The sequence below is a fragment of the Lagenorhynchus albirostris genome, chromosome 16 (assembly GCF_949774975.1).
Source record: "Lagenorhynchus albirostris chromosome 16, mLagAlb1.1, whole genome shotgun sequence".
In the NCBI taxonomy this organism is placed as follows: Eukaryota; Metazoa; Chordata; class Mammalia; order Artiodactyla; family Delphinidae; genus Lagenorhynchus; species Lagenorhynchus albirostris.
In genome coordinates, this window is record NC_083110.1 from 14560072 (window position 1) to 14704250 (window position 144179).

At 38.2% G+C, this 144179-nt stretch overlaps 1 protein-coding gene and 1 long non-coding RNA gene across 2 annotated transcripts; both read right to left on the minus strand.

Moving 5' to 3' along the window:
* Nucleotides 1-28931: 28931 nt before the first annotated feature.
* TMEM26 (transmembrane protein 26) lies at nucleotides 28932-75629 on the minus strand. The gene is made up of 6 exons (XM_060127182.1): nucleotides 75348-75629; nucleotides 56898-56976; nucleotides 52700-52813; nucleotides 50484-50704; nucleotides 35692-35768; nucleotides 28932-32673 (listed from the first exon to the last, which is right to left on the minus strand). The coding sequence occupies exons 1-6, from the start codon at nucleotides 75536-75538 to the stop codon at nucleotides 32249-32251; spliced, it is 1107 nt and encodes a 368-aa protein (XP_059983165.1). The 5' UTR covers nucleotides 75539-75629; the 3' UTR covers nucleotides 28932-32248.
* Nucleotides 75630-77730: 2101 nt separating this feature from the next.
* On the minus strand, nucleotides 77731-89720 carry LOC132507411 (uncharacterized). Its single transcript, XR_009536175.1, has 3 exons — nucleotides 89635-89720; nucleotides 87852-87971; nucleotides 77731-78283 (listed from the first exon to the last, which is right to left on the minus strand). It is a non-coding gene; the product is annotated as an uncharacterized LOC132507411 (long non-coding RNA).
* Nucleotides 89721-144179: the final 54459 nt, after the last annotated feature.

Consider the following 144179-nt stretch of genomic DNA (forward strand, 5'->3'; position numbering starts at 1 on the left):
TTCTTCTGTCCTGCAAATCTCTTCATGGATACAAACACAGAAGATACATGACGAAAAGGACATTTAAAAAATCATTGGGTCAAATTCAACCCTGTGTTTAATAATATTTAACTTGTCAAATTCCAGGAGGGCCTTAACAAATGATTCAAGATTAAATTTAAAAGTAGATAGGGGCAAACAATAATTAATGTTAAAATATGTAAAATTAGTCTAAGATTTAGATTAATACTAAAAACGCATTCCGTAAGGAACGGACCCCAAACTTGGCTCTGAGGTTTCTAATTAATAATACAAAAGTTAAAATAAACCAATTATATGATAATTCCAAATGTCTGTTATTTCCCTCAAGGGAAGGAAAACCTTAACATTCCCAGCACTCATGCCAGGGAGGTTTCTGCCAAGGCTTAATAAAGAGCATTGTGAAATGTAATGAGCACAGTCTTCAACCACATCTTCACTTGCTACACTTTCGGTCTCTGAGAGCAATTTGGAGATCATAATGGCATGATCCTGGAAGTGTCTCTTGCCTTGACCAACATACTACTTAGGATAACCTCACTGATTGGTTTTTGTTGGTGTGGGAAGGATTTTGAATTTACAGAAATATATACACATTAATGGTAGTATAACAAACAGCTATGTAACAAACCCTCAGCTTAATTACATCTTAATTCTTTGCTAAATATTTACATTATATATATATATTCTTTTAAAATGAAATAAAACATAGAGTTGAACTCTTCCCAGCCCCACCATCAACCCCTCCCAAGTCTTAATTTCCACCCTCTTTCTCCAGAAGTAACCACTGTTATGATTTTGCTATTTGTTATTCCCATGCATTAAAACAATGTTTACTCGTTAGTTGAATTTTAAATACATGTTAAAGAAGAAGTATATAAATGTTAAGTGTACAGCTCAATTAATTTTCATAAAGTAAAAAGGCTCATGCAAACACTAGTTTAGAAAATAGAACATTTTCAAGCCCCTCCCCACCCAAACTTTTACCTCCTATAACCACTATCCCCCTACCCTTCTCAAAAAGTAACCAGTATTCTTTCTTCTATAACCATAGATCAGTTTTACCTGTTTTTGGACTTGATATATTAGGAGTCAACATGTATATCTCCTTCAACTTGGTTTCTTTTGCTCAAAGTGGTGTTTGTGAGATTCATCTTGTTGTTGCATGTGGCTTTAATTGTTCATTTTCATTGCTGTATAGTATTCAGTTGTATTAGTATACCAGAATTGATTTAATCACTCTATTGCTAATGCCATTTGAATTGTGCCTAGTTTCCAAATATTAATAAATATTGCCATGGGCGTTCATCTCCATAGATTTTTATTGGCCATAATCAAAGAAGGAAATTGTAGAATTAATGAATGATACCAAATAGTTTCCAAAGTGATTCTAACGATCACACTCCCACCAGCAAGGTTTGAGAGTTGCCATCGCTCTGCATCCTTGCAAAGCTTGGCATTATCAGCCTTTTAACTTTTAGCCATTTTGATAAATATAAAGTGTTACCATGATTTTTATTTGCATTTCCCTGGTGATGAATGAGATTAAGCATTTTTCTTCTATGTTTATTGGCTCATTTGGGTGAAGTGCCTATTCAAGCATCTTGCCCAGTATTCAGTTGAGTTGTCTGTTTTTTTCTCTTATTGGTTTGTAGGAACTCTCTATTATGTGCGTGAGCTGTTTGTCAATTTATGTATGTTAGAAATATATTCCCAACTTGCCTTTTCATTCATATAATTTTTTATTTGATAAATAGAAGTACATAATTTTAATGTGTATATATTATAGTATTTTCCCTTATGGATAAGCCTTTTAAAAATCTTATTTAAGAAATATTTCCCCAACCCATAGTCATAAAGATATTCCCCCATGTTTTCTTCTAGAACCTTTATTGCTTTTCCTTTCACATTAAGTTCTTCAAACTACTTAGAATTGATTTTTGTATACAGGGTGTGGTAGGGGTATAGTTTCATTTTTTTCCCCCATATGGATTTCCAGTTGATTCAGCAACATTTAATTAAAAGGCCATTATTTACCCAGTGCTATTCAGTGTGTGTTTAACATAAATCATAGGCAAGAGGATTTGCTTTCTTTATTATGAACCATTTGTCCACTTTGTATTAATACCAGACTGTTTAGTTAGCTACTGTAGCTTTATACCTTGTAATCTTGTAGCCTTGATACCTGATGTAGAAGTTTCCCTCACATTTATTGCCTCTTGTAGAAGAGAAAAGGATGAGAGAACTCACTCTTCATGAGTGTTTTGGCTATTCTCAGCACTTGTATTTTTCCCTATTAATTTACACAGAAAAAATCTGCTAGAATTTTGTTTGGAAATGTATGGAACAAATTGGTATACTTGAAGATAATTTAAAATTTTACAGTATTGAGTATTCTAATTGATGAATATGATATACTTCTTCATTTATTTAGGTCTTTAATTTTTCTAAATGTTTCCAAATTTTCCGTGTACAAATATTTCACATATTTCATTAGATTAGTGCAAATAATTCCCATTTACTCTTCACCCAGATTTACCAGTTTTTAGTATTTCCCAGACACACAGACATAAGTATTTATGTATTATCTATCTATCTATCTAATCTCTCCTTCCCAGTGCATTACATCAGAAGGCACATATTGTAAGTTTTTTCCATTTTAGTGATGTTACCTCTGATCAAGATGGTGTCCACCAGCTGTGGTCCACTTACGCTTACCATTTATTTCTCTTTACCATTTATTTCTATTTTTAATTAAGTTAACTAAGGAGAGATACTTTGAGATTAAGTAAATATTCTGTTTCTTTCCAAATATTTACCCAATAATTTAAACATTCATTTATGAGTCTTGCCTGAATTAATTATATAATCATTGTACTGTTAAAAAAAACTTTCAGTTCTCCTTTATATATTTGTTTATTTCCTTTCAGCACGGAGTCAAGGATTATTATTTTATTCAATGGTAATGACTGTCATTATTCATTTTGAGGGTAAATTTGCCCCTAGTATGGCCAGTGGGGAGCGTCTTCAAGTTGGTTCTGTATAATTTTGACATGTCTTCTTCATTTTGGGAGTACTTTTCTCTTTTCAACATAATAAAATGTTCCAGACTCATCTGTTACTTTTACTGTAATGATTTGGGGATTAGCAAGATCTTCAAGGAGACTTGTTTCCTCAGTTTGCTAAGTTAAATTAACTTTTTTATTCTAAAATTTATTATAGATTCTTTTGGATCTTAAAATATATAATCATGAGATGTGCAAATGATGGTGGTTTTCTTTCTTTCTTCACAATCATTTTTATCATTTATTTTTCTTGCCTTATGGCATTGGGTAGGACCTCCAGTACAGTGTTTAATAGAAAAAGTCATATTGGGCATCCTTGTCTCATTTCTGATTTCAGAGAGAAATCTTCCAACATTCCACATTTAAGGACGATGTTCACACTGTATTTTTTGTAGTTTCCCTTTTAAGATGGAAAAAATTCTCTGCTTTTCCTGATTGCTAAGATTTCTTAACCAGAAATGATAATATATTAGTTTCCTATTGCTGTTGTAACAAATTGCCATAAACTTAGTGGCTTAAAACAGTACAGATGTATTGTCATACAGTCCTGGAGGTCAGAAGCCCAAAAATGAGTCAGCAGGGGTGCATTGCTTTTCAAGGCTCTATGAGGGAATATGTTTCCTCGCCTTTTTCAGGATCTAGAGGTTGTCTACACTCCTTTGTTCATTGCCTTGCATCTTGCCAACTTCTGTTTTTGTTGTCACATTTTTTCTCTGACACTGACCTTCCTGCCCCCCTTTTGTAAGGATTCTTGTGATTAGATTGGTCCAATCATGATAATCCAGGATAATATGCCCATATTAAGATCCTTAAACTAATTACATCTACAAGGTCCCTTTTACAATTTAAGGCATTGTATTCATAGGTTCTGGGGATTAAGATATGTACATTCAGCCTACCACAAATAATAAAGGTTATTAAATAAATGTTCTGCATCAGTTGAAATGATCATACTATCTTCTCTTTTAGGCTGTACATGTGGTGACTTCACTTCTGATGTTCTCATGTTAAACGACCTTCATTCCTAGAATAACTCAGTTTCTTTGTGTTGTGCTACTCCATTTATAAATGGCTAGGTTCTATTTGCTGATGTTTTACTCAGTATTTTTGCATCTATCTTCTTAAGTAAAATTGGCCTGTAATTTTTCTCTTTTGATGTCTGAGTTTTTTTTTTTTTCCAAAAATCACAGTTTTCTTGGCTTCAAATAATGATCTGAAGAGTGTTTTCCTTTTTTCTAGTTTCATTAAAGTTTCTGCTTTTATTGTTTCCTTTCCTGTGCTTTCTATGAATTTAATTTACTTTCCTAAATTCTTCAGATGAGTGCTTAGCTCGTGGTTGTTTAGTTTTTCTTCTTTTCTGATAAACATATTTAATGCTAAAAATGTCCCTCTGACATGACTTTAGGTGCAGCAAACAAGCTTTGATATGTGGTCTTTTCACTATCATCAATTCAAAATACATTAAAAATTCTACTTTTCCTTTTGATTTTTTTTCTTTCACCCACAGCTTCTCAACTGCCTCTTCCAGAATACATGCAACCATGCATACAGATTTTCCTTATGGGTGTATTTATCTAAATTGCTTGTCTGCTATTATCAGCAACAGCATTCTCTCTGACTGTTTTGACTATTTCTGTATATGTGTGGATCCATAAACAATATATGATGTTTTTCTGTGCGCTTTCAAATTTATATTTGTGTATATAAGTTTATATAAGATGTCAAATAAACATTAATCAGAAGTCAAGAGGCAGGGAATTATTAGTATCAGATTAGACAGGACTTAAGGCAAGAAGGACTTAGTAAGAACAAAAAGTAATAAAAAAAAGAATAATTCATAAGGAATACATAGGAATCATGAGTTTGTGTGCAACTAAAAATGTCATCTTGTATAAAGCAAAAAATGACAGATTGTTCACAGTCACGATGAGATATTTCAACTCAAGCTTGTAAGAAACTCCATAGGTCAAACAGCCAAAAGTAAAGTAGTTAAGATAGATATAGATGTTTTGAATGAGACATTTACAAATAGCAGGGCAGGGGTTGGGTGGGGAAGACAGAGAGAGAGAGAAAGAACTTTACATCAAAGAAATAGCAAGTATACTTTCATTCAGGTACACAGTAAACATTTATTAAAATTGAGTTCATACATTCCACACTCTCTAAGATAAAATTGAATTAATAATTCAACAACAAATTGATAATTAATATTAGAAAATTTAGAAATTTAAGATGGTTCTTCTAAATTTCTAATAGAAATTTTAAAATATTTTGAGTTGAAAAATAAAAGTATTAATAAAATTTATAGTATCTAAGATTATAATTTGAATAAATTCATAGGCTTAAATGCCTTTAGTTAAAAAAACAAGAATATTTGAAAATAACTGAGTTTCGCTTTCAACGCAAGAAGCTAGAAAAGTAACAAAAAACAAACTCTTAATTAGGGAGAAGAACATTTCAAAAGTAAGATAAGAAATTACTGTAAAATGAGTCAAAGAAACAAAAGAAAAGATCACAAAGCTAAATATGTTCATTTAGTGAACTAGTAAAATAGTGACACTTCCAGGTGATCAAGAAAGACAAAAGCATTTTTAAATATCATGAACTAAGGAAACACAACCACAGATATATCAATTTTTAAAATTGTAAGAGAACACTATAAAGTTTTAAAAATTTGAAAACTTTGATTAAGTATACAACTTTCTAGAAAAATGAACTAGAGCTACACATACCAAGATTAATAAATGCCAAAAACATAAGGTTAAGTTAAAAAAGAAGGTAGGATGACACAGTATGATTTAAAATTTATGAGATACCCATATTCATATTTTAAATTTCTCAGGGTAGTTTTGTCTTAGATGGATTTTGTTTTCTAAACCTTATTAATAAATCACAGTCTTTTGTTCATTGTTAGCTTTGTTAAATCTATTACATTTATTATATTTATTCATCTGTTTAGTCTTATTCTTATCATCTCATTATGTATTTTCTGTTCACGTTCTTTTCCTTTGTTCCTTTTTTCTCCTATTTTCTTTATTTAGGCTGTGCCGTGTCTTAGTTATGGCACACAGGATCTTCATTGAGGCATGCGGGATCTTTAGTTGCAGCATGCGGATTCTTAGTTGTGGCATGTAGGCTTCTTAGTTGCAGCATATGGACTTCTTAGTTGTGGCATGTGGACTCTCAGTTGTGGCATGCGGGGTCTAGTTCCCCGACCAGGGATCGAACCCAGGCCCCTGCATTGGGAGTGTGGAGTCTTACCCACTGGACCACCAGGGAAGTCCCTCTACTATTTTCTTTTGAATTAATAAAAACTTTAATCTACTTTACCTTCTTCTAGAGGCCTAGAAGCTCAATTATATTATTATTTCACCAGGTATTCTGGAATTTTTAAAAACATATAAGGTTAATTTTATTTTCTAGCAAATTCTACAGCTGCGCAACATTTTTTCCCTTCTCTCATACCTAACACAGAACCTATCATACTACAGCTATGAACTAATCATTTTAGTCTATCTAATTATTTTCAGTTATATTTCACATTTCTAAAAACATATAAAACAGTAAATTGTTTTTGCAGTCAATAAATAATTAAATTTAGTGACATATTTTATCAGTTTCTGAGTTCACTTCTCTGCTTGATGACAATCTAATTTTTTTAAGCTGAGTATCTGTGGTAGTTAACAATCTTAGTATTTGTATATTTGAAAATGTCTTCGTTTTGCTTTCACTGTTTTAGTTTAACTGGGTATAAAATTCTAGGTCACAGGTATTGGCCTCAGCACCTTCAATAAATCCATTGTCTTTTGGGGTTTCTTATTGCTGAAGAGAAATCTCCTGACGAGTTAAGTGCCATTTTTCTTCAGATAAGGTTTCGATTCCAGCTTTTAGGATTTTTTTTTTTTTTTTTTTTTTTTTTTTTTTTGCGGTACATGGGCCTCTCACTGTTGTGGCCTCTCCCGTTGCGGAGCACAGGCTCCGGACGCGCAGGCTCAGCGGCCATGGCTCACGGGCCCAGCCGCTCCGCGGCATGTGGGATCCTCCCGGACCGGGGCACGAACCCGTGTCCGCTGCATCGGCAGGCGGACTCTCAACCACTGCGCCACCAGGGACACCCTAGGATTATTTTTAATGTCTTCAGTGTTTCAGTTCTAGCTTTATGGTTTACCTTGCACACTCCTCAGAATTCAGTAGTTTGTTGTGAACATTTTTGTCTTTCTTCACTTTGGGGGGATTGCCAGTTACACCTGTTCAGATATTGTTCGTTCACCCTTTCTTCTGTTCTCTGATTCTGGAGCCTCTCAAATCACTCATCCATATTTCTTTGGTGCTTTTCCTTATCCCTTAGAAATTTATTTTGCTCTTTGTGATGAATTCTTTGGTAATTCTTCAGTATAATCATATAATTCATTAATTCTCTCTTTTCTACCACATTGCTTCATCTTTAGAATTGTTTCACCTAATGAGTATTGCGTTTTTTTCTTTAATTTCAGTGACTATATTTTTCACTTCCAGAGTCTGTGATTCAGTCTGTTTCATCTTCCCCAGGCTTGTTTTATTTATGAATGTATTAATGTACATATGTTTTATTTATATATATACTTATTTTATGTTTTATAGATTCTTGCTCTTGGTAAATAGGAATTATTAATTATTCTTTCATTTGAGCCTGTGTCATTGCCTTCCCTCATCCCTACAATGCCCTAGTTCCAGGTAGCAAGTCAGCAGTAGTTGGGTTTGTTTTTTTCCTCCCAGCTTTATTTTTTCATGAGCAGGAGAACACCCTGGCCCCTATTTTCAGGTAGTGTTTCTAGCTTTGGTCCTAATATCATCTAGAACTCTTAATTTCCCACAGTAGCTGCTACAACCTGAATGTGGACTCATGGATTCAGTCTTGTTTACCATCTTCCTTTTCTTCTATTTCTCATCTCTTTAAGAGTTTATCTTGGGGAGCCTTATTAGGACCGTTGTAATGCCTAGTATTATATTTTACTTCTTATTGCTGTGGTTTTGGAACTGTACATGTGGTAAAAATGTAGACTCTGCTCCATTTTGCACATGTTTGGAAATTTGTTATTAGATTGAAAATTATAAATATGCTCCTACGCCAAGTCTGGTAGGATGTGTGTTATGCCTCCAGAAAAATTAGTGGAGAATATCTTCAGGCAAGTAACCAAGAATGAGATGATTTGGAATGGAAATAAGGAAACCGTATTGCCACTTAACAGTTCTGCAACAGGAGCCAGGCAACCTTGGAATGATATCTATGACCCTCAAATTATCTGCCAAATGGGATTTGTTGTAGATGTAGAAAATGAATAAATTTTGGACACTGCGGACTCCAAAATTCTGATTTAATATCTCTCATTTCCGACATTGTGGAATTTCATGGAATATTTAACATATTTTTTCAAGAAAAACAAACCTTCCTCGATCAGATAGGCTTGATAATTCTGTTTAAATGAAGGGAAACAGGTTTCTTCACTGCTAAAAGTCTCAGGACTTTTAATGTGCTCATAGTTGGGAGTCTTCCTGAACGAGCCATCCATGCAACACTTCAAGTGTTGACCTTGAAACGCATCGTCAACACGAAACATGTAGGGGTTAGCCTTGGAACCTCCCTTCCTTTGCTTTTTAAGTAATACTTTCTTTTTTTTGAGAATTAGTGTTCTATGAAACAAATGTTTAAAATTCAGTGTTTGATTTTTTTTTAAGTTAGAGTGTGCTTTCTAGAAAAGAACATATTGATATAAACACAACTGACTGTCTGTCACCTTAATTTTGGTGGAACTGACTGGGTCAAGGTATGAACTCAAAGAACAATAATAACAAAAAACTCTGCCTAGGACTTCAGCCCATTATTTAACCTCATTAGCATCCTACTCTAATCACTTACAGAATTAAAGGTAAGAGGAAACTTGAATGGGACCTACCACAAATTCAGGGTCAGGATCCTTAGGCTTGGAAAGAGAGAAGTCAGCCAGCTAAGGAGAACAGCTTCATAGGGTGATGCTAATGGGCCCTGAAGTGCTAGCTTCTGTTTTTATGGATGGCTACTCTAACCAGTTAATTAGGTTAGATGAAGCCAGGACCTCTATTTCTTAAAAGGGAGCAGATGTCATTTGCCTATTTTTATCCAACATGATGATAAGTAACCTGGATTACAAATAATTTTCAAATAGCACTGGTCAGCGACCTCAGTAATTATAGGATTTGGGGAATGATCTTTAAAATGAAAGTGTACTGGATCAAAAATATGTGTATTAGTGGATAATATTTTTAGTCGTAGAGTCAGACACATGTCATAAAAAGCACTAATGAGGTATAGTTTGTATATTTACATCTATATCCTTATATAAGGATAGTAAGCTTACTATAAGCTTATAAACTAAGCTTATAGTAAGCTTAGTTTGCTATATTACTTAAATTAATATTTTTATATCATTTGTATCTTTCTTATAATCTTCTATCTGGCTAATCTCTTGAGTTCCTATAATGCACTTTCTTGAAATTTGAAATCATTTCTGAGAAACCCTTGGTAAATATCCTCATTGTTTGCTATGAAGTGAGCTCTGAGAACAGAGATATTGCACCACAAGCTGAGACTGAGTTTTTAATTCCTTCTTTAGAGATACTTCCCCTCTGGCAATTCTGCAGACACAAGCTAAAAAACAAGGTCATAATTTTGGAATCTTACAACTGTTATAAGGGACCCCAGAGGTCATTGACTTAATATTTATGCTTTCTGATTGTAATCGGTAATAATCATTTAAAAGATGCTTGTAGCCTGTATCATTATTTCTGACGAATTTTAAATATAGCAAGCAATATTCTAATTAATTAATCTCCATAATATTTATTTTCCTGCCTTTTGCATCATTTCTCCCCAGGCATCAGAAAAACATAAAAGAAGAGACGTCTACAGTTTATTTCATTCTCAGTTGTTTAACATGCTCGGCCCACCTACACCTCCCCCATCTCCAAAAAAAAGAGAGAAGGATTTGAGCTAGCTTAGGGAAGAATGGCCCCCTAGCAAAAGCAGAATTAAGTTTGGCCATCAGACGCCCCCATGATCTGACCCTAACTTTGACCTCCAGTTGCAGCTCTCATGACTGTCTTGAAGTTTATATTCCAACAGCACTTAATCTCATGCAACTGACTCATTGTTGGGTCTTATTTCTCCCCCTGCAGGAATGGTCTCTCTTCCTACCCACGGCCTGCTTGTCCCTTGGCCTGGTGAACTCCCACTTGTCCTCTAAATCTCCCTAAGCAAGGTTAGGGACTTCCCTGGAGGTCCGGTGGTTAAGCTTCCTCACGTCCACTGCAGGGAGCGCGGGTTCAATCCCTGGTCGGGGAACTAACATCCCGCATCCCACATGCCGTGTGGCGGTGCCAAAAAATAAAAATAAAATAAAAAAACTCCCCGAGCAAGAATTTGCTGACCTTCTTGGGTTGATAAGTGCCTTTTTCTGGGCTCTCATAATATCTCATGCAAAGATCCACCTTTGCAGTTTCTGTAATGCATTATGTTTATGTGGTTTTCTCCTCTCTGCTTGAAAAGGTGTGCATCTCATTCTTCGTGTCACCAGTTTGTAACACAGTAGGTGCCCAATTAACGTTTACTGGGCTCATGAGTGCCATGTGTGATAATTACACAATAAAATATTTTGGAGTTGGGCAGGTAAACCCCACTAAAATGAGGATTAAAAAACAAAGCTATGTAACACAATGAAGAAGGTTTGAAGGACTGGAGATAGAAATCCTGAAGGCTTTAGTGGAGGATAATTGCTCTCTCACATCAGTGAGGCATTGAAGTGTTCCATATCAATGAGTTTATCGTATATGCCCCAGTTGGTAAGTGACATGCTGAGTAGGATTAAGAAGTTGGCTCTATCTTTGCTCTCTTTACACCAAATTGTGTTGCCTTTGTGGTTCTCAGCTTTATTTCACATCTCAAATATAGGTTCTTTTTATTTGCATGTATTTCCAGGATATACGGTGGGATACAATTTCTCTGGTTTACAGATTGGTTTGGAAAGTGGATGTGCTATAGGATAAATTAAATTCTGAATATGGTGGTAGAAAAGGACCAAAGACAGATTTTGCAAATTTACAGGTTGCTGTGAGTTGACCTTGGGATTATGCCAGATTTCTGCTCTAAGCCCCTTAAGGCAGGGACTGAGTTTTATTAGTGTTACACTCTTAGGCTGTTCTCAGCAGCACAAAGTCAGTGCTTGATAAATGTTCAATGACTGACATGCTCATCCAACAACTCACACATCAAAGAATAATTTGTTAATTATTATTCTCGTGATGTCTATATTTGTTTTCTGACTCAGAATCCCCAGTGTTTCCAATAAATATATTTATAGATATAAGATGTTTTGCTGCTGATAGTATTTTATTCAAAGATAAAAGATATGTTGACCCAAATTAATTACAGAAAGCCAAGAAAGTCAATTGGGGCTTTAAAAAATTCTCTTGCTTCCCTTACAAACACTTTGATCTTAAAGTATCATGCTGTCTGTAATCGCCTTACTTCTTAATCCCACTGACTGAAAATATCAATCTTCTAGCAGGTCCAAGTGGGATGTTTCTATGGAGGGGAAAGGGCAATAGAAAGGCAGGAACATAAACCAGATCTCTAGTCTTGAGCTCTCTCCTGACCTCCAAACTTGCATATACAAATTCTTACTTGATTTTTCTACTTGGATGTCTAATAGTCGTTTGAAATTCCCCATTTCCAAAAATGAAACTTTTCATTTTCCCTCCTTCAGTAACTCAGGATCCTGCAGTCATCTGCCATCTCATCAACAGCTTCATCTTTCTCTCTGACCCCAAATCTTTACTCTTCCTCTACTCTTGTCTTCTCTCAAAACCATCTCTAAACCATCGGCAGCCCTGATAGCTTCTACCTTCAAATTAAATGAGAATCCGGCACTTCCTTGTCCCTCTGCAGCCACCATTCTTACCCAAGCCACCAACATCTCTCACCTGGACCACGCATTGGCTGCCCAACAAGTTTCCTGGCTTTACCTTTCCCCTCTGTTGTCTATTCTTAACGCGACATCTCAATAATCCTTTTCCAGTGGAAGTCAAATCACATCTTATCTCTGCTCAAAAGCTTCCAGTAGCTTCCCATCTCATCCAGAGTAAAATTCAAAGTCGTTACCGTAGGATATCAGCCCCTGGAGGATCTCCTTTTCTGTGGTGTCACTCCTGTCTTCTTCCTGTTCCTCAAACACAACATGCCCACTCCTGCCTCAGAGCTTTTGCACTGACCTTCCCTCTGTTAGAATGCTGTTCTTCAGATGGCCCCGTAGCTCACTCCCTAATTTGCATCATGTCTCAGGTGTTATTGCATTATTGAGGCTTTCTTTAAGCAATCCACCTAAAATAGCAACTCCTTCACCTCCATCACTCCCTGCCACCTTTACACTACATTTTTACTTCCTTTTATTATCTGTCATACAATATATTTACTAGCTTCTAAAAAACAGTTATTGTCTATTTCCCTCCCTTAGAACATAAATTCTATTTGGTAATAATTTCTTTTTCTCTGTGCTTTATACTCACATCCAGAGCATTGGACATAGCGGATGCCAGGTAAACATTCGCTGAGAAAATGAATGAGCTTGAAAATGATTAACAAAGAACGTCCTGGTCCATCAACTCACTTGCCCCTCCCTTTGAGCCCATGATAATAGTGGGTCAGGAATTCTTATTTCTGTGGTAGAAAAAGGAGAACCAAGAGTTCAAGAGTGTCTTTAGAATTCTTGCAGTTGCAGGGAACAAAGACCCACAAAATCTAGAAAAACAATAGAAAGCACCCCAAGTGTCATGACTTAGGGGGTCTCACAGAACCAGAGTGTAGGGGTGCAGACAGATGTCAAGTAGGGTCTCAGTGGAGGTGATGGGATGGGAACACTGCCAAGGTGACTCTGGCTTCTTTCCTAGGATGGCTTAAGAATACACAAGACTCAGTCTCCCTTTCCTGTATTGCCTCTTCTCTTCCTTTCGATCACATTATTTGCTACCTGCAGATCAACTTTTTCTGCTCTTTTGTCCACATGACAGAATGAAGCTTTCCATAGCTTACTTTTCGTCAACCCTGTTGGGGGAGAAAATCTGATGGGTAAGGTCTAGTTCGTGGTGGGTGAGGAGTGTGCAGACAGGATGGACATAGTTTCCCAGAGAAGTGGCGATCATTTTGAGCTGGTCATAGACCCTTAAAAATATCTGTTAAGAAGTGGGAAAGGCATTTTCCCAAAGTAACACATCAAAGGAAAGTAGAGGCTGGACTTGAAGTGGACCGGACTTCTCTTCCAAATCTTGTGCTTCTCAGACTTCTCCGCACATACTCTTTAGCGAGTTACCCAAGGAGCTACTATATCCCTTTGATGATCATAAGCAAGAGTAGTTAGGCTTAAAAAAGAAAGACAAAATAGGGCCTTCCCTGGTGGTCCGGTGGGTAAGACTCCGCGCTCCCAATGCAGGGGCCCCGGCTTCGATCCCTGGTCGGGGAACTGGATCCCGTGTGCGTGCTGCAAATAAGAGTCCGCATGCCACAACTGTGACCTGGCACAGCCTAAATAAATATATTTTTTTAAAAGACAAAATAAAATAAAAGGGCTTGGGAGAGAAAAAAATAGCATATAGGGATGGGAACTTTGGTATTCCGAGAGCCCAGCGCCAACTACCGTGCTGCTGGAAAGATGGCTGCAACACCAGGCAGCTGCTCAGGCTGCTGTTGGTATCCATGGTGCTGGAGAGTGTAGGGGTAGAGAAGTACGTGCTTCTTTTGTGTTGCCAGGGAGTGTGCCCAGTGGAGCATCAAGGGCACTGGTCTGGCATAATTCTACCACTGGTGAACGTAAACCTGCCCTGTAAAATATTTATTTTTTAATTTTTATTTATTTATTTATTTATTTATGCGGTACGCGGGCCTCTCACCGTTGCGGCCTCTCCCGTTGCGGAGCACAGGCTCCCGATGCGCAGGCTCAGCGGCCATGGCTCACGGGCCCAGCCGCTCCGCGGCATGTGGGATCTTCCCGGACCGGGGCACAAACCCGTGTCCCCCGCATCGGCAGGTGGACTCTCAACCACTGCGCCACCAGGGAAGCCCTTATTTTATCAAATTTATTTCAACTTCATTCCCTTCCAGAAAAAGAATGAAGGCGGCTCATGTACCCCTATTGGTTTATAAAAAATGTAATTTACTTTACTTTCTGCCCCCAGTTAATTTGGCCCCATTGTGTCCTTGCCCCAAGTGCATGGAAATGTGACTTCACTATGGAAGAATCCATGTAAAAGGTTGTACACTATACTTTAATGTCAGAAAGGTGGATGAGTTGACATCGTATAATGGAGAGCGTATCACCCCTTTTACTAAGAGATGTAATAGCAGAAACAGTCTTGACTGTGGAAACTTCCATAATAACTGCTATGCTCATTTTTTATTGATGATGGATAAAAATTCTCATAATACTGACGCACAGTTATTTGCTGGAATATAGCTTCAGGCTGCCCCTAGGGCGGACTTTATTTATGCATTCCTACTTTCACTATTTGTAATGATAATGATGATAATAATATTATTAATAATAATAATAAATCAGTACTTTCTGAATTACAATAGGAAGTAGAAGTTTCAGCTATTTTCACCTCGACCTACTCTGCTGAATCTTCTTTTAAAGATGTAATGCAAGAAAAACCATTATAATCCTCACCATTGTTCTGGTTGCTAATAGACCTGTGCAAATATTATTGTAGGCTTTTTAAAAATTATTAATTTATAAAGTGCCCTGAGCCTTACAGAATATAAGCAACTGAGCAGGCTGGGGCAATAAAGTTACATAAATCACTGTTAAGTTAATAGCATAAACCACAGTGACCCTACAGTGGCTCAGTACAGTAGTTTTGGAGAACAGGCACAATCAGGAATTTTTGAAAATCTAAAAAAGAAAGTATATTTTAAAATATGTAAATATGTCTGTTGATTTATAAAGGCAGTGTCAAATGGAGATTAATGGAGAGCCCAAAGAATCAGCAAAAACCAATAAGATCAGAATGATGTTTAAAATTCTTGTATAGTTTGATGATATTTTGATGACTTCAGAAATGTTCGTCAGAGAATCAAATTGCAGTCAGGATAAAAAGGACAACTCACAAGTGATAATCACGCTTTCCCTGAACTGGGCTTGCAGCCCACCCAGACTTATGAAAATCCTCACTGCATTTATTGTTTGCATGCTGTAGAGGATGCTGTTCTGAACACTGTGTACAGTGTAACTTTGTCAGGTGCAATGGGAGAAATTCCTGTCTGATCTTAGTACCAACCACTGTGGTACTTCTGAGTAATGGGTTTGTTTTTTATTTAGTGGACCCTGGGAACTATGTGACTGACCACATTTCCCTTTTAATAATGGCAGTGAGAGAGCAGAATTCTCATTTATAGCCTTCCCATAGCAGTGCATATGTCCATATAGGAAGTGTTTTCTCATTATTTCTGAATCCACTTTATGTTACTATAACACGTTTTATTATGTTTAGTTAGCGTTATACATCTGGTTAGCTGCCTTACCTAAATCCTTACTGAAAAGAATGTGGGGCTTAGGGAGGAAGAGAAACAGGGAGAAAGTTGAAAATTTTAAACTTAGACATAAATATAATTTTCTATTACAAATTATAAAATCTAATTTTTCTGTATTTACAAAAGAGGTAATTAAATTCATCTTAAGGGATTCATACCTCTAATGCTGAATAATAAATAACTTTGATAGTAAATATCAATTTTCATTTATACCACATTCATGGGTATAACCACATTAATCCACACTGAATATCACCTCAGAGTTTAATACTGTGGGATAGTTGCTTAATAGGTTTGTTCATCTCTGTTTCAATTTATTCATCTGCAAAATGGCAGTAATAGTGTGTAGGCTTGTTGAAGGCTACACATAAGCTTGAAGGCTTGTTGTGAGAATTAAAAAGAATCTCTGTGAAGAACAAGTCTTAACCTTCTTGTACCTCAGTGTTTTCATCTGTGAAAGGGGTATAAAATAGTACCTGTATCACAGCTAGGTTGTGAGGATTAAACAAGCAGGCATAGTAACATGTTTAGGAAAATTCCTAATACCGTATAAATGCTATTATTATTGTTGTTATTATTTCTTATATTTTTATTTTATTTTACTAATACCGTATAAATGCTATTATTATTGTTGTTATTATTTCTTATATTTTTATAAGGTATTTTCTTTTACTATTTATTTTATTTACTATTTATTTTATTTTACTATTTTATTTTACTATTATATTTACTATTTATTTTACTATTTATTTTATTTTACTAATACCGTATAAATGCTATTATTATTGTTGTTATTATTTCTTATATTTTTATTTTATTTTACAAAGGTTTTATAAATATCCAAAATTAATTTCCCCAACTTAAGGGTTGGAAATATTGCTTTACTGAAACTGAATCCATAGTAGGCTTCTTAAATGGGCTTAAAATGGCCATTTTTAAAAAATCACATGGTCTGCCAGTGCCTCCTTGGGATTCTCTGTTTGTATTGGTCCTAAATACCATAAGATTAGCAACTGTAGAGCAGTGGTTCTCAACTGGGTGATTTTGATCCCCCCACTGCCTAATGCTAAATAACTTTGATAGTAAATATCAGTGTTAATTTGTATCATGTTCAGGGTGCATTCAGCAGTGTCTGGAGTCATTTTGGTTGTTGCAACTGGAGGGGCTGTGCTCATGGCATCTAGTGAGTAGAGGCCAGAGAGGCTGCTAACCATCCCAGAATACACAGGACAGGTCCCACAACCAAAAGTGACCTAGCCCTGAATGTCCATAGTACTGTGGTTGGAAACTCCTGGTATAGAGTTTCATGGCCAAAAATGGAATAACAGAAGGAATGGTTAGAGAACTGGTGGAAATCAAAATCTTTCTTACTTAGTTGCTGCTGTTTCTGCATTTCCCACCCCCAGATTTTAGCTTTCAATTTAGTTTTGTCAGAAGCCTAACAAATATGGTAAGAAAATTAGGGAATGTGACATGGTATAGTTTAAAGAGTCCTGGAGACTGCCATTGCCCACTTGCCTCTAAATGTACAAGTAGTTCTATTTTCAAAAAGTAACTTGGACCCAAATTAAGAATCTCAGGAAGATCTGTCAGAGTCCACATCTAGCACGCATCCTAGAGGAACTCTTGTGTGTGTGAGCCTGCGGGGCTGTGCAGAACAATATTTTGGTAATGGTGAAAAGTTAGAGACAATCTACAGGGCCATCAAAAAGAAATGGATAGAGGAAATAAATTTAAAAGTAAGTGAACTAGATATGTATCAGAGTGGATAGAGGTCAAACATAATTTGAGTAAAAAAAGCAAGTTGTAAAACAGCTCGTTGGGATACCACCATTTTAAAAACCTTAAAAACAATATATCAACAGTTAGGATTGTGTTTGGTCACATTCGAAGAAATTTAATGACAGTGGCTTAACCAAAAAGAGGTTTATAATTTTGTCCTGTAAGAGTTCAGCTGAAGGTGATCCAGATGAAGGTGGCTCTAAGAAGCCATCAGTCAGGTCCCACAAAGCGAGGGATGGGCCACTTGTACAATTAACCAGGTCTGGTGGTCCAGAAAGGGGATAGGGTATATAACATGTAAATATGTTTAATTAGTCCATCTCTGGTGGAGAGCTTGAAAATTGTTTTTAGGGGTCCTCAAACCTGCAACCAGGGTTCCTTCCCCAGAGCTCATTCTATCTTTCACTCTTTCATCCTCAAGATGACAAGATGAGAGCTTCCACACCACACAGTTCATCCATGTGTCAGGTCCATAGAGAGAAAGGGTAGAAGATGAATCTGAACCTAGTCTGAATATACCCCCTCTTACCAAGAAAATGATGGTTTTTACAGAAGCCTCATCTTCTGAACTTCTGCTTCTACCTCCTTGGTCAAATCGAGGTCACGTCGTTCCCTACCCGCCCCTCCACTCTTTAGCTGCACCAGAGCCTGGGAGGGGTGAATGAATAGACTTCTTGATCTCTGCTTCCTGAACAAGAGCAGTGTCCTGACAGAAGGGAAGAGGGGAATGACAATGAGTAGGTGGGCAAACAGAATCGTCTGCCTCAAATAGTATAAAATGTTTAAAGATGGGTAGTAAAGATGTAAAAACATGGTCTGGGAGAATATATCCCAAATTGATGAGAGTGTGTGCCTCTAGGGAGGGAGAAAGAATACCACTGAGTAGACGTACAAAGCACATTTTTCCTTAATTCCTATTTTATTTATGTATTCAATATAAAAAATTTCTGAAGCAAATTTAATATTAAATTTTAAAAATCTGGGTCTTCGATGTATGAATCTTTTACTCTGTTCTTCTATGTAATTGTTCTAAGTTAAGGAAAAATCTCATAACTTTTGCCAACCTACAAAATACTCGGGCTAGTGGTATGTATTCTTTTGTCTCAAGAGAAAGAGAGATATGAATGTATCTGCCCAAATAATGAGACAAGAGGGGACTGAGATGAAAATTCCAGGGAGCAGCATTCCCACCGGCCACAGAGCTGGACAGTTCTTGGAAGCTCTAACTCCCAAACCCATATTGCATATGGCTTCCCCCAGGTGCATACTCTGAAACAGTTAAACTAGGATTTAAGCAGGACCATGGGGAAATAATTTTAAGTATTCATGATTCATCTTGTTCTCAGTGAAAGTCAGCATAAAAGCTTGCATGTACAATGTTTCCAAATAGCTGACTGTCCTAACATTTTCTTTCATAAGAGATAGGTCACACAGGATACTCATACAAGAGGTACTTTTATGAAAGGCACTTTTATCCACCCCACCACCAAAAAAAAAAAAAAAAAAAAAGAAGTGTAATGAATTATTTTCCAAAGCTGATGGTTTCGGAGCATTCATTTTCATGAAAGTCAAAGTCACCGCCACTCAGTAATGAATTCCTTTTGGATGCAATTCAGACTTTCCAAGGTTACCAATTCAGGTTTTACAGAAAAAAATTATACTGGTCTGACAAGAGATATGCCTGGCAAGTTGAGGAACAAAAAGTTAAGGAAGCAGAAGACCCAGGATGAGGTGACTGGGCACCTCATGAGCACTTGAAGAACTTATTTTTGTGCCAAAGCAAAGAAGCCAGTTTAGAATAGGTTTCAATTTATGCAGATGAAGAAATCAGAGAAAGAAGAAAAAGGAAAACTTAGTGTTTTCATTTCACGTTTACTTGCTGCAGACTCCTGACCCCCATGACTTAAAGTGCTTCTATGAAAGAGGAGGAGCTTGGAGGGGAAGGGAAGGGAAGAAGTCTGTGTCAGGGAAACTCAGAAGGTCTTCTGTAGAAGAATCCCACATCTTCCCTGTAACAGTGTCTTTTATTAATTTGCCTAAGAAAATATTGTAGGGGTTTCAGCGTGGGAAGGAAGAAAAATGAGTTTTATTTTTCCTAGCTCCATTAAATATAGAAAAGGAGACAATAAACGAAAACAGTCTGGCATAATTAATCCCAGTACCACAGAGACAATGGCAAGAGTTTTCTTTGAACCAATCTGCACAATATAAATCTCTCTTTGGGAAGAAGCCGTCAAATTACTTTAATATTCCTGAGGATTGAAGCTGTTGGGAACAAACCAGTTTAGGGCCCAAAGAAATCGAGTGGTAATTAAATCCCATTCTGATCATTCTGACAGATATTGTTTTCACCTTCTGGAAGTGTCTGTGGACCCACTTCTGGGTACGGCAGGACAATTTTGCTGGTCAAAGCTAAGTTTGGAAAATTACAGACCAATGGGAAAAGGCAAATCTATTTAGATGTTTTAAGTTGCTGCTCGCTGATGGGTAGAATCATTTCATCATGCATTCCTGCCTGGGGATCTGAACCTTTGGGCTTGAGCCCCTGTTCAGACCCAAAGACATGATCTTTGCCAGTCTTCTGGGCACCCTGAATGCTCATTTCCTCATTTGTTTAAGAAAAAAAAACTTGCATCTAGAGTGGTTGTGAGGATTGAAACAATTTATGTGAAAGCATTGCATAAACTCTAAAATGTTGAGCAAGGAAGATTATCCTAAGGGTATTACAGATACTATGTTATTGGCAGAAGACTTGAATTTTTAATTTAAAATGTTTAATTTTTGTCCTGTTGTATGTATTTTGCTTTTGTGCACAGGTCATTTTGGTCTTGATTGTGCCATTCGCTAGAGTAAAACTAGGACGCCCCTTCTCTTCTTCCACCTTTCATCTCTTCGCCTTCAAAGAGGTAAGGAGATCTAACATTCCTTCAAGCTCAAAGGCTCCAAAGGTATGTGACTCAAAGTACAAATAAAGAGCAGAATCTGTCCTGAGTAAAATCCTTGTGTAGGCAAATCTGAAAGGAGATCAACAGCGTGACACTAAGTGAAAGAGCATTTCTGAGGCACTTGAAACTGAAAAATAGAAATTATAGTAGTTGATGTTTGCTTTGGCTTCTCCAGGAAGTTGGAGAAATGAGGTCTGTATTCTTTGGAAGATTCTGATGGAAAAGAGGATTTGTATTAAGTTTTAGAAAAGCCATAAGGCAAGGATGAATTCTCTACTAGCTGCTCACACAGTTCCTGCACATTATCCCTTTCGAGGGACTGGAGCTTTGATGAATGTGGCTGTCACCCCCAGAGGTGTCATGCACCACATAACATGCACCCCGGATCCACACCGCGGTGTTTAGTCTTCTGTGGAAGAGCACAGAACACACAGATTCGAGGGGAAGCTGATTCTGCTTGGTGCTGATTTTACATCTGGGCAGGTAGGTGTTCAGTTTTAAAACACAAATTATCAGGATGCTATAGATCACCGGCACTCAGGCTGTGAAGGGGCGCATGTGTGCAGCAGAGCCAGAGGTGTCCGTGAGCTCAGTCAGGTCCGACTCCACAGTCTCGAAAGTAAAAGAAACAGCAGATCCAGAAAGACCAGCCATTGCCACTCATGCTTCTGACTCTCAAGGCAAAATAAACCGGGCTGAATGAACTTTTTTGTCACATCTGATTCAGCAGCATACAGCTTAATGGGCTGCTTCCCCAGAGAGAAATAGTGGATATCTGCTCTTAAATATGACTGACGTTTTCAACTACCTTTTTCTCTAATGCTTTTTTTTTTGTGGTACGCGGGCCTCTCACTGTTGTGGCCTCTCCCATTGCGGGGCACAGGCTCTGGACGCGCAGGCTCAGCAGCCATGGCTCACGGGCCCAGCCGCTCCGCGGCATGTGGGATCTTCCCGGACCAGGGGCACGAACCCATGTCCCCTGCATCGGCAGGCGGACTCTCAATCACTGCATCACCAGGGAAGCCCTCTCTAATGCTTTTATGCCATATATCGCTGAAGTATAATCTTAAATTTTTTGAAAAGTACTTGCAAAGAGTTAATGAAAGAGGTTGTAATCTTCAAGTAGAGATCAAGTATGTCTTCCTTCTAAGATTGTTTTTGCTGTGATGGAAATTGCTAGAATGTGATGGGCCCACGTAGTCTTCTTTTCAGCCCAGTGAATCTGTAAAAATAAATTTCACTGCTCCCTCACCTGTGACAAATGAGCATCTTCTGTCCTGGACATGTACTGGGAACACACTTTAGATTATTCTGTAGGTCCATATAGTGCTTTCAAGTCTTCCATGGTGCTTTCACATGAGCAGTGGCCCACTACTTTGAGCCTAGAAATATGCCTGAGTTCAGACAGAAGCCTCTTCAGAATAGCTGCATCCTTTGAAAAGAAGACAGCAGATTATAGCTAGAATGATTACAGGTCCAGGATGAGATCTTTCAATGTTTGAGGGATCCTACAGTGGCCGTCCCGCAGTGATCAAGAGCCATCACCTACAAAACGTGTTTTCAAAAAATAAACAACTTTCATTTCTTTTAAATCGGCCCTCTCAGATCTCCGTTTTTTTGTTTTTTTTTTTTTTTTTGCATCCCCTCTTATGTGTCAACGTGTATGTTGGGAACAAGGCTGGAAACTTCAGGTCCTACACAAAACCCAGAGAGAACCAAAATGAGCTCTTCACGGGCTTGAAGACAGGTGGTAGGAAGCGAAGTTTATGGAGTTTATAAACATTTTTAAAAAAAAACCATAGATATAAATTTCCTCAAAAGCAAGGGCAATGTCTTATTCATTTGTGTATCTCTCACATAGCTAGCAGTGGCTTGTATGTGGTAGGTATTAAAAGACATTTGTCGAGGCCATTGATCATTCATAGAGCAAAATATTATTCTACATAGACCATGAGAGTCTCCATGGAGCATAGAAAGATGAATAAAACAAGGTCCCAACTCCAGAATTTCCGCAGGGGCACCATTTGGTCCAGGCTTCAAATTCACAAAAACCCTAAAACAGACACTCTTCATTTCTCCACATGAGGTTATATATGCCTTCATAAAGATAATACTGACAAGATTGAGAGCTGACATTATTCATCATACAAATTTAAATTAACCCACAGTTTTTGCAACTCTTTTGATGTTTGTTTACCTTTAAAGGTTTAATTAATATATTATCCTATTTCTGTAAACTCATCTATCTACCTAGCTAGCTAGCTAGCTAGCTGTCATCTGTCTGTCTATCATTTTTCTATCTGAAGTAAAAGATTCATGAAAGAATGATTATTATTAATGATGAACATTACAGTAAGGTAGGATCCCACGTGATTTTTACCCTCTTTTCTATATGTTTGAAATCATTGCATTGAACACATATGACTTGCGTAATCAGAGAAAAGCAACAAAGTTATATTCAGTATGCAAAAAAAAAATGAAGTAAGATTCAGCAAACGTGTGAACGAGTAGAGTCAGTCAAAAATGACACCTTAGCTTAAGCCAAAATGACTGGAAGGATGGTGGTTTTGTAGGCATTGAGCATTCAAGAAAAGGAGCTGATTTGGGAGAGGACACTTTTTTTTTTTTGCGTTGCGCGGGCCTCTCACTGCTGTGGCCTCTCCCGTTGCGGAGCACAGGCACCGGATGCGCAGGCTCAGCGGCCATGGCTCACGGGCCCAGCCGCTCCGCGGCATGTGGGATCCTCCCGGACCGGGGCACGAACCCGTGTCCCCTGCATCGACAGGCGGACTCTCAACCACTGCGCCACCAGGGAAGCCCGAGATCTTTTTTTTTAATTAATTTTATTGGAGTATAGTTGGTTTACAATGCTATGTTAGTTTCTCCTGTACAGCAAAGTGAATCAGTTATACATATACATATATCCACTCTTTCAGATTCTGTTCCCATATAGTTCATTACAGAGTACTGAGTAGAGTTCTCTGTGAAAAAGACAATGATACCACTTTTATGTGGAATCTAAAAAAATGGTGTTTAGAACTTTTTCTACATTCACACAAAAGAGTAGCTGGGCATTATATTCTCAAAGAATAATTAACATTAGGAAAAGCTCAAGAAATGATAATAAATGAACAAAGCAGAATATACATGTAAATATGTAGTTTGATTTTAGTTTTATAAAAAATTATAGGTATAAATAAGCACAGAAAAATAATGTACCCAACAGTAGTTTTTGAGCAGCTACTATGTGCTACCCACTTGGGACACAGAGATGAACAAGATAGGTACCCTTGACCTTTACATTTCCATTATAGGTAGGATAGACAGCAAACAAATAGACATATAAAGTAGAGATAATTTCCACTAATGATAAATGCTAGGAATAAAGTAAAGATAGTTGTGATGGAAATTATTGGCAAAGGGAAAAAGTGACGGCCTCTCTGGGGACCTTGCACTTAAGCTGGAATCCAAATGAAAAGGAGCCAGCTCTGGGAAAACGGAAGGTGGAAGTAGGAGTTGTCCCAGGAAAAAGCACCAGCGGGAACGAAGTCCCCAAGACAGAAAGAAGCTTGGTGAGTTCTGGGGACAGACAAACTTTCAGTGTGTCTGGATCTGCTTGGTTATTATGGTAGAGTCTAAGACATGGCCAATGCCCTCGGACAGCTCATAGACACAGAAACGAATCGTTGCATGTATTATTGTAACCGCTGGGACAGAGGCAAGTACAAAGTGCTGTAAATACACAGTAAAGGAGGAGAGTCACTCAATCTGGGAAACAGGCAAATGTGATCTTTGAGCTAAGCCTTCTGAAGCTTTTGTGGGTTTCTGCCATGGTTGGCGATCGCTAGGTGAGGAGTACTGCTAGAAGGGAGACTCTTCATAAGGAGCAGGGGAAGACATCACGGAGGCAATATAAATAGAAGCTGCTAGATTAGTAAATACAGGAGCAACTGACTAGTTCAGCCAGATCTGAGAAGAAGAGGGGAAAACTTCTGGGGACCACTGACCCATCGTTTCTCCTGTAGATTCTTCTTCGCGATCATGATAAGTGACAAATCCCATAGCTCTGTGTCCATGTTGTCTTACCTGGTGTCCTCATCAGCTCTGCTGCTTCAGAGGAAACTCCAGAAATCAGTGACCCAGGACTGGAGGATGTCTCTGCTCCCGGAGGAGGTCTGTGCTTACTTTCCTGGGTGCTCTTAGGGTGCAGAATAATCTTGGCTGTTGGGATTGTTCTTCCTCCCCTAACCATTAACTTGGGATGGGGAAATGGGCTACCCATGAGAAGGAAGGAGTGAGTAGACCAAGGTATCGATAATGGAGCGCTGGCAATGGAGAGCATCTGAAGAAAAGAAATAGCGTGGTGCACAAATACATAGCAATGTAAAGGATAATGACAAGTTTAGGGGGGCATGGGTAGTATGTTATGGTGGCAGGTGTGTGTGTATGTGTGTGTGTGTGTGTGTGTGTGTGTGTGTATGAGTGCAGTGATTGATGGTAAAAAAAGACAGAAAAGTCAGGTTAGGGCCAGCTTGTGAAAGGTCTTAAATGACTTCCTTGGGACTTTATGCTTGATTTAGTTGAAAGAAAGGCATCACCAAAGTGTTAAATAGAAGAGACATATGATAAACTGTGCATTTTAGAACAGCTCTGAATTCAGTTTGGAATATTATTATGGGGGATTAAACCAGGAGGTTGAATGACCAGTTGGGAAATGACTGCAGTCAGTGAGGCAAGAAATGATGAGACACTAAATTAGGATGGTAGCAGTTGAAATAGAGAGGGCAGGTTAAAAATGGAAAGGAATTATAAGCTACATAACTGAAAGAATTTGGAGATCACTTAGGTAGAAAGGATAAGCAAGAAGAACCAAGGGTCAAGGAGATCTCTGGGTTTTTTTTTTTTTTTTTTTTTTTTTGCAGTACATGGGCCTCTCACCGTTGTGGCCTCTCCCGTTGCAGAGCACAGGCTCCGGATGCGCAGGCCCAGCGGCCATGGCTCACGGGCCCAGCCGCTCTGCGGCACGTGGGATCTTCCCGGACTGGGGCACGAACCCGTGTCCCCTGGATCGGCAGGTGGACTCTCAACCATTGCGCCACCGGGGGAGCCCTCTGGTTTTAACATGGGTGCCTGAGAGGCTAGTGGTGCTACTAGCCATTATATGGAACACAGGGAGAGGGGCATATTACATGTTAAGTGTGGTACAACTTGTACTCCATGTATACTGAGTGCATATGCTTGCAGAGTATCCGGGGGCGGGGGGAGATGCACATCCAGGCACGGAGTCCAGGAAAGAGGCCAATAACTAGGTATTGGTAGGAGTTAGTTGAAACCAAGAGAGCTGATGAAATAATTATAGCTTTGACCCAGCTGTTAGCTGTCACTCAGGTCATATGGGAGCCCTTGAATACTAGGGAAGAATACTTGTTGCCAGAAGGTAGAAACAACCCCCAAGATCCCAGAACCACAACCATCTGAACTCTCCAGCTACGCACTTGGTAGAAACTGAACAACACCTTCCACAGAGAAAACATATTTTGTCTTGCAGATCCAATTTCCCTTGCCCGAAATTCTTAGTTTAGATACAAAGACTATATGATATCTGACATATAGTTGGGTTAGGAATTTTTGTTTTCCTCACTAATTTGATCAGATTTGCATATGATCCATTTGATCACTTATCACAATCAATTATAAATTTAGTAAATATTTGGCAAAAATCTAAAAAGTTTACATAAACAAGTTAGATGGGCTGTAAATATGGACTGGGAAACAGATGCCCAGATTTTTTCTGAAGTTTTGTCTTTCAGGGTTCCTTTAGTTCTCTCTCTGTCCTGGGGAAATCAGCTTGACTCTGTAATTCAATGTGAAATTCCGCTATGGTTTGTCTTCCTCTATGGTTTTCACACTCTATGGAGTGTGAAAGTGTCAGACTGGCTCTTGTAAAGTGGTCTCCATGGTGTTCATCAAGACCCAGTGAATCATTTTGGTCAGTTTGATTTTTCCAGGTTCTTTTAGATCTATTCATTATTTCATTTCCTAAGGTTTAACACTTCGTAAGGCAAGCAGAATTTGATACGGTTTAAACCTTTGAGTTATCTAAAGCATCCTTAGTTATAATGGCAAAGTCTTTTATCTTCTTGGGTGAAAAAGAATGGTGTGCTTTTCCTTTATTTGCAAAACGATATTAGAGTATCTGTACATAGCAGCAGGCTCTATAAGTCAGTGAGATTTCTTTTTGTTAATAATTGTCTTTAAAATTACAAAAGTAATGCATACTTAAAACTTTCAAATTATAGACAGCATTAAGGTAAAAAAAATGGGGGGCTGTCCATGATCACTGGAAATTTGAGCATCATTTCCTCTATTTCTAGCCACTGGACAAGGCATGGATAACATTTATAAAAAGAGTGACATGCTCACCTCATGGTTTTCTCCCTTACTTTGATGTAATAAAATAGCTAAGTGATTGTTCCTTATCAGCATTTATGGACCTACTCCAGTTTCTTTAAAAGCTACATAGTATTATGGAGTCTAGATGTTCCGTAATTTAATAATGACCCTATTGATGGAGACTATGCTGCTATTGTAGCAACTACTGAGAAAATACTGCTCTGAACAGGCTTGTATACATATTTTTGCACACATGTATCTGCAGGCTACATTCTTAGAAGTTGATGGGTCAAATGATAAATGTACCTTTAATTCTGACTGATATTGCCAAACTGTCTTCCAAAGGATTGTTCCAATTTACATCCTCACCACCAATGAATAAGTATGCCCACTTCCCTTGATCCCCTCTAATACAGCATTCTAAAAGTTTTTTGAATCTTTGCCAACCTGCTAATTGAAAAATGCTATCTTATGGTTTAGTCTGGATTTGAAAAATGGTATTTCATTGTGGTCTGATTTCCATTTTCTTAACTATATCTTTTGCAGTAAATCATATATGTAACCTCTTTGGCTCCTTTTTCCAGTGGGTATTTTTTTTCTTCTTATTTGTAAGTACTGTTTGCTCTGAAAACTAATGCTTTGTTACATTTGTTGCAAAAATATTTACCGTGTTTGTTGTTCAACTTTTGAATTGACCTATAGTATTTTTAAGATGTAAAATTTTTAGTTTTACAAGTTGAAATATATGAATCATCTGCGGTTACTAGTTTTATATCTTGCTTTGAAAACATTCTCACCATTGCAATTGTAAAAGCAAAGTTCTCTGTGTTTTTTATTTTTAGTGTTTAATTCTTTGATCCATCTGGAAATGTTTTGGATATGAGGATTGAAGTAGGGATCCAGTTTGATATTTTTCAGACCTGAAACCACTTATAATAGTCTATCAACCCCAGCCCCATGATTTACCATGTATCAAAATCCTTATGTATTTCAATTTATTTCTTGACCTTATTCTGTTCCATTTTTCTTCTTGACAGAATCAGATTCTCTTGCTTATTGTAGCTCTTTAATGTGTTTAAATATGCTGAAATCACCCTCTCCAACTTTTTTCTTCCTTTTAGTATTTTCTGGCTATTCTTTCATGCTTAATTAATCATAATATCTTTAGAATCAGCTTGTGTAGTCATTAAAAATTAAAATCTTATTGATTCATTATGGAGGTGGTATTAAATTTATAGATCAGTTTAGGAGAAATTGATTTTTAAATTGACTTTTTAAAATATCAAGGCTTCTTACCACTTCCCAATAGAATATGTCTTTCTATTTGTTAAATTATTCGTTGATGGTCCTCAAAGTCATTTTAAAGTTTTCTTCACACGAATCTTGCACATTTCTTATTCAACTTATTCCTATGTAGTTTATGATGCTAGTTCGTATTATAATGGAAATCTCTTATTCAGATATATATTCTATGTGATGTTGATTTGTGTATAGAAAAGCTATTGATTATTGTGTGATTTCAGATTATTTGTAACAGTTTCTTAGGTTTTCCTATGCTTTTCCTGCATATTCAAGACTCAGTCTTCTAGAAGTAAGCGATAAATTTCGCTCCTCCCTCCTAATTTCTTTACCTCTCATTTCTCTTGTCTGAGCGCACTGACACCTTTCTCCAAAAAGTAGATAATAGTGATGTATTCCTGATACCTTTTGCCATTTAGAAATTTTAAATCTTTACATAAGAAAATCTGTTATTCTTTTCTTTCATAGCTTCTGGGGTTTATATCTTGCTTTGGAAGATATTTCCCACTCCCCAGATGCTAATGAGACATTCCATATTTTCTTCTAATATTTTATAGTTTTCACTTTTACACTTAGATCTTTGATCCATCTGGAATTTATCTCTATGTATTGCATGAGATAAAAATCTAACTTCATTTTTTCCAGATGGTTCGCCAAATATCCCAACATCATTTATAAAATTGGTCAGTCTTTCCACACTAGTTTGAAATGCCACTTTAGTCATATTCTAAGTAGATCAGTTTTCTTTTTAAACCAGAGCTTAAAAAATAAATAAACTGAATTACAGTAGAGAACAAAGACAGGAAATGCAGGCAAAAAACAGACATTAAGATAAAGTTGTACACAAACTATTTAATGTATATAATATAATACAAATGTCATTCATACCAAAATAGTATAAATATAAATAATTCACAGAAAATTTTCTTATAAAATACTTCTGTAAGAAAGATTCAGAGGATGGACACCCATGAAATATAAGACTGTAGGAGCTGATTATTCAAACGTTGTTTAGAGTTACTCCCATCATATAGAAAGTTATTTAAGCCTCAAAGCCATAAACGTCGTCCAGCTGCCTAGTTTAACCCCAAATCAGATGTTTCTGAGAGTGGATCAGAATGTCCATTAAGTAAAAAGCGAAGTCTGAAATTAGGGGGAAAAAAGTAACAGTCTCTTCTGTTCTTATAATTCTAGACGGTTTGACGTTTCATTTACATCTCTGAGGCTCTAGATGTATGTCAGCATGTATGTCACATTCCTTACACTGGAGTAGAGTGAAGGTGGACAGTGGCCCTATGCAATCCTTTCTCTTTTAACAGGAGAGGTGATTGAGTCATTGAGATCAAATGCCAGAGATAATAAGAGTCAGTGTGGATCTCTGAAACCTGTATGGAAATCCTAAAACGTGCACTGAAATGCATGCCTTCCCAGGGCTTTGAAAAGTCTGTGAAATAACAAGTTAACAATTAATATTATGATAGTGAATGCTGATATAGTTAACTGGCCACATCTTTTTGGTCTTAAAAGGCCTGAAGTGCTACTACATGTTAGTGGAACTACAACAGAGCCAACTGATGAATTTGTGTAACAATCTTCATTTTAGAAGATTAGAAAGAATGTTATTGGCCAATAAAAATTTCCATTTTCTTATGTTATCTGTTCCAGTTTAAATAAAAATTAACAGAATAGTCAAAGAGAAAGACAGATCACTAATCTTGCAGTGTCAAGTCATGTCCTCGGAGACTCCTCTAGTAAGTGAAGAAAGCCCACAAGATGGTTATGAGGTGTGTTTCTACACAGCATCGCTAAAACATGCGCACTGTGTTTTCTCACAAATGGAATGATAGGTTTTTAGGAAGCGCATTTGATTGAGCTTTAATCAAGCAATTAAATAACAACAGTAACAATAATAATAACAATAGCACCAGCAACCACAAATAAGCCACTTTCTTCAGTGGTTGGGGATATGCGTGTTCTGTGTCTGTGGAGGCTGGAAGAGAGGTATGGCCTGCATCGCATTATATAGATGATCTAAGTCCGTTATGTTATTACAGGTACAACAGAAGCCAGCCCCAGAATGTCAGCCTCTGGGAAGTAACTGCTGTCCAGGGCGCTTTATAATTACAAAATGCTTAAATACTAGAAACTCATTCACAGAGCCAAGCCCAGTCTCGGATTTGAAAGCACTTAAAAAATATCCTTGTAACAGCCATACTGCTTTATACTTTATCTATTTTTAGAGGCCCAATATTTGTTTGGCTGGAAGAAAAAAATTGGAACGTGAAAAGTATGCCCAGGAGCAAATCTGCAATAATAAGCAGCACATACATGTTGTGGAGGAAAACATTCAACATAAGACAGTCAACATAAAAACAGATTCTGCTGAGGCGTCCTTATAAATAGCAGTTATTATTTTGCTTTCAATTGCTAAGCGTTCTAAATTGCATGCCCTTAAAAGTCGTCAAGTTCTTTATATGAATATAATTTCCTGATCTTAACTTTCATAAAGTTATTATGAAAAATTATAAATGTATTCCATTAGCTTCATGTGTAAGTTTACAATCATCATATTGTTAAAATTAGAAACACAAGGAAGGAAAAGAAAGAAATAGAAACATCAGGCACTGGAGAAACTATTAATTGGAAAGTATTTATTTTTCTGTATAAGAACAGAGTTTGCCTATGCAACTCTTTATTAAATGGTTTGAACAGATATCCTCTCCCATAGATTTATAGTTGAAATTGTCCCAATTGGTTGTCGGTAGGTCACACCCAATTTAAGGTCACACCCTGCCTTATCTTTAATGTCCCTTTCAATTCCTGAGCATAATAACAAGGAGGAGTTATGCTTTGAACCCTAAAGGAACAGTTTTGGGGCTGTTTGCTTTACATAATTACTGCTATAAAGTAATTATACTTTATAGCAGGTAGATTTTCACACTGTATCTTTAAAAGCAAAAAATCATTTTAAAAGGTTCTGAATCGCCTCCATCTGGAAAGTACAGAGGCATATAAAGGGAACGTATGGCTATTTCAGTACTGGGGAAATGCGGTCGTAATGCAGGGAAGAAAAGCGCATTTCCTGATTTCCACGATGCTGGGGCATTTTCTGATCCCCTTCGCTAATCCAGGGCCGTTGGCCGTGAGTAGGGCTAATGCAAGTCTCCATCACCAGCATCTTCCCTGAGACCAAAGGCCGGCTCCAGATGTGGCAGTGCAGAGGAGCTACCTTGACAGCCGGCAGACACCAGCGACTATGGTAACACTTAAAGGGCCTGAAACACCTTTAGTCACTGCTGCAGTGCGTTCTTGCATCAACCCACGCAATTCGACTTGGCAATATAGAAAATGGTAAAGTGGAGTTAAGGGAAATGCTAACGAATACTGCAAATCATGTTTAGAATGGAAATTGTGACTTTGCTAGCATTACAAGTATTTCCTGCCTCCCAACCAATAGATCCGTAACCAGGATGGCTTGCTGTGAGTTTTGCGGCACCCAAGCCAAAGCAGTAACATTTCCGTAAGAGCATATGCGCCATGACAGAAGACTACAGCAGCCCAGAAAAATGATTTTTCCTGGGAAGGTCTGTGCAGCGATGAATAGGGCTCCTGATGCTATGGCAGCTGGGCAGAGATTTTCACTGCTTCCAGCCCACAGTGAGGTAATTTTAAAGGCACTTTTCCCTTCATTTATTCTGCATTCACTGAATGTACATTTTTTGATGTCAGGGGGACATTGCAGGAAAGATCAGATGAGATAGGCTGACAATAGAGCCAAAGTTCAAAGCTTCTCTATTCTCAGGTAACAGCCAGGACAGTTTGTCTGCATTAAATGTCTTGAGGGCATGTGTCACTGTAACCCTGTCCACAGCTTTTCAAACAGTTCAAGACAAACAAATCACTTAGCGGTTGAACAACTGTAGCATCTGATGCCATCACACAGACGTGGTAGCGACAGCCACTAATCAAAGTTCTTTTCATTCCGTTGAAAAAGAAGTTCCTCGGCTTTGGTTTAAGATCACGTTTTATGTTGTTCTTTTGAAAATTATTATATGCCAAGGTTAAAAAAAAAAGAGAAAGAGAGAGAGAGAAGATTCTGTCTATAGGAACCGGAAAGTCAAGCCTTCTGGCGGCATGCTGCTCTCGGTGACTAACTATGGGGTCAGGGGAGAGTCGTCAGAGGTGACCGGCAAGGCCTGTAAAGGAATAGCCAAGCCCTCCTTCGAACCACCTGCCCAGGCCCCAGGTGAGACCCCACTCTCAGCTGGTACACCTGGGCGTCTGTGCTCTCCTTTCAGGCGTTCTTGCTGACTCCGCGAGGAAGCATGGACAACCAAGGCCAACACCACCAGGCGGTAGAGCTGTAACACCACCACCAGGAAATTCTTGGCAGCAAAGAACACCAGCATCTGGTTGATCACTTTGAAATAGGTCATCAGGATGAGTCGCACAACAAGGAAGGGACCGTCTTGTATGAAGACGCTGATTCCAATGTTCCACAGGTCGGCACTGTATTGGCAAAAGAACCGGCTGGGGAACCCCCTTGTTGCCATAGACACAGGGCACACAACATGCTGTACTGAAAACGCAAGAGAGACCAGTTACCGTAGCTCTCTGACATGCAGAAAAGTAAGGCAGAGTGAAGTGGGGACAAGTCATCAGCCATGGGGGTTACGCTCATTCACAATGGGGAGTGATTCTGTAATTTCATTCTGGAGGGAAACAAGTGTAACCACCCTGCCATTTTACATCCTTGGGCATTTTATATTCAAAATGGATCATCTGTTATAAGTCCAATGACACACATGAAAAAAAGCCAGCCTCTGCTTTCTATCCACGTAAAAAAAAAATCAGCTCGTCTTCAAGTCCTCACTCACACTGGGGAAAGCACAATTAACTAGGCTAGAAAGGATAAAGAGCAGAAGAAGCCGCCCTGTCTGTCTTTGAAGTCTGCAGAGTAGGAAGGCAGCACGGCAGGGTGCTCTCAGCCTCAAGTCAGGGAGCCTGGCTTCCTCTCCTGGTTTCCTCATTTTCTAACAGCAAGATGCACGCCAAGTTACTTAGGCTGCCTGGACCTCAGTTTCCTCCTTTGAAAACTGGAGAACAATGACAGCTTTGAGGAGAGGGGCCCCTATTCCCTGACTGTTTTTGGTTCCATTAGACTAACACCCCTGGCACCTCTCCTTTCTCACCGTCTTTCCCTGAGGATAATTCATGACTTACCTGGCTGCTAAATTTGGGAGATGAAACAGAGTGTCGGTGGCCCAGAGCTGTCTGCATCCCCTCTCTGGTACCTGCCTATTTACTGGTTGACTCACTTGGCCCTCTATGTAAATTGTGTTGTGAAAATTCAAGCACTTATCTTCAAATTCAAACTGAAGTCACGTTAAACATATCTCTCTAACAGGGGTGGGGAAAAAAAGCCCAAATAAATGCCATGGTTATTTTATTTTGTCTAATTCCTTATGGTTTTGTTGCACAGTTTACAAGAAAGACTGGATATAATTACTGATTTTCCAGTCGAACAAAAGGAGGTCCAATCAACAAATGAACCTTTTTTGTTTTAATTTCTAAAATGTAAATTTAATTCAGGGTCAAGGGCAGAAAATAATCCTTTTATAATAATGAAGACTTCCATTTGGAGTTTTCAAACAAAGAATGCCTTCGTCTACTGGAGCCTGCAAATATTATGAAGCTGCTTTGATATGGGTGCACATAACGTACCGTTTGTTGGAAATACAATAGTGATTTAGTCAGAAGTAACATTTGGTCTTTGTTTTTCAAACAGCTGCATAACATTATCACCCCTGAAAGTTTACAGAATTTCTTTCTTAAATAAAAATTTTCTAAGCAAGGCGGTAAACCACAAGATATGGGAGGGTGAGGCCCAGCAGAGGGAATGACAAAAGAAAAACCAACGTGAGATCAATAGTCACCGTTCCTAAGAAGTTAGGGTCGGGAAATGGCTCCCAGAGGACCTCCTAAAAGTATTATTCGACATCTAAACTGAAGGTGCCTAATATTCTCGCAGAGGACACCAGCTGATTAATGGTATAGAGTACCTTCTGGGGCACATTACAACAAAATCTGTGCGTGTGTGTGTGTGTGTGTGTGTGTGTGTGTGTGTGTGTGTGTGTGTGTTACTGGCATACATTTGTTTGCAGTTATTAACTAGTAATTAGGTTTGGGGCATTTCCAAAAAGCCACAGCCACTCTTTCCTTCTGTTGGCAATTTTGTTTTGCAAAGTGGATGCTAAGGTCTAAAATGGCCTCTAAAACCTCTGTGCCGATCAAAGTGGACCAAAAAAAGATGCAGAAAAAAATTAAATATCTCTGTACAAAGATTAATTCTAACCCTGAGGCCATCAGGTAGGGTACCGTAAGAAAGGAGTCAGACTTCAGGAAAACGTTAACTATTCAATCCTAGAATTTCTTCAGAGTAAAGTGGCATCCAGGAGAATTTCCAAATCAAAATTCCAGGGTGGGCTTCCCTGGTGGCGCAGTGGTTGAGAGTCTGCCTGCCGATGCAGGGTATGCGGGTTCGTGCCCCGGTCCGGGAAGATCCCACATGCCGCGGAGCGGCTGGGCCCGTGAGCCATGGCCGCTGGGCCTGCGCGTCCGGAGCCTGTGCTCCGCAACGGGAGAGGCCACAACAGTGAGATGCCCGCGTACCGCAAAAAAAAAAAAAAATTTCAGGGCTCCTAGAAGTTATGGGATAACAGGTCAATGCATTCCAATAGAACCATCTGTGTTAGGAAACACGTTCTATATCTGTGCTGTCTGACATCATAGCCATATGCAGCCACGGAGCAGGCTAGTGTGACTGAGGAACTGAACTTTAAATTTTATTTAATTTTAATTAATGTTAATCTAAACAGCCACATGTGGCTAGTGGGTACTGTACTGGATAATGCAGCTCTAGATCATCAGTATGAAATGGCCAGAAAACCGTTTACTTCTTGCAAAGTCTTGGGGGTTTATGTCTTTATTAAAATAAGCCCAATGGGAGTCTAAGAGCCAATACTGAGGAAAAATCTAATTTCCCATGTGGCCCTGAACCTGCTCTTATTCCCTTTGAAGTTCTAATACAAGGGTCTGACAAAGGAATGAAAATGGCCCCTTAAAAAATCAGGAGATAAAAAAAAAAAAAAATCAGGAGATAACATTTATATGCCAGTAAGTGTGCTGAAGCACAGTCGCTACAAACTATGTCTTATTTTTGTCATCACAAGGACCCTCAATCCTCACTGCAATAATTATCATCCCCATTGCATGGATGAAAAACTGAGGCGCTGATGTGTTAACTAATTTGCAGAAGCTTTTACACATTGCAAGTGATGGAACTACTGTGTGAAATGAACATAAAGCTGTGCTCTTATCGACTTAATTGTGTCAGGCTCACCATGTACCAGAGTGGATCATGGCTTTCCTAAGTTTCAACCTAGTTGTCTTCTAAACCGAACTGGAACTAACACTGAGATATCGAAGTGATAAAAAAAAAAAAAGATAATCCTCTCAAATGCTTCCTTAGCTTCACTGCAGTTCATAATCAAGAGCTGTACTTTTCTGTTTCTTTGAGCAAACATCGGACACTTACCTGCCAGGTCAAGTGGGAACTGCAGCATACTCCAGGTCCATATAACAAGGATGGCATAGACCAGAGCAGGGCTATTCCTAGAATGCAGACAAAATTTTAAATTAGTGATGAAAAATACGAACACATGCAGAAAAATCTTGTCTCTTTTTGTTCTCATATTTGACTATATCCTAATAAACCTCTTGAGAGTTGTCAGAATATCTTGGTGATATAAGATATCCATGAAAAATTCATGCATGATTAAAATGGAATAATGAAAAAGAAGTTTAAAAAAATCTGGGACTTAAAACCCAAATTCCACATGTGCCAACATCTGTGTGAATTATGACAGAGCCTCTTGGTCCTATATTGCTGTATTTAGTTTTACAGAGTCATGGACACATTATGGGAGGGAAATGCTAGGACAAAAATTAGACATTAACCTGGAAATTCAGAGGACTGATTTCAAGAAATTTCAAGGAGGGAAATTGAAAATTGTTCCAAGATTCCCAAGACTCTAGCTTAAAAGTACATCTCAAAAGGCCTAGATGAGGTTCAACAATTAAGAGCTTAGCATGTAAAAGAAAGTTATCCTCAGTTGAAAAAAAAGTAGGGAGATAAATCCAATCATCAAAGATATACATTGGACACTAGGATGTAAATTAGAGGATGTGATTGTTTCATTCACCATTGGATTTCCCCAGTGCCTATAACAGTACATGGCAAATAACAGTCACTCAGCAAATATTTGTGGAAGGAATTGCTGAACGAATAATCAAAGGATCTGTACTTGGAAGAAATACAAATGTCATAGACCTAGGAAAATGGTCTTGAAGACTAAAGTCAGAAAGAAGAGAGGTTACAAAAACGCAAAGGATCCGAAAGAAGTCTCAAAGTCACGTTTTTACAGCAAAATCCCAAAGGAAATTATCAATTTGAGGTTAGTGGTGTAATAACAGATTTTGTTGCCAACTTCTCTGTCAAGAGGGATTTCCAGAATGGAGAGGGATAGAAAAACATCAGGGAACAGTAATTGAAACCAAACTCAATGAGGTGATTGTAAGGGATATCTTTAAATGCTTCGAGTATTGAGGCCCTGAAAAATTAGATCTTAAAACTCTGAGAGAATCTGTAAATGAGATTTCTAAGCCATCATTATCTGTCCTGGCAGTTAACGGTGAAGACAAGGTTGGTGACAAAAAAATGAAGTCTTAACTTTCAAATTGAAGCAGAAGTATATTTTCAACTATAAAGGCACATTTACTGTTAATCCCTAATTAGATTATATAACTGATTATTTGAAAGATTTCTGAGAGCCCTTATTGAAGAAGACAGTGTTACCTGAGAATCAGCACAGGTTACCTGAGAACAACGGCACTCAGCTAAGATTATTTTCTCTCTCCCCCCCTCCTTGTTTTTAAAATAGAGTTAGGATTACTAAGCAGATAATGATACATACAAAATAATAGACACTGGATGTAAACAAGGCTCATGAAAAAAGCCTCCCATAGTGTTCTTATTAGCAAGATTAAGAAATGTTCTGAGTGTGAGTACAGTTGGGTGGATTCCTAACTGTGTAAATGACTCAGGGATCTGTAAAGGGAGCTCTCCAAGGGTCGCTGCAGGCTCTGCCTTTGACTCTGTTCTACTTCACATTTCATCACTGAGTTGGTTGCCGACATTGATGGAAGGCTTCTCATATGCACATATGACATTGGGGGCAGGATGAGAAACCAATACCCCAGAAGACATAATCAGGATCCCCGAAGATCTTGACAGGATATAACTGGATGACCTAGAATAGGATGGAAGAGGTAGCACTTCACAGCAGCAGCCATTAAAAAGGCTCAAGGATTTTCCCTTCCTGTTATCTAATTATGAGTCCGCAGTGTGACATGATTTATGATTTTCCAAAATCAGATGCAATCATAGGTCTCTTCCCGAGAAGTTTAAAGTCTAGAATTTTAAGTGAAAATGCCTAGGGAATGCAGTCTATAACTTTTCCCTCTTTGCAAAGTCAATGTCTCTATATAGTAGACCTTCAGTAAGCGCCTGAATTTTTAAATAATCTTGCCTGCCGTTTCTGAGCTCATACTATGTGCCAGGCAGTTTTCTAAGCGTTTAGCTCTGCGATCACACTTAATCCTCATACCAGCTCGACAAAGTACAAACACTTATTATCTCTCTTTGGCCAGTGATTGCAGCATCCACCTTCTCACCTGTCCATGCTAGTATTTCCATGAAGGAAATGGACAGTTTTAGCCCTGCTCTGTTCTACAATATTCAGGGTGTATCTGACATATTATGTGTTGTCCTTCATGTTTTAGGAGGAACACTGAAAACATTTTTGGTCCAAAAAAGAGAGACTAGGGTGGTGAGAGGACTCAGAGCCATGTTAGACATGGCATAGTTCAAGGAACTAAAAACTAGAGAAGACTGCTTTAAAACTTGATTTCATACATTTAAAGGGTTATCATTGTGGAGAAGGAATTAAACTTATTTCTTACGACTTCAGAGGGCCAATTCAGGTTCAGAGGATTTGAGTTGCACCTGTAAGAATCCAAATTTCATCCCAGTAGAGGAAAGTACTTTCTAATAATACTAATTCAAAATAGAACACGTTGCCCCTGGGGTTAGTATATTCTCTATTAGTGAAAGTTTTCAAAGAAAGTCTGGACAAAAACTTGAGAAAATTTTGGAGAGGATTTTGTAACAGATGTAAAATAGGTTTCTCAATAGATGGTCACTTTTGAAGTTTCTTCTCATCTCAGACTTCAGTAATTCTACGAAAAAACCCATGTGCAATTTGTCTGCAAGGCAGCAGAAAGAAGTGGTAAAGCATGAGCTCTGGTGCTAGGTTGCCAGGGTTCAAATACCAGCTCTAACCCTCACCAGAGAGACAGGATGTGGGCTTCCAGTCCCAGACTAATCATCTACCAGCTACACGAATATGAACAAGTAATTTAATACCTATGTGCTCTAGTTTACCCACCTTCAGTGTGAGGATGACAGTAATAATAGCTATTGGATTTTATATGATCATTTTTATTAAATATATTGTTTAAAGATATTAAACATATAAAGCTCTTAGAACAGCACTGGATACAGACTAAGCATGGTATTCTACCACAAGTTAAGTATTATTATTTTTTACCACGTAACCTTGAGACTCTTGCAACTTCTCTTGCCTGCCATTCTTCAGCTTATAGTATCGTGGTAATGACAGTATCTACCTCATGGTGGTGTTGTAAAGACTAAGTAACTCATCACAACTAAAACCCTTAGAACAGTGCTTGGAACACAGCAAGAGATAAATCAATATTATCCGCTACTACTGTTAGTAGTAGTAATAGTATTTTTATTTTTATTATGTGAACATATTTCTTAAAGTCTTTGTGTTTTAATTTTATTATTATACAAAACAGGGATAAATAATAAACTGACCTTAGCCCTAAGTAAGTCAAACTCTAACCCTCTAATACCAAATACATGTCTTTTGCATTCACAAGTATTATTATCTGAACACACACAATATGGGAGAATGTGGGTGTTGAGAAACCTATTACTAAAGTTATCAAAAATAACTTTGGAAAAGATGGCCGGAAAATCTTTGGAGCAGACAAATTTGTATTATTAATTCAGACAGTAAAATTTACCCAGGAAGGTTAAACGCTGGAATATAAATACATCACTGAGCTTAAATGGCAAACACTCCAAATTTGTGGAGGAATTTTGGAGTCAATTTCTCCAGCATTGTCTCTGTTGTGTAATTGTCCCCCCAATTTGTCTTGCCCCATTTTCTCACGTGTAATCTGTCTTCATAAGCGTCAACTGAGCAGCACGTAAGCAGACAATGGGCTCTATTCATACAGAGACAAAAGATCATTTGAAGTATAATTATAGATGTATCACTTCTCTGCTTGGAAAACTAGGAGGATAAAAGACTAGCATTTGGTAAATCAGTGCACCACAACTATTGGGTGAAAAGTAAAAGTAAAGTCATAAATTGCTAATTTTTTTATTAAAGTATAGTTGATTTAAAATGTGTTAATTTCTGCTGTAGAGCAAAATAACTCAGTTATACATAAATATATATTCTTTTTTATATTCTTTTCCATTACAGTTTATCCCAGGACATTGAATATAGTTCCCTGTGCTATACAGTAGAACCTGTTGTTCATCTATTCTGTATATAATAGTTTGCATCTACTAATCCCAAATGTGAGGATGACAGTAATAATAGCTATTGGATTTTATATTATAATTTTAATTAAATATATTGTTTAAATATGTTAAACATATAAAGCTCCTAGAACAGCTAAGAGCTGTTCCCACCCCGCCCCCCAACCTTGGCAACCGGAAGTCTGTTCTCTATGTCTGTGAGTCTGTTTCTACTTCATAGATAGGTTCATTTGTGTCATACTTTAGATTCCACATATAAGTGATATCATATGGTATTTGTTTCTCTTTCTGACTTACTTCATTTAGTATGATAATCTCTAGTTGCATCCATGTCGCTGCAAATGGCATGATTTTGTTCTTTTTTATGGCTGAGTAGTATTCCAGTGTACATTTGTACCACATCTTCTTTATCCATTCATCTGTCTCTGGATATTCAGGTTGTTTCCATGTCTCGGCTATTGTGAATAGTGCTGATATGAACATAGGGGCGCATGTATCTTTTTGATTATAGTTTTGTCCAGATACATGCCCAGGAGAGGGATTGCTGGATCATATGGTAATTCTGTTTTCAGTTTTCTGAGGAACCTCCAGACTGTTTTCCACAGTGGCTACACCACCTTACATTCTCACCAATAGTGTAGGAGGGTTCCCTTTTCTCCACACCCTCTCCAGAATTTGTTACTTGTAGACTTTTTAATGATGGCCATTCTGACCAGTGTGAGGTGGTACGACATTGTAGTTTAGATTTGCATTTCTCTAATAATTAGCCATGTTGAGCATCTTTTCATGTGCATATTGGCCATCTGTATGTCTTCTTTGGGGAAATGTTTACTTAGATCTTCTGCCCACTTTTTGATTGGGTTGTTTTGTTGTTGTTGAGTTGTATCGGCTATTTGTATATTTTGGAAATTAAGCCCTTGTCAGTCACATCGTTTGCAAATATTTTCTCCCATTCCATAGGTTGTCTTTTCGTTTTGTTTATGGTTTCCTTTGCTGTGAAAAAGCTTGTAAGTTTGATTGGGTCCCATTTGTTTATTTTTGTTTTTATTTCTATTGCCTTGGAAGACTGACCTAAGAAAACATTGATATGATTTATGTTTTGTCTATGTTCTCTAGGAGTTTTATGGTGTCTTGTCTTATATTTAAGTTTTTAAGCCAGTCTGAGTTTATTTTGGTGCGTGGTTTGAGGGTGTATTCTCACGCATTGCTAATTTGCTTAACTGTTTCTTTTTGAAAGTGTAAATACTCCTATCGATAAGAGATAATCAGTGGATAGAATTGTTCTAGCTTTTTAAAAAGCATCCCACAAACCTCTTCAGAGGAGCAAAAAAATTAAGGAGAGAGAGAGAAAAGGAAAGCAAGCAAGCAAATGAGCTGTTAAGCTAACCTGGAAGAAATGCTTCATCAAGCAAAAAGAGCTAAACTAAAAGAACACATAGCGTAAACATAGAAAAACTCTCCTTTGTTTGGTCGGATATTCACAGTGAAGTAGCAGTAATGCTACGGGAACCTTTTACCAAGTGTGTTTTTTCTTTTCAGTAAATGATCTGTGTTCAAAAAAAGACTGCAGAGAGTGATCTCCAAAGGTGTAAATAACTACTTAACTCTTCCTGGCAATTATGCTGAAATTCAGACTTGTTAAAATGTTGGAGGGTGGCTGTAGCAGAATGAAATGGTCAGCACATCCTCTCCGCAGCAAACACACATAACACTGGACAAATTGTCAAAAACAACCACTTCAGATCTCTGGAAATAAACCAAAGGCAAATAACAAATCGAGTAACATTTATTCATGAAAACCTGGTAGAACTTCAGTTAAGAACAGTGAGCGTCTAAGGCATTCTTGCCCATGGGATGTTCCCTTAAACCTCCAGCTTTGCTATGTGAAGGAAAAATGGCACCAGACAGTTAAATAGGCAATGAAGACTTTATTGAAGTCTGCAGTAAGGGAGAGAGACTGAATTCACCCCCACTGACACAAAATCAGAAGAGTTTTTAAACACTGGGGTGAGCTAGTGGAACAGTACTAGAGGTTGTTAGAGAGGGAAGTTGGTCAATGTGATTAGGCCATCTATGTTTGCTAATTGGCACTGATATAAGTTAGGTTCCTGTCATCCCAGAGAGACTAGGAGATGGGGGTGTTATCTTTCCTGATGATCACATTTCAAAGGGATGGCTCTCACATCCTCGAGAAAGATATTCCTACTCTGTAAAGCTGGAAAGAGTCTAAGAGAAGACTTGCATCTCAAAGGGACGTAGAAAGAAATTACAGTTGCAAGTTTTCTAAAATCAGTGCTCTGAGGAAAGGGGGAGCAGAGGCTTATATTCAGGAATAAACTTTTTTAAAGTTTAATCATCAAGCTGAGGGGAATGTTAAGGCTGCCTCGGTCAGTCGGAGTGGTGGTTTTACCAGGGAGAGCTTAGCAATGAAAACCAGAGGCCCCTTGTGACCAGGGTATGCTGACTTGATTTGGAGTGGAGTGTGAAATCCATGATTAAAGGTGTGGTCAGTAAAAGTAACACATTTAGTTGGAAATGAATGGGGAAGCCCATGGCTTTCCTACTTAGAGGTTGCAGCCCCAGCTGGGGTGAGGGGCAGACTAACTTAACATTTCATGGAGAGATTCCAAAAATAAGAGAGCCACAGAAAGGCTATATAATGTCTCCAAGTTGGCCAGACATGTGCAGGGACGATCCAAGAAGGCCCAGTAGAAATTTAAAACTGGTTATATATGAAAACTTTCTGAACTTGAATGTGCGATCCGGCTCATACACAGATCCATCAGCAGAGGGTGGAACTCAATAGGGCTCAGAGTGTTTGATCACAAACCCTGCTCAAATCATTGGCTGACCATAGGTGTGACCCTAATAGCCATGCTAAAGACAAAAATAAGAATTAAAAAAACAAACAAAAAACAAGTCCGAGCAGAAACATCAGTGACTGCAATCCACGGGGAGATAGAGTCCTCAGATGAAGTTCAGGCAATTTATTGAGACAACAAAGATGACAAGAAGACTCCTGAGGCATGTGGGGAAGCCTGAGGATAACATATTGCTACAAAACGTAATACAAAATGTTCAGTTTTCAGCAAAACAGTATGAGACATACAAAGAAACAGGAATGCATGACCCATGCTCAGGAGAAAACAACAACCATCAATTAATCAATAGAAACTGACTCTAATGGGGTCCAGATATTGGGTTTAGCAGATAAAGACATCAAAGCAACTATCTTAAATATTTTCAAAGAATGAAAGAAAACTATGTTCCATAAACTAAAGAAAAATATGATGACAGGGGCTCAACAAATAAATAACTGAAATAAGAAATATAAACTAAAAAGAGAATTAAATAGAAATTCTAGATTTGGAAATATGGTAACAGAAATGAAAAATTCACTAGGTGAACTCTACAGTTTGACTCTACATATGGATTTGAGATAGTGGAAGAATCAGTGACCTGGAAAATAAATCAGTGAAAACTCTCCAGTCCGAAGACTAGTAGGTAAAACAGATAGGAGAAAAATGAACAGAGTCTCAGAGACCTATGGAACACAACTAAGCATTTCTATTTGTAATAGCAGTCCCAGAAGGAAGAAAAGACAATGGGTCAGAAAAAGTGAAGAAATGATGGCTGAAAATTCCTCAATTTGAGGAAAAACATTAATTTACAGATCCTAGATCAACAAAGTTGTAGTAAGGTTAAGACAAAGAGGCCCACACCTAGACACATCACAGACTCCTGAAAGCCAAAGAGAAAGAGAAAATCTTGAAAACAGCAAAAGAAAAACGACTCATCTGTACAGGGTAATGACAAAACAATGGCTAACGTCTCATCAGAAATAATGAAGGCCAGAAGAAAGAGGCATGATACGTATAAAATGCTGAAGTAAAAACTATGGAGCAAGAATTCTTCATACAACAAAACTATTTTTCCAAACATGAAGGAAAAATACACACATTTCTCCACAAAGATTAGGAGAATTTGTTGCTAGCACATTTGCCTTAGATGAAACAATAAAGGAAGTCTTTCAGGCTGAAAGAAAATGACACCAGAAAGTAACTCAAATCCACAAGAAGGAATAAAGAGCATCTTCAAATATGTAAGTAAATATGAGAACATACAGTCATATCTTTTCTTCTCTTAATTTCTTTAAAAAAACACAAGTCTATAAAACAATAATTATAAAACTGTACTGTCTGGCTTATAACATATAAAGATGTAATGTATATGACAATAATTGCAAAAAAGAGGGGGGAGGGAATTGAGCTATTAACTTGTAATAGAGTGTGAAGATCTAAAATCATATTGTATTCCCTACAGTAACCACTGTAATAAAACAATACACAAATCAATAGAGGAATTAAAATTGTTCATTAAAAATATTTTTAAAGCAGTAAATAATTAACACAAGAGCAAAAAGGAAATGAGACATTGAGAAAAACAAATAGCAAAATGGCAGATATAAATTCAACTAAATCAGGACTTCCCTGGTGGCGCAGTGGTTAAGAATCTGCCTGCCAATGCAGGGGACATGGGTTCAAGCCCTGGTCCGGGAAGATCCCACATGCCGTGGAGCAACTAAGCCTGTGCACCACAACTACTGAGCCTGTGCTCTAGAGCCCACAAGCCACAACCACTGAGCCCGCATGACACAACTACTGAAGCACGTGCACCTAGAGCCCATGCTCCACAACAAGAGAAGCCACTGCAATGAGAAGCCTGTGCACCGCACAAAGAGTAGCCCCCGCTCTCCGCAAGTAGAGAAAGCCTGCACACAGCAACAAAGACCCAGTGCAGCCATAAATAAATAAATAGATAGATAGATAGATAGATAAATAAAAAAAAATTCAACCAAATCAATAATTACGTTAAATATTAATGGATTAAACACATTGCAAAAGCTTGGAAATTGTTCCCCCAAATTCATGTCTGCGTAGACTTCAGAATGTGATCTTATTTGGAAGTAGGGTCTTTGCAGAAGTAGTCAAGGTAAGAGAAGGTCATAATAGATTAACCTGTGTCCTAATCCAGTGAGTGGTGTCCCTATAAGAAGGAGAAAAATTGGAGACACTGACAGACACACTGGGGAGAATGCCATGTGAAGACAGAGGCAGAGATTGGAGTGATGTGTCTATAAGCTGAGGGACACCAGAACTGCCAGCAACCACCAGAAGCCACAAGAGAGCCACAAGAGGGAACAGATTCTCCCTCAGAGCCTCTAACAGAAACCAACCCTGCTGGCACATTGATTTGGACTTTCAGCCTTGAGGACTAAGAGAGTATAAATTTCTGTTGTATTGAGCCACTCAGTTTGTGGTAGTTTGTTATGGCAGCCCTGGGAAATTAATATACACTCCAATTAAAAGACAAAGATTGTCTAACTGAGAGGAAAATGCAAGATCCAACTATATGTGGTATATAAGGAATACAGTTTAGATGTAAAGATACAGAGTTTGAAAAAGATATCCCATGTCAATAGTCATCATAAAATAGAGTGCCTGGATTCATATGAGACAAAATAGACTTTCAGACAAGAAATATTACTAGAGAAAAAGTAACATTTCATGATGAAAAACAGTTACCACATGAGGAAGAAGTTTAAAAAATTAATGTGTGCACATCTAAAAAGAGAGCCTCAAAATACATGAAGCAAAAACTGACAATACTGAAAAAAGAAATAGACAATTCAACAATCAGAGTTGAAGATTTCAATGCCTCACTCTCAATAATTGATAGAACAACTAGACAGAAAATCAGTAAGGATATAGAAGACTTGAACAACCCTATCAGCCAACTTGACATAACTTACATTTACAGAACACTCAACCAGACAACACATTCTTTTCAAGCCCACATGGAACATTCTCCAGGATAGGCCATTTGCTAGGCCATAAGTCTCAGTATTATAAAAGGGTTAAAATAATTTTGTATATTCTCAGACTACAACAGAATTAAAATAGAACACAACAGGGAGAAATTTGGGCAATCCCCACATGGAAATTAAACAGCTTACTTCTAAACAAGTCATAGGTCAAAGGAGAACTCATAGGAGAAACTGGAAAATAATTTGAACTGTATTAAACAAAAAGATAACATATCAAAGCTTATGAGATGCAGATAAAGCAGTGCTTAGAAGGAAACATAACTTTGAATACCATATTAGAAAAGAAGAAAGGTTTCAAATCAATAGCTTCCATCTTAGGAAACTAGAAAAAAGAAGTGCAAATTAAATCCAAAGCAAGCAGAAGGAAGGAAAAATTAAACATCAGGACACAAACCAATGAAATATAAAACAGAATAATAGAGAAAATCAATGAAACCGAAAATTAGTTATTTTAAAAGACTGACTAAATTGAGAAGTCTAAGAAAAAATAGAGGAGACACAAATGACCAAACTCAGAATGAAAAGTTGGGGAGGGGCATAATAAGTGACCCTATAGAAATTGACACAAGTATAAAGGAATAATATTATGGACAACTTTATATAAAAAATAAAATTAGATAAAATGTAAGAATTCCTAGGAAGAAAAATACAATCAAAACTGACCCAAGAGGAAATAGAATAACTGAATAGACTTATGAGAAATAATATTGAATTAGTAATAAAATATCTTCCCATAAAAAAAACCTAGGCTTAGATAGCTTCCTAAGTGGATTCTATAAAATATTTAAAGATATTTAAATATAACATCAGTCTTATACAAAGTCTTTCAGAAAATAAAGAAGGAATGCTTCCTGAGGTATTCATTGAAGGATATTACCCTGATACCAAAGCCAGGAAAAATATCATTTGAAAATATTACTAAAAATCAGTACGCTCTATGAGTATAGATGTAAAAATTATTAACAAAACGTTAGCAAACCAAATTCAGCAACATATAGAAAGGATTATACACCATAATCAAGTGATATTTATCCCAGGAAGTCAAGGTTGATTTAACATCTGAAAATTAGTTAATGTAATACACCATATTAATAGAATAAAAGATAGCCACCACACAATGATCATAAGAAAAACAGAAAAACATTTAACAACATTCAGTGTCCATAGAAAAAGAGAGAGAGAGAAAAGAAAGAACTCTCAGTAACCTAGATGGGGATTTCCTCCAACTGATCAAGGGCATCTATTAAAAATATCTGTGCAAAACCTATAGCTAACATCATCCTTAATAGTGAAAAACAGAATGCTTATCCTTTGAGATTGAAAGGTCCACTCTTATACTTCTGTTGAACATTGTACAAGAAATTCTAGCTGGTGCAATAAGACAAGAAAAAGAAATAAAAGGCGTACAGATTAGAAAGAATCAAAAATATCTTTGCTTTCATATGACATTATCCCATATGTAGAAATCCCTAAGGAGTCTACAAAACTAGTAAGCAAGTTTAGCATGGTTTCTGGGTACAAGATTGTCACACAGAAGTCAATTGTATTTCTACATAGTGGCAATAAAAAACATGAAAATGATACTAAGAAATTAAGAAAATGATTCTATCAAAAAGAAAAATATTTAGGAATAAATTTAGGAAAAGTGGTGCAAGACCTATACATTGAAAATTACAAAACTTTGCTGAGAGAAATTAAGGAACATCTGAATAAAAGATGAGATAGTTTATGTTCATGAATTGAAAGACTTACTATTATTAAGATGCCACTTCTTCACAAATTGATGCTTAGATTTAATACAATCCTTATCAAAACTCCAGCAGGATTTTTTTTGTAGAATTTGACAAGCTAATTATAAAACTTACATGGAAATGCAAAGGAGCTAGAAAAATCAGAACAATTTTTGAAAAAAGAATAATGTTAGAGGGCTTACAGTATCCAGTTTCAAAACTTACCATAAAATTCCAGTAATCTCAATAACGTAGTACTGGCATAAGATAGACACACAGAGCAATGAAACACAATAGAAAGTCCAGAAAACCTCCTTACATATGTGGTCAATTGATTTTTGACAAAGATACCAAGGCAATTTAATAGGGAAAGGATAGTCTTTTCAACAAATGGTGCTGAGACAGTTGGTCCTAGCTGTGCAAAAAATACTGCTGGGATAATGCCAAAACACAAAATGAAACAAGACAAAACATGAACCTTAGACCCTTACCTCATGATACACAAAAATTAAGTGAAAACATTACACAGGGAAATATTTCTAATTTTTGATGGGGAGAATATTTCTTAGAATCTATTATTCCCAAAGCACTACAGAGAAGAAAAAATGATACATGGGATTTTATCAAAATTCAAAAAAATTGTTATTCAAATGACAACATTAAAAAATGATATACTGGGAGAAAATATTTACATTATGTATCTAATACCAGACTTGTATCCAGAATATGTAAAGAACTCTTACAACCAATAAAAATTAATCCAATGAAAAATGGGCAAAAATTTGAACAGATACTTCACCAAGGAAGATATATGAATAGCTAATCAGCACATGGAAAGATGCTACACGTCGTTATTAAATTTATGCTTCATGATTGTCTTTTTGAGGCCAAAGAGGAAAGCTACACTACAGTGAGAAGGATTTAATATTTCCTTTGAAGAGATGGAAATTTGCAGTGTTAATTCTTGCAGTATAGATGGGGCCTGAGATGAAATCAGAACTTGGGAGGTGGGCCTTAGGAGGGAATTTAAAACTCTCAGTTCTCTCTGGGCCTTGATTTTGGAGTCTTTGGGTCATGATGGAGACATGCATGAGTCTAGTGGAGACCACAGAAGGTCACTGACACAATGCAGTTATATTAAAAATAAAATGATTTCATCTGAGATCATGAAACCTGAAAAGAAACTTAAAAACAATAACCTGGGCAGAGTTTATTCAGTTCTATTCTCAGGACATGGTATAAGTTTAAAATGAGAAGAAACTATTTATAAAACACTCAGATTAATGTATTGGTGGGTGAAGAAATTGCTGAACTGAAATTACCTGGGTTGGGATAGGATTGTGTGTCCTTTATTTCATCAGTTGCTCACCATTTGCTCCCCAGTCTCCACTAGCACTAGCACACTACCTGGCCCACACTAGACGATCAGTCAAGAGTTGGTGCATGAATGATCCCTCGTAATTTTCAAGGTATTTCCCCCCCAGGTGATTGACATTTTAATCATTAACTTATTTAATATTCAACATCTGTTGGGAAACACTGACCTATAAAATGCCTCTTGGTGTCACTTGTGGATGGGCCTCATAAACAGGCCATTAAGGTAGCTGAGGTTGGCGTTTCTCACATTTTTATAACCAGCCCCTCAAAACATATTCCTCCTGAACCCCCTCTCCTACCCTATTTCCCATGCATCTCACTAGATATTTGGCATTTATATGTCTACTTCTATTTAGGTAGAATTAATCATCCTTATATTGTCATGTCCATATCACTGTGCCTGTAGTTATTTATTGTTTTTATGTGCTCGGTCATGATTTCTTCATGATTTTCTTGTAACCTCATTGTACTGTAAGTATTCTAATGTATCTGAAAATGTGTTATACAATGTGAAGCACTGACCAAATATTTGGTGTTAAAGCTACAAAGCTAAAGTCAACATTCTGAGGACAATGGGTCAACTTAGATTGGATTCTTTTTAAAATTCGACGTCTACTTATGGTATAAGAAAACTTAGTAGAAATGGAACAGGAAATGATCATGTGAAGGTAAGCTATGATTACAGATACACTTTGTACTACAACTGGGGTATTAAGTTTACTCAGTAAGTTAGTGTATTTTGCTCGGCTTTATGTTTCGTTGTTTGAGAAACACAGCATAAAATGTAGAATTAAAAGCCAGCCTCACTGCAAGTTATTTTTATAGCATAGTGCAAAACAACCAAAGCTGAAAGTACATTTAGGCACTGAGACTTAAATCCCTAAAGGTAAGAAAGTAGTTCCATAAGCAGCTGTGATCAGGGATTCTGAGTTTATTTGCTCGTGGCAAAAATAAAAGTACCAACTCAATAAGTTTTAATTTATAGGCATCTACACCAGATAGCCTTTGGGCACTTCGAACAAAGCTGACTAAAAATAAAATTTAGTAAAATAAAACCTAATCTGCCCCATTCTGCATTCACGTCAGGGAGTATGTATAAATTCCCCAACTGGCTGGAGGAGTGATTTCTCCATGTCACCTCTAGGTTCTTCCCTGGAATGGTAGCTTTGCTCTGCTCTAGAAGAGACCCTTATGATTGGCTACATTCCTGGACACTTGAGCATGTGAAAGGGAAGCTAGGGATGGTCATTCCACCCTCAGAAGGTTTTCGGATAACCACGGCTTCACCTAATCTGTGGTCATGCAAACAGTCAGAGCTTCTCTGTTCTTACCCATGGGTAATATTATTTGCCCCTTTTCTCTAGCAGCAACATCCTTGACATATTCATATATAAAGTTTTTATATATATATGGTAATACATATGTATGTATATACATACATATGTATATATGTGTGTGTGTGTTAGGGGGCTGGTACCTAACATGTACCCGAACAGCAACAAATTCTATGATTCTAGCACTGGATATATGATCTCCTGAAAATCCTTATTCATGCAGAATATAAACAGTAGAACAAAAAGACAGGTGTGTGGGCCTGACCTTGAAAAGAAGGTCTTTTCATTGCAGGGCCTTCTTACCTCACATTTTCTTCTTCCAGGGTCTCACTTGTGAATTCCAGTATGTCAGCAGCTGTCCCCACAAACATAAGGAGAAGTTGAGAGAGTTGATCCCGAGTAATCCCGCCTCCAATGGGTAGAAGCCATCTTCCAATTATTAGCATTAGCAGGAATGTCTGATGGAGTCCCAAAGTCCAAACTTTCTCGCATACTGTAGATAAGTTATTTACAAAAACTTTGGCCTGTTTAAGAGAAATGTCATACAGACAGAATGATTATGAGCTATCACCTTAGAGAGAGAGGCCTTCTTCACCATGGCTGTCAGTCAATAGTTAGCTTTTGTGGAAGGTCATTTTCAGAAAATGATTCTTCACTTAATAAAGAAAGTAAAACTCTTTTCAACTGAACACGCTTAAAAAAAAAAAAAAGCTAATGTGGTCCTTACAATGGGGTAGCCTTATAACTGAAAGTAATTTAAACCTTTCACTTACTAGGGGCATTGTACTATATGATATTTTAAAAACCAATTTTGCAATGTTTTATAGATAATTTCTCATTTATCATTTCATCAGTCTCTGTAACCAGTATAACACATAGCAACATTTTAAAAATTCCATATTAAAATTTAAAAATTCCTGTATTTTTCTTTTATAGATTTCAAATCGGAATTTACTAATCTGGTAATATTTTTAGCATGGTACAAATCTTTCTTTTGATTTTTATTGCTATAAAACACTATATCAGGGCTTCCCTGGTGGTCCAGTGGTTGAGAATCTGCCTGCTAATGCAGGGGACACGGGTTCGAGCCCTGGTCTGGGAGGATCCCACATGCCGCGGAGCAACTAGGCCCGTGAGCCACAACTACTGAGCCTGCGCGTCTGGAGCCTGTGCTCCGCAACGAGAGGCCATGACAGTGAGAGGCCCACGCACTGCGATGAAGAGTGGCCCCCGCTTGCCACAACTAGAGAAAGCCCTCGCACAGAAACGAAGACCCAACACAGCAAAAATAAATAAAATAAATTAATAAACTCCTACCCCCAACGTCTTCTTAAAAAACAATAACAAAAACACCCCCACTATATCAAAGGAGAAAATATATAATAGTGTTTATTCATTACCTAAAAGTAAAGAAAGAGAATAACTATAAGGTTATTTTTACTCTGAACATTTAACATATTATTCAAAAATTCATAAGCTAGCAAATTTTATTCTGCCCCTATTCTTGGACTCTGAGAAAAATTTACAACCCATTCATGTATTCTGGATGCCATCTCTTGCCCACTTAACTTCCAAATAACTGTTAAAGTATATTATTGGCCCTATCAGTTATGATCTCTAAAGACTACAAGGGTGTAGATCTTAAGTGGATTGGATAGTGATTCCAACTGATGTATACAAGTGACTTAACTATATCTGTGCAAACTTTATTTACCCCTCTTGATCACGTGCTGATGTCAAGTGTAAAGGTTAAGGGAGGATAAAAGACAAGGCAGGATGCTAACCTGATTGAAGCCGTGAGGGAAGATCAGTAATCTTTCATTTGCACACTTCTTTGAGACTTCTCATACATTTTATTTAATTCTTGGAGGAAGCATACTAGCAGTGTTAATATTTTCAATTGTCAGATGATAAACTGAGAGACAGTGAGATTGATTTGTTCAAAGTGATCTGGGTAAGCTGTGATTGAAGCTTGAAGTAGCTCTGTTAAACCTCACAGAATCTGTAGCCTGTCTTATTGTTGAAAACATGGTTCAGTGGTAGGGGCCTTGGCCTTGAGTCTCTCCAGTATATCATTTTCTAATAGGTCATGGTTAGTTTGCCAAATATCAAGCATGAGAAGAACAAACAAGCGATTCTATTTTGGCTGGAAACCTTCCCTGACTTATTAACATAAACACCTAAAAAATATATAGGGCAGATCCCAGTCTTTCCATTATATCATTCCTTCACAAATGTATGTATCTCTCTTTGTACATAGACTGTCTGATCTAAGTGTTAAAGGTTCCTTAATACTGCAGGTTAAATATATTTATTAATGTATATAAGATATATATGCCCGTTATGCAAGTTAAATATGTTTAATAATATTTTTAAACAATTATCTTGTGAATTCCTGAGCCAAACAATTGGCAGATTTCCCTAGGGAAGAATGAGCTGAAAGGTATAGAGCATGTTATCCTCACCAAGTGAAAAGGTGATCTGCTAGATCCTTTAATATACAGTGAGAAAGCTCTCACCGTCTCAATGAGATCATCCGCTCTGTTGGTTTGTTCAGTTGACAACAGAGTTTGATTGAAGTCTTCTTTGGTGCTGGTGTTCTTTGACATTCCTTCAGATTGGCTACTGCAATACTAAGAAGTGTTTTAAAAAGCAGTATGTCAAAAAATATCACAGTAGGTAGAGTTTAAGATGGCTTCAATGTGTCTAAGAGGTTATGAGCAAATATGTGACGTTTCACGGTATGCATAAACATTTCTGAAAATCAGAATATAGGCTTGAGATAGAAAACCACTTTTCAGCTAATATGAGAAAAGAGTCAACTATACATGTCTTATTTTTCCACAAGTCTATGAGGATGTAGATGCTCTGAGTTCATTGTGGAGAGCTGTAGAATTTATGGATCGATCACTGTGTTCCCTTCCTTGAACCCTGGATCAATTATAAAACAAACCAACAACCAATGATAGCATGTATGATCCTGGTCAAAGCATTCATTCTAAGATTTTTGTTTCTTGTCCAGAGGCCTCTTTATCTAAAATACCACTTTGCTAATATAGATAATTCAGTTACTTTCAATCATGCCTGTTAAGCACTGTAGCAACCCCCCCCCAAAATAATAATAAATTAACATATTCACCCACCAACATATACATCTTGTGTCACTTTAGAAGTCAGTTTAGGTTTATAAAAAATTTAGCAATAGACCTAAAATAAATGGCACTTTTCCCCCTTCTTGTTCTTTCATTTTGCATGCAAATTTCTACAAGTGAACTGTGGATGATTTTTATCCAGCCAGATGCTGGGAATCTGAGGTACAGAAAGAGAAGAAAAAAGTACATAAGAGAGGAAAGGGGTGGCACTTGAAAATGTAACTGTAGCCAATGATTATTTCACAAATGGGTAAAAAAAAAAATATATATATATATATATATATATGGTTGTTTTTTTTAAAAACATCTGCAGAGCAAACGTACTTTTGAAACACATACACATGCACAAACACACACACATGATCACACATTTGGATTTAGAGAGAAATTATTATTTTTTAAATGCTAACATTGTGAGAAGTGTATTTTTCTTAATTATTCTGGGTACTTCATCGATCATTCTATGAGCTACTTGGAAAAGTAGAAAAGAAAGTCTGTCAAGAAGCTATTTTTTTCCTCCCTTCCATCAAAACAACTAGTGTTACGACAAGAATAATTAAGAAAAATGGCCATGTGCTGTAACTCTAAGAGCAAAAATGCAGTTGTTTGTACCCTTTTTTTTTGTACAGCTAAGGCTCCGAGAAAAGATAATAAAGATAACAAATTAAATCTTTGAGCAACAAATCCTCATTGCAGAGGAGTTTGGTGACTCTATCTAAGAACCTCATGTTCAATAGGAAACAAATTTGACCACTTCTCTTACAGGCATGAAAAGCAGATTGTATATTTAAAACGGTGACCCTGATATGTTTTTTTACATTCTTATCACTGAAAATCCATAGACATCTTGTTATTTTTAAAACATCGTCATCTATACTGCAGCATAAGATAACTTGATAGCAAATAGTTTTGTAGTTCGTGTTATGGTATAAAGACCTGAGTCCCTCTTTATTCTTAGAACTCTATTTGTTATAAATTGATACGACTTTCCTTTAAGTGGCAGCTGCCTTAGGACTGCAAAGAACAGTGGGTTTGACTCCTAAGACCTAACCTGACTTATATGGTTTTTATGGTAATATTGTTTACATTCAGCATTGTGTAAGTGAGTGATGTGCACGATCTGGGTGCCAACAAGTCACTTTTTCGTGGGCTCTGTCTTAAAACTTTTAATAGCTTCAAAAGTACTCCGTTGGGTCAACCAGACTGTGACACCATCAAGACCAGAAAATTTCCATTGCTTGAATTGTGCCACTTCATAAATAGACTTGACTAAGAGTTAAGGTCATAACTGTTGTCGTAAGCATTTTGTTTCCATTCAGGTAGACCCAGCCAGATTCAGAAATGAAGGTACAGAATTGATCATCGAGGAGAAATGTTTTCAGGAAATAGGTCAGCATGTTTTTCAAATGCCAAGTCATAGGTTAGAGCATTTAGGGTATAGAGTAAAGGGAAAATGTGAAAGGAAATTAAATTATCCTTTCCCATCATGAAAAATCCAGATGATTTTGATGCAAATTCCTGTAACACACAGAACACATGATAGAGAAAGGCAGTGTGGTTTAATGCACTAGGGCTCAAGACTCAGGTTCTAAGCCCCAGAACTGTGGTTGATTAGCTGTGTGGCCTTGGGAAAATTACTTAACCCTTCTTAGTCTCAGGGTCCTCTTCTATAAAATAGAAATCCATATACCATGTCTAACTTAAGAAGTTGCTGGGTGTATACATGAGAAAATGTATCTGAAAATACTTCGAAATGAAGGGACTATATGAAAAAAGTGATTATTATCATAACCAAAATTTCCTACATGAATGGACTAAGAATTTCTCTACCTCCCTTTATTCTGCCATTTCTTATTTCTTTAAACGCAATGCCAATACTTTTTTGTCTCTCTCTCACTTTTTTCTACTTCTGTCTCTGCCCAGCCTGCCCAATTCAATCACTGGGCATTCGTTTTAATTCTCAGTGTCAAAATGAGTCAAATCCATTACTGCTAAAGGTCCAATTTCTTTTGTAGTATGAAAATTAAAGAGGTACTGCCCAGGGCTCAAAAATCTTTTTTTTCTTAAAAAGAGAGCTTTTGGTTGCATGCTATTTGTTGTAATAGGATTGGACCTGTATATCAATTAACTGTGCAACGCATTTATATTATAAAAGCATTTGGGGAAATGAATTGTTATTGTGGATGATAGCCACGTCATAGAATTAGATGTGAAGGAAAAAAATGATTCAAATCACCAGAGCTTATTTTTATATATCCTTGAAAGCAGTAAGTAGTAAGGAAATTGAAACAGTCCCCTAATCCTTATGGTACAGTTTTTAAAAGCTATAATAACTTGAACCAACCAATCTACTGTGACAAAAATACTTTTGCTACAAACATATAGAGAGTCTTTGACTTCAGTGTTTTTTAAACAGGAGATTTAGGCAGACAAATGTTTTCTTCATGCCTACATCATTGGTACATGCTTGTGGAATTCAGAAATAGTCTACAGAACTAAATTCCCATCTGTGTGCCTAAAATTTGGAGCAAGCATTTTCCAGATAAGGTTTGAATATCTGAAACATATATAAGAGGCTTAACTTTGCTATAAAATGGCCAACTGTAGCAAAGAAATCTGTGAAACAGTCTCACAGATTTTACCAGTAAATGTCCTAAAATAATATTATAACTACTGTAAAACATATGAACCTGTAACCTGCACCCTGAAGATGTGATGTCCAGGCTGCAGTCTGATGGACTTCACCAACTGGCACCCCCACTGTTGTACAGGAGCATTTACAACAATCAATGACCGAATCCAGCCTAGAGCCTGCTACCTAGGGTTGCCCAGGCAAGAAGCAGCTCACTTAAAAATCAGTACCTCCCTCTGTATCTCCCTAATATAGATTAGGGACTCTTATTGGAACCCACTGTTTGTTTTCTGGGTCAGTGTGGTCTTAAAACAGAGAGCCCACCCTTCCTGATGGTAGGTCCCCTGGCTCCTCTCCTTTACCCTTATTTCGGGTCCCTAGGGTGAAATTCCTATTTTACTGAGACAGTTCATAGGACCCTCAAAAGTGAATCTCCTGTAACCTGCAAAGCCTGTATTTTAAGACAGACTACTACAAATAGCCCCTCCAAGTTTGATTGTATTTGTATAGCTGAGTACAGATGATGGGGTTTCTTTTTTGTTTCTGTTGTCCCTAAAAATGTCATTTTATAGGATGCTAGATGACTGAGCCCTGCCCGTTCTTAGCACAATAACTCGTTGAAGCGGCAAGGGTTAAAACCAGAATTGTATATCCCCATGTAAACTGTAGCATATTGGAGGGGAAGTCTTAAGAACAAGATCTCTAACCCAAATTGTTAATGAATGATGTAGTCTTAAATCTTACATGAATGCAACATTTTCATGGGGTTTTACAGATCATGGATTCACTTCCTTTTCGCTGAGGCCTCTTACTTATTCAAATCTTGATAACTCCAGTTCCTTAGAAAAGTGCATTTCTGACAGAAATTGGATTATAATATGAATGTAGTTTATTGCTGAGTATTCCACTTCCCTACTTTCCAAAAGGACATACCTGGGTCTCATGGTGCATTTCAAGAAGCCATAATGATGGAACAATGCTAATGAGATATAAAAATATGGCTGGTGAAAACCTGTGAAAGAGGAAAAAAAAGATAGCTCAGCTTTTACAAAATTTTTTAAAAAGAAAACAAGTGCACATACCCTGACCACACTGAGTCAGATCATTTTATCTCAAGTGTTTATTTCTAAGGGGGAAAAAGCATTATGTGATTCCTGCCATATGGATTATAGAGAAACAAAGTAACTGTAAAAGGCACTAGCAGCTGTCATTCTCACTGAATTTCTAATCCAATTAATAGATGTTAATTTTAATATAGTTTAATGGGGTACTGCCAATTAGTTTCAGGCACAAAACTGTATATTTTGTATTTAATACATTTTACAAAAAGCAAATACAGAAATAGTAAATCTTGGATTTTTGAACATTGTACTTTCAGAAAGATTGGCTACATTTTTCAACATTAACCTGAAATTCTGAGAGCTCAAATAGTAACGTACAAAAAGACAAAAATCAGATGATATGTACTGAAGGAAATCAACTGGCTTTGTGTGTTTCTGCTAAACGTGGTACAAATAAAAATACAGGCACGTCTCATTTTATTACGCTTTGCTTTATTGCACTTCACAGATATTGTATTTTTTACAAAGTGAAGGTTGCTGGCTACTCTGCGTGAAGGAAGTCTGTCTATCAGCGCAATTTCTCCAACAGTATTTGCTCATTTTGTGTCTCTGTGTCACATATTTCAAACTTTTTCATTATTATTATATTTGTTACGCTGATGTGTGATCAGTGATCATTGATGTTACTTCCAAGACTCACTGAAGGCTCAGATGATAGTTCGCATTTTTTAACAATGGAGCATTTTTAAATTAAGGGTATGTGCATTGATTTTTAAAACAATGCACACTTAAAAGACTACAGTATAGTGTAAACATAACTTTTAAATGCACCGGGAAACCAAAAAAATTCATGTGACCTGCTTTATTGCAGTGGTCTGGAACTGAACCTGCCGTATCTCCAAGGTATGCCTATACCAACAAACAACAGATGAAGGCTTTGGTATTTTTCTAAAGAGCTATCTATATTAATTATTTTCAGACTCAAAATTCAGAGGGCAATTCAAAGAGAGTGCTTTTGTTTGTAGTCAGACACATCAGGTTCAAATGTTAGTGTTGCCACTGACCTCTGTTTGCTTCCTAATCCACAGAATGGGAACAGTCATATACTAGCTTAGGCTGCCATAACAAAATACCACAGACTGCATGCCTTCAACAACAGAAATTTATTTTCTCACAGTTCTGGAGATCAGAAGTTCAAGATCCTCACATGTCCTTTCCTAAGTGCATACACATCACAAGGACAGAAAGAGATTTCTCTCTTTTTTTTTTTTTTTGCGTCACGCGGGCCTCTCACTGCTGTGGCCTCTCCTGTTGCGGAGCACAGGCTCCGGATGCGCAGGCTCAGCGGCCATGGCTCACGGGCCCAGCCACTCCGCGGCATGTGGGATCTTCCCGGACCAGGGCACGAACCCGTGTCCCCTGCATTGGCAGGCGGACTCCCAACCACTGCGCCACCAGGGAAGCCCCTTTTTTTTTTTTTTAATTTATCTTTTGGCTGCATTGGGTCTTCGTTGCTGCATGCAGGCTTTCTCTAGTTGCTATGAGCGGGGGCCACTCTTCATTTCGGTGTGCAGGCTTCTCATGGCCGTGGCTTCTCTTGTTGCAGAGCATGGGCTATAGGAGTGTGGGCTTCAGTAGTTGTGGCATGTGGGCTCAGTAGTTGTGGCTCGTGGGCTCTAGAGCCCAGGCTCAGTAGTTGTGGTGCACCAACTTAGTTCCTCCGTGGCATGTAGGATCTTCCCGGACCAGGGCTCGAACCCGTGTCCCCTGTATTGTGGCATGTGGGATCTTCCCGGACCAGGGCTCGAACCTGTGTCCCCTGTATTGGCAGGTGGATCCTTAATCACTGCGCCACCAGGGAAGGCCCTCTCTTCTCTTCTTTTGAGGCCACTAATCTTATTATTTTAGAACCCTACCGTTATGAACCTCATTTAACCTTACTGACTTCCTAAAAGCTCTGTCTCTAAATACAGTTACATTGGGGGTTAGGGCTTCAACATATGAATTTGGGGAGAACACAGTTCAGTCCGTAGCTGTCACATTTATCTCACAGGAATTTTTATTATACAGTTGACCCTTAAACAATGTGGAGGTTAGGATCACTGACCTTCTACATAGTTGAAAATCCACATATAACTCTGTAGTCGGTCCTCTGTATCCACAGTTCCACATCCACAGATTCAAACAACATGGGACATGTAGTACTATAGTATGTATTTCTTGAAAATAATAGGTATATAAGTGGACTTGCACAGTTCCAACCCATACTGTTCAGGGGTCAACTGTACTTTCTATAAAGCAGTGCCTGGCAGAGTTGGGCATTCAATAACAAGTAGCTACTACTAATATAATTATGGGACATTGTGCAATGAAAACATGTCCTTAAAAATTTGAAAGAAGATGAAAATTACATACTTTCCAAATTTATTTCTTCCAATTTCATTTAATTTAGATTGGAATCTTGCTTTATGAATCATCTTAAAGTCAAAATTGTAAGTCAATATAATTCTATTAAAATACTTTTAGTACACATATGTGATGGTTTAAAGTGACCTGAAAAATAGAAATGTTAATTGCTCAAAAATAGAATTGTTTGAGATGAAATGCTACTAAATTCATACTGTTATAATCCAGTGGGGGAAGAAGTGAGCAAACCTAAATGCAGGAAAATTTTTAGAATGGACTTTTTAAAGGCTGTTAACCCTTTCATTAATATCTCCTTTCAACTTCTGAGGAGAAGAAGGGAGAAAGGGTAAAAGAAAGAGAGTCTTTTAAAAAAATCAGTATTTAATATGTATAGCTGATTTACTTTTGTTATAAAGCAGAAACTAACACACCATTGTAAAGCAATTATACTCCAATAAAGATGTTAAAAAAAATCAGTATTTAAATGGACACTACCCTACCTTTGAATTCCTGCAAAAAATAATTTTGAAACAAAGGGGTATGGGTCATGATATTATTAAAATCTGGTTTAGACGATGGCTGGGCTGCAGCAAGATATCAAAAGCCCCCATGTTGAACATGCTTTCAAAAAGAAAAGGAACACTTAATTCTTTGACCTTCCATATCAAGGGAGACATCAGGAGAGAATATTTCCTTTGTGAAATTGGGAAAGGAAATGAATTCTGGTTGGAGGGACAGTCAGAGGGAATATGTAAATGTCTGTTTGGATACATCAAATGTTGGCTGGACTGCAGTTTTGTTGACTCTCTTGGAATTAATTTTGGAATTAACTCCCCTAACAATACTGAAGACTCTAGACTGAACATAACATAGCTCTTGAAAGAGGTTAAGAATAAAAAAGAACAATAACCCTTAACATCTTCTATGCATAAGATTTATTTCTATAACTGGAAAAAAATACTATCCTGGTTCAACATATTTCCTCTAATTAGGAATCTAGTTATATTAGAAAACAAAAAACTTCCAAATCCAGGATTTTCTGTGCTGCTTACTACAGAAAATCTAAATTCTCTCTCTGATATTCAAAGCGTCCATTATCTAGTCTTATCTCCCCTTCCCCTTCCTCTTCCTTTACCACATTCTATCAAGCTGAGCAACTCAGTAGTTTCAACCCGCTGTGTATTTAAAAGGAAACAAAACAAAATGTTTTAGAAAGTTTCCCTCACTTCAGCCCCTCTTCATCAGACCTATTTGATGTAAGTGAAAAGGGGCTGGGAAGAGGGAATCACATTTAACCCCCCGAGAATTAATCATATTCAGCTCAAGAGTGTATGAGTCCATAGTCTTTCTCCCCCTATTTCCCACCCTCTTAACCCTACACCTAAGAGGATTTGCTGGAATTTCCAAAGGCTTCCAGGTAGAATTACCAACGAAATGCCTAGTCTGCGAAGTGGTCAATAGCAAATGAGAATCAGGAGCTTCCTTCCCTACTTTCTCCCCCCTCCCCCCTCCCCTCCCCTCCCCCCCTCCCCTCCCCCCTCCCCTCCCCTCCCCTCCCCCCTCCCCTCCCCCCTCCCCTCCCCCTCCCCCTCCCCTCCCCTCCCCCCCTCCAGTAGCAGGCTATGGTAGTTGTACAACTGAAATTTCTTTTTTTTTTTAATTATGGAGAAAATAAGTCTCTATAATCTAGAGAAGTATTAAAACATGTATGATAGGTTTTATTTGGGACATGAAGAAGACATTTCAACCATATGTCACATATGTTTTATTGGACCATGGGTCCCTGTTAAGAGCAAAGGGCTCTATTGCCCCTTCGGCTTGGTCCATCTGAGAAGAGAGGCTCTGACATAGTTTTTGGAGCAAACGTCCCTTCAAATTATGACTGCCTGTTTTGGAAAGCCCTCCTCTTACATCTCTACCCATCGACGTCCTTCCTGTATTTTGCAATATAGGAATTAATGGCAGCAGTTAATCTTAACTTGTATTTTTCTTGTGACCCAACACATTCTCCCCTGTTTTCTTGTTATGTGTATATATGACTTCGCTCTCCTAAGTTCCTTGAAGACAGATCCTGAGTCATATATATCTTTATGTCCCTTCCCTCTTCCCTCTCCTTCATTTTTTCCCCTCCTCAGTGGTCTCAGGTGTCTTTTTAAGTCTTTAATTAATGTTTATTAAGCAAATACTTAAATGCTTGAATGCCTGAATTTATAAATAAAGGGAGGATTGAGCAAATGAAGTGAATGGAGGCTGCTGGCATCTACGAGGACATTTTCTTCCCATTTCAGCGGGTCTGGTAACAAGTATGCTCCTCTTGTTGTGTCCCTTGAGGAACTGTGACACTGTGGTAGCATTTTCATGAACTTGAGAGACCCAAACTTGAATCTTGCCTCTTCTATTCATTCATCTTTAGAAAGTCGCTACCTTTCCTGAGACTCAATGTCCTTGTCTATGGAAATGGGTATAATAATATCCACCTCATAGGGTGGTTGTGAGGATTAAATAAGACAGTGTTATGAGCTTGATACTGTATATGCTCAATACATGTGAGTTGCTGCCTTACCCAGGCTCAGCTCTGCAGATACACTCATGGCCACATATTCAGCAGACCCACAGAATACCTGGTTAGAAGATTGTTTCTTCAAATAACTTAAAATCAATCCCATTTTTAAACTATGGTTCTCAAAACCAAACCTATTTGAGACTCCCTGAATCAAGGGAAGTTGTTTGCAGTGCTGTGGACATCATTATGTCTAACTTCACGTTCACGGTTAAGGCAGTTACTGTCACACAGTCATGGTTGGCGTGGGCTTTTTGCTCATCATGACTTATAAAATGCTGTACCATCAGCACCCTGCCTACCTCTTGGTCTCTGTTGCTTGCATTCTTCCTCACTGTGCTCCTATAATGGTGTCTTCTTTCAGTTCTGGAAAAAAGCTGAGTGAGTTCCTAACTCAGACCTTCACACATGTATTTCTCCCCCTTGAAATACCTCTCTCCCTCACTTTTCACCTGATTATCTCCTTCTCAAAATTCATGTCAGCTCTATAGGACTCCACAGAAAAGCTTTCCTTGTCCTTCCAGCCTAAATTAGATCTCCTTGTTACACTTGTTCTATATATAACACTCTTCACTTTCACCCCATACAGTTTCAAATTTTATAACTATATATATGTGTATGTGTACCTGTGGTCACTAATTGTCTCCCAGCAATTCTGAGTAATATTGGAGTGGCCAAAAAGTTCGTTCGGTTTTAAGTAAAGATAAAGGAAGCTTTTCATTTTCATGAAGACCTTTATTGAACAACGTATTCACTAAATGAACGAACTTTTTGGCCAACCCAATACAAGCACAGAATTGTGTCTTGTCTGCTCAACATTATGCCCTCAGCTCCTTCCACAGTGTTTGGCACATGATGGGCTCCCCCAGATAGTCAGTGATTTCATAAGGTCCTAGTTGATTTATAATTCCAACTTTCTTGACACTCTGTTGCTGGTTTGACTAGAAATCTCTTTTTGAAATATCATCATAAATTGATTCTTATCAGAAGTTTTTCTGAAGGAAACTAATTATTCTGTTCTTGTATAAATTTGGTATTTTTTTGCCACTACGAAGGATTTTAATATTTCAAGATGACATTTAGCTGTTACTTATTATTTTGAAGGTTTGTCATATTCTTGATAGTTCATTGTCAGTGATTCATTTTTGGAACCAAGGAGAATGTGAATTCTAAAAATTAAAAACTAAGCCTGATCCCACCTTTTTCTGGGTAATTAACCAAATTGCATGCCCTTTCTTAGGGGCTACAAATCATTTTACTCCAGTTTTCATGTCTTAATTGTATCAAAAGTAAGTAGATACCAACCACAAGCACTAATACCAAAGAGGGGTCTAGCCATCTCAGAAATAAATCAGGTTTCTGGTTGCTTGTTTATAAAATTATGTTACACTATTGAGAGACTGACAAAAACTGATAAATATATGATTAAATGAATAAGACATGTCCAGGTGGGATATTTTTACAAAATTGATAATACCTGATTACTGATGAGCTACCTATCCTTGGAAACTCAGACTTATTACAGTTCCAACTATCACTACCCTATCACAATATAGAAGATGCCCAGCATTAATACTTTAATGCCAAGTTGCTTTCCCTTTGCTCAGCTAGTTTTTCTAAATTCCAGCCTTCCTGAAGATAATGTTTCTCCACAGAAATTTTTTTTTATTTGTTTGTTTGTTTTTTATTTCACAGCCCTTAGCCAACACACCAATTCTCTCTAAATACACAGCAGGAGCACCTTACATTAAAGGATGTTTTTCTCTATTTGGTTACGTACTTATTTGTTCACTACTATGTTTGTAGGTCTTCCTACATGCTAGACACTGCTCTGAGCTCTTAAAGAGCTATACTCATTGCTTTATTTTCAGTTCAGTTCATCCAAATATAAAGTATCATTTGTCATACAAAGTTGTCATTTCAACATGACAGTGTTTTTCACAAAATGATTATGTCATGACATTTAGCAATTTAGCCCTGCAATGGATATCTACTTCAACTCACCATTAGCCTAGAATTAGGACTCCATTTTCCTCTTCCCCAAAATGATATTTATTATTGTTTTCTTATTGAAAAAGTAACATTTATTCACTTTAGAAACATACAACAATGGAAGTAGGCAAATAGAAGAAAAATTAACCATAATATCAGCCACTACCCTGTGCAGCTTTTCTCTCTGCAAACAGTGAGGATTCTAATCTTGTAATTATATGCATAAATCTGAAGATAGATAATATTTAAATGGAGCAAAAATAATGTTCCAAAATTACTTTGATGCGAACTGCGATTTTATTTATATTTCACTGCTCAGTATTTCCTACTCTACAAAGGCAGCGTGGAGTTGTCAGGATATACTAGACCCAGGTTTCAAAATCTCGTGTTAAACAGCCTCGAGGGTCTTCAAGATTTCTGGAGCACTTTATATTAATAGGCTTCTTTTCATGGAAATCAAGAAACTAGGTCAAGATATCCTTTCATGAGCCCCTAAACGGTGTCTAACAACTTAAGGACTGTCTGGCCTCCTTACTTGTAGACTGGTTTCTTGAGGTGGGCCTTAACAGCCACGGTTTCCATCTGGGCTGCTCAGGAGGGCTTTCTGTTAGCACAGGGGGTAAGGGTGTCCAATACGACAGCCTCCAGATAGCACCTACCTCTCTGCCACCCCTCAAAATGCACCCTGTGCTCCTCTAGAACACACGACCCCCAAATGCCTGGGAAATCACTAATCTGTCATCACCTCCCTCCTAGAGCCCTTTGCTGGTGCCCGCCCATAAGGGAGGAGCAGGGGGAGGGGAGGCCACAACCAAATGGCCGTAGGCTGGTGAGAACTCCCCACCAATGGAAAATTGAATATGGAGTGTGTATGTTTCAATAGGTACCAAGATCAGATGATGGGTTTGTTTTGTCCAGGATCTTATGGGGGAGCAGACTAATAACGAGAATAGAAGAGACAGGGAGGAACTTCAGATGGGTTAGGAATGCCTATTACAGTGGAATCGTTCTTTAGATTTCCAAAGCCCTTGAAGAATGCCCACATCTAGGTTTTGTAAAAAGGAGAATACTTCTGAAGCTGAACACTAGGCCTTTAATTATAACTTTCTTTGTTCATTGTCACTGATTGTTTTTTTCAATAAGGTAACATTCTCAAAGTATATTATCAACCACTAGCAAAATTAGTATTACATACTTCACTTAAGAATTTCCAAGATGATATCTAAAGCAAGAACAGACTCCATTAAAATTGAAGTTGCTCACGTTCAAACCTCAACAACATGATTCAGGATGACTAAACGAGCTCTAGGGACAAAATATGCATCGATTTTTAGGATCTACATTACTGGTTTTCTCATAGAATTTCTGAGGCAAAGGAAATCGTGACATCTTCGTAAATGAACTGGTTCCAGCTGAAACCCTGTGTATTACCATCATGATATTCCCTCAACCTGAAAAGCCCTTCTCTCTTCTCTCCACTCTTGTAAAACCACCAGCCACTTCAAAGGCTAGGACATAAAGCACATACCTGAGAAATTTTCCACGTCCAGCAAGTCTACCATACAGACCGTATCTTTATTCTGAAGCCTTTCTGCACTCTTGGACTTAATTTGTGGAAAATTATCTGGTTCTCAGAGTATTGTTTTGTCTTGTCCTCATATAACTGCGCATGTTTCATATTCCTTCAAGAACACCATCATAGCACCTACTATAATAAATGATTGTTTAATGAACAAGCGAACTTAAGCACTAATGACTACAGGAATTTTAATGGTCTCTCAGAGGATTAAATGCATTATGGATGTTATTTATATAACACTTCAATTTATTTCACTCTATAAAAGACAATGGTATTTATTTCTGTTCTGTGGAAGAGATTGGTTCTTCACTTCAGGACCAAAAATGAAGACGCTCTAGAATTTTTCCCCTCTTCTGTCTTCTTTTGCATCTGCTTTGATTTTACAGGGATGTCTGCTTGTGCAAGTGTCTCTGAGTCGTGGCCATGTGGAGTCTGAAATTTTGTACATTCTAAGCAAAACCATCCTAGTACTCATTAGCAAGTCACCTGAGATTTACCTACCCAATTTTGAAACAGAGTAAATACTTTGACCCTTTCTCTACTGTAGGGAATCCTTGACCCCCAAAATATATGTAGTTGTACTGTCCACAGGCAAAACCCAGTTTGGTTACCAAATGCAGAGCGCAACAAACAGGCTGATGGAGTTTAATCCGAGCGTGGGAATACTACTCTGAGTTTGGCTTCCTCATTTGCAAGTAGGAGCTAGAATAGTAGCACGAGGGCTATTGTGAGGAGTGAAGGAGGTAATCCATTCAGTGCAAAAGCCTGGCTCAATAAAAGTGAGGGCTCACCATATGCTAGGCATTGTTTTTGTGATGTATTATTACTAGTCGTGACCTTAGATAAGTGACCTAGCCTTGCTATGCGGCAGCGTCCTCATCATAAAATAGTAATAAAGATGAAAACGAATTCATTGGGTGGTCGTGAGGATCACGTGAGATAATGGATGTAAAGCAGGCTAGAAGCATCGTCAGTACTCAATAAGCAATAACTGTTACCACCTGCATCATCACCATCACTTTCATCCTCCTCCTCATCTCCATTATTAACAGACTGTCAGAAAATGGCACAGCCAATATATTAAGAGGCTATTCCTATTAATAAAATAGGTGTGTGGGGCTCAATCAGGGAAATAAGAAAGCAAAGGACTCTTGCAGGACCCAACCGAGGCTGTCAGAGGCATCCGTCATAGAGAGGACTTCTTTTTTTTTCTAAGAATTACTAATTTTTATTCTAATAAGCATACAACATTAAGTCAGTCATACACCAGCTACTTCTTGGAGGTCAGACAACCCAAAGATAAAATATAACCCCTCTCCCTGAACAACTATGGGTGGTAAGTTTATATTCAGAAAAAATAAACAAAATCAGCCCCACCTTGGCATTTTATATTAAAATTGTGGACTGTTAACAATCCTTAACGTGACTTTCAAAGAAAGTTCATTTTTTCATACCTGCATATTAAAAAATACTCTTTTATTTTTTAAAAACCACGGGTTTTCTTTAACACAATGATTTATGCAGTCCAGGTCTAACACGCCTGATATTGGTACTTTAGAGGAACTTCCGGAGTAGGGAGGGAAATGCACATGGGGAAAATAAACCTCCATGTAAAGGTGAATTTTCCATTGTTGTAAAAGTGAAGCTATTCAGATTCGTCCTGATGCTGTATGCATAATAATGTCACTGCTATGAGAAGGAGAAATGCTTGAAATTTAGAAGTAGGGATATACACATATACACTGACTCATGGGAGCTGCCCACACTAATTTGTACTTTGTTTTTCTCCCAGTCAAGTACACGAAGTTACAAAATATTATAGCCTTAATTTTCAGTTTTAAATGTCTCACTTGAACATACTGGTGGAGAAAAACACGGGCATCATTCAGTGGTTCAATTTGCTGGGGGTCCCATTCTAAATGCAGCCATAATTATTGATTTGATCCCAAGTTCATTGTGAAATAAAGGAAGAAAATATGAGTTCTTCTTAGGAGCAAAGCATAGTACTAACTCAAGATAGGTTAAGACTCTTCCTCCTAAACCATGACTCAGATCACTAAAAACAAAGTCATTTGCTGGTAATATTCAGGGTATGCCTACAAAAAGGATGCAAATATAAGTCACCCTTTTGCCTTGAGCTCAAGGTTCAGGATAGAAGACGCATACACACGAACACATGTGAAGATAATGAATATTATAAAGCTCTGGATGTACACTGCAGGCAGTGCTGATAAGTCCAATGCACAGTGGAAAGTATTATTGGAATAACTAAAAAGTTAAGGAGAGATATCAGGAAATCTGGACAGCAAATGTGAACAAGAAGAGAAACAGTTTATCTCCTGGGAGAATTTCCGGTGCCCACCCTGGCCATATGGAAATCATAGGGTCTCCTAAATGCCTTCATTTCGTCCTCTCTGATACCCAACAAGATCAGGAGAAGAGTGCTTTTATTTCCCAACGTCCTCTGTGGCGTTTTTGTAAGCAGTTTTGGTAGAGGAAGATACATATTATCAAGTACTACAGCATTATAATCCTACAGAGCTCTTCTACACTGCTCCAAACTTGTTCAGGATCAGACCTCATAGGATACCTGTCAAGTCTAGGTTTTTCATTTCCGCTGCTGAACCGTCTAAATACAATTGATTAATCAAATCAGATTTCACTGAGTTTTTTACACAATTGGTTTGAATTTGCAATCAATTTAGGATGGAATCTCTTTTGATGTTTAATTTATCTTTCCTGTTTTTAGTTGGGGGCCAGCCAGACATTTTCAAACACATGATGTTTCAAATGAGATATGGTAACAGATACACACTACTGTGTATAAAATAGATAAACAACAAGGACCTACTGTATAGCACAGGGAACTCTATTCAGTATCTTGTAATAACCTATAATGGAAAAGAATCTGAAGAAGACTATATATATACACATATATGTGTGTGTATGTATGTATGTGTATATAACTGGATCACTTTGCTGTATGCCTAAAACACTATAAATCAACTATACTTCAATTTTTTAAAATGAGATATGATCAAATATAAAATTTAGAAGGAATTTCTCACTTGGAGGCAGGGGACATGGGGAGAAGAGACAATGAAGACTAGAAGAGAAAGTCAGTATTTCTCTGCCTTCTGGGAGGATGTCGGAAGTGTCCCAAGGCACGCATAGCTCTTCTTCCTCTCACTTCTTTCATCGTCTCCCTGGCTCTTCCCTTGCCTGGCTCCTTTCTCTCTCTAATGGACTCAGCTCACACGTCGCCTCCCCAGCTAGACATCTCTCTTTCCACCCAGTGGAACCTTCCCCCGGGCCTCCATCCCTCTATAACCCATCCCACTTAGGCCTTCATAGTTCTGATCCCTCATTTGTTTACCTGCTTATTGTTACTTATCAGCACACCTGGTTTTTTTCTTCCAGTTTCACTGAGGCGCAATTGACATACAGCACTGTGTGAGTTTCAGGTTGTACAGCATTAATGATTTGACTTACGTACATCATGAAATGATCGTCACAGTACGTTTAGTGAACATCTATCTCATACGGATACAAATAAAAGAAATGGGAAGAAATACTTTTTCCTTGTGATGAGAAGTCTTAGGATTTACTCTCAGTAACGTCCATATGTAACATACGGCAGTGTTAATTATATTAATCATGTTGTACATTACATCCCTCGTACTCGTTTATCTTATAACTGGAAGTTTGTACTTTTTGACTGCCTTTATCCAGTTCCCCGTCAGCACATTTGTTTATTATTTATTTTATTTTCTGAGTCCCTTGACTAAGATACAAGTTCTTTCAGGGCAGGATTTATTCACCTCCGTATTCTTGGCACTAAAAAAAAAACATCTAACACACTTGAGATGTTCCAGGTATTTTTGCTGAATGAAGAATGATAAGGCTCTGTGTTTCCTCCAGAGAAATCTGTTATCGTTTCCCCACGCTCACCTCCCTCAGGATGTCCTTTACTTACCCAGCCTTGGCACTCTTCTCTCTCATATCTGCTTTTCCTGCTGCGGCTCAAATGCTGTAAAGCCCCCTCTCCCTCCCTACTCACCATCCCCTGGCCACGTCCCCACCCTGCCCCATCACTCCTCCCCACATCCTTTTCTCCTCTAAATTGTTAGAGTCTTAACATCCCTGCTTTCCCCATCACCAGCTCAATGATCTTTAAATGGTTTAACAACTCTGTGCCTCAGCTTCCTCACCTAAAAATGGGAGAAAACAGAAACAAAATAACTACAGATGCTGTCAGGATCAAGTGGGAAGTTCTGTAAAACACTTGAAAGAGCCCGAACATCACAAAATGCTAACTATTCACGATTATTCTTATTCCCACACATGTGAACACTTCATTGAAATGCTACATTTTATTTTAAAATCTCAAATATGTCTGTTTTCTGTTTCTTCACAGTGTCTAGCATGTGTCATGTTTACTTAGTAGGCAGGTCAACAAGTAGTTGTCTGATTCAACCTAATAAAAGAGAAGGGAGGGGACTTTCCTGGTGGCGAAGTGGTTAAGAATCCGCCTGCCAATGCAGGGGACACAGGTTCAAGCCCTGTTCTGGGAAGATCCCACATGCCGCGGAGCAACTAAGCCCGCGAGCCACAACTACCGAAGCCTGCGCGCCTAGAGCCCGTATGCTCTGCAAGGGAAGCCACCGCAATGAGAAGCCCGCACACCGCAACAAAGAGTAGCCCCCGCTCGCCGCAACTAGAGAAAGCCTGCGGGTAGCAACACAGCCAAAAATAAATAAATAAATTTATTAAAAAAAAAAAGAGAGAAGGGAAAGAGACAATGCAGAAAGGTGACCATATAAGTGAGCTGTTTTATTAACTCAATGATATTTACCTTGTATTCTTGAAATTTTGATGAAGAAAGCTCAGTACTTACAATTCTACAGTTTTATCAATAAATTCAACTTAGATTTCTACTTATTCTCAGATACCACCTGCTTTTAAGTGAACAGGCTTCAAATTTGTCACAATCTTGATCGTTTTTCTATTTCCTGAGGAATATTTTATCAGTATTAGGTAGAAAGCAACTGGAAATCTTATCTTCTGTTTGACTGTACCTAAATGGTAATTCACAGACCCTTTGGATTGTTGCCCAGACAACAGAAAACAAAATCAAGAAAAAATAAAGCAGTGATACTAATTTTCATCTTAATGAAAAGTAAGTGAAGAGCAGATGAAATTAATAAATACTAGGGGAAAAGGGCCAAATTCCACCAGCACACATTTGTTGGACTTAACAAGGAACGTGTCGTTGGCTTACCCTCTTTATTCTATAGGATTCCAACAAATTAAGCTCCTCCAACTGGCAAGTTCTTAGTGTTGATGTAATGTTGCCTGTCCCTGGACAGCTGAGCTCAGCAGCTCTAGTTCCATTTTTCCTATCCAAAGAATAGCTAAAGAAACATTCTTTGGACAAGTGTAATATGTTTGCTGCGTTTCAAGAAATTTTTTTCACATTTTCCTCTCTAGCTCTGTTTATTGTACCATGATTTCTATAGATTTGATTTATTTGGGGCCAGGTGCAAATTTTGATAAAAAGAACAATGTTCAAACTAGCCTAGAGCAGTCTAAAGGAGTTTCATGGATCCGATATTCCAGAAGAGAAATTTTCACTTCATGTGTAAACAGAGTTTAGTCCACCGTTCAGGCCTTGATTGATTGATTGATTGATTGATTGATTTTCAGTGTGAGAGGGTTGTCCCTCTTCCTCCAACTCTTCTTCTTTCTCTTGTCCTCTTTCTTCTTCTTCTCATTCTCTTCTCCTGCCTCCCCACCTCCTCCTCTCCCCCTCCTTCTTCTTCTTGACTAGTAAATAGACAATGTATTCAATTGATACAAAGGGTAGTTCTTTGACAAGTTTGTTTAAAAATTGAGGGCATAATATACATAAGTCTGTAACTTTATTCTTCTGACAACATATCATGGACATCCCTCAAAGTCAACAGATAAAATCTAGCTCATTATTATTATTTTAAAAAATTTTTTTAGCGTTACGTGGGCCTCTCACTGCGGCGGCCTCTCCCGCTGCGGAGCACAGGCCCTGGACGCACAGGCCCAGCAGCCATGGCCCACGGGCCCAGCCGCTCCGCGGCACGTGGGATCCCCCCGGACCGGGGCACGAACCTGCACCCCCCGCATCGGCAAGCGGACTCCCAACCACTGCGCCACCAGGGAAGCCCTAGCTCATTATTTTTAATACCAGCAAAATATTCTATAGCATGGGTATATTACAGTTTTTCAACCAAGCTATTGGTGAATAATCAGGTTGATTTTAGCTTTATTTTCCACTAACAAGATGAAAATTAGTATTTTTGTATGTGTGTCTTTGCATATGGGTACTTTTGGTTCTATAGGGTAGAGTCAAAATGTAAGACCAATGGATCGAAAGATACAGATATAGGGACTTCCTTGGTGGGACAGTGGTTAAGAATCCGCCTGCCAATGCAGGGGACACTGGTTTGATCCCTGGTCCAAGAAGATCCCGCATGCCGTGGAGCAGCTAAACCCGTGTGTCACAACTACTGAGCCTGTGCTCTAGAGCCCATGCTCCACAACTACTGAAGCCCATGCACTCTAGGGCCTGCATGCTGCAACTACTGAGTCCATGTGCTACAACTACTGAAGCCCATGCAAGAGCCCGTGCTCTGCAACAAGAGAAGCCACCGCAATGAGAAAGCCGCGCACCGCAACGAAGGGTAGCCCCCACTCGCCGCAACTAGAGAAAGCCCATGCGCAGCAACGAAGACCCAACTCAGCCAAAAGAAAAAGATACATATGTCTTTATATTATGTAGATCTACATAAAGATCTCTGTAGTAACATTTTCCTACTTAGAGGAACATTTTCCTACTGCCATCATTTTTACTTTATCTTTTTTTTAATTCCATCAGCCTTGATTTTCTAATGGCAACATTTTTTAATGTTCAAAACAACAAAAAATTATGCTTTTCCTTACTCAGAAAACTTCAATCCAGAAATGAAGTATGTCCCAAATCAAACCCTTTTTAAGTGTCACCATGTTATATCTGGGATAATTTTCTATATTTTTTTAGCATTCCACTTTCTGATTTTTTTCTCAAACTTATGAAAGAACAGCATGTGACCTTTGTCCATCACGAAAATGACGATATTTGTAGACTCGGTTTTATTTGGTAACATCAGTAGAACAAAGAATTACTTATCACATTTCTGTTTAGATCATTTTACAAAGACTCGTTTGTTCCTGAAATTTTATAATAGCCAAGTCTATCAAGGATTTTTTATTTTTTTTGCTAACTCTCAAATATAATCTTGATATTGAGCCAGCAAAAATTTTTTTCAGTTAGTGCTATAATATACAATATACATCATGGGCCTGTTCTGAAATAAAGATGAGAATTATTTTCTGCTTTTTGGCTCTGAACCAATGGTTTACTGGCCAGTCTCTCAGGTAAAGTTTTTTGACTTTTACAGACAGAAAATACGTCCACTGGACACAGAATATTTTTTAATAAGAAAAATAAGAAAAACTCTAGGATCTAGAAAAGACCATTTCTTTTGTATTCATTGACCATCAACATATATTATTTCATTTAATTCATAACAACCTATGAGATAAGTATTTATAGATGAGGAAACTGAGACTCAAAAAGGTTAAGTAACTTATTCAGTGCCTCACAGCAAGTAAGTAGGAAAGCCCTGATTTTTACTCCATTATCTGTCTGATTTTGAATCCCTGCTCTATATACAAACATGTCCCCAGTTTCCTGTTTAATTTGCCATATTGACCATCACCAGTTTTTGGCCCATCCTTTTCTCCTTTCTCAGTTTTAAGTTACATGTCAATCTGAGTCAATCGGTGGTCAGTGGTGATACGGACATGAAGGTTCCATTGCCTAGAGGATTTCTACACAACTGGCATGGAATTTTGACTTAATGTGAGCTAAGCCCTCACTCTTGGAGAAGAAGGAGGATATTTCAGGGCCAGTTGAGCTGTTCCTTCTTCTGAGGTTGACATGTCTCCCAGAAGCTCTGATGATGGCTGGTGGCAGGACTACTTTCCATGGAACATATTTAAGCCTCAGATTTCATCCTCACGTTACTGAAGATATTTTTTACCCTAGCGTGTTAAAGCTACTCAGTAAAAGCTAAATCAATCTCATGTGATCCGCTTGCTGGGTGAACACTTTTCTCCCTTTTGTTTCTTTAACCCTAAGGCTTATTTGGGGAACTAATACTATTTTTCTTTGAGATTTCCGAAAGGCATACTGGAAAGTTCCTCAGATCTCTCTTGCTTGATAAGCTGTTAATGGGGGGGGGGGGGGCAGTGACATTCCTCCAATCCTTGTTGTATTAAATTGATTCTACTTGAATAATTCCTTCATTGATAATTCTAGAAATTTTTCGACAGTGGAAAATTGAAGCAAGACTCACATGATTTTAAGAGACAACGCATTCTCTCCCTTGGATTGTAGTGAAATACACAGCCTTTTGTAGTTTAATATGTAAAACTGTCCAGAGGGGTTTTTTCTTTTATTTTTTCTTAATATGCCATCATGTATACAATTCTTGAATTGGCTAACAGTATTTTCCTCTATCTCATGGCAGTTGGTATTCTTCTTAAATATGGCACACATGAAAACACAGACTCATTGTTTTAAAAAATAATACAGAAAGAGGCCTAACTCAGATAAGTTTGGGCTGAACATTTCCTGGGAGTGGAGCCGTAGAGGTAGAGGCGCTTTGTAAATGGCAGGGAATCTTTTTCTCAATTCTTTGATTGCCATCCAAGTCTTTGGGGAGGAAATAAAACATCACTAAAGAGTCTGCAGTCTGGCACTTTGAGGTGAGGGCTGAACCACTGCCTGCTAGTACCTTCACCAGCGTCGTAACCCATCTTTTCTTTTTTTTTTTAACGTTGTAAATGCTATATAAACTTTATATGAGCAAACAAGCTCAGAAATGCCCATTCATCTCAAAAGTACCATCTTAGTACAAGTTAGAGCAAATTAAGATGAATCTAAGCAGGTTAAGTGAAACCAATGCCAAAATCACACATTTATATCTAAGGTAACTTCCTAAGGTGATATAGAACAAATCTAAGGGAAACTAAGCAGACTGTTTGACACAAGCAAGAAATGACACATCTGACAAGATGGGCTGACCATTAACCGAGGCTCTCGGAAGCAACCAAGCCCGGAAGACACCTGAAGCTAGTGCCATGCTGGGGCTGGTTTGCGGCGAAGCGGCTGAAACCACAGACGTGCTGCGAGTGGCTTCTCACCCCGGGAAGTGCTGCCCCCAGCGCTGCCCGATGTGCACAAGCCCTTACACAAGTCGCTGATGCCCGGCGAAGGGCATTCCCATAACTGCATGCACTCAGGCTAAGCCGTGCACAACCACACCCCAAATTCAGAACGCAGAGCACATGACACCCCCGTCGCCCCACTACTCTCCCACTTTGGAGCACTTTCTGCAGAGCATGCAAGCGCTTCCCTTCTTTTTTCCCATCTTTCAAGTTGCTAGACCTGGGTGGGTGGGTGGCGCGTGGCTGCAACTGGAGCCTTCCCCTCTCCCGGGTTGCCCTGGGACCCTGGGGCACTCCGTTGTGTCCAAGTGACGCCCAAGCATCCCGCGCTCCTTCGATGCTCCCAGCGAGGACAAAAGGGGTCCTCCGCATCCCAGTAAAGAATCGTCGGGGAGACGGGCTCTTGGGCCGCCTGAGAGTGCCGCAGGGGACAGCGCTCGGGGACTCGGCGTGCCCTCCCTCACCCAGGGTACGCTCACCACTTGTAGCCTCTGCCGCGCTTGAATTTGAGGGTCAGCGCCGTCTCCAGAAAAAGCAAGAGGTTGAGCAGCGCCAGCAGCCAGTACCACGGCTCCTTCTTCACCTCGGTCACTCGCCAGACTCCAACCAGCGAGTGCAGCACGAAGAGCAGCCGGGTGGCCAGGGCGTTGAGCAGGACCAGTCCCTCCATGCCGCCCGGCGCGCTCTGCCCGCGCCCCGCAGACCCCGCCGCCCGGAGCACCCGAGCCCGCCCGAGGGCGGGACGCGACACAGCTCCGAGACCTGCCGCTGCTGTCGTCCTCCCTCACCCTCCCGCGAACTGGAGCGAGCGGAGCGCCCCTCCCCCAAACTTCCTGAGAACTCTTGAAAGAGAGGCGATTCTGCACCCAGCTTTTCGGGCTTTCCGGGGAGTCTGGGGCTGCGCTGCTCGGGCTCCCAGGCGTTATTCTCCCGCGCTTGCCCATCCCCCTCCCAATCCCGGGGAGTGGGGAGGGCTCTCTCCGTCCCTGCCCTCGACCCCCGCCGCCCGGCCTCCGTGGGGTCCTCGAGAACCTCGCCGCTCCGAGGAATTGGAAAGAGGGAGGCGGACTGAAGGTCGTGGGGCTGCATAGCCAGAAAGGGGGAGGGGGACGTCGGGGGCTGGGGGGTTCCCTTACTTTTCCACTGAAGTACTTTAATTCACTCACACTTCTTGCAGGAACAGGCTCTCACGGTGACTCTGAGATGGGACGCAGGAGAGCCGGAGAATCTGCTGCGCAGGCAGGTTTAGAAATAAGGTTCCAGCCCAGTTTGAAGAATTAAAACTTTCCCGGACCAGAGGAAACGAGGCACCCTGGGCTTTCCCAGAGCTCCCTGCCCCTCCCTTAGCAGACGGGTAGCCCGGGTCACTTCCACTGTTTGGACCAGGTGTTATTAAAGCAAAGAGATAGTCTTTATTATGTCTCGCCCCCCCCACACACTATTTTTTCTGAAAGGAAGTAGGGTGGCAAGACGAGGGCAGAGGGGACAGTGAGGGGGAGACAAGATAAAGCTAGGCTTAGGTCAGACGGAGAAATTCATGGAGTAGGACACTGTACCCTTGACATCAATGACTCATGAAGTAAACTCCGACTTGCCAGCACCCAAGGCAAAGAGGCAACTGAAGTCAGCGTTTCCCAAAGCACCTTCATGATTTTTGTTTCCTTGTTTGGTCTCCTACCACCTGTACCACTATTAACTTAACATTTTTCCTTAAACGCACTCAAATTTTTACTGAAATAATTTTTAAAGAAATCTTTGTATCACTTGTAAATGGAAAATCAGTGTAGTAGGCTATAAATGGAAGGTAATTACCAAAAATCAATAGAATAAAATGAAGCTAAGTTATTGAGATCTTGCTAGATATTAATTATTACCTTCCAAGCCTCTGTGCCTCAACCTCCCTCTTTCTGGGAAAATAAAGAAATGCTAGTCCTGGGACTTTCCTGGTGGTCCAGTGGTTAAGACTCTGGGCTTCCACTGCAGGGGGCTCTGTTCCATCCCTGATGAGGGAACTGAGATCCCCCATGCCTCGTGATGCGGCCAAAAAAAAAAGCTAGTCTTCTTACTACCAAGCAGGAATGCTCTCTTGACCACGTTAGTAAAATTGAAAGTAAAACTCAAAGAGAATTGTCTTTCTTGCTTAGGTTTATTCAGTCTAAAATCATCCCATCCCTGTCTTAAATTAGGTTGAAATCTCTGAATTATACGATTACTGTCTTCATTAGGTGAAAAAAAATCCAGTTACTTAAAAGAAACTCAGTTATTTCTGGTGCTGTGATTAAGGAGATTTCTTTTTTCCTGTGCGTCTGCATTCTTCCACATCTTACAGGAAACCTAGCAGTGATATCCTGGGGCTGTTTATTATAGTGCCCTTCAGTGCAGGCTGATGGCACAGTGACCAGTGACTGTACAGCAGTGATTCTGTACAGCGGGAAGCAGCATGGTGTGGACGTTGGAGCCCCAGCACTGGCTCAACTGGCTGTCCTGGACTCCTGGCTCAGCCACTTAGTTGTGTGTAACCTTTGTACCTCAGTTTCCTCATCTATAAACGGGGTACTAAGCCTCTCAACTCGTAGGGCCATCGTGAGTATAGAAGGAGTTAATTCATATAAAGCTCCTGGCACGTCCTGAGAGCTTGGCAAACCTTGGCAATTACTGCCTGGACCAGGAAACTTAGTCCAGGGGAGCTGCTCTTTGATGATCTGAGACAAGTAATAATAAAAGTGCAGAGAGAAACTTGACATTCCTAAGACCTGTCAAAATCCTCCATCCCGACACCACCAGGAACACATCTATTGCTGAACAAGTTGGTTTTATTACGTTTTTAGGGAGGGAGTACACACTCCATGGAGAACTGTGGGGTGTCTCGCTGAGAAGCTGTCAGAAAGGTTAGAAAAGACTTACTAGAAAGGATTGGGCTTGTGTTAGGTGATTTTAAAGAGGGCTGAAGAAGGTGGGGCTTTACTCTAAATTGGATGCTATCAGCAAGTAGGGTTCATAATTCTACAATTGAGTGTCTTGACGCTAATTTAGATAGGTGGGGAATGTTTGGTCATTTTTGTGGTTTGGACAATGTTCATGTTTTGTCTGTGTTCAGACATGATTGTAGAGTGGTCCTATCTTTTGTCTTGATCCATCATGCTCACAGAGTGGCCTTGCTTGAAGTGGATGTGCTGTGAAATTTTTGTGCTCACCAGGAGGAGACATGCTCACTGTCTGGTACCAGACAGTACCAGACCAGTTGTCTGCTTCAGGGGGTTGCTTTTCTCTTTCTCAGGTCTCTTGAGAAGGGCTCTCCAGGGGGAAAGGTTAACAGAAAAGAAAGGAGGTCAATCTGACATCTTCCCCACATCTTTTTTTTTTTTTCCTCTGTTTTGAAGGTTTAGATTCGGTATAGGTTTTGTTGTCTCTGGATCTGAAAAACAAAACTGTCATTAATGAGCACCTTAAGTTTAGTTCTTTTTAATTTTCTCCTAAACCCGTTTTAGAAAACTGGAAGCTTTGAAAAATATTTTGAAACCTTCAAGCCAAGAGTCCGATAATCATTTAAAAAAGAAAAAAGCACTGAGCAATTAAAAAAATCTCCCACACCTACAGGGCTAGAGATGTCCCCGCCTGATACTATCCGAAGAGTGTGCATGCAATTACGGTCCCACCCATGGCCTCCCAATAGTGATGCAATCCAAAGTCGTGTCTGCATCCAGAGCTACCAAAGTTGCAGGTTGGTCTCAAAAGCCACAACCTCCTAATAATGTTCATTTCTCCCATAGCCCCATTTTGATCCTATTCAGACATCACTCTAACACACACACGCACACACACAGAAGCAGGCAGTGGTGTCAGTGCAAGGAGGGCTCCCATGAGCCTCTGAGAGCTAGTGCTTAGTGCGTCTCACTCAGGCCTTGGTAGAGCTGCCTTGATTTCTCTCCTCTACCCCATCCCCCAGCCCTGGCTGCTGCAAGAGCCACATCCACCCCCAAGAGTGTTCTGATTCTCTTTACACCCTTACTAGGAGTCTCACCTAGCCCACCCCCCTCTTTCTTTCAAGAACACTTCTCAGATTTTAACTCGAGATCATTGAGGGCTCTAGGTAAGGAGTAGCGGTGGTCCCCAATATAGACGGTCTGAATATAGTTATTGAATAAATACCTTGAGCACAGCTGCTCTTCACACTTGCTGGTATGACTTTAGCGTCTTAGGCGCTCTCATGGAAAGAGCTGTGTTCATCTCTGTTCTCTTAGGCTGTTTTCTTCTGCTCTGCTTTCTCCATTGACCCTATCCTATCTGTATTCTAGCTTCCTGAAATTCCTCAAAATGCCTAGTCTGTCCCCCCATGCTTTCAAAGCCCTGTTTTAATTGCATCCTTTCTGGCTTTAAAAATCTTTTCTGTTATTTCAAAGGTGAAGTCTTAGCTGCTAGATCACAAATTTGAACCAGAAAACTCACAGATTTATTTACTGTTCTGAAACATAAGGATTAAATAGGAACTCTAATTGCAACTATTTCACATTATATATAATAGTAGAGGAAAAACAGATCTTTGCTAAGTTACTAATAACTGTAATAATTACTCTCATTTTAGAAAAAGGAAAAGTCAGAGGTAATTATCAACCTTCAGAAACTTTAACAGCTAGCAAGGAAGAGAAATCTGAAGTATAGGCAAAGGGTCTGGAGTGAGGCTGCCCTCAGGTTGCCTTCTTCAAGCCTTGTCACCACCTCTTAAGTGATTGGCAAGTTGCTTAACCTCTTTGAGCCTTGGTTTCTCATCTGTAAGATAAGAATAATGATAATACCTTCATGTATTATGAGGATTAAATTAAATGATATTTCTAAAGTGCTTAGAAAAATGCCCAAATTATAGCAAGCACTCAGTAAATATTTGTTGAATAAATAAATGAAGATACGAGTGAGAGCTGAATAAGCAACACCCCAAAACAGAAATATGTTATTCCCCAGCTGGCATCATAGCTGAGTCCTCTTCTAAGGCCAGCTGCTTGTAAATGATGGGGTAAATAATAAAGCAGTAAATATTATTGGTATGAGCTCAGTGCTTCATTCTGTCACATGGAGGGAGATCACAGATCAGTGGAAACACTGCATGATTGGCTGTGATGATAAGAAAGTCTAAAAATGCTGGTGGTTTTACTCCCCTGAAGTTGTAAGATTCATTTCCCAGGATAGCTAAATAGTTAAGACTTTGGCTTGGGAGTCATGCAGCTTGGGTTTGAGTCACAGTTCCTGTTATGGGCTGAATTATGTTCTCCCAGTATCCATATGTTAAAGTCCCAACCCCTAGTACTGTAACTCAGAATGTAAGTGGATTTCAAGATAAGGTCTTTAAAGAGGTGATTAAATTAAAATGTAGCCATTAAGGTGGGTCCTAATGCAATTTGAATGGTGTCCTTATAAAAAGAGGAAATTTGGGTGCACAGAGATAACAGGAGTGCACATGCACAGAGGACAGGCCATGTGAGGATTCAGCGAGAAGGTGGCCGTCTGCAAGCCAAGGAGAGAGGCCTCAGACAGAAGCAGACTGCTCTCTGTGATCTAGAACTGTGAGAAAGTAAATATCTGTTCTTTTTTTAAAAAATATCTATTTATTTATTTATTTTTAAAATTTATTTGGCTGTGCCAGGTCTTAGTTGGGGCAGGTGAGATCTTCGTTTCCACGTGCGGGATCTTCATTGAGGCATGCGGGATATTTTAGTTGTGGCATGTGGGATCTAGTTCCCTGACCAGGGATTAAACCCGGGCCCCCTGCATTGGGAGCATTGAGCCTTAACCACTGAACCATAAGGGAAGTCCCAAAGGTCTGTTCTTTAAGCCAGTCTGTGGTATTTTATTATGGCAGCCCTAGCAAAGTAAATGCGTCAAGCACTTAACCCGTAGATTTTGATGATGAAATGAGATTATCATTTAGCACAAATTCTGCCTCATAGTAAGAGCTAAATATGTTAGCTATTATTATTATTGCTATCATTATAATACCAATGATTATTATTGTTACTAGTGTCTCCAGAGGGACAGTTATCAGGCCCCCTTCCTATCATATTGAAATACACACCCAAAATATTGTATCTCTATGTAAATCACAAGCCTATTTTACAGATGAAGAAACAACTTTCTTTTAAAGATTTTTGGGGTCTGGTAAGAAGGCTTGAATCTTTCAGAAAATACAGTGTGACTATCAAACACCAAGTAATCCATTTGAAAAAAGAAAGTTCATTCCAAATGTGAATTTAAATAATGATTAGTTGGCTACTTGATTGGTTGATTAGACATGTTGATTCATTTTGGATTTGTCCAAATAAGCCTAGGATTATAGCTGTAGTCGTGAAGATACCATGTAGCATTTAATCGTGAAAATTCTTAACCACAGGAGCACTAAAATGAATGTATACAGGAAAGCATTGTAAGATGCTTCTTATAAGCGCTTCTTTTAGGTGTGACTTAGAAGAGATCGTCAGGGGGCTAGGGAGAGATTGATAGTGTGACAGTCATAATGCCTTGTCTCCAAACCCCAACTCAAGGTCTACCTTTGTAAAATGGAGCTGGGGATGCCAGGCTTGTATATACCATGATCCTTAAAAGAGTCACATGAGGTAACGAATATGAAATTGCTCCATAAAAGGACACTGAGGTTAAGGTTCACATTACAGTGATAAGTCATGTTGGTATACATTCCCTTGATATGATGTGATGAGAATAGCACTGTATCTCTGTGGTCTTCCTCCCCAAAACCCATAACCCCAGTCTAACCATGAGAAAAAACATCAGACAAACTCAAATTGAGGGACATTTTGCAGGATACCCTACCAGTACTTCTCGAAACCATCGAGGTCATGAAAAACAAGCAAAGACTGAGAAACTCTCACAGCCCACAGGAAATTAATTAGACATGATGAATGGATGTGGTGTCCTCACTGAGATCCTGGAACAGAAAAAGGACAGTGGAAAACTAGTGAAGTCCAAATGAGGTCTAGAGTTTAGTTGGTAGTAATGTAAGGTATTAACAAAAGGGAAACCAGATGAGGGGTATACAGGAACTGTCTGCACTCTCTTTGCAAACTTTACGTAAATCTAAAATTATTATAAAATTTAAAAGTGTATTTTCAAAAAGGAAATTGACGTACTAATATAAGAATTTATCTGATTATTTCATTTAATTTGAAAGCAGCTTATAAATTCAAAAGCTCACTTTAGAAATGTCAGGTAAGGGAATAATTATGTGATAGTTTGCAAATACTTTTAGAATAGCAGAGTCAATTACTTTTCTGCTGTCGTCCAGGCCTAGAGTCTCTGCTTGATTATCATTGTCATCAAACAGTCATCTCATTGCTGAAGAGTTCACTGAGCTTACAAAGTCCGGCCTCCTCACTTTGCAAACTGAGGCCCAGAATGGGCAGGTGACTTATTTAAAGTGTATAATAGTGTTAAGAATGGAAAGCAAAAGATATTTTTTATTGCACATAAAGTACTAGAAAAATTATGAATATGTATGTGTATAAATATATATACACGCACATAATATATGTTATATACTGCATTGTCTATAAAATCTTTCTTTTTAATAGAAATGAGATGTAGAAGCATAGGACGTCCTTATTGAGTCTGTTAGTCTGGTGGGTTTTTTTGGGGGGGTGGATTGTTTGGGGTTTTTGTTTTTTTTTTTTGTCTAGACTGTTACGGAAACACATCCAGCTCAGTTAAGGAAGGAAGTTGATAACAAAAACAAATCAGTAAAACTGTGTCCCTTTTAGGTGACAGGCCTGCACTACATTGAGGATTTAAAGGTGAGAAGGATCAGGTCTTTGACCTTGGGGACCTCCCAGCCTGGTCCAGGCAGCAAACACCTAAGCAGCTTTACACTAGCACGTCAGAAGCACGAAGGTAGATGGGAGTCACCTGACCCAACCATAGGACCAGCTCGATGGAGCCCGTCTTGGAAGAGTGACCATCTGAGATGCCTTAACAGAGGAGTGAGGAGTTAGCCGAATGGAGAGACGGGGGGGGGGGGGGGGATTCCAGGCAGGAGAAGAGACTTCTTGTCCTCTGAGATTGCAAGGAAGGAAGGAAGCATGTGGATTTAGATAAGGCAAAATCTTAAGACGGGAAGTTGACAGATCAGGCTCGAGGGGCTGTCGTCACAGTGAAGTAGGGCGTGAGGCCGTGTGCTGGCAGGGAGGGGAGGGCGCTGGGTGGAGATCTTTAGGAGTGTGGTAAAGCCTTGGGCCTGTATCTGAGGGAGAAGAGAGTGGACTCTAATCCAAGGCAAGTAAAGGGTTAACGAACATTCCAGGCTAGCATGAGCACCAACATACAGGAATATGCAGCTTCCTCTGGCAGCCTTCAACTGTCCAGCGGTAGAGAGAGCACAGAGAAAGTAGGTTGTAGCCTTCATCTTGGGTTCAGTTTTCCCAGACAGGGTGAGCAGAGTGTGGGGATCTAAGAGAACCAAGGATGGTGAATATTTGCTGTTCGGACCTCAGCTGTAAAGGTCGTGGGCGGGGCAAAAAGGGAAAGAAGGAAGTCAGCAGACTGGAAGAAAATAAAAGCGACATGAAAGCCAACGTTCCTGTAAGAATCAGAGAAAGTCACAGTCTCTTAAAACTAAATTTGTTAGAAAAGAAAACCAATCCATGTGTCAAGCTTCTGAGCGAAGAAAGGAGATGTCTGGAGGGTTAAGAGAGGCAGAAGATGTTCAACCCAGATGACATTGACAGAGGATGACACTTAGATGAAGGCAAAAGCTCGATGGGGTGCCAGGAGAATGCACTTGGGGTGTTGGCATTGTTCAGGGGCACAGAATTGAAGAGCAGTAGGGGATTAAAAAAACACCAAGGAGAGGAGATGGAGTGGCGATACCTTTTGTTCAATGACCAAGGATTGCAGAAATGGGAGGAGTGGTCAGAACTGATGCTTCTAATATGGCCAGGAAAGAAGCAGCTCCTGGTGAAGGGTTTAGGTACCAAGTGACCTAACTGTGGAACTACAGGCAAGTACATGAATCTAGGCCTCCCTTTCCTCATTCTGAGAGTTCTGCCCTAACAGGCTGTTGTGGCACTGGAGAAGGTAATGCACCTGGACCACAGTAAGTGGTACCTAATAAAGGAGAGCCAACTTTGACCGTGGCTGAGAATCCTAGGTGGTCTGACCGGTCTACGCAAGACCTGCACACAGTGGACAGAGAGAGGTGGTGATGCCCAGGTGCCAGGCGGGCAGAGCAGCAGTGGGAGTCTGATATGACCAAGAGCTTAGGTTTGAAAACCCATAGCAAGCGTTTCATGTTGAAGCCTACTTTGAAATACAAAAAATAGTGGAGGGTGGTATCCTAAATCATTACTGCAGATATGTGTTCTAAAAAGAAATGCCCTTTTTGGCCCTGATTGCACCCCAAAAGGCTAATCTGTTGTTCGTAGGTCAAGAGGAGGCATCTACATGGCAGAAAATGAAGTAGAGGGAAGAGGCGTTTAATTGAGTGAGGGACGGGAACAAAGAGACCAGGAAAACCTGTGTAGAGGCAACATTGTCAAGTGAACTCAGTCGAATTCCAAGGCTCTGGGCTCAGATTGTGTTCATGAGGAAGGGCCATTCATGAGATCCATGGGGGCTTTCGCTCTCATTATTCCTAATAAGTTGGTTATGTTTATAAAATAGAATCATAACTACATCTGGAACTTTTACACAGAAATTAAGGTTGACGTATGTGCCAGAATGATTTATATTCCCTGATAAGATGGTAAAGATTTACTTTACTTGCACTCTTACTTATTATTCATACTTTATTTTGCAAATTGGTAGTAACCCAACTGCAGCCAGATCGAGAGTTCACATGCCAAGTTTTGGTCTGAAAAGTTTTTGCATCCAGTATATACTTGGCCACGAAAATAAGGAGGTTGAATAAGAGAAGAGAGAAGAGAGTGTTTTATGTACTCTGGAGGTCAAAACCAGATGTGAGTAAGGTTCTCACGGAGTGTGGCTAGCTAACATCTGGTAATCCCTAATGCATTTCACTGCCCATTTGTAAGTTTCCCCCAGTGTTTAACATCAACAGCTATTCAGGAACGTAGTGACTTGCACAAAAATAAAATTTATAGATATGAAAGACAAAGCCAGAAAATTACTCTGTTCTTGGCATTCATCCTTCCTGGGCAAGGAGTTCATATTTTCTTTCGGTCGATGCCGTGTTTAATAACGCTATATGATTGGTTAGATTTTGATTGAGCTGAATGTGTTTTGTTTGTTTTGTATGACTCAGTGAAAAAAGAAACATAAAACCTTAGGCTAACTTTAATCAGAGAGCTCTGTTTTTTTCTGTGTAATCTGAAGAAGACTTGGGAAAATAGCCCCAGAAGGACTAGTTGTGCCTCTAGTTGGGGAGGAAGGCGAGTAAGGCTTGGTGAGGAAGGTGGATAATTTAGCCTATTTTCTTCTCTTGGCACAGTGTCTCTGATTTCTTGTTCCCTTTCAAAAAACTCTCTTCTACAAAGACAGCTCCCACGACCTGCAGAATTTGTAAAGAAATTTGCAGAGGAGAGCAGACATGTCTGTATTTCCAAACACAAAGGTCACAAAGGCTGTGGGACACAGCTGCAAAGTGGATGGCTGCTAAATGCAGCAGTTAAGGTTGGACATATGTTCCTCACTCTTCCGTAGATCTATGTTGCATTATATAAATTAACAGTAATCTCGACATTCCTTTGGCAGGTCCATAAGAACCACAGAACTGATTAATTAATAACTAATTCAGAGATGACAACAAGGTATACACTTGTGTGCCTACTCAGGTCCACTGGTAGTGGCTGCCAGGAATACAGGCATTAGAAGATTTCTAAAGCTCTTCCCAAGCTCAGTGGTAAAGTGCACTGGTAGACTTTGGATACTGGCCAGGGCAGTGGGCACATGAGCCACTTAGTAACCATCCTTCATTTAACCTAAGGTGTTTGTCATGATAAGAGATAAGATCTGTTTCCTAAAGTTTGGAAATTTTTAATTCAAAGTAAACCCACAATTACAAATGCATATGCATGTCATGCAGTAATAGTAATACAGCCAGTGATGTGATGACACTTTGTATCTTTAGAAGAGCTTTTACGAGTCATCCCATGAGGTTCTAAAGTGATCTCACAGTATAGAAAGGGGAAGTATTTTTATCCCCATTGCCAAATGAGGAACTGGATTTCAGAGGAGATAACTCGTCATAGTTCGTGCAGCTGGTAAGTTAGAGAACTAAGGAAATATTTTGTAATCATCTGAATATCTTATAACCACTCAAATTTCTGACTCAAATTAGGAGTCACAGAACTGTGGGAACTCTGGCTAGGATTGTCTGATTCCTAAATTTTGCAACAACAAGAGTGAACATGACTACACAGGAAACGTTTACAATAAATGTGTGTATACATGATTAAGTGACAAGTGGGCAATAGCCAGCCTTTGAAATGCATGAATGACTATTAGTCAGAGTTCTCCAGGAAAAAAAGGATTTATGTTTGTATGTATTATGTGTGTATGTACATGTATTACTTATAAAGAATTGATTCATGTGCTTACGGAGGCTGGCACGTCCAAGATCTGCAGAGTCCGTGTCCCAGTTGGGGTCTGAAGAATGGCAGCCTGCTGTAGAACCAGGAAGAACAGAGCTTCTACTCTGAAGGCTCTCAAGCAGGAGAATTCTCTCTTTTTTGTAGAAGCGTCAGCCTTTTGTTCTATGCGTGCCTTCACCTGATTAGATGAGGCTCATCCCCATTATGGAGGGCAATCTGCTGTACTCAGTCTGCCAATTCAAACGTTAATCTGAGCCCAAAACACCTGCACAGAAAAACCCAGAATAATGTTTGACCAAATATCTGGGCACCCCATGGTCCAGTCAAGTTGACACACAAAATTAATCATCACAAGTCCACCTCTTGTCAACTTGTCATCCATATACTTCTCCTTAAGCCATATTTAATCTCCAAATAAGGTAAATAACAATGTCATCCTTATACGTAACATGACACAATTATCCTGTGTACAGCCAAACACACTAAGCCTTTTCCAAGAAGAGGACAGAAAACCCTTGAGTGATATTTACTCTTCTCACTGATATGTCATAACTTAAGTACTATGAGGGTGGAATGTTATGGACTGAATTGTGTTCCCTCAAAATTGGTATACTGAAGCCCTAAACTCCAATGTAACTGTGTTTGGAAATAGGGCTTTTAAGAAGGTGATTAGGGTTAAAGGAGGTCATAAGGGTAGGGCCTTAATCTGATAGAATAGGTGTCCTTATAAGAAGAGGAAGAGACACCAGTTGTCTCTTGCTCAATCTGTGCATGCACAGAGGAAAGCCCATATGAGGACGTAGCGAGAAGGTGTCCATCCACAAGCCAGGAAGAGAGGCTTCACTAGAAACCAACCCTGCAGACACCTTGATCTTAGACTTTCAGCCTCCAGAACTATGAGAAAATAAATGGCTGTTGTTTAAACCACCCAGTGTGTGGTATCTTGTCCTGAGCTGACTAATGTAATGACCACAGCCCTACCTGAGGACGTTTGTTACTATCACAGAAGAGGGAATTTATTCCAAGTATATCAGTCCAATAATTGTCTGCACGTGCTAATCCATTCTGTTAAACTTCTAGGCTGGGCATAGACCCAAAATACCCTTCCTGATATTTTGAGGGCTGGATTATAAATTATAAATTGCTGAATCTTCCCATGCTGTTTCAGGGGCAGCATGGCAAAGTTGCTAATAGTAGGGGATGACTGGGAAAGAGAGGAGAAGGTCAGTCCATTTTATGGAAAGCTGACCATATGCTGAGCCTTTGCAACACAATGGGGAAAAGATGCAGGTAGGGTTCTAGTGAGTGACCTAGGTTCCAGGGTGGGGCTAGGGGACTTCTTTCTCTGAATCTTTAGGGTTGTAATGACAAAAAACATTGATTTTAAAAAGTTTATTTGGAGGTTCTAGCAGAAACCAGCTATACATATAGGCTTACCTGGAGGCTACTCCTCCCTCACTGGGGAGAGCGTATGCTTTTTCACTTGTCATCTTTGGCTGTCGGCAGGGCTAGCAGGTGCCACGGCCTGGTTATCCTGATGTCTTGACATTGTGCTACCTGCTGAGTCGTAGAAGATTTGATTTAGGTCTAAGGAGTTTGCAATCGACGCATGCCTAGAAGATAAACTAGGCTGACAAACACAGTGTCTGGTGTCTCTCTGTATGTGTGTGTTTAATCACACAACTTCTAGGGCCCTAATTTGTTGCAAGGCCCCAACTCCCCTAAGGAGTTGGTTTTCATTCTTTGGGCAAAACTACTTTTTTGACAGAGTTGAAGAGAGCTCTTGAAATATTTTCAGTGTTAATATACCACCTTTATGCTCTAAGTCCTAAAGAAAAGCCAAGCAGAGTGGGGTTGACGGCGTCCCTCACTGTTTCCGTTTTTCACTGTACTGCCTTCATAGCTTTCAGAGATGACCTATGAAGCTGTAAATAAAAGCAGCACAATTTTTCTCTGACAGTATTTCTAAACTCTCCAGTAGACGCAATGATAGATTCATTCAGTAGATTGGTACAGACTTTCCTTGGGGAAACTAAAGCGTTTTTTGTTTTTTGTTTTCCTTTCTGAGTCAGAAATTGATAATGCAGAAATATTGCACAAATACCATGACTACAGCATCTTTTCTTTTTATTAAACAGCAGTTGTGGTTTGAAGAGTGACTTTCTTCAGAAAATTGTGGAGACTTTGCAGCAATGGCTGAAGGTATACTCTCCAAGTTACCTAATTGAATAGGTAAGCTTTATGCCTTTAAAATGAGCCATATGTTCGTATGTTCCTTTGTTTCTTCCTTTGAAGCCTCCAGAACTTTTCAGTTCATAACATTTTGTATTGAGCATGAAATTGACTGCAATTCTTACTGCTGCATTTTTTAGAAATCCCCAATGTAGGGGGAAAAAGAAAGGAATTTTTTAACAAGCCCAAGGTCCAAGAATTATACCAATGCTACCTTTGTTTCCCATAGAGCCTTAAGAAAAATCGTATCTCAACACAGCTCCTGCTAAGTTACTAACTCCTATCGAATTGATGCCCTTCTAACAACAACAACAAATTCCCTAAGATGGGTTGGTAAGATGAGTGATGAATGATGAAACCGTAGGGAGTAGGTTAATAGACAGTGGTACTTTTGATAAGAAACTCAAGATTAAGTTCAAAAATGAATCAACCAAATCCAATTTTGAGTCAAGGGCATTCAAGACAAGTTTTACCATTTTCTCAAACTACTAAGAGCTGAAAAATTTAGTCACAGATGAAAATATCCTTAATGGAATAAGCTAAAAATTGATTACAAGGAATGAAACCTCGGTGTGGCTGGCCGCAGAGACCCGTCGAGGAATCTTGAGGGCAGAGCTGAGGCTTGGACACGCTGGCAGAGAAGGTGGAGGACTGTTCCCTTTCCTGCACACCTCGAACTCCCTCTCTATCCCCCTGCCACTGCCCCACCCCTTCCCAGCCCCACGCTGCACACGGCTGCTGAGACTTGCTCTCCTGACTTCAGAGAGAAAGAGGCTGTTCATTCTTTCTTTTCCACAGTCACCCCCAACTCTGTACATTCCAAACTCGTAGACCTAGCCATGCTCCAGGCTTCTGTGGGACCCGTAAGTCTCAAAGGACTTGAATTTCAGCCACAGCAGGGATGTAGCCTGATGCGGCTTGGGGTTGGAGGTTGTGAGTTTAAATTCGGAGACAAAGTGTAGGAGGGCCCCTGAGAGAAATCACTTACCAAGCTGGATGAAGGATTCTGCCTCTGTGAGTCCGACTCAGGTGAGCAGCCCAAGTAGGGGAGGAAGGAGAGGTCCTGGGTGTTCTGTAACTCCTCCAGCCCTGAGTCACCCATATGCTTTGGGTGAGTGTTACAACCGGCTGTCACTAGGGAATCAGGCCACTCCACCATGGGACATCCCCTGTACGCATAGGGGTGAGAACGGAAAGGCGTTTTCCTGCTGCCTTAAAGAAGAGAACCAGAGAGTCCGAGGCAAGTGGCAATGAAGCTGTAAGTGCAGTCCTGGCCCTCATGGAGATGATTATCTGTCTCAAGAGCACTGACCCTCAAACAGGGCGGAGGGAGTGTCAATCATGCCTGACAGCCATCGGCCCTCAGAGACTTGAGGAAAGACTCCTTTGGTGACTTTTCTATAAGCTGGAGAGCCACAAGCTGGAGAGACCTGGGAACATTTGAGTTACATATGACTTAAACCACACTCGATCAAGCCTTGCTCATGATTACAGAGCAAACCTAGGCTAGTGTTAAGAATGTAATTTAGACGTTCACTGCTAGCTTGACGGACCACCTGCTCCCTTTCTCTTTTTTGTTTGTTTTGTTTGGGTTGCTTCGGTTTTCATCAAGAAAGGGCAAAAGTGGGTCTATTTAATTTTTAATTCTACACCTTTTCATAGCAAAAGAGAGACCTCATTTTAAATTCACTCCTAATCAAATACTGTTCCTGTGAATTATGAATTGTTGCCTTGAGGTCAGAGCCCACAGTAGCATAAAGGCAATAGTTGAATTCTGAGAACAGGACATAAGGAGAAAGAGTTGAGGGTCGAGGACTCAGCCTTTGGGGACTCCGCTGTTAGGCAGTGGAGGGACCCTATTAGAAGTAAGAGTTCAAAGCCAGTTGCCGCATGTAAGGATCAGCCAGCCGAGATATCTACAGTAACTAGTACAGACATTGATTCTTACGTTTACTTAAAATATAGACCAAAGTTGACTTATACATACATATATACATGCTTATATAAATATATATGAATGAGGAATTTGTCTCTATAATTTATATGGATAAGAGATCACTATAGATAGATAGGTAGATAGGTAGATACATAGATAGACATTGGGTTGGCCAAAAAGTTCGTTCAGGTTTTAACATAAGATGTTACAGAAAAACCCGAACGAACTTTCTGGCCACCCCCATAGATCGATAATGTGTGTATTCCATAGATGTGTACATATGTGAGATAACAGCAGGAGACAGGAGGAAAGAAAAATAGGAGAATTTATTCCTTATGATCCCTTCCTGTCTACCTCATCTCTGCCGGTGACTACCTTCTGGGATTACTGCTTCAATCAAATAGACTCTGTCCCGTGGCTCAAATCTTTCTCTGGGCTCCTTGCCCTTGTCCCTGCATTGTAGGCTTAAAGGAGAGAACAGCTTCCCAATGTTACCAATCCTTGGGTGCTTCAGCATCAGGTATTGGCTCCGTTCATTCTACCCACACCTGTGTAAACTGTTTTCTCATTAAACTTGCCTGCTTAGACAAAAGTTAACCTTCAAGGATGCCAGATATCCCATGACGAGACCCTGACTATAAGAGGAGCCGACTTTATGTTGATCTTCCTGTTAGGCATCCAGGTGAGGATATAGATAGGCAAGCAAAAGTGAGTCTGGAAAAACCTTCAGGCCGGGAAAGTCTGAGCTGGAGAAAATAACATTTCAGAATTTTCAGCCTTTAGATGCAGAGGGGAATAGTTATGACCTGTTGCTCTCTGGGAAGGCAACCATCCCCTCTTGCTGACGCCCACTATCTTGAATTACCATCTTGTTGGATTCAAGGCAGTCCTGGACTGCCCCCTCCTTACGCTGAGGAAGGCTGACATCTAGGGTTAAAACCTGAACTAATTACTCTCCTTCTTCTAAGTGTCTATCAACACCAGTCTCCCCATGCATCACATCACTACTTATGAACAGAAGCCCAAACTTCCCAGGCATCTACTTTTGCCAGGATTCTCATCTGCGTACTGCTGTGTACATCCCCATAGGATGAACTAATTCTCTCCTTCTCAAAATCTTTTACTTTAAGCAATTTTAGATTCTTAATCATATATTATTTAGCCTGTGACCATAATGGACTCTTCAAAAAATGGATAACATTTGTCCAAGAAGAGCACAAAATAAATTCACTTAAGCCACTCGTTCATAATTACAATAGACACGATGCGCGTCATCACTGAGCAAACTCCAAGATAAACATTTGGCCATGGAGACAATGAGCTAAATCACTTTTTTTTTTTTTTTAACTATTTTGGGTTTGCCCCGACATACATGGCCATAGACAGTTAATTGGATCTATAAATACTCCCAGTTAAGTTTTTGTTTGTTTGTTTGTTTTGTTTTTGCGGTACGCGGGCCTCTCACCGTTGTGGCCTCTCCCGTTGCGGAGCAGAGGCTCCAGACGCGCAGGCTCAGCGGCCATGGCTCACGGGCCCAGCCGCTCCGCGGCATGTAGGATCTTCCCGGACCGGGGCACGAACCCGCGTCCCCTGCATCGGCAGGCGGACTCTCAACCACTGTGCCACCAGGGAAGCCCCCCAGTTAAGTTTAATTATTTCTCTGTGCAGAATCTCAGGTTATGTTAACTCTGGTGATCATTTGGGATAATTTTTTTTAATTCCACAGAAGTTTGTTTTGAAAAATTGACCTAGAATATGCTCTGAGAGAAAAAAAGAAATTGGATAAAGGACTGAGAAATAAGAGCATGAAAAGATTACTCTGTAAGAAGCCAATATAATTGTAGAAGTATTAAAATCCCTATAGGAGATTTACAGAGAAGTGTGCCCTGGATTAGAATTTGATATCAAATAACTGAAGTCATACAATTTCAGTGCCATTTGTAGTTCAGTTAATAGCATATGTTCCTGGAGGATTACAGCCAATGATTAAGGAAATTAGGTTTTGTTTGAAATTAATTTAGTTATATAAAGCTGCTACTATAATTTACAGCTTTGATATTTAATAAGCCAGATCTTAGAAGAAGACTAGATATAGCTGTGTCATTATTCCTTGAAATATTATTCCCATAAGTCATTTATATTTGCTGGCTGATAAGGATGTTCATCAAGTAGATGGACTCAACACGAGTCCACTGATAAAGCCAATGCAGGTTTACAGTTTGCCAAGTCCCTTGTACGTTTCCACTCCATTTCCCACACCTGTAACTTACTGAATCATAATTTATCTGGCCGGTCAGTTGTCATAATAAAGAAACATTGCAGCCTTTCCTTCAGCAGCCAGCTGTGGGAATGACTCAACTCTGCCTTTCTCTCACATTTTATGTATCTGTGGCTTTTAGTCATTAAAAATCACGGGCATGTCTTTGTAAATATTGCGCCCTCAATATTTTTCTTTCTTGTTTTTTTTTCACTGCTTTGTCACATTTTTTTCCCTATCCATCTCCTTGACTTTTCCTTCATTTTTCTGAAGCTCTGTAGTAATGATTCCAATTTCTTTCCTGCATATATCTATAGCTCTTTGTAGAAATTTAATTTTTCTTTTTTCTCTGATTTATAAAAATTAATCCTAAATTTATAATACCATTAGACTAGCTTTTATTTCCTAACATTCCCAATTTTTTCTCCCTAGATAAGAATATTTGTACTATGTAAACTATTTTTTTTTTTAGTACTTGTGTTTTAAACCTTTTATCTCACTTATTCACTTGCTTTCATTGTCTGAACAACTACTGAGAATCCTTCTCGTCACTGCTCTGGTTAGTTTTGTTCCTCTCACTCTCTTTTACTTCCTGGTTTGGGCTTCCTTCAAAGACAGTTCAAGTCAACCTTTCAGAAAATTCACAAGGCACACTCTCTAACCTCAAAGATTTTAGAGGTCTAAACAGAGGACTTAATGCAAGAATATCACCTTTAACAATTTATTTTATATATATACATATACATATACACATACACACTTTAGGTAGGTGGCAAAGTGTAGAAATTAATAAAAATGAAATAAAGTTGGCTAGTGCATAAACATGCAAGTTGAAATAGCAGGAGTTTGTTTGAAGGGAATAAAAAACGCATTAATACCGTCTAAGACACAAGTTTCTTTTGTGCTTTCCTGCCATACCTCTAAAACTTCCAACATGGTGAGTACATTTAATAATAATAATAATATAGTAGTATAGTGAATAGTGTATGGTTTTCTGGAGCTAGATTGGCTGACTAGCAGTCTTGGCTTCACCATTTAAAGCTGTGTGACTTAGCACAATTACTTAATCTTTCTGTGCCTCAGTTTTCAAATATGTAAAATGAGGAGACCAATGGTACTCTGTTGACCAAGTTTTTGTGCTAATACATGTAAAATGTTTAAAATCATGCCTCAGACATAGTAAACTCTGAGTAACTGTTATTGTTACTTACTATTATTTTTGTCACTGCTACTATAAAATAAAGCACCAATTAGTAGAAAATAGCAGATCAAAGTGAACATTAAGAAACAAGCAAGCATCACTGCAGTAATTGGAAAGTCATTTACTTAATCTATATCTTTTCATGTGTTTTTTGCTATATATCTGGAGTTAAAGATTCTTAGGTACTCTTTGGATTAGTCCCCAAATAACACATATCAAAATCACCAGTACAGTATAACAGTCACTCTTCTTATCTCAAAAGTAACCCCTGTAAGAAGTTGAAGGAACCCCTGCATCAAGCATATTTGAGATGGGAAGTTTTTTTTTTTTTTTTTTTCCTGTACCTATAGCTGCTTCAAATCCTGCAAAGTTTGAAGCTCTGGTGATTGTTAAAAAATTCCAACTCGAGAACTAGAGAAATAGTATGTTTGCACGAATATAAAAATTAGAGCCATAAAGCAACATCCGGAACTAAATCAAAAGATCCCACAGCTCAGATTAGACTTCCCTAATTGATTTGAAGAGAACTCAATGGGTACTGGCTGTACAGAGGCACTGACCTGACCTCCACCCAGTAAGGAAGTTAAGAACAGAGGACAGGGTAACTGGAAGAGCAGTCCTAATCCTTCATATGTCATACAAAGGAAGGGAAGGAGAGAGTTTATTATGTTCCAGCAAATCATGAAATAAACCAGACCACTCCATGAAAGAAAGAAAATTCAGACTGATCAAGGAGAGAAACAAGGGCACTTCCTCTAGCTGTGTTTTTATCTATTCACAAACTGGACCCCATAGAATACTGGGAAAGGGGGAAAAAATCTACATAATGACTAATACCAAATAAAGCATCTTCAGCTAAAGGGGAAGACAGGCAGAATCTGTAAGACATGAAAGTATAGCAGCAGGGGCTATAAGAAATGTAAGTTTAAGTTATCAAGGGAAGAGAGAAATAGAGTGGTTAATGATGGGCATTCCTGGGAAAATAGTGCTAGTTATAGGAAATAAAGCAGAACGAGTGTCACATCCAGGTCTACTACAAAAGTATTTTTAATTATGTAAGACTTTTAAAATAGGCTACCAGTTATAAAGTTTTAGAAATTGTCAATATTTCTGAGTCAGAAAATCTGAGTGTGTCACATCTATGCCATTTATTAGCTTCACGATTTGAGCAATCATTAAACTTGCTGAACTTCATTCCTTCCATAGGAAAATAGAAGTAATAGTATCTACACACTACCACCTTATAGCATTTTAAGAGTAGTCAAATGAAATTATACTTAGAAACATAAAGCATTATTGGAATGTAAATTGTTACCATCACTCAGCTTTTGCTCAATTTTAATATTGGTGAGGATATTACTACTTTATCATGTTATTATGAACAGCTCTAATTGCTAAAGAGAGAAGACCGTAAAATATATGAAAAAAATATACAACTCCCACACTGATTCAAGCTATATCCCCTGGTACATCAGAATTAACCTTGATCTACTATCCAATGGTATTTCTTCAATAATGATAGTTATCATAATACCCTTTAAGTTTTTTTTATTCTGTATATTACAGAGGAAAATTCAAGGATTGGTTAATTCGGTTGTTTAATGACATCAAGATCTGGATTTACCTCGTTCCATTTTCTACTCAAAATATGATGCATTTTCCAGCCCTGGAAATCCTGGTCCTTTTCTTCCAGATTCCTTTGAGTTTGTTAATATCCTTCTCAAAACTTGGTGCCTATACCTGTGGCAGACTGCTGCTCACCTAGCGCATACACATCTCCATTCCGATTGCGCCTTCTCTTTGCCAGCAGAGGCCTCTTCTGTTCAGATATTGGAGCGTGTGGTAGTAGTTGCTCAAGAAAGGCAGCCCCGCCCCCAGACCCAAGAGGTGAATTTTTTTTTTTTTTTTTTTTTTTTTTTTTGCAGTATGCCGGCCTCTTACTGTTGTGGCATCTCCCGTTGTGGAGCACAGGCTCCGGACGCGCAGGCTCAGCGGCCATGGCTCACGGGCCCAGCCGCTCCGCGGCATGTGGGATCCTCCCGGACCGGGGCACGAACCCGTGTCCCCTGCATCGGCAGGCGGACTCTCAACCACTGCGCCACCAGGGAAGCCCAGAGGTGAATATTGATTAGTTTAAGTCAATCATGGCAATTTTATTACCCTGCCACCTTCATGTGATGCAATCTTGGCCACTAACATTCAAGAGGAAGTCTTCAGGAGAGCCTTTAGAAAAGTTCTCTTCACTCTTTAGAAAAGATCCGAGACCGGGCTTCACCCCTTCCCGCCCGTGGGGTGATGTTTGGATGTGCTGCAGACGACCTGAAATGATGCTAGGAGGAAAGCCAAGATTCTTGTAGAACCACCAACCCAGGGCTCCTTTATTATGAAGCCACTGAATTAACAAGTGTTCATTTTTCCATTTTGCAGATATTCTTATGTAGGGCAATCCATTTTAGTTATTGCCTAAGCCCTATTTAGGACTGTAGCACTGTCTTTTGAAGCCCCTACCCATCCCTTTTGCCCACCTGAGATGATCTGCTCGTAGCCAGCACTCTGATAGCTTTCCACCTCAGGTGCCTGAACCTCTTCTCTTCTTGAAGGTCCTGTGCTAAACATGATAGGTGAGGAGGAATTTAAGTCCCTTCCCCCTGAGCCTCAATCAATAGGAAATGGGATTTAGTGGAGCTGGGGGGTTAAGTCTCCCCCGACTCTGGTGGCCCATCTCTGAAACGCATTAAACGTGGTTTCTCAAAGGGCTCCAACAGAGTCCAAGTTGCCCACAGCAGAAACCCACTTATTAACTCAGCTTTTGCTGGGTTGTCTCCCTTCCTTGTCTCACTTTTTTCTTTTTAATAGATTTATTTTATTTGTTTATTTATTGGCTGCATTGGGTCTTCTGTTGCTGTGCGTGCGGGCTTTCTCTAGTTGCTGCGAGCGGGAGCTGCTCTTCGTTGCGGTGTGAGGGCTTCTCATTGCGGTGGCTTCTCTTGTTGCGGAGCACGGGCTCTAGATGCGCAGGCTTCAGTAGTTGTGGCTCGCAGGCTCTAGAGTTCAGGCTCAGTAGTCGTGGCGCACAGGCTTAGTTGCTCCACAGCATGTGGGATCTTCCCGGACCAGGGCTCGAACCCATGTCCCCTACATTGGCAGGCGGATTCTTAACCACTGAGCCACCAGGGAAGCCCCCGTGTCACTTTTTTTCCCCCTCAAATTTGCTTTCCTTGACCTTGGGATCACCTTCTAAATAAATCACGTGTGTCTAAGACCTTGTCTAGGGTCTGTTTTCAAGGAACGCAAATTAAGACAAGTTGTATATTCTGTTACTTACAGATGAAAGCTTTCTGTTGCAAACGTGCTAGAGCGGTGCTGTCCAACAAAACTCTCTGTGATGGTGGAAATGTTCCATAGCCGTGCAGTCCTATAGCCATTAGTCACATGTGGCTATAGTGTGTGTGAAATGTGGCTGGTGTGCCCGAGGAACTGAATTTTTCATTTCATATCATTTTAATTCATTTAAATAGCCTCATTTTGCTAGTGGTGACCATGTTGGACAATCTAGCTCTAGAAGCAGTCCAATGAGGACCAAATGAATGAAAGAACTGCATCCCTGTTGTTTTAAACGTCAGAATTATAGTCCACAATCATATATTTTGCACAGTGAAGATTCGTACTAGGCTAGGCTTTGTGAAGAATACAGAGATGAATAAACATCTGCCTTCTGAAACACAGTCTAGTTAGGAAAACACACACATAAAATATATTATAAGTATATTTATAAACATAAATAAAGCAATATGCATGTTAAAAGTGGCATAAACAAACCACTATGGAAAATAGAAGGATGTACAATTAATTTCTGCTGTGGAAATGTAAGACTACTTCCCTGAGGTAGCATTTGAGCTGAGTCTTGAAGATAAATAGACTGTCTTTAGAGAGGGACAGAGGGAGAATTGTATTTATAGATGGATAAAGATACATAGAAAAGCATGAGAAGAATGAGAATGCAAGAATGAGAAGAATGAGAATGCAAGTGGTACAGTAAAGCTAGGCTATAGAACAAAATTCTAGGTGAGGTCAAGAGTGCACGGAGCTTTGCATTCTACATTAACACACTTAGATTTTATTGTTCTACGAATGACAGAGAATCATCAATGAGTTTGAGCGTAGGTGGTGATGATGGTGTTGTCGCTGACATAATTGGTTATAGACAGGAATAATTGGAGATATAGAAATCAATTAGAAATTTACAACATTAATCCACGCAACAAATGACACTGATGTGAACTTTGTCCATATCATTGAGAATAAAAACAAGAGGCAGGTAGACGTGGTAAATCCTGACCAAAAACTGAAACTAGGCTATGAGGGAGAACAGTTGGAGATGCCCCAAGAAAACACAAGGGAGGACTGGGTTTGAGGGAGAAAGATAATATACTGGGATGAAAGAGATGTTCAGCAGATATTTGTGCAGGCAAATGCTGGGTGTTTGTTAGCTACATCAAAAGAAGCAGACTTAGCAGGAAAAAGAAGGAGAGGAGGCTCGTAACGTTTACTTTGTCAACCAAGGAGGATGCAAAGAGTTTAGAAAAACTAAGTGAAGCAAAGGAAAGAATTGGTTTTTTTTAATGGCCACGTTATACTTTTAGCGAACGTTGAATAAAAGATGGTTGTTTATTCCTGTTAAGTTCCCTTGTTGATTTGGGCTCATTATTGCAGTCTACTGAGTTGATTTTTTGACTAGCAGTCATTGTACAGAAAAGTTACTCAGTTTTTCCAGTTGTCTTCCTTTGTATTTTTAGCCTCAAGAAGTTATTTAAGATATAAAAAAAATTGAATAAAAGGAAAGGCTAGTCATTTCCCTGGCAAAGGAAGCAGTTTTGTGAAGCTTGTGCAGTGGACACTGGGGTTTCACCACCCGTATCCCCGTTCAGGATCGAGACGCTCACTTCCAGAGGTTGAGTGTTGGCGCCTGACAGCTCAGAGCTGAGTCCTTCTCTGAGAACTGGCCCTCAACCTGTATCTATTGCCTGGTTAATGTAGCCCCTTTGTTTTAATTCTGGTCAATCCGGAAGAATCATCCTAGCCGTATAGCCTCTGATGGGGTCAGCTGGAGCCTCTGTTGTAACTTCATCATAGCTGGACTTCTCCTCTGCAGCCTTCACTCTCTCACAGGTGTTCTTCCCACAAGCATTCTCCATAAACTACCTGCATGCAAACCTCCATCATAATGTCTGTATCCCCAATGAAACCTACCTAAGGTGAATTTCAAATCAAAATCTCAGTCGGTAATTTTTGACTTGACAAAACCATTTTAGACATCATTTAGAGTATCAGGATCCTTTTTACATTTGAAAAAGAAGATTAATGAGGATGACTGTTTTTAAGTTATGTTAATTTGATCAGCATGGCACTGGTGAAACAATAAAGAGACAAATGAATAGAGGAGAATAGATATCTCAGACACAGATCCTACTACATACAAGAATTTATTATATTATGAAGGCCATTGACATCACAAAACTATGATAAAGATTAATGGCATAACAAACCAAAGAGAAGGGAAAGATGATTCAATAAATGGCGCTCAGACAACAGGATCGGCAAAATAAATTAATTCTTATATCATGCATTAAAATAAATCCAAGATGGATTAAAAATTTTCAATTTTACTAATAATCCAGGAAGCAAATTTAAACATCAGTGAGATACAATCTTTTGCTTGTCATGTTGGTGGAAAGAGTTTATTGATGAGGGCATGGGGATAAAAGAGTACCTTCATATACTGTTGGTGGAAACCTAAATTGTTACAGCTTTTGAAAGATAATCTGACATTTACTATGAAAATTTTAAAATGTGTATCTTTGATTTAATTCATTAAACTTTTTAATTAAAGAATAAAAAAGTAGTATAAAACATTAAGAATAACATGCATATATGATAACCTTCAGAAATCTTCGTTTTTACAAATTTATATGCTTGTGCACATGTAAAAATAAATATATACAATCACGTAACCACCACCCAAATCAAGATATGAAATGCTTTCCGCACTTTAGAAGTTTACCTGGTGTTCGATCCTGGGTAATATTTCCTTTCCACTAAGTGACTAGAACCTCTCATGGAACTTATGGTCTACTGACAGAGACAAATATTAAGTAAATAAATAGACAAATGATTATTAATACGTGGTATTCATATTATTAGGAAAAATGAAGAGTGCAAAAAGAGAAATACTATTTAGATTGGGGAAACTGTGGGAAGACAAATCAGAAGGAGTAATATATAACACGAAGACTGAGTAGGAGTTAGTCAGGCATAGACGATAGGGAGGGAAGAGCAGCCCAAGGAGAGGGAACAGTACGTGGCTTGAGTTGAGAAAGAGCTCCAAGGACCTGAAAAATAAAAGCAGAAAGTAACACACCATTGTAAAGCAATTGTACGCCAATAAACATGTAAAAAAAAAAAAAAAATAGTGCTGTAAGCCGAAGAGTCAAAGCAGGAGACTGGAGCAACAGACACGAGCCAATCCCTGCAGGGCATTTTAAGCTGATTAAAGATGTATATTTAGGGCCTTCCTGGTGGCGCAGTGGTTGGGAGTCCGCCTGCCAATGCAGGTTCGTGCCCCAGTCCGGGAGGATCCCACGTGCCTCGGAGCGGCTGGACCCAGGAGCCATGGCCGCTGAGCTTGCGCCTCCGGAGCCTGTGCTCCACGGCGGGAGGGGCCACGGCAATGAGAGGCCTGCGTACCGCAAAAAAAGAAAAAAAAAAAAGATGTATATTTTAACCTAATTGTAATGGAAAACCACTCAATGGCTTTAAAGGAAAGCATATTTTTTAAATGATTATTGTGGGCAACTATGAAGTTAATGGATTGTTGGGAAGATGGAGCGGAAGTTGGGAGACCAATTATTAGGCTGTTGCAAGAGAGGATGATGACTTCGACCAGAAAAGAAAACAAAAAGAAATGGAGAATTCAAAATGTATTTTGAAAGTTACATCTACTGAGCTCATTGGCTGATAGGATGAGAAGGATGAGGGCAAAGGAGATTGTAAATTCATGTAAAAGAAAAGCTATGGGGCTTCCCTGGTGGCGCAGTGGTTGAGAGTCCGCCTGCTGATGCAGGGGACACGGGTTCGTGCCCCGGTCCGGGAGGATCCCACGTGCCGCGGAGCGGCTGGGCCTGGGAGCCATGGCCACTGAGCCTGCGCGTCCGGAGCCTGTGCTCCGCAACGGGAGAAGCCACAACAGTGAGAGGCCCGCGTACCACAGGAAAAAAAAAAGAAAAGCTATGAAGGATAAACATCAAACTGCTGGCCGTTATCTCTGCTTTGGGTTTGGATGAGTGGAGGCGTTGGATGAAGACAGATTTTCACTTCTTATTTGGTATACTGCAAACTAAAATGGTAGTGGTGGTGCTGGTGATGGTAGTAGTATTAGTTTAGAGTTATTTAAGTGGCCTTGCATTATTACCTGTGATTAATTGCATTGTTTAATGGAAATAAAACAATAAGGGAAATGACCATTAATTTGATTTCATAAAATACTTTTTATTCTATAAATGAAAGAAAACATAATCCAAATTAAAAGGCAAAAAAAAAATCTGGAAGCAATGTTATTATACAAGTATGACAATGGGTTGAGACAATTTCCACATAAAACATCAAACTATTAAGGTTTGTATAAGGTTTTCCATATTAATCAGCAATTCACAAGAGAAAAAATAGAAAATTTTTTTCTAGCTTTATTGAGATATAATTGACATATAGCATATTGATTTGATACATTTATATTATTGGAAAATGATTATCACCATAGCGTCAGCTAATATGTGCATCATGTCACATAATTACCATTTCTTTTTTGTGATGGGAACATATAAGATTTACTCTCTTAGCAAGTATCTAATACAGTATTATTAACTGTAGTCACTATGCTGTACATTTCATCCTCAGAACTCATTTATCTTATAATTGGAAGTTTGTACCCTTTGACCAGCATCTTACCTTTTCCTCCACCCCCTAGCCCCTGGTAACTACCACTGTAGTCTCTGTTTCTATGGGTTTTGGCTTTCTTAAAATCTACATGTAAGTGATACCATACAGTCTTTTTCTTTCTCTGAATTTTTTCACTTAACATGATGCCCTCAAGGTTCATTCATGTTGTGGCAGATGGCAGGATGTCCTTCTTTCTCATGGCTGGATAATACTCCATTGTATGTGTATATACAACTTCTTTATCCATTTGTCTGTTGACAGGCACTTAGGTTGTTTCTATATCTTGGTGACTGTGAATAACGCTGCAATGAACAGAGCAGTATAAATATATCTTTGATATCCTGTTTTCATTTCCTTTGGATATATACTCAGAAGGTGGATTCCTGGATCATTTGGTAGTTCTTTTTAAAAATTTTGAGGAACCACCAATGTACATTCCCACCAATGGGGCAAAAGGGTTTTCTTTTTCCCAATCCTAGACAGTGGCTGTTACCACGGCTCTAACAGCTGTGAAGTGATATCTCATTGTGCTTTTAATTTGGATGTCCCAGATGATTAGTGATGTTGAGTATCTTTTCATGTGCCTTTTCATGCACCATTTCATGCACCGTGGACCCTGATCGTTGGTGATATGGAGCACATTTTCCTGTACCTGCCATTTGTATGTCTTCTATTCAGTTCCTCCTCTGCCCATTTTAAATCACATCGTTGTCAGGGGGGCGAGGTGTTTATTTGTTGTTTTGCTATTGATTTGTATTGGTTCTTTATATATTTTGGATATTAACCAAACCAGGAGTGAGGAGTCAGAGGGCAGGTGGAGGAATCAGCGGGATGCGTCATCTCAGGCATCCAGGCTGTAAGTGAAACTGTTGTGAGTTAGGCAATATCGTATGTAGTCATTACATTTTTCATATTCTTTGACTTTAAACTTTTACCTCAGGGACTCCGCTCTAATGAAATGAGCATAAATATGTAGAGATCTTTGTGCGTTCCACGTAGCCATTATTTATAATGCAACATTAGAAACACTGTAACACAACAGTGGTAAATGGTATCTGCATGATTATCATATAGTCATTTAAATTTACATGGAGAAATGCTTCAGCTATAATTTTAAGTGAAAGCATGTTTTATGTCTTCTTGATGCCTTACCCTTTGATGACCCCTGCCTGCGCAGACCAAACATAGCCTTGGTCCTGTCAGTATCAGCAACCGGATTTTACCTCGGTGTGGCAGCTCCACTTGGACAATCCTTGGATAATCTTGGGCAGGCTCCTTTATAGCGCTGTCTACCTTATCTTGTTTCTCAGATCTCCAGCTCCTCCATTTAAGATGGATGGAAATCAGTATCTTAAGGAAACCTGCAATAAAATTAGGTACATTTGATTGCTGTAATTGAATTGACTTCATATATGTAATAAGGAACACATTCCAGAGGAAATAAATTACAAAGTTGGAACTGTAAGATAGTCTTAAATCTATTAAAAATAAAAAGAGGGATGCTCTAATGGTCACCACAGATAGAAGAGAAAAACAGTCTGCAAGAGGCTTAGCAAAAACTAGAGCTGAGAATTTGTACTTGTCAGCGTATCCAGTACTCTGCACCGTGTCTAACAGGCACTCAGAATCTGTTTGTCAATGACAATGTTTTAAGTTAGCTTTGTCTTTTTACTAAAAGGCAAAGTATTTGAAGGCCCTTACCTGCTAACTTACTTGTGTAGAAACTTACCTCGTATGGAACAGTTTACATTCAAAATGTATATATTCTGTTCCTTAAGCAGCTAGCCTTGAGTGCAGCAGACTGAAGAAACAGACTCAAATGGGGAATGGAATTGGGAGAGAATAACGCAAGACAGTCATTCTTCTGTTTCTTCAAATACTTTACTTTTTACGTTAAAACTCTATATTATTTTTTGACATTTTTTGTAATTGATATGTATTAATTTTATTAAAAATAAATACATAAAAGCATATTACCACACTCTCCATGATCTTTCATTGTTTTTAATTATATAGGTGTGAGAGGAATGTACATACGTAGTTTATCTATCTATCTATCTATCTATATATTAATCATATACAAACCCAGGATGAGAAATAGCTGCTTGAAGCAAATCCAAGAAAGAATAATGCTGTTAGCAGTGGTGGTAGCCATTGTCATAGCAGTAATAGTAGTAAAAGTAGTATTAGTAGCTATAGCAGTAGTAGCTGAGCCTTACGTGTGTGCATTCAGCCCTCGTGAGTCTTAGATGAACTTCATTATCACCTTTGTACTAGTAAATAGCACTGTGAAGTCATTCCCATTTAACTAGAGGGAAAAATGAGGCTCAACGTTTTTGCCTAACAAATGGTATACAGGTATCAAATGTGATAGAACTAATACAAAATTGTCATTTGATTCCTAGACCTGTGTTAGTTTCACTGTTTTTTGAGGCATTTTGTATTCAATCATCCCAAGAAAATATAGACAACAAATTGGCACAAATGTTTAGGCTAGTAATATATTATAATTTGAAAGGTGTTGTATTCCTCAATGTAAAAAAGTGTAATCTTTTCATTATTTGATGTATCCTCATCAGTGAGCCTAACAGTAGTAGTGATGATTATAGGATCTTATGATTTTATTTATCTCATTGTCAACGACCTTTTTCATGGAAAAGGTAAAACTGGGCAGGTATAAAAATTAAGTTCAGTGTGTCCTTGGGACACATTATAATTTTGAAGTAGTTCTGAGTAGGAAATGAAATGATTTACTGTAGTGGCTAAAGATAAAAATTGCTTGCAAGGTCATCTGGATTACAAAAATTCTTCTAATGAATCCTAAGCTTAATAGAAACTTTATGTGAGTTATCACCTTATAGCCACTTGTGCTAACAGATGACATGCCTAAATGCTATTATTTGTTGACAACTAATAAGCCTTGTAAAAGTTTTGTTCCTAAGCAATTCACCTCCTGCTAAAGAAACTGTAAATCTTCACTTTAAACTACAATTTCTGCTGAGACACACACTTCAGGAGTTAAGTTGGTGACCATTTTAGAACTGTGAATTTTAACATCCATGAAGTCTGACGGCTTGCTACATTCCTGTTGCTGTGAATCACTTCTGTACTGTCATTTCCTCTTACTTCTCCCGTCATTCCTAAAGATATGCCATAGTCTGATACTCACTGGGATACTTAACACTCTGTTGTTCCTCTAGTGGCGGCACCCTGTTTTCTATGACATGGGAACTTGTCCACGACTTCAACGCCACCACTACCTCACCACCACCATCAGCCAAGAGACACTTATCCAGCACCTTCTTTGGAGCACAGTCTGGGTGAGACCTGCTTCTTTCCTTGCATTGGGACCAGGCGTCTTCTTTGAATGCTCAAATATTTTATTCTTCCTTAAAGTATTTCAATAGCAGTTATACAATTTCTTTTTGTGTCAGTGGACTCTTATCTTCCATTTAGATTTTTAGCTCATGAAGATATAGGAAAAGATGAAACTAAAACTACTGATGATTTTGAGATGCTAACATTGTGTAGTGAGTATTTTACTGGGACTAAACATTTATGCTTGTGTTCAATTTGAGCAGAAAGATGAGAAAGTGAAGTGTCAAGAGAGAATACCATGAACAAGAATTCTCAGAGTCCAGAAATAACTTCCAGCATAAGACCTTTTAGAAGGGAAAACTTGAGATGAAATAATCTCTTCTTTAACTTATTCAGATATAGAACTCTGTTTGGGATAGTATAGTTTTCTTAATCTAGCATCTTGGGGGGGATTTATTATATACTAAGAACACTTCCAATTATTTTACATGCAGTGTCTCATATAAATGTCACAGTAACTTGAGATAGATACTATTATGCATATTTTATAGGTTAGACACAAAGGCTTAAGGAATTTAAATAACTTATCCAAGTCAAATAGCTATTAAGAATCAAGGGCCAAGACTTATACACAGATCTTTCTCTAAAGAGAATCCAGAAATTTAGTCAAGTTTTGAAAAAGGTACCAGAAATTTCTACTAGATTCAGTAAAATTTTTTTAGTGGGAATATTGCCTAAATCGTATTTTGAGTTATTTCACTCAGTAAACATATCTTAAGGACCTGTTGTATACTGGGCACTATGTAGATGTTGGCATTAAAGTTCCAGCACTCTGGGTATAGAGAAAAGAGTAAACAGAAAGAAAAGTACATAGGATGAACGATAAGGCAGTAAAAGTCACAAATTATGTCATGAGAATAAGAAGAAAACTGGCTACGCATAAAAACTTTGGAAATGATACGGGGCTTGGAGCAGATTACAGGTTAACGTATTGGTCAGAGATGCAATGCCATTTGACAGTCACACAAAGACATAACATGTAGTAACTGCAAATAATCTTCTATCTGTACTTAGTTTTGGCTGAGATTTTATGAGGACAAGTCATTCCACTGTGACCACATAATAAGCAAGATATGGGAAACTTGGGAGAGGGTCCAGAGGTCTATAATGAAAATAATTAAAATTTAAGAAGAAAAGAAATCCTTGAGGAAATGTTGAAGGATGTGGGGTTATTTTGTCTGAAGAGAGCAAAGATGTGAGCAAGGAGAGCCTTAATAACTATTTCAAAATACAAAAAGACTTTTTCAGAGGACGGGAAACAGTTGTTCCCCTTTTACGCTAAAGAAAGAGCAAAAGAAATGTGTGATCCTCAGAGGATAATACCATAAACGTGATAAAGAGGTCATTTTTTATCCTATTTAAGAAGAGTCATCTTAATTCTCCCTCTTGGGACTTGTAAGTAGGAAAAAACAAAAACTTTAATATGATCAGAGGACAAAAGTTTCTCTTCTCACACTGTCCCTGAAACACACACTGCCAGAGAGTATCCATCTTCCAACCAAAGACATATACAGTTGTGCACTGTGAATGTTGAACATTTATGGGGTTTCTGGGAGGAATGTACGGCATAGGCCAAAGGTCTGAAACTCTTTTGGTTGGCCACGTATTTTATAAGATGGAATTATTTACTAAAATTAAAAGTATTTTACTGTAGATAATAATAGAAGTTTAATAGATAATAGAAATACTAGAAATTCAGAATAGAAATTTAATAAAGTGTGAATAATGGTTTTATAGAAATCATAGAAATTTAATAAAATATTTTTAATATTTTCAATGCTGTACATTAAAGAATGTATAGCATAGGCCTCAAACTCTTTTGGTTGGCCTCATATTTTATAAAATGGAATTATTTACTAAAATTAAAAATATTTTAGGGCTTCCCTGGTGGCACAGTGGTTGAGAGTCCGCCTGCTGTTGCAGGGGACGCAGGTTCGTGCCCCGGTCCGGGAGGATCCCACATGCCACGGAGTGGCTGGGACCGTGAGCCATGGCCGCTGGGCCTGCGCGTCCGGAGCCTGTGCTCCGCAACGGGAGAGGCCACAACAGTGAGAGGCCCGCGTACCGCAAAAAAAAAAAAAAAAAAAAAAAAATCAGGATACCTGGCAAATCTGGACCCATTCTTACTGGGCTGGAGGTGTGTGGTGCAGCCCACATTAAATAGCACATGTGCGCGAGCCCCCAGCATTTCCTACCTGGCTTGGTTCATTCATTCTTGTTGCCTGCCTTGTCTCTTTAGATATTTGACTCCATAACTATGGGTTTAAATTAAAAGGAGCAATGAAAGGGGGACCATTCAATAGCTTTGCCAAACTTATAGAGCTTACAGAGTACCCCCCCACCCCCGCTGCTCCCTGCACTATCTTACTGTCATTTTATTTTAGAGCTATGTAACCAAGTTCGGACTTGTACAGAGTTCCTGGACAATAGTGCATGAAAAAGAGATACAAAAAGGAGATCATCCTCCAGGGCCTTCCAAAAGTATTCTATGGAGCCGGGCTTCTCTAAGATTGGGACAGTATGGTAGGAACCACTTCAAGCAACAAAGACTTGTAGTAACTGGGTCTTCTTAGAGCCTCATTTATTTTCAATGAGGAGTCATTTAAAACATGATTTTTGTATTAAAATATAGTATTATAGTTTACAGAATTCAAGAACATTTACAAAAGAAAGCATGAAATTTCAAAGGCATTTGTCACTAGTACCAGAGAACCAGGGTTCTCATACTTCTGCCATTCTTGGGTATTTTACTGGCAGAGTTTGAGCAGCGTAGCTAGATTTCTGGCAACTCCAAATCACTGCAGCTTCTATCCCCTGTGCCTTCAGTTGCTCCTGAATCTCTTCTCAGAAGTTTTATAAGCATAAGTGTATTTGTCCAAAGCACAAGTAAATTTAATTAAGATTATGTCCACCAAAATCGAGCAACTCTTCATTTGAAATGTTATTTTTAAAATTATCCCCAATTAAAGCACTATTTCAGCATACTATCCTGGTTAATGACACACGTCTGAAGTCAGATTGTCTGGGCTCTCTGGACTCTCATGCAACAGCTGTGTGACCTTGAATGAGTAACTTAACCTCTATGTTCTTCAATTTCATTGTCCCTTCATAAGATTGTTACAAGATTTAAATGGGTCAACATTTGTAAAGCATCTCGAAAATTACTTGGAATATCATAAGTGGTACAAACCTTGTTGTACGGAGCCCTGAAGTTTTATTTTTCTAAAGCTTTATTTTCAGGTAGAAGGAGTATGGCTATCCATATAAGGAGTTTCATAACCTCATCTTGAGGTGATAACCTTGGGTGGAATACATCTATCGGTCAACCTTCTAATGATCCAACCTTTAGTAGCATTAGAGGAGAAGGCAAAGTGCCAAAAAAAAAAGAGAACTTCTAACCCAAAAGAGCTGTTTAAGGGTGTTTTGACATCCCAGAAAGCAATAGAAAGACTAGGACAAATGGAAGCCCTGCCAGATAGCATTTATTTCAAAAATGTGAGAGACTTGATCTCTAAACTTTATTTTGAAGAATCACATTTTAAACAAAGGGACAGATATTAATGCCGCATTCTATTCAGTGGCATTTAAATAAGACCAACTACATTTACTTAAGGGTGTTTTGGGGAGGTTGTTTTATTTTTTGTCTGATAGATTCTAAAAGCATAGATTCTATTCCAAATACCATATCTAAGAAATTACCTAAGCTTCTGCCCAACTAGATGACAGAAGCTTATTCTAAGAGTGAGGATCCATGCTTTTGCTCTATTATGATATACCCATAATTAAATCGCAGTAAAAAACTAGCAATCTTAAGTTTTTCTGATAAGCCTGGCTTAGTAATTCGCAAGCTTTTTAGTCTCAGAACCACTTTACACTCTCAAAAACTATTAAGAACCCCAAGAGCTTTTTGTACGTGGATTATATCAATAAATATTTACAGAATTAGAACACTGGAAATGGAAAATTTTTTTAATTTCTATTTTTATGCCATTAAAAACAACATTAAATCAAATGCATGCTAAAATAAATGACATCCTTTTAGGAAAAAATAACTATATTTTCCAAAGCCATAGATAAATAAAATCATTAGTGACAAGAGTGACTTTGTTTCACATTTTTACAAATCCCTCTAATGTCTGATTTCAGAGAGTATAGCTGAGTTTTTATGTCACCTACCACATTCAGTCTGCTGCAATATATGTTTGGTTGAAGTACAAGAAAACAATCTGGCCCTCACAGATACACTATATAGTTTGAAATGGGAAGAATATTTTAATAGCTTTCTTTTGACATTTCCGGATATTCTTCTTTGATACTACACTCAAACCTAAGAAGTGGTAGTTTGTTACAGGTTTATTGCAATATGGAATCTGAAACCATATCAATGGTATTTTTGTACATGTTATAGTTAAATCTATAGGTCTGTCTTGCACTTTCATTGGGTGTTTTACCCATGCATAGTTTTGTAACACTATGCATTGGCCATCTGGAAAATTTGAGTCACTGAATTATGTAAACCACCCAGATGATGACACAGCAATGTGGAAAAAATCACATTTATTAATATAGCTTCATTCTCATCAGAAAAGCCTTTAAAACTTGAGACGCTGTGAAGCTCATGGTGACTGATAAACATTTTCAGAAGTTCTAATTTTGCTTGAGAGCTCAAACTTTATCATTAAAAATGAATGCTATCATTTCTTTTCTTGAAGTAGGTTTACTTGTTTATTTTTAAGAAAATGTTCAAATACCCAAGTTAGAATAACTATAGTTTATCTGCTAGTCACTTTTTCAAGTAATAAATGTTTTCCATTAAAAAAAAAAAGTGGCTACTTCAGCTTGTAACTCAAACAATCACACAAGTGCTTTTCCTCCTGACACCATTCTACTTTGGGATGCAGCAGAATTGTTTTATGTGTAATTCCCATTTTACCACACAAAGTATTAAAAAGACTGAATAAAATCCGGGCTTGAGGGCTTCCCTGGTGGCGCAGTGGTTGAGAGTCCACCTGGCAATGCAGGGGACACGGGTTCGTGCCCCGGTCCGGGAAGATCCCACATGCCGCGGAGCGGCTGGGCCCGTGAGCCATGGCCGCTGAGCCTGCGCGTCCGGAGCCTGGGCTCTGCGACGGGAGAGGCCACAGCAGTGAGAGGCCCGCGTACCGCAAAAAAAAAAAAAAAAAAAAAAAAAAAAATCCGAGCTTGGGCTTTCATAAAAATTAATACTTTTTACTGCTTCATTGAGGTCATTCTTAAATGACAGTGCCGTTTTCTTTTCTTTTCATGAGAACATGGCCATGATAACTACTATACAATTGATGCCCCGTCTTGCTCCATGCCCAGGTACCAGCTGTTTGATTCGTCATTGCTTTTACACCATTACTACATGTGCTGACAGGAAAGAGTCAAGTAACATCTTAGGGTTATCATTAAAAACAGTTTTGACCTCATGGACCTCTTGAAAAGGTCCCATGTCAAACTGCAGACCATGGTTTGAAAACTGCTGATGTAGCTTAAGGAAACTCTCTCTTCTTTGAAATCCTAAGCTACCTATGGCCTTTACAGTTTGTGTGACATTCCCTTTTTCCACGTCTTCTGTCATCATCTTGAATTACCATTTGTGCTTTCTATTATTATGGTTATATCTTTCCACATGCTGACCTTGGCTCCCTCAATAGATAGTATAGTGCTTTGCTGCTCAAAATGTGGTCCACGCAGCAGCAGCAGCAGTATTACCTGGGAGCTCGTTAAAAATACGGAATTTCAGATCTTACCCCAACATTGCTGAATCATAATCTGCATTTTAACAAGATCCTCAGGTGATTTGTAGGCACTGGTGTAATGGAGATCTGATATATTCACCTACCATTCTCTATTTCAGAAAATCTATCATTTCCCTATTTCAAAAAATACCCCAACTCCAACACATGAGGATGGTTCCACTTTTTCTACTACAGAGGTGGATGTATAACTCAGGTAAGCTATTGACTTACCCTATCCCTGTGAACAGAGTGGTCCATGGCTGGGCATGGGTAAACCAAACCCTTTTTCTGAATCATAAGGATGCTGGGAGACACGACATGCTCTTTTCTCTGGGATTATTACTTGTAAAGTCCATGTAAACCTAGAGTTGGTGCTGGTCATCTTTGGTACAACATGAAAGAAAGCTCTCTGAAATGAGTCCAGTAAGAGAAGGTCAGAAGTCAGAGGTGGAGATAGACCCTTAATGACATAATTTGAGCTCCGGCATCCAGCTTGGCTTGAAACCATTTATCCCTGTGATTATCAATAGATTCTCCTTCTTTGGCCAAAGTGAGTTTGAATTGGCTTTCTGCTCCTTGCAACCAAAAGAGTTCTGACATAAGATGAAAAAATTTAAGGACAAATGTTTAATTTGTATTTTTAAACCTCAAAATATTAACAAGTGCCTTGAATATGATGGTCGGTGTTGTTCAGCATCTCAGCTTCCATTTAATTGAATCTCCTCATTTTATACCTTTCTAAAATGTTCATTAGATTAGGTCAAACCTGGCTCAAATGCTTCAACTGTTCCTTTCCATGGTGGGAAGGGGAGTATTTTTTTTTAAGCTTTTCACAATGTAGTACTACCCACCCTTACAGCTTCTCTGTTAATTCTTCTTCACCTGTGCCCTTTATCCCATTTGCCGGCTCTTAAAGGAGCCCTAGACTTTCTTGCCACAAAGACTTTGCACCTGCTTTTCCCACTAAACCCTGGGTATCTAATTGATGATCTCCTACTTGTTCTTGAAAAGCCTTTTCAAGGATCACCTCTTTCAGGAAGTCTTTCCTAATGCCCACTCATTTCCTTCCCTGAGATTGTGCTCTTTCTGTGTTCTTTATTAAGCCTTTACAAACGGTATTAAGATGGCTTGTATATTTGTCAGTTTAGCCTGGAAGATTGTGAACCTCTTGAATGCAGAAATTTCAGTTTTCACCCCTTTATTCCCAGGCTTAGTACAAAACCTGACTCTTAAAAAGCACCCTTTAAATATTTATTGAAAGCAAAGAATAACTGAAAATAACAGAAAGACTTTAGTCATTACCCTTGGATTCTGCCATCTACTTGCTCTGTGATCTGGGTTAAATCACTTATACTACTGAGATCCTGCATTTCTTCATCTGTAACACTGGGATAATAGTGTTCTCCTTGCCTAGTAGAATAATTCCATGAAATAATAGGCAGAAAGATGTCCAGTCCCCAAAGATGTCTATGCCTTGATCCCTGGAATCGGTGAATATGTTATGTTACAAGGCAAAAAAGACTCTGAGATATAATGAAGGTCACAGACCTTGATATGGTGAGATTCTGGATTATCCAGCTGTGCCCAATCTAATCACATGAGCCCTTAAAAGAGGAGAATTTTCTCAGGTGGGAAGCAGACAAGCGATGAGGCAGAGGTGAGATCAGAAAGACTCGTAGCTTGAAAAGGCGTTGATCTACCATTTCTGTCTTCGCAGATGGAGAAAGCAAGCCGTCAGTGTATGAGTGTGGGTGGCCGGTGAAACTAGAGAATAATCCCTGGCCAACAGCTTCAGAGAAACGGGTACCACAGTCCTACAGCCACATGGAACTGAATTCTGCCAGCAACAGTGAATGAGCTTGGAAGTGAATACATCCCCAGGGCCTCAAGAAAAGACTACAGCCCTACAGGTACCTTGATTTCAGCCTTGTGAAACTTGATGCAGAGAACCAGCTAATCCAACCTGTGCCTATGCTTTTGACCTACAGAACTATGAAATAATAAGTTGCTGTTTTAAGCCAGTAAATTTATGGTCATTTGTTATGGCAGCAATAGAAAACCAGTACATATGAATTTTATAAACTAAAATGTCAGACAAATATGTGCTGTTATAATTTGATACTGCAATCTCTTGGAGATTTGGGGTTAAAGAATGTGCTGACCCAATGTTGTATCTTACAAGGAGGATAAGGGTGAGAGAAGAAAGGAAGTGCTGTTAAAGTCATGAATTTAGTTTGCTCTTCAAATGTTTAACTTTGAGGGTGCCTTTTTCCAAATCCCTGGAGATTTGGCCTTCCTGCATGCAGAGAGGTTTTATTAAAGCTTGTAAAAGCTTTTAATAGCTTTCTTTAAAAAAAAAATCATTCTTAACTCTCTCTTCCGTGCTATTCCCCTAAACGTAAGAAAGCACAAAGATACTAAAGAAACACAGGAGATCAAATTAAATCAGGGGCCCTCCTAGCTCCTCCATTATTCAAAGCACTTAGTGGACTATAAATGATTTAAGAGTGATACAACCAGACATCCCGGAGTAAATAATTTTCATTTTCCTGATTGGTAGGCAGGAGAAAGAAGATTCCATATTCCCATTAGCAAAGATTTTGAGTCATCTTTTGCCAAAAATAAGAGAGCATCTTTTTTTCCTGTCTAGTCTACTTTTTTTTTTAATATGTGAAGACAAATCAAGAGAAAAGGAAAGGAGATTACAACTTTATTTCTGCTTTTATTGGATAGTTATGATATGCCAGCAGGCTGCTGGGCACTGCACAGAAAGTAGAAATGAGCGCCTGAGTACTTGATCTGTGATGTAAATGAAGTCAATCAGAATGTAATATTACTACAAGGTTCACACCAAAGCTGTGGTGTTTCTTATAACTGCGCTCGGCACTTAGAGCAGTTGAGACTAAAAACATGCTTTATAAACATTAATTAATTATGCTGGGCTTAAATTTAATTCCTCCGGTGGATAGAACGTGTGTACAGAAGATGAAAGAGTCAGCTGTAACCTGGTGCTCATTTTAATTCTGGATTGTAGGATCAGCTAATAATAATCACTGTAATAGCTGACACTTGTAATCTTCAAAGCATCCTTTAAGCACTTATTAATCAACCATCACACTGCCCTGTGGGAAAGGTAAATATTATTCTCCTTATTCATAGCTTAAGAAATTGTAGCTTCAAGTGGCATGGTTTTGCCTAGGACTCCCCCAAAATACCTCAACTGGAGAGTTGAGAGTTAAGAGTCCCTGTATTGGCTAGGAGCAGACCATAAAGTTTACCAATACCACATTATGAGGGGAGCTTCAAAGCGGTGAAACTTACAGCAGGCTTCTGTTACTAGAGAAGATGTCCCAGGGTACATCTAGAAAAGAGGGAAAAAGGCAATGTATCAGAAAGTTGGCCTGCTCCCAGAGAAAGTCTCCTGCTCAAGGAACTTCCTTAGACTGCAACACACGTTTTCCCAATTTCTCCAGCACAGTCAGTCCTGGAATGTTCACTGAATGGGTTTAAAATGGGGGAAAGAACTTCCAGCCCAAAGGCCTCATACAGCCCACAGATGTATCCGTCTGGCCTATACAGTGTTTTATTTTTAATTGCACATATTTAGGGTGCAGACGTCCTTGCACTCTCTCCACTGGGTAGGAGACAAATGCATTCGACACCCCTGGTTATTAACACGTGTAGGGCACAGCATCCAGAGATGCCTTCTTACACCCAGAACTACCACCAGCCCGGGGCAGATGATGGTTCCTTTCTTGGAACCATCCTGGGAAAGGATAGCTAAATGAGGGCGCTAGAGCATCTCCAGTTTGCGGCCACCATTGCAATCTTTATTCTTTGTCCCACCTCTCATTCTGCTTCCTTTTCAGCCTCAGGCTTTCTTTCCCCCCATGTGTCTGGCCTTCTTACTCCCAGTTCTGAGCTTTCACACTGACTTTTCCCTCTGCTGGGAATGGTCTTAGCTCTTTATCTATTCAAGTGTCATTCCCACATACTCCCCCCCATTCCTTCCCCTGCCTTATATTTCTTCATAGCAACGATCATTCCTGAAATTACATTAGGTACTTGTTTAGTTTTTAATTTTTTGAATCTCTCACTGTTTTCTTTACTGCTGAAACAGATCAGAGCCTGACACATAACAAGCAGGCAACGATATTCGGTGAACCAATGAATTAAGAAGTAGTGAACATATTTCCATGTCTCTCTCTCTCTATTTATGTCTTCATTATTAGTTTAATAGTGACATAATAGTCCCCTAATATCTAAATTTATTAAACAATCTTTGGTTTTTGGAAATTGAGGTGGTTTTCCACTTTTTTTTTTTTTTTTTTTTCGTTTGAACTAGTATAACATGAAGATCATGCTGGGGAAGGGTGAGTGTAACAAGGAGGACGGGGTCTGGGTGAAAAATCAAAGCCACCCTGTTTCTTGGCAGTCAGGGAATGCTCTGCTCCTGTGACCCAGCTGACTTCTAGGAACTCCATCTCTTTTAACCCTGAGTTCCTGCAGGAGCCCTCCCAGGTCAGATGCTTTCCTTCTGCTACTTGGTTCCCGTATCTGGCTGTGTGGGTCCCAGTTCCTGCTTAAAGATGATGAGGAACTATACGCATGAGGCGTGTTCTCTGTAAATGTCAAGTCCTTTCCTACCCACATTGATAAAAGGGGAAGGCACTGAGTTCATGATTCCTTTTCCGTCTGGTCTCATCCTGTGTTTTATCCCTTTCGGGAGCTAATCATGGATAGAATAATCTAATTACACTAATTTAGGATAATGCATTAATGCAAGAGGTATTGAACAGCCAAATAATTTTCTGCTAAATTTGGAGCCTTCAGGAGAGATTATCATGCATTGTGATTTTCAAAAACAGTTCTGGGAGGGGTAGGAGTAGTTAAGGGGCCAAGTGAGGGTCTTTGTGGTTACTATCAAACGAGTCACATTATCTGGAAAATGGAGTGCTGAGTTCACAGAACAATCCAATGCACTGTTTCCCCAGCTCCTCACTTACAGTACGTAGACTCTGCCATAAGAGTATTTTAGGCCTGTCCTCAATTCTGCCCTCAGTTTTCTTGACTGCAATTCAGCCTGGGAGTGACTGATGGGAGGTTAGTGCTCAGACTGTGTCTGTATGTCGCTGAGAATGGATTTTAATCTTACATTGCTAAGAGACCCTGCCATTCCACAATGCATACTGAAGTACAGCTTCTGCTCCTCTTATAATTATAAAATACAAGATTCCTGGGTCTGTTTCCTAGAGGCAAACAGTATTAATCTACACACCTGAAATGCTGTTTCAGTATTCGTCTTTGTAAAAAGCATCTTTAGGTTTTGTCATAAACACATAGTGTTTAAGGAAACTAAATTAATTACATGCACTTTAGTATTATAGTACAAAGTAACAAACCTTACCTTGAATGCATATTTTATCTGTTTTGCTGAGAGGAAAGACAGATGAAAGAAAAATGTGTACTTAAATATTCATTTAATAGTGTAGATGGTGAGGGGCAAACATGTGTGGATGAAAAATGAATTCTATAATCAGATATTTTTGAAATAAATGAAATAGAAATATTTATGGCTAAAATACAAGCATAATCTCAGGAACTGCTGAAACAAATACCATTACTAATAAGATATTTCTGGAGGCTCACAAAAATATAATCAATGTTTCAGTTCATAAAATTTCAAAAAATTGAATTTACATTTGCTGAACCAATTAACAAATTCTAATTTACACAGTGTTGGTGCTTCTAATTGGCAGCCGTGCATTTTTATGAGTCCTCTTGTTAATCTCTTATGGTAATCAAACTCACAAATTTAAAATTCATTGGTGTTCTTGATACATGTAACTAGTTAAAATTCTTAATTAAATTAGGGTGACTAAAAGAAAAGTCGTTTTAAAAGTAAAATCATAAAGTGTTATGACTCATGCTGTAAAAATTAACATAAAGTAGGTTTGGGGAGAATCATTCTGAAGTCTTTGCAATTAGGAGCACCTGCTATTAGTGCACTTGTTAAACTTTTATCAATTAATCATTACTCTCTCAAATAGCAAGAAGAATTGAATGTTGTGAATATGAAGAGAGTGATTAATTGCAAGTGGCAAATTGCTGACTGGCTCCATTATTACCTGTGCTTTAAGGATTTTTAGAAATAGATGTCTATTATCAGTTTTATGAATACTAAATTATACTAATGTGTTCAGTATTGGTTGGTTTTCTGTCTTCCTTATTCAGTAATGATTGTTTTCTCAAAGTTTTAAAGATGACTTGGAGAACATGGATTCTGTAATAGGATATTATTATGGCCTCATCAGAAACATTTAATGATTGCATTATTTAATCTTATTGTCTAAAGACATGCCATCCATATTTTTTATTTAAAAAAAAAAAAAGCAAGGAAAGGGAAAATAGGGGTTTTTTTGCTCCGGTGTAGAAATCGATCCCTATTTGAAGTACAATTTAGGATTAAGCAATATAGCACTATGGCTTCAAAATGTTAATTAATTCTCAATTTGGCCCTCTGTTACTCAGACTAAGCATTTAGATTGCAAAGGGCACTTTTGTTAAGACTCATTTTATTACAAGTTAAAATTGCAGGGAAAAAAATTGATTTAGAAATGTGTTTCTAAATCAATGCAGCAATAGTAGAATACCTAAAATATTTGCTAAAATGTACCTTTCATTATTTCAAGATTCACACAGGGATCTCTAATGGTCCCTGAAAATCTAGAGATTACTAAGAAATGTGATTTTAACTACCATGAAACTGCCATAGCTATTTATCTTAGCTACTCATAGATAGAGCCATATAACTGTTAGATGGAAAGAGTCTCAAATATAGGCAAGACTTTAGCTATATACTTCTAAAAGTAAAACTGTCACTGTTTGCAGATGACATGATACTATACATAGAGAATCTTAAAGATGCTACCGGAAAACTACTAGAGCTAATCAATGAATTTGGTAAAGTAGCAGGATACAAAATTAATGCACAGAAATCTTGCATTCCTATACACTAATGATGAAAAATCTGAAAGAAAAATTAAGGAAACCCTCTCACTTACCATTGCAACAAAAAGAATCAAATACCTAGGAATAAACCTACCTAAGAAGACAAAAACCTGTATGCAGAAAACTATAAGACACTGATGAAAGAAATTAAAGATGATACAAACAGATGGAGAGATATACCATGTTCTTGGATTGGAAGAATCAGTATTGTGAAAATGACTATACTACCCAAAGCAGTCTACAGATTCAATGCAATCCCTATCAAACTACCAATGGCATTATTCACAGAACTAGAACAAAAAATTGCACAATTTGTATGGAAGTACAAAAGACCCCAAATAGCCAAAGCAATCTTGAGAAAGAAAAATAGAGGTGGAGAAATCAGGCTCCCAGACTTCAGACTATACTACAAAGCTACAGTAATCAAGACAGTGTGGTACTGGCACAGAAACAGAAATAGAGATCAATGGAACAGGACAGAAAGCCCAGAGATAAACCCACACATATATGGTCACATTATCTTGGATAAAGGAGGCAAGAATATACAGTGGAGAAAAGACAGCCTCTTCAATAAGTGGTGCTGGAAAAACTGGACAGCTACATGTAAAAGAATGAAATTAGAACACTCCCTGACACCATACACAAAAATAAACTCAAAATGGATGAAAGACCTAAATGTAAGGCCAGACACTATCAAACTCTTAGAGGAAAACATAGGCAGAACACTCTATGACATAAATCACAGCAAGATCCTTTTTGACCCACCTCCTAGAGAAATGGAAATAAAAGCAAAAATAAATGGGACCTAATGAAACTTAAAGGCTTTTGCACAGCAAAGGAAACCATAAACAAGACCAAAAGACAACCCTCAGAATGGGAGAACATATTTGCAAATGAAGCAACTGACAAAGGATTAATCTCCAAAATTTACAAACAGCTCATCCATCTCAATATCAAAAAAACAAACAACCCAATCCAAAAATGGGCAGAAGACCTAAACAGACGTTTCTCCAAAGAAGATATGCAGATGGCCAACAAACACATGAAAGGATGCTCAGCATCACTAATCATTAGAGAAATGAAAATCAAAACTACAATGAGGTATCACCTCACACCGGTCAGAATGGCCATCATCAAAAAACCTAGAAACAATAAATGCTGGAGAGGGTGTGGAGAAGAGGAACCCTCTTGCACTGTTGGTGGGAATGTAAATTGATACAGCCACTATGGAGAACAGTATGGAGGTTCCTTAAAAATCTACCATTGACCCACCATTGACCCAGCAATCCCACTACTGGGCATATATCCCGTGAAAACCATAATTCAAAAAGAGTCATGTACCACAATGTTCATTGCAGCGCTATTTACAATAGCCAGGACCTGGAAGCAACCTAAGTGTCCATCGACAGATGAATGGATAAAGAAGTTGTAGCACATATATACAATGGAATATTACTCAGACATAAAAAGAAATGAAATTTTTTGTAGTGAGGTGGATGGACCTAGAGTCTGTCATGGAGAGTGAAGTAAGTCAGAAAGAGAAAAAAAAATTCCGTATGCTAACACATACATGGAGTCTAAAAAAAAATAAAATAAAATGGCTCTGAAGAACCTAGGGGCAGGACAGGAATAAAGACACAGACGTAGAGAGTGGACTTGAGGACACGGGGAAGGGGAAGGGGAAGCTGGGACAAAGTGAGAGAGTGGCATGGACATATACACACTACCAAATGTAAACTAGATAGCTAGTGGGAAGCAGCCACATAGCACAGGGAGATCAGCTCGGTGCTTTGTGACCACCTGGAGGGGTGGGATAGGCAAGGTGGGAGAGAGACGCAAGAGGGAGGAGATATGGGGATATATGTATATGTATAGCTGATTCACTTTGTTATAAAGCAGAAACTAACACACCATTGTAAAGCAATTATACTCCAATAAAGATGTTTAAAACAAAGTACTAAAAATTAATAAACACTGTAAATTTTAAAAAAATTTTTAATTGAAGTAGTTTATTTACAGTATTGTGTTAGTTGCAGCTGAATATAATCTTCAGCTAGATTTTATATTTTAAAAAACAATAGGACATTGTTCTAAATTAATGAAAAGTGTGGAGGGTAGTTGGGGAGAAATGAACTATAAATGAAACCTTTACAAATTTCAGATTTCACCAAAAAATAATACATATCAAAGGAGAATGCTCTTCCTACCTCTGGGAAAAAAATATTCCACATCATGTTGCCTTTCATAGAAGCTCTGGGAACATGTGCTGCCTCTTTACGTTTCCCTGAGCTCTTGTGCTGGCCTTTTAGGTCATGTTTTGCGATGAGTGCCTGAGCCATTAGAAGGGAGTCCCTGATTGACCTCAGAACTGCCCTGGCATGGAAAGACAGGTCTAGGTCGGGTTTTCTCTATTGACATTTTGGACCAGATCATTCTTTGTTGGGGGCTGGGGGTGTGGTGCTCTGATCTGAAGGATGTTCAGCATCATGTCTGGTTTCTATAGCACATGTGAAGTCATGACATCCACAGATGTCTCCAGACACTGTCACATATTCCCTGGGTGGCAAAATTGTCCTCCATTGAGAATACTGGTCTAGACTGATTTAAAATTCGAGATATTTTTTAATGTGGTAAATCAGGTAGATTCAGCTTCCGGAAACGGTACCCCCCTTTGGGTATCGGCAGCTATACTGACCAGATTCAGCGTCTAGTTCTGCCCCTCACTATCCATGTGATTTTGGTTATCATCTCTAAACCTTGGTCTGTTCACCTGTGAAATGGGAGTGATAAAACAGTTCCAACTTTATAAAATTATTGTGGAGAATAAATAAGATAATGAATATAAACACGGACCACAGTGCCTGGCACGTTACTAGTGCTAATCATTATTAGCGCTAATCATTATTAGCTCATTATTGTAAAAGTTGGTTGTTATTTTTTGTATTATTATTTTTGGTTGTTAGTGGTCCAGTATCAGTCTAAAGTTATAGAATCCTAAGTGTCTAGATGTCTTTTTGAGTTGCCCTAGAGAAAGCGTCAAACATAAATAATGGTAAGAAGTTATATTGTTTAGCCCCTTAGAGGGTCTAAATCCTATCACAGAGGTTATTTTTTACTTTCCCATCAAAGACTATTTTTAGGATCAATATGGCCCATAGTCCACTGAACATAGTGAAGGTAGTCAAAGGAAATAAAAGTCTTTGGGGGACTTCAAAGAGCTTAAAACCTGGTGAAGAAAAATCATCTTCTATACATAAAATCATTAAAGAAAAACAGATGCTGCTGTTTCATACGTATTTACTGGATTGCAAACTTGTTGAAAATAGTAGTGTCCTAGACACCTCTTTAATTCCCCCACTGGTACTTTAAACTTAGAAACAGCTCCATAAATATTGGTGGGATGAAGGAAAGGAAGGAACGTCAGAGTAAAAGATGTATTTTCTTCCCAATTGTCCCTGACTTCTTATATGGCCTTGCTGAAGTCAGTTCTGTAAGTTGGTCCCTCAATAAATGGAGAAGATAATAATGCCTAACACTCGACATTTATATAGCCCCAAATAGTTTGCAAAGTATTTTCATTTACATTATTATATCTCATGATAATATATCATCAACCCCATTCTTCTTGGAGAGCTTAGCAATTTAGTTACTGCAGCTATATCATGGGTCTTGGCCCTGGAGTGTTTCTCAGGCCGGGATATACTTCAGTCCTTAAATGACCTTGATCCTACAAGACTACTTTGAAAACACCAGACCAATTTTATTATATGTAAGATTCAGTTACAAATATAAGCCCCTTAGAATTTTTATCTGATGGCACAGAATCATGGAACTAGGTAGAGCCCCAAGAATCAGTTTCATCTTACCTTTTACAGATGAGGAGATGCAGGCCCATGGGTTAAGAGAATTTCCCAAGTTCTCTTGGTTTGTCACCGGCAGAGTCAGAATTACAAGCTGATTCCTCTTTCATTGTCTCATGGTATTAATCATTACAAAAGACGGAGGGTTTAAATCTAACTCAAATTAGTCAGTCTTCCTTTGGCTCTGTGTAAATATTTCACTTTAAGAGCGTGTACATCTTTTAGCCTCTCGTTTATTAACCCAATAAACTAATGAGCACATCATTTAGTTAGCCAATATGGAAAGTAGTACTGTAATGCAGCTGACATTCCTTCACCAGTCATTTGTTTATGAAGTCCAAATGAAGTTTCTTTCTCTTCAGTTTCTGCTTTAACATCTAATACACATCTTCACTGTAATGTTGTAACTGTCATTAAGTGAGAATGAATCATCTATCTTCAAGCATTATAGGTACCCATCATGAACTTTTCTTTTTATCTTGCTATCACTTGATATTTTTGGAGATCACATCAATCATGCAGGAAGCTTTATGTGCTGCTTGTGTGATGTCGCTCCTCATAGATTTAGACAATGAGTCTGTTGCTCCTTTTGGACACAGCATGTCAGAGGTGGCTGACAAATATTGAAAATGTGGGTGGCTGCTTGGTAAGACTTAAAGAGTCACTAATTATAATTATGCACTTGGTAAAGTGAGCCTTCTTCATATAATTTGAATGTTTGTAAGGTTCTTTATATAGAAGGGCTTTAATAGTAAATATGTAATTGTTGGTAAACTATGAAGCAGAAGTTACACTTTCTTTTAGCACTTTGTGAAGCTGCAGGTGCTCTTCACAGTCAAGTTTGGCCGAAAATAGAAAGATAATGACCAGCTGTAAATTTCTAAAGGACAGAGACCATCTTTTATCCATTTCTATATATGTTAGCATGCAGAGGCATTTAATAAATTTTTGGTAACTGAACCAGTGCTATCTCTAGAATATTAAGACAGCTGCCAGTCCTGCCCTGAAATCTAAGGGTGGCGCAGGTTCCAAGCAATCTTTTGCTCGCACCTAAGTGCGCAACTAGGTTTAACCATTTGGGTTACTTCTGTGTACGCTGACTAGTTACTAAATGACCTGTGGTTTCTAGAAGCTGGGTTGGCTAATCCTGTGCCACTCTTGGGCCTTACTACTGTTTTCTAAGCCAAGAAAAAAAATGACCTGTGTAAATAGAAAATCCCAAGTCTTAAACCCCAAATCAAAAGAAACATGATGTTCTCAAAGATACCTTGACACCAGAGCAAATTGCTGCAGGTACCTCAGCTGTATGAATAGTTATTAAGGAGAACTTGAACAGAGTAAAATCCTAGTAGAATTTTGTAAATGAGATCAGTTGTGGAGGCCCTCTTAATTTATCAGAGTCCATGATAGACCACTCAAGGAAACACAGACTATCAGAACTTAAGGGGGAGAGATCCGTTTTATCAGAGTCAACAGGCTTATCTCTCAGGAAAAGGAGATAGCTTTGGCCGCTGCTTGCCAATCCTTTGTCTATATCCCTAAGGGAGGATAAGTTCATGACCCATAGGAGTTGCCTTCTCTGAAAGGTGATTTAAACAGCCTCTAATGCCTCTACCCTAATACTAATATTCATCTCATCTAGAAACTTCTGTCATGTCTCCTTACAAGATTCTACCAATGCGGAGGCCTGCTTTTCCCTATGAAAGCCCTGACACATGATTATATAACCTTTGGACCCGTACCTAGCTTCAGGAACTGGCACCCTCCCTTCTCCCTTTCCAGATTAAGGAAAGGTACATTCTTGCTGTCATCCCTGTCAGCCCAACACTACTCCCCTGAGTAAGAGTCCTTCATCGTTTTCCAGGCGTGACTAACTCACCATATAGGTAACCATCCCAGAAACCCTGGAGTTTCAAAAATGAAAACTCTTGCTTAGAAATGTTCTCCATAGACAAAATGAGGTTGGTTTGAACTCTCTACCAGGAGCAGTGGATTCAGGGAATGCCCACTCCCAGTAAATCCAACAGTTGCAATGCTTTATGCCTGGTGGGCCCACTTGCAGGTACTTCTTGAAAGGTAAAGTTTCTGTTATGTAAATCAGCATGTTGTGGGTCCCAGAATTAAGGAACCCAATGGATTGAACCTGATAGTTGTTAACACAACTTCTGTACAAGAGATCTAAACTTTAGAGCAACCGTCTCTCCAGAATCACGGTATTAGATTCTTTACCTGTTGGGGAAAAATATTTGTAGAGCATTGTCCATTCTTATTCCCGGTTTGAAAGGACTTTCTGGTAGCAGAATAAGCCACGAGCAAAGCTGGGAGGAACAATTTTAAAGGGACTGCCTTTGAGCTGCATATCTCATATAACCAGAACATCTATTCAGTGTGTTTTATCTGGTACGGTTAAGTGCAATTTGTAATAACATATAAATTCCCTTGTCAGGGAAAACAGCCCCTGCCTATATGAGTTATTTTCAATCTTGATGCACATTAGAATCACCTAGACAGCTTTAAAAAATACTGATGTCCAGGCCCCACTCAAAATATTCTTATTTAATTGATCTGGGGCAATGCAAACCCATCAGTATTATTTTTTCTAATTCCCCAAGTGATTCTAATGGGTGCCCAGAATTGAGAACTTCTGCTTAGATTTATAATCTCTCTTTGATAATCTTTTAAATTTATTTAGCTTTACAGTGTTCTACAAAGATAATCTTCCCTGGAGGACTAAAGGGTGAGATTGATGATGAACTCAGTAATTTTCCTACCTGAAGCCATCGGGGAATGGATTGGTCATCACTTCCCACTGGGCCACTATTTTAGATATAGAAAAATTAACCTAAAAGGGATATTTATCATTAAACGTGTTCATGAACTGAATGTGGTTGTGCTACATGGTAGATATAAATCTAGAGGAAATATTACACTTGTCTATAGATCAAATATTCTCACTTATCATTTATCATCTAAAGACATATTTAAAAATTCTGCCTTGGCTACTCAGGGAAAAGGTCTCTTCCCTCAGCTTCTTCTAACAGATTAATGATGACTTAAACCTGGTCTGCCCTTGATCTTCTCGGGTCTGATTTGACAAGGAAGGTTTGGCAGCCCAATGAATCCCTGACCAAGTTCATGTGCAATATGTGAAGTAAAAGATAAGAAGGGTTGATTGTGATTCCTACAAATTTTAAATCTTTCTTCTCTGAAAGGTGTAAAGAAGTCTGACTGCAAAGGGACCCCGAGACTTGAGGAATAACATGGTGGTGAGTTCCCCATGTCTCCTTATTACTGCCCATATATCCCAGACAGGGCACTGCAGAAACCTGCAACAGGTACAGACCAAAAGAGCTTCTGGAAGAGCTTGCTCCCGTCAAGCCAAGGGACCAGAAAACACGTAGCCTAACATTAGAAATCTTCTTGGCAAAACCCTCCTTACTCCAGCCAAACACCAAGGGGGAAAAGTCACACCTTGCGCCCCTGCAGTTTCAGCCGTGGAGTGGGAAGTTGATCTTCTACCCCAGTCCCTTGCCCAGACAAAAGCAGGCAGCACTCAGATTCCTCCGTCGTTGTTAGATGTCTGAGGGACTCAGCAGGGAGATGATTATCCATCCTCTGCCTGATGAAGAGGGCAATGCTCCCATTTCCCCACCAGGGTACTGGAACCCACTGGGAGCTGAGCATCCACCTCTACTCGACATCAAAGAGACTGACAATGAGATGCCAGTTGGAGCTAATAAGTGCTCCACTCTCACCCCACCCCTGGAGTCAGGAAGACTTGGTGAGGACCTGAGCCTCCACATACACCTAGCATCCAGGAGGTAGAATAAAGTGGTATGAGGTGGGGCAGTTAGTGGACAGTCCACCGAGACCACACGCTCCTTCCCCTCGTGTCAGTAGGGCATAGTGTGGAGCCAGGCTTCCAACCACACCCTGCAGCAACAAAGCAGTGTGAGTGGGTGCTTACTTTTGCCACAATGGAGTAGACTAGACTTTGCAAGAAGCTGAGCATATACAATCACCCAGACCTTGAGGTATACGTGAACAGGGGCATGACCTTCACATAAAAGGTGATTAAATAGGAATCAGTCTCATAATATAATACCCAAAATGTCTAGGGTACAATCGAAAATTGTGCATCATATCAAGAGCCAGAAAAATCACAGTACAATTTAGAAAAGCAACCAACAGATACCAGCATAAGATGAATCCGATGCCAGAACAATTTGACAAGGATTGCAAAGGAACCACCATAAAAATGCTTCCATGAGAAGTTACAAATTCTCTTGAAACAAATGAAATATTAAAATCTCAGCGTGGAAATAGAAATTTATTTTTTTAAAAAAGAACCAAATGGAAATTAGAGAACTGAAAATTATGTGACATTAAAAAAAACTCACTATACACCCAATAATAGAATGGGAATGATGGAGAGTAGAATCAGTGAACTTGAAGACAGATGGATAGAATTTACTCAGTCTGAACAATGAGGAAATAGGGTGAAAATAAAATAAAAAGAGTCTCAGGGACCTGTGAGACAATAACCCACATAAACATACAGATTCAAGAAGCTAAGCAAACCTAAAGTAGAATTCAACCCCCCCAAAAAAATCCATGCCAAGACATAGAATAATTAACTTTTCGAAAACTGAAAGATAAAGAAGAAATCCCAAAGCAGCCAGACAGAAATAACACAGTACAGGCAAACCTCAGAGAAATTGCAGGTTTGGTTCCAGACCATCGTGATAAAGCAAATATCACTATAAAGTGAGTCACGTGAATTTTGTGGTTTCCCAGTACATATAAAACTTAGGTTTACGATATACTATAGACTGCTACATAGTACAAAAGCATTATGTCTAAAAAATATATCTACGTACCTTAATTAAAAATATTTTCTTGCTAAAAACTGCTAACCATCATCTGAGCCTTCAGTGATTCATGGTAGTAACATGAAAGATAACTGATCACAGATCACCAGAACAAGTATAATGATAATGAAAAAGTTTAAAATATTGCAAGAATTACCAAAAGGTGACACAGAGACGTGAAGTGAGCAAATGCTGTTGGCAAAATGGTACCAAGGGACTTGCTCCATGTAGGTCACCACAAACCTTAAATTTGGGAAAAATGCAGTATCTGAGAAGTGCAATAAAATGAGGTATGCCTGTATAAAGATGTCAGAAGAAAAATTTAACCTTCCACGTTATAACTAGAAAAGGTAGGGAAAATTAAATTCAAAAGAAACAGATGCAGTGGAATAAAAATATAAAAACAGAAATGAAGGAAATTAAAAACAAAAGAGAAATAAAAAAACATGAAGCACAAAGTCGTAAGGTCTATGCAAAGACCAATGAAATTGACAAATTCCTATCCAGACTGATCAGGAAAATAAGAGCAAGGATAAAAATGACTGGTATCAGAAATTAAAGGTGATACATCACTATAGGCAGTAAAAATATTAAAAATAAAACAGAATAGTATGAAAAACTTAATTACAACACATGCAGCAGTTTAGATAAAATAGACAATTTCCTAGACAAACATAAGCTTTCCAATAGTCTGTTAAAGCCTGATATCTATTAATAAGTAGCGTTATATCTCTTTAAATTGTATAAGTAATATTTTTTCTTACAAAATAAACTTCCGGCTAGAAGTTGTGCTGGTGAATGTCAAACATTTAGGGAAGAAAAAATAACAATCTATACAATGATTTTGTCCAACCCAGTTTATGAGACAAGTATAACCCTGCTTCCAAAACCAGATAAAGGTTTTGCAAGGAAACTTCAGGCCACAATTGCTTATTATATAAAAGCAGAAACCACTAACAAAATGTTAGCAAACTGAAGTCAGTGATATGTAAAATGGAAAGTGTTATAATTAAGGAATTGTATCATAGGAAAACAAGGTTGTTCAATATTTTTTAAATTCATTAAAGTCAATTCACTAAATTAACAGCATACAAGAGAAAAATATAATGAGTGACTAGATTTAAAAAATGCATCTGACAAAATTTAACATAAATTTGTTAGAAAAATTCTCAATAAGGTAATAATATAAAGGAAAGGAACATCCTTAGCCTGATAAAAGTCATCTACAGAAACCTTACAGGTGACATCATACTTATAAGTGAAAGACAGTGTTATTCTTGTATATTAAGACAAGGCAAGATATCTATGTTCACTACTTCTATTCAGGAGTGAACTGGAGTTCTTAAACAGGGCAACAGAAAAAGAAAATTTTCTTAAAGGGTTACAAAATAAAAAGAAAGAAGTCAATTCTCTACTCACAGTTGATTTGTACCTATGTGTAGAATATACTAACAAATCTAGAAAACGGCTACTAGAACTAAAATGTCTAGCAGAATCAGATGTTACATGATCAATATACGAAAAATCAAATGTATTTCTATATACTAACAATAAAGTGGGGAATTAAATTAAAGATAATTTATCATAATGTCAAAATTAAACATGTAGAAAGATACATTTAACAAATTAGTATTAGTCTTATACACTGAATATTACAAAACGTTGTTAGGAGAAATTTTAAAAGAACTTGGTACATGCAAGATATATAATATTCATGTGTTGGAAGACTCAAAACTGTTGATGTAATTTATCCCCAAAGTGATCTAAAAATTCAAAGTAATCTCAATCAAAATTCCAAGAAGTGATTTTCTTTTAGTAGAAATTACCAAGCAGATAACAAAATTCATGTGGAATAGGCAAAACAATCTTGAATAAGAACAACAAAATTTGAGAACTTATAGTATCTGATTTTTAAATGTATTTTAAAACTATAATAATAAAGATAGTGTTATATTGACATAAAAATAGATAGGCAGTCCAATGGAACAAATTGGTGAGTCCAGAAATAGACCTAAGTGTAAAGGGTCAATTAATTGGGGGAAAAATTGTCCAGAATTTAGCTAAATATATGTGGTCAAGTTTGTTTGTTTTTTTTAACCTAAGGATCTTTCATGGGGAAAGGAGAGAAGGTAATTTAATGGGGAAAAAGATAGTCTTTTGAACATATGGATACTGCTGTATCAGAAAAGGTACCTTTACACTTATTATGCACCATGCAATGAAATTAACTCAAAATTAATCATTACTATTCACAGCTATAATATATTTAGAATAAAACATAGAATATTCTCATCGTTGATGTAGTTCAAGATTCCTTAGATGTGTTTCTTTAAGCACAACATAAAAAAAATCACTTGTTAAATAGGACTTCTTCCAAATTAAAAACTTTGCTCTTTGAAAGGCATTATTAAGGAAATGAAAATGCAAGACACAAACTGAAAGAAAATATTCACCATGCATATATATGAAAAAGTACGTGTAAAAAATTAGAATTCAATAATGATGTGACAAATAACACATGAAAAGAAGCTGAATTTTATGTCACTAGGAAAGTGAAAATTAAGAGCACAGTGAGATAACAGTATACTAAAAATAATGTTATAAAGACCAACAACAACAAATTGGGGTGTAACAACTAGAAATTTCATACATTGCTGGTCAGAATGTAAAATTTTGCAAACACTTTGGCATTGTCTTTTGAAGGTAGTTATACACTTACATTATGGCTAAGTGATTCAATGCTAAGGCATTTACCCAAAAGAGAAAATCACGTGTCCACACAAATATCTATACATTAATGTTCATAGCTGCTATAATTCATAGTAACCCCAAACTGGAAACAGAACAACTATAAACTCCTGGATGAGTGAACAATCCAATTTCCTAAAATCTATAGAATAGAATTTATTCAGCAATGTAGGTATTCAATGAATAGATGAAACTGATACATGAAAATATGTGATACATCTCAAACCATTAAAGTGATTTCTTATTTTATTTATTTACTTTTAACTGAAATACAGTTGATTTTAAATATTATATTCGTTTCAGGTGTACAACATAGTGATTTGATGTTTTTATAGATTTTACTCCATTTAAAGTTATTACAAAATAATGGCTGTATTTCCCTGCTCTGAGCAATATATCCTATTGCTTATTTATTTTATACATAGTATTTGTGCCTCTTAATTACATTTCTATCTTTCCCCTCCCCCTTTCCTTACCCCACTGGTAACCACAAGTTTGTTTTCTATATCTTTCAGTCTGTTTTGTTATATACATTCGTTCTATTTTTTTTTAGATTCCACGTGTAAGTGATAACAGAGTATTTCTTTCTCTGTATGACTTATTTCACTAAGAATAATATTCTCTAGGTCCATCCATGTTGTTGCAAATAGCAGAATTTCATTCTTTTTTATGGCTGAGTAGTATTCCACTGTATACATATACCACATCTTTATGCATTCATCTCTTGATGGGCACTTAGGTTTGCTTCCATATCTTGGCTATTGTAAATAATGCTGCTGTGAACATTGGGGTGCATGTATCTTTCTGAATTAGTGGTTTTTTTTTTCAGACATATATCCAGCAGTGGAATTGTTGGATCATATGGTAGTTGTACTTTTAGTTTTTTGAAGAACCTCCATACTGTTTTCCGTAGTGGCTATACCAATTTACAATCCGAGCAACAGTGCACTAGAGGTCCCTTCTCTCCACATCCTCACCATTTGTTATTTGTGTTCTTTTTGATGATAGCCATTTTGACATGTGTGAGGTAATATCTCATTGCACTTTTGATCTGCATTTCTCTGATGATTTGTGATTTTGAGTATTTTTTTATGTGCCTGTTGGCCATCTGCATATCTTCTTTGGAAAAATGTCTCTTCAGATCTTCTGACCATTTATTAATCAGGTTGTTTGGTTTTTTGATCTTGAGTTGTATGGGCTGTTTATATATTTTGGATATTAACCCCTTACCGGTCATATCATTTGCAAATATTTCCTTCCATTTTCTTTTTGTTTTGGCAATGGTTTCCTTTGCTGTACAAAAGCTTTTACATTTAATTAGGTCCAGTTTGTTTATTTTTGTTTTACTCTAGGAAATGAATCCAAAAAAATATTGTTGTGATTTATGTCAAAGAGTGTTCTGCCTATATTTTCTTCTATGAGTTTTATAGTATTCAGTCAGTCCTACGTATAGGTCTTTAATTCATTTTGAGTTTATTTTTGTATATGGTATGAGGAAATGTTCTAGTCTTATTCTTTTACATGTATCTGTCCAGTTTCCCCAGCATCACTTATTGAAGAGACTATCTTTTCTTTGTACCTTCTTGGCTCCTTTGTTTTAGATAAAATGACCATAAGAGTGTGGGTTTATTTCTGGACTCCCTATTCTGTTCCATTGATCTGTATGTCTGTTTTTGTGTCAGTACCATGCTATTTTGATTACTGCAGCTTTGTGATACAGTTTGAAGACATGGACCATGATACATCCAGCTTTGTTCTTTTTTTCTTAAGTTTGCTTTGGCAATTCTGGGTCTTTTGTGGTTCCATATATATTTTAAGATTATTTGTTCTAGTTCTGTGAAAAATGTCATGGGTATTTTTAATGAGGATTACGTTAAATCTGTACATTGCTTGGGGTAGTATGGTAGTATTGTGACAATATTAATTCTTCCAATCCAAGAACATGGAATATCTTTCCATTTTTTTGTACCGTTTTCAAATCCCTTAATCAGTGTTTTGTAGTTTTCAGAGTATAGGTCTTTCACTTCCTTAGTTAAGTTTATTCCTAGGTATCTTATTCTTTTTGATGTGATGGTAAATGGGATTGTTTCCTTAATTTCTCTCTGATAGTAATTACTAGTGTACATAAAAGCAACACATTTCTGTATATTAATCTTGTATCCTGCAACTTTACTGAATTCATTTATTAATACTAATAGTGTTTTTGGTGGAGACTTCAGGGTTTTCTATGTATGGTGTCATGTCCTCTGTAAATAGTGACAGTTTTACTTCTTCCCTTCCAATTTGAATGCCTTTTATTTCTGGTTTGATTGCTGTGGCTAGCACTTCTAATACTATATTAAATAGAAGTGGTAAGAGTAGTCATCCTTATCTTATTCCTGATTTTAGAGGAAAATCTTTCATCTTTTTACAGTTGAGTATGATGTTTGCTGTGGGTTTGTCATAAGTGGCCTTAATTATTTTGAGATATGTTCCCTCCTAACCCACTTTGAAGACAGTTTTATTGCAAATGGATGTTGAATTTTGTCAAATATTTTTTCTGCATCTATCAAGATGATCATGTGATTTTTAGCCTTCCTTTTGTTAATGTGGTGTATCACATTGATTGATTTGTGAATACTGAACTAACCTTGCATCCCTGGAATAAATCCCACTGCATCATGGTGTATAATCCTTTTTATATATTGTTGAATTCCATTTGCTGATATTTTGTTGAGGATTTTTGTATCTATATTCATCAAAGATATTGGCCTGTAATTTTCTTTCTTTCTTTCTTTCTTTCTTTCTTTTGTAGTGTCTTTGGCTTTGGTATGCAGGTAATGGTGGCCTTGTAGAATAAATTTAGGAGTGTTCCATTCTCTTCAACTTTTAGGAATAGTTTGAGAAGGGTAAGTGTTAGCTCTTTTTATGTTTCATAGAATTCCCTTGTGAAACTGTTCAGTCCTGGTTTTTTGTTTGCTGGGAGTTCTTAAAATACACATTCAATTTCACTACTAGAGATTGGTCTGTTCAGCTTGTTTATTTCTTCCTGATTCAGTCCTGGAAAGTTGTTTGTTTCTAGAAATTTGTCCGTATCTTCTAGGCTGTCCAGTTTGTTGGCATATAATTGTTTGTAGTATTCTCTTACGATTTTCTTTTTTGTATTTCTGTGGTATCAGTGTTTTGTTCTCCTCTTTCATTTCTTATTTTATTTATTTTGGGTCTTCTCTCTTTTATTCTTGGTGAGCCTGGGTAAAGGTTTATCAATTTTGTTTTATCTTTTCAAAGAAATACCTCTTGATTTTATTGATCTTTTATTGATTGATTGGTCTCCAATATATTTAGTTCCTCACTGATCTTTATTATTTCATTCTTTCTGCTGATTTTGAGCTTTGTTCTTCTTTTTCTAATTCATTGAGAAGGAGGGTTAAGTTTTGAGTTTTTCTTGTTTCTCGAGATTGGCCTGCATTGCTGTAAACTTCCCTCTTGGAACTGCTTTTCCTACGTCTCAGATTTTGGAAAGTTGTATTTTCACTTTCACTTCTCTCAAGGTATTTTCTGATTTCCTCTTTGATTTTTTCATTGACCCATTGGTTTTTTGGTAGCATGTTGTTTAATCTCCACATGTTAGTGCTTTTCCCATTGTTCTTCCTGTAATTGATTTCTAGTTTCATACCGTTGTGGTCAGAAAAAAAGCTTGATATAATTTCTATCCTCTTAAATTTGTTGAGACTTGTTTTATGGCCTAGTATGTGATCTATCCTGAAGAATGTTTCATGTGACTTGATAAGAAAGTGTATTCTGCTGTTTTGGGATGGAATCTTTTCTTCTAGCCATTGATTAAGTCCAACTGATCTATTGTGTCATTTAAGACCATTGTTGCCTTATTGATTTTCTGTCTTGATGATCTGTCCATTGATGTAAGTGGGATGTTAAAGTCACCTACTATTGTATTGCTGCCTAGTTCTCCCTTTATGTCTGTTAATATTTACTTTATATATTTAGGTTCTCCTGTATTTGGTACACGTATGTTAACAAGTATAATATCCTCTTCTTGAACTGATCCCTTTATCAGTATGTAATGCCCTTCTTTGTCTTTTATTGTGGCCTTTGTTTTTTTTTTGGTATTTTTTTTTTGCGGTGTGCGGGCCTCTCACTGCTGTGGCCTCTCCCATTGCAGAGCACAGGCTCCAGACACGCAGGCTCAGCGGCCATGGCTCACAGGCCCAGCTGCTCCGCGGCATGCGGGATCTTCCCGGACCGGGGCACGAACCCATGTCCCCTGCATCGGCAGGCGGACTCTCAACCACTGCGCCACCAGGGAAGCCCGTGGCCTTTGTTTTAAAGTTTATTTTGTCTGATAAGAGTATTGCTACCACCACTTTTTCTGTCCTATTTGGATGAAATGTCTTTTTCTATCCGTTCACTTTCAGTCTGTGTGTGTCTTTAGTTCTGAAGCAAGTCTCTTGTAAGCAGCATATATATGGGTCTTGTTTCTTTTATCCAATCAGCCACCCTATGTCTTTTCATTGAAGCATTTAGTTCATTGACATTTGAATTTTTTTTTTTTTTTGCAGTACGCGGGCCTCACTGTTGTGGCCTCTCCCGTTGCGGAGCACAGGCTCCGGACGCGCAGGCTCAGCGGCCATGGCTCACAGGCCCAGCCGCTCTGCGGCATGTGGGATCCTCCCGGACCGGGGCACGAACCTGTGTCCCCTGCATCAGCAGGCGGACTCTCAACCACTGTGCCACTAGGGAAGCCCCTGAAGTAATTATTGATAGATATGTACTTATAGCCACTTTATAACTTGTGTTCTGTTTGTTTCTGTAATTCTTTTTTTGTTTCTTCCCTTGTGGTTTGATTGATTTTTCCTTTAGTGGTGTGCTTGTGTTCTTTTTTCTCGTTTTTATATATCTGTTGTAGGCTTTTTATTTGTGTTTACCTTAGCGTTCATATATGTTGACCTATATCTATTTGCTTTAAACAGGTAGTGATTTAAGTTCAAACAAATTCTAAAAGAGCTACATTTTTTACTTCATTCCCCCACACTTTGTGTATTTGATGTTATATTTTACATCTTCATGTTTATCCCTTTACTGATTATTATAGTTATATTTGATTTTACAACTTTTTAATCTTTGTATTAGCTGATTTAATTGTTTGATCTTCAGCTTTTACTACATATTTGGCTTTACTAGTGGGATTTTTCTTTCCTATAGATTCTTATTTCTTGTTATGGCCTTTCCTTTTCCACTTACAGAAGACCCTTTAACATATCTTTTAGGGTCAAGTTAGTATCGATGAACTCTTTTAGTTTTACTTATCTGAAAAGTTCTTTATTTCTCCTTCAGTCCTAAATGATAACCTTGCTGGGTAGAGTATCATGGGTTGAAGGTTTTTCCCTTTCGATGCTTTAAATATATTATGCCACTCCCTTCTGACCTGCAGGGTTTCCACAGATAAACCAGCTCATAGACTTCTGGGGGGTTACCTTGTATTTGACTCTTTTTCTTTTCCTGCCTTTAGAATTCTCTCTTTATTTTTAACTTTTGCCATTTTAATTATGATATGTCTTGGAGTGGTTTTGTTTGGGTTCATCTTGTTTGGGACCCTTTGTGTTTCCTGTACCTGGATATCTGTTTCCTTCTTCAGGCTTGGGAAGTTTTCAACCATAATTTCATTAAATATATTTTTGACCCCCTTTTGTCTCTTCTTCTTCGGGGACCTCTATAATGCAAATGTTGGTACATTTGATGTTATTGCAAAGGCCCCTTAAACTGTTTTCATTTTTTGTTTTTACTGTTCTGCACTTGTGATTTGCATTACTCTGTCTTTTAGATCACTTATGCATTCTTCAAATCACCTAGTCTGCTCTTCATTCCTTCTGTGTGTTTTTCATTTCAGTTATTGTATCCTTTAGTTCTGATTGATTCTTTTTTATATTTTCTTATTCCTTGTTAAAATTCTTAACTGTGTTCATCTATTCTCTTTCTTAATTCAGTTACAATTCTTATTACTAATGTTTTTAATTCTTTATCTGGTAAATTGTTTATTTCTCTTTCATGACTTGTTTTTCCAGTGGTTTTTTTCCTTGCTCTTTCAGTTAAGACAAATTTCGCTGCTTTCTCATTTTGCTCATCTTTCTCTGTCTCTATGAAATTAGGTGAAATAGTTAACTGTGGTGGTCTTGAAGTGGGATCCTTATGTGGGAGCGTCTCTAGACAGTCTGCATGTGCCCATTGGCTTTGGTGGGACAGCTGAATTTGAATTGAACACAAGTAACGTCTTTTCTCAGGGCGTGCTGGCAGCTGTCACCTTGGTAAGAGGTGGTGCTGGAGATTGAAGGGATAGGACCAGAGCCAGGTGTGAGGCCAGGCATCCCCACAACTCAGTGGCCATCACCACCCTATGCAGGGGGTGGGCAGGGGGCAGGCCCAAGTTGCTGGAGCAGAAGGCCTGAGGGTTGGGTGTAAGCTGACTCAGTTCCCTTTAACTGTGTGCTCTTCTCCTCCTAGCACAGGCACCCTTGCCCCAGAGGGGAATATTGCTAGAGCAAGAGGCCCAGATGTGGGTATTCAGCAAAGGTCAGGGCATGGGCTGTGGCAATCTAGGCTCTGTCAAAGATCTGGACTGCCTCTAATGTGACATTTATGCAGTCACCAGTAATGGGTTCCCTCTCCCTGTTCAGATGCCACTTAGGGTCTGAGCTGCCTCAGCATCGCACAGCCAGCCAAGCGTTTTCTTTGGTTGTGGCAGCCATCACTCCAGTTTGAACCTGTCACACAAGACAAGCGGTGCTAGAGCAGGTGGTCAGCTCAGGCTAGGTCTTGCACCGGATAGGTCATGGGAAATAAGTCAGCCACCTGCACAGTTTCAATTTCAGTCAACCCCCTCTGCCCTGCTTTGGGAGCAGGCAAGCATTCACGTGCTCCTCATGAGCAGTGTCCAGGCTTCCCACAGCCCTCTTGTTAGTCCCACTGGCCTTCCAACCAGTCACAAGGGTTCAACTTCCTTTCATAGAACCCCAGGGCTGGGGCACCCAATATGTGGCTCAAATGGCTCACTCTCCAGGGAGGGTCTCCACCCATGTAATCTCCCTTTTCCTCTGAATCCCTTCCCAGGGGTACGCAGACTTCATTACTTCTCTTCCCTTCCTACCAGTTTCCCTGTGGATCTTTCTTACAACTTTGGTTGTACAGGAATCATTTTGCCAGTCTCCAGTTAGTTTTCAGCAAGAATTGATCCGCATGTGCATGTATTTTTTGATGTGTTCATTTAGGGGAGGTAAGTTCTGCGTCCTTCTACCCTGCCATCTTGATTTCTCTTCCCCATCATAGTAATTTTTTAAAAAGCCAGGCAAAGCCAGTCAATACTGTATGATTCCATTTTTACGAAAGTTTATATAAAATTTATTATTTCCATTCATATGATACTCTAGAAAAGTTAGATTTCATCAGTATTGGTATAAATGCAACAGTAGTAACAGCACAGGAATGGATGGAGATTAACTAGTGAAATAAGTTTTTTAGGAAAATGGAAATGTTTTACGTCTTGATTATGGTGGCAGTTACATGGGTATACACATTTGTCAAAACTCAGTGAATATACAATTATGTATATATGTATATATAGATAGTATATAGGGCTTATATAGATGTGTGTCTCTGTGTATATATATATATACATGTATATGTCCTCATAAAGTTGATAAAAAGATTAAAAATATATAATTTTTTATTCCTGAGTATCTATTATTCTGCTTCCTCATCATAGAAATTTCAAAGCCCAGATACCCTCCTTTTATAAATCATTTCTGGCCCTTTAAGTCCAAGCTAGTTGTAGAGTTTTCTTTCACACAGCCTTCTTAAATCCTTTATGTGTTTCCTATGAATATAATTGGGATTCACACCATGTTCCAAAAGCCTCACCCGTAAGTCTTTTTTGAGATAGATCCTTTTATACTTTGGTCCTTGGATAAGAAAATTGTAGCACAATGCACTGATGATTCTGAGAAGCCCTTTTGTTAATTCTACCTGAGTCTACTCTGCACTGCCTTAAATCTTTCTGAATCTTTAGAAGTGGGCCTTATAGTCACATCCTGATTTCCTCTATATCTAATGCCTTTTATTGCTACAGTGTTTTCTAAGAATGAAAATCCTTTTTTTATTCTTCAATCATACATCCTGTCTTCTATATTGCCACTAAATTCTGCTTGCAAATTGAACACAACTGAAGAAAAGAATTTTTAAACAAACTCAGTTGAGAATTTCAAAGAGGTCATGGGAATTGGAGTGTGCATCCCCAAGAAGAAAGTTAACAGGATCTTATTTGTACATCTTCCTTGCATTTACCATCTCATCATTGCCTTTGCTGTAACTCTTTAAATGAGAGGGAGCTCTTAAATAGAAGGCACAATTCTTCTTGATGAAAATCTGCTCTCAGAAACAAGGATGACCTAGGCCAGTTCAAACAGAGATGGTTAAGAGAACAAAAACATTAGAAAGGAATACATTCTGGACTGCAAATTCATGAACCTCTTTGGGACATTTTCGGTTTCTCAATTCTCCATTTTTTTGAGGCTACTCACTCTTTACCTCACCGCTCTCCTGTAACCTCCCATCCACCAAAATGTTTTCATGCAGGAACATGAAAGTAGAGCTCTCCCCGCAAAAGGGAAAATAATATAACACAGGAGTTTCTTAGTGAATGAGTACTGACCATATTTTTTATCTTCTGCCTACATGGTTTAGAAGTTATATCATTCCCGAAAATCTCTACATTATCTCTATTCTCTTAACTAGTAAGTTCTAAAGAATATGACACAAATACCAATTAAGCAACACCAAACCAAGTCACATACTACTTATAGGAAAACACCAACTTAAATGAAAGCCCATTTCTTATCTAAAACCATGGAGGCCAGAAGCAAGTGACACAACATTTTTCAAGTGTTAAAAGAGAAGAACTCAATTGCAAAGTCTGTATCTGGTGAAAATGTCTAAAATGAATGGGAAATAAAAACATTCTCAGAAAAAGGAAAACTAAGAGAATTTATTGTTAGCAAATCTACCATAAAAGAATGACTAAATGAAGTTCCTTAAACAGAAAGGAAATAGCAATAGAAGGCTTTGAACTTCAGGAGGAAATAACATCAGAATGGGGAAAAATATGTCAAAATGTAATAGAAAATCCTACTTCTCATGAGGTTCTTATATTATTTTTGATGATTAAAGCAAAAATTATAATACAGTGTCATCCTACTCAAAGTATATGGAGTAAGTCCTTAAGACAATGATATTTAAAAGGTAGGGAGGGTAAATGGACCTAAGTGGAAGTAAACTTTCTAAACTTTACTCAGAGTGGTAAAATGCTGACAATAGCAGACTGTGATCAATCAAATATGCATGTTGTTATACCCAGGACAACCCCTACTGAAACTAAAAATTCTATAAATATAAATAAGAGGGAATCCTTAAAAACTGTTCTAATAACACTCAGAAGGTTAAAAAGAGACAGAAAGAGAAATAGAAGAAAATGAAACAGGAAACAAACAGAAAGCAAATCTTTTCCTCTGGACTTTTTGCTGTCTTAGGAAAAATATATAAGTATATATATTATATACTTGTATATAAGTATATATATGTGTGTGTATATATATATATATATATATACATACACCCACATACACACAAAATGGAATATTATTTGGCCATAGAAAAGAATGAAATGCCATTTGCAGCAACATGGATGGACCTAGAGATTATCATGTTAAGTGAAGTAAGTCAGACAGAAAGACAAGTATCATATGATATCACTTATATGTGGAATCTAAAATATGACACAAATGAAGTTATTTACAAAACAGAAACAGACTCACAGACATAGAAAACAAACTTATGGTTACCAAAAGGGAAAGGAGGGGAGGGATAAATTAGGAGTTTGGGATTAACAGATACACACTACTATGTATAAAATAGATAAACAACAAAGACCTACTGTATAGCATAGGGAACTATATTCAATATCTTATAATAACCTATAACGGAAAATCTGAAAATGAATATATATGTGTGTGTGTGTATAACTGAATCATTTTGCTATACACATGAAAATTGTAACTCAACTATACTTCAATTTAAAAATATCTATCTTATCTATCTAATCAAGTATCAACATAAAAGTACCTGAATTTGGCAGTCAGACACAATAATAAAGAAGAATCTGAGACATAATTACCTAGGGTATAAGTTGAGTGAATGTACAAGTGACTTATTAAAAGTGGGAGATTAAAATAAGCACTCAAAATATTTTTTTCTGCTCTCAAAATAGTAGCCTTCATTTTAGTCCATTTTTGATTGTTCACATGACTAATACTAAAGTTAGTCCCATCTGGTTGACCTACAATGAGGTATTCCTATTTTTTTAAGAGCTACCTTTTACTCTTCCAATATTACAGAATCGGTAGCTTATTAGAAGAGCCATACATATCAAAATAATTTTTAAATTTTAATATAAAAGAAAAATATATTGATAAATTGAAAGGTAGGCTTTGAAGGCCAACACTCTACTAAAAGAAGAGATATTTAAGGTACATTTTTTTAAAATGCTGATCACTATTACATATTTTGTTTTACTTCTTGAATCCTTTTATTTTTTGCTTTCTTATTGAAATACAGCTGATTTATGATGTTTCAGGTGTACAGCAAAGTGATTTAGTTTTATATATATATAAATATATATATATTCTGCTTCAGATTCTTTTCCATTATACAGTATTAAAATATACTGAATATAGTTCCCTGTACTATACAGTAGGTTTTTGTTGTTTATGTATTTTATATATAGTAGTGTGTACCTACTAATCCCAAATTCCTAATTTATACCTCCCCCTTTTCCCCTTTGGCAATCATAAGTTCGTTTTCTATGTCTGTGAGTCTGTTTCTATTTCTCGGTTTTATAAATCAGTTCATCTGTATCATTGTTTTAGATTCCACATATAAGTGATATCATTTGATATTTATATTTTGCTGTGTGGCTTACTTCACTTTATATGATAATCTCTAGGTCCATTCATGTTGCTACAAATGGCATTATTTCATTCTTTTTTATGGCTGAGTAATATTCCATTTGAATGCAAAATGTGCGTGTTTGTATACATATATATATGTATGTATGTGTGTGTGTATATATATATATACCACATCTTCTTTATCCATTCATCTGTTGACAGACACTTAGGTTGCTTCCATGTCTTGGCTATTGTAAATAATGCTGTTATGATCACTGGGGTGTATGTATCTTTTCGAATTAGAGTTTTTGTATTTTTTGGATATATGCCCAAGGGTGGGATTACTGGATCATATGGTAACTCTATTTTTAGTTTCTTAAGGAACCTCCATATTGTTGTCTATACTGGCTGCACCAATTTGCATTCTAACTGACAGTGTAGGAGGGTTCCCTTTTCCCCCACCCTCTCCAGCATTTATTATTTGTAAACTTTTTGAGGATGGCCATTCTGACCAGTGTGAGGTGATACCTGATTGTAGTTTTGATTTGCATTTCTTTAATTATAAGTGATGTTGAGCAACTTTGCATGTGCCTGTTGGCCATCTGTTTGTCTTCTTTGGAGAAATGTATGCTTAGGTCTTCTGCCCATTTTTTGATTGGGTTGGTTTTCTTTTTGGTTTTTGGTTTGTTTTTTTTAAAATTGAGTTGTATGAGCTGTTTGTATATTTTGGAAATTAAGCCCTTGTCGGTAGCATCCATTGCAAATATATTCTCCCATTTTGTAGGTTGTCTTTTCATTTTATGGTTTTCTTTGTTGTGCAAAGGCTTTTAAGTTTAATTAGCATCCATTTGTTTATTTTTGCTTTTGTTTCCATTACTCTAGGAGACATATCCAAAAATACATTGCTACAGTCTATGTCAAAGATTGTTCTACCTATGTTTTCCTCATCTGGTCTTACATTTAGGTCTTTAATCCATTTTGAGTTTATTTTTGTATCTGGTGTTAGAGACTGTTCTAATTTCATTCTTTTACATGTAGCTGATCAGTTTTCTCAGCAACACTCATTGAAGAGACTCTCTTTTCTCCATTGTATATTCTTGCCTCCTTTGTTTTAGATTAATTGCCCATGGGTACATGGGTTTATTTATGGGCTTTCTATCCTGTTTCATTGATCTTTGTGTCTCTTTTTATGCCAGTACCTTACTGTTCTAATGACTGTTTGTAGTATAGTCTGAAGTCAAGGAGAGTGGTTCCTCCATATCTGTTCTTCTTTCTCAAGAATGTTTTGACTATTCAGAGTCTTTTCTGCTTCCATACAAATTAAAAATTTTTTTGTTCTAGTTCTGTGAAAAATGCCATTGGTAATATAATAGGGATTGCATTGAATCTGTAGATTACCTTAGGTAGTATGGTCATTTTAACAGTATTAATTCTTCCAATCCAAGAACATGGTATATCTTTCCATCTGTTTGTGGCATCTTCAGTTTCTTTCATCAGCATCTTACAGTTTTCAGAGTACAGGTCTTTTGCCTCCTTAGGTAGGGTTTATTCCTAGGTAATTCATTATTTTTGATGCAAGGGTATGTGGGATTATTTGCTTAATTTCCTTTCTGATATTTTGTTGTTAGTGTATAGAAGTGCAACAGATTTCTGTGTATTAATTTTGCATCCTGCAACTTTCCTGAATTCATTGATGAGCTCTAGTAGTTTTCTAGTGGCATCTTTAGGATTTTCCATGTATAGCATCATGTCTTCTGCAGACAGTGACTATTTTACTTCTTCCTTTCCAATTTGGATTCCTTTTATTTCTTTATCACTGATTGCCATGGCTAGGACTTCCAAAACTATGTTAAATAAAAGTGGTGAGAGTGGACATCCATGCCTTTTTCCTGATCTTAGAGGGAATCTTTCAGCTTTTCAAAATTGAGTATGATGTTAGCTGTGGGCTTGTCATATATGACCTTTATTATGTTGAGGTATGTTTCCTCTAATGCCCACTTTTTTGGAGTGTTTTTATCATAAATGGAGTTGAATTTTATCAAAAGCTTTTTATGCATCTATTGAGATGATCATACGGTTTTCTGCAGTTTGTTAATGTGGTGCATCACATAAATTGATTTACAGGTATTGAAAAATCTTTGCATCCCTGGGATAAATTCCACTTGATCATGATGTATGATGCTTTTACTGTATTGTTGGATTCAGTTTGTTTGGATACAGTTATTGTATCATATCAGTTTTCTTGTTTCCTGAAGTAAGCTTATATCACTATCAACTTCCCTCTTAGAACTGTATTTGTTGCATCTCATAGGTTTGGGGTCGTCATGTTTTTGTTCTCATTTGTCTCTAGGTATTTTTTGATTTCCTCTTTGAGTTCTTCAGTGATCCTTTGGCTGTTTAGTAGCGTATTGTTTAGCCTCCACTTGTTTGTGCTTTTTGCAGTTTTTTTTTTTTCTTGTAGTTGATTTCTAGTCTCATAGCAGTACAGTCGGTAAAGATGCTTGGTATGATTTCAACTTTCTTAAATTTACTGAGGCTTATTTTGTGTGCTAGCAGGTGATCTAACCTGGAGAATATTCCATGTGCACTTGAAAAGAATAAGTATTCTGCTGCTTTTGGGTGGAATGCTCTGTAAATATCAGTTAAGTCCGTTTGGTCTAATGTGTTATTGAAGGCCTATGTTTCCTTATTGGTTTTCTGTCTAAATAATATGTTCATCAATGTAAGTGGGGTGTTACAGTCCCCTATTGTTACTGTGTTACTGTCAATTTCTCCTTTTATGTTTGTTAATATTTGCCTTATATATTGAGGTGCTCCTATGTTGGGTGCGTATGTATTTATAATTGTTATAGCTTCTTCTTGGATTGATCCCTTGATCATTATGTAGTGTTTCTCTTTGTCTCTTGTAACAGTCTTTATTTTAAAGTATGTTTTTTTCTGGTATAAGTATTGCTACTCCAGCTTATGCTTTCCATTTTTGTGGAATACCTTTTTCTATCCACTCACTTTCAGTCTGTGTGTGTCTCTAGATCTGTAGAGAGTCTCTTCTAGGCAGCATATATACCAGTCTTATTTTTGTATCCATTCAGTCAGCCTGTGTCTTTTGATTGTAGCTTGTATTCTGTTTACATTTAAGGTAACTATTGATTTGTATATTCTTATTGCCATTTTCTTAATTGTTTTGCATTTGTTTTTGAAGGTCTTTTACCCCTTTCTTCTTTTGTTCCCTTCTCTTGTGATTTTATAACTATATTTAGTGTTATGTTTGGATTCCATTTCATTTTTTTGTGTGTATATGTAGTATAGATTTTTGGTGTGCTGTTACCATGAGGTTTTTGTGTAGCAGTCTATATATATACATGGTTGTTTTAAGTTGCTGATCTCTTAATTTCAAATGCATTTTAAATACCCTGCATTTGTTCTCTCCTCCCTTCACAATTACTGTTTTTTAAATCATATTTTGTAACTAATTATCTTGCATATCCCTTAACTGCTCATTGTGGATACAGATGATTTTACTACTTTTGTC

What these genes read in the sequence shown, in the direction of transcription:
- TMEM26 (XM_060127182.1), bottom strand. Translation starts at nt 75,538, where the DNA reads ATGGAGGGACTGGTCCTGCTCAACGCCCTGGCCACCCGGCTGCTCTTC. An exon ending in AAATGCACCATGAGACCCAG is followed by an intron (nt 52,814 to 56,897) that starts GTATGTCCTTTT and finishes AACACTTCTTAG; the next exon opens with TATTGCAGTAGCCAATCTGA. An exon ending in GTTCCCACTTGACCTGGCAG is followed by an intron (nt 32,674 to 35,691) that starts GTAAGTGTCCGA and finishes TTGCGTTTTCAG; the next exon opens with TACAGCATGTTGTGTGCCCT.